The 123,418-nt window shown below is 46.6% G+C and overlaps 3 protein-coding genes across 9 annotated transcripts; 2 read left to right on the top strand and 1 right to left on the bottom strand.

The window, feature by feature from the left end:
• Positions 1-3,516: 3,516 nt before the first annotated feature.
• Positions 3,517-32,121, top strand: ALDH18A1 (aldehyde dehydrogenase 18 family member A1). 3 transcript variants are annotated; one of them, XM_073685037.1, is made up of 18 exons: positions 3,517-3,668; positions 7,079-7,176; positions 7,479-7,696; positions 9,377-9,526; positions 9,613-9,717; positions 11,481-11,639; positions 14,252-14,342; positions 17,067-17,191; positions 18,617-18,761; positions 20,237-20,310; positions 21,619-21,718; positions 22,840-23,060; positions 23,599-23,736; positions 24,109-24,304; positions 29,396-29,517; positions 30,161-30,347; positions 30,426-30,521; positions 31,421-32,121. In XM_073685037.1, exons 2-18 carry the CDS (start codon positions 7,083-7,085, stop codon positions 31,600-31,602), a joined length of 2,403 nt encoding a protein of 800 aa, XP_073541138.1. In that variant the 5' UTR covers positions 3,517-3,668; positions 7,079-7,082; the 3' UTR covers positions 31,603-32,121. The 3 variants fall into 3 exon arrangements, with proteins under 3 accessions (XP_073541138.1, XP_073541140.1, XP_073541139.1); XM_073685039.1 differs by having other exon boundaries at positions 11,481-11,633; XM_073685038.1 differs by having other exon boundaries at positions 3,594-3,716.
• A 1,472-nt stretch (positions 32,122-33,593) lies between these two features.
• Positions 33,594-44,318, bottom strand: TEX36 (testis expressed 36). Of its 3 annotated transcripts, none has more exons than XM_073685041.1 (4): positions 44,194-44,318; positions 42,191-42,313; positions 36,329-36,409; positions 33,594-33,946 (listed from the first exon to the last, which is right to left on the bottom strand). In XM_073685041.1, the coding sequence occupies exons 1-4, from the start codon at positions 44,203-44,205 to the stop codon at positions 33,686-33,688; spliced, it is 477 nt and encodes a 158-aa protein (XP_073541142.1). In that variant the 5' UTR covers positions 44,206-44,318; the 3' UTR covers positions 33,594-33,685. The 3 variants fall into 3 exon arrangements, with proteins under 3 accessions (XP_073541142.1, XP_073541143.1, XP_073541141.1); XM_073685042.1 differs by having other exon boundaries at positions 44,142-44,312; XM_073685040.1 differs by having other exon boundaries at positions 43,933-44,311.
• Positions 44,254-119,529, top strand: EDRF1 (erythroid differentiation regulatory factor 1). Of its 3 annotated transcripts, none has more exons than XM_073685033.1 (25): positions 44,254-44,462; positions 46,843-47,042; positions 49,794-49,860; positions 50,065-50,190; positions 66,000-66,124; positions 66,283-66,439; positions 68,117-68,218; positions 68,436-68,557; positions 69,315-69,426; positions 70,406-70,553; positions 70,640-70,748; positions 73,024-73,135; positions 74,526-74,804; positions 76,022-76,093; positions 76,183-76,333; positions 76,554-76,739; positions 78,312-78,512; positions 80,774-80,992; positions 86,357-86,577; positions 87,818-87,976; positions 105,202-105,351; positions 106,042-106,195; positions 108,202-108,317; positions 112,855-113,003; positions 117,927-119,529. In XM_073685033.1, exons 1-25 carry the CDS (start codon positions 44,391-44,393, stop codon positions 118,096-118,098), a joined length of 3,681 nt encoding a protein of 1,226 aa, XP_073541134.1. In that variant the 5' UTR covers positions 44,254-44,390; the 3' UTR covers positions 118,099-119,529. The 3 variants fall into 3 exon arrangements, with proteins under 3 accessions (XP_073541134.1, XP_073541135.1, XP_073541137.1); XM_073685034.1 differs by lacking the exon at positions 117,927-119,529 and adding an exon at positions 112,433-112,582 and having other exon boundaries at positions 44,255-44,462; positions 112,855-112,990; XM_073685036.1 differs by lacking the exons at positions 112,855-113,003; positions 117,927-119,529 and adding an exon at positions 112,406-112,481 and having other exon boundaries at positions 44,256-44,462.
• The last annotated feature ends 3,889 nt before the right edge of the window (positions 119,530-123,418 follow it).

A 123,418-nucleotide genomic window follows, 5' to 3' on the forward strand; every position in this document is an offset into this window, starting at 1 on the left:
CCAACCAGCAAAAATTCTGGCCCTCACAGACCTGTTAGTTTTTCTTTAAGAAGCCCTCCTACTCGGCACTCATTACCTGTATTAATTGCACCTGTTTGAACTCATTACCTGTATAAAAGACTCCTGTCCACACACTCAATCAATCACACTCCAACCTCTCCACCATGGCCAAGACCAAAGAGCTGTCTAAGGACACCGGGGACAAAATTGTAGACCTGCACAAGGCTGGGATGGGCTACAGGACAATAGATAAGCACCTTGGTGAGAAGGCAACAACTGTTGGCGCAATTATTAGAGAATGGAAGAAACACAAGATGGCTGTCAATCTTTCTCGGTCTGGGGCTCCATGCAAGATCTCGCCTCGTGGGGTAAGGATGATTCTGATAAAGGTCATTAATCAGCCCAGAACTACACGGGAGGATCTGGTCAATGACCTGAAGAGAGCTGGGACCACAGTCTCAAACATTACCGTTAGCAACACACTACGCCATCATGGAATAATATCCTGCAGGGCAGGTCCCCCTGATCACGCAAGCATATGTCCAGGCCCGTTTGAAGTTCGCCAATGACTATCTGAAGGCATGGGAGAAGGTCATGTGGTCAGACGAGACCAAAATAGAATATTTTGATATCAATTCCATTTGTGTTTGGTGAATCGCATGAAGAGACAGAAGGATTTGCACAAGCGACATGCAGAGAAGATCTGGGGTCAGTTCTCCAAAATGTTTGGATCAACCTCCTCCCGAGTTCTTTAATAAATTGTATGCAAGTACAAGTGTATCTAGAGGCAGGGTCGGTGTTCGGCAAATTGGTGCCCTGGGCAAAATTCAAAGTGGGGCCCCCAATCCTGAAATATTCAACCAAAAACATTGTTAGGCCCCTGTGAAGGATGGGGGGATGTAATGGCAGCTTACAATCATCCTGTAAGCATGTGTAGTTGTAAGAAGACACCTGGCCAGCTTCAAACAAAGTATTTACATCCCCTCCAGCTTGCTAGTAAACTCCTACAGGAAGACCCCCTGTGGATCCAAACCATGCGGTCTCCTTTGTTCAGACAGCTATGATTTCATAAGGAGTTATGGAAATACTATACGTCCTACCCATAAATCTTGTATATTTCCAAGATCCCCAGGATATGGCGAGTGCCCGCCTGGATCTCGACCAGTTCTAGCACATAGGGATAGGGAGATATATAGAACAGCAAGTAGAATCCAGATAGCAGAGCCGTGCTGCCCTAGGACCGTCCAGAAAGGAGTTATGATCTTTCATAGGTTTTGGAAGATTTAACTACAAACCTCCTGGGGAGTTGACTTAGGTCCAGCCCAGGGGGCAGGAGGGGAGTGACACCAAAGGGGTTAAATACTCGTGTAAAGAGGGGCCTAGGGCTTTTTTGTCTGGGAGGTCGCAATGACATATTGTGTGGGGAGAAGTCATGCAACAAGGGGGACTACAAACCTCTCATGTGTCAGCCCCTCTCCCACAAGCCAGGCCTTTCATCTGACTGGTAACTGACTCTTAATATTTGCATGCTTTTGTCCTACCACTATTGCATTTGTATATCTGACCATTATGTATGTATAACCCTTGTGTGTTGTCTAGTGTGCCCTTAAGGCGATTAAATATGTAATTTAACCTTGGACTGCTCTTTTATCTCGATTCACGAATCCACACGTTCGTTTCTCGGATTAATTTCCCATGCTAACGGGGCTGGTTTCTGGCCTAATATAATCCCGTTAATGGACGGGCTTATATCGAATAGTAGCTGGTGGCAGCTCTACTGGGCTGATAAGGTTCTGTTTCACTGGGGCTAGTGAAAGGGGCCAGTCAGGGGTGTGAGTGAGTGGGGTGCCACGTAGGTGACTGAGTGGGCCACCTCTTCTCACTCCCTGTGCCTTCCTGTGCCCATGAGGACAGGGGGTGTCTGTGTACAACTGTACCAATCTGACCTTACGTGCCCCCGAGGGGAGCGGAACTTCACGGTGCAAAGGGTGGATCCGTTTCACATGATCCGTCTGACGTAATAGTGACGTCAGGCGGGATGGCAAGGTGTGGATCCTTCACAGCGGAGGGAGAGAGATGCGCGTAGGGACTACAGAAGAGGATGTAAGTAATGCTATACACCCTCTGCGCACTTCATAAATGGGCTGCAGAAGGGGCTCCCTTTTGTGGTTGGGGGCCTGGGCATTTGCCCACTTTGCCCACCCCTTAACGCTGGCCCTGTCTAGAGGAACTGATGAAGGCAAAGGAGCAGTCACACCAAATATTGATTTAAGTTTCTCTTGTGTTCATTTAGTTTATTAATTGATTAAAATAAACTTTTATCATTTCTAGTTTTTAAAGCATTCTCGCTTTGCACCAAAAACTTTTGCACAGGACTGCAGGTCGATGTTTGCATATGTTTTTAATATGCGTATCTGAAGTATACCGGTAAGTATATATGTCTGCAGATGTGAACTTAGCCTTAAAGGGCGTTTTAAATTACAAATATTAAAAGTGTCAGATCTCCATTATAATTGTCCTGTGCTATGGAGCTTTGAAGGAATTTAGAGGCAGAGAGGGTAACCGCAGAACGAGCCTCAGTTCCAAAACCTAGCAGAGGATCTGGTCACACCTCTGTTATATATTTAGTAAAAATGACCTATTGACAGACAATAGGTCGCCATGGCAGCCAGAGGCCAAAATGAAAACCAACCCGTGACTGTAGTATTGCCGTATGTTGGTAAAGGGACTAAAAAAAAAAAAAAATAGAAAAAAAAATAAAATAGAAAGAAATTAAGGTTTAAATCTCCCCTATTTTTCCTATTTAAAAAAAATAAATAAATTAATATGGTATGGCTGCTATTATATTCTGTACTATGAAAATGTGTAAAATTGATTACCCCAATGCATAAAAAACAAAAACTTTTTCGTTTTTTTACCAAAAAAATAGCAATAATAAGTGATCACAACATCATATGTAACCCAAAATGATACCAAAAAAACAAGCCCTCGCTCAGCTCCATCGATGGAAAAATGAAAAAAAAAATTATGCCTGTCAGAAAATGGCGACACAAAGCAACTTTTGCAAATTTCTGATTTTTTTTTATCCGTTAAAATAATAATAAAAAAATACACAAATCTGGTAGCGCCGTAATCTCGCCGACCTACGTAATCATGTTACCGGATCAACACAACAACATAAAAACAAAATAAAAAATAAATAAATGGCAGAATTGCATTTTTTTCACCAACGTGGATTTTTTTTTCACATTTTCCAGAACATTATTTGGTAAAAATTCAAAACCACAACTCATGTGGCAAACTATGAGCGATTGAGAAAGAAATATAATAAAAAGTTATGTCTTCAGAGGAAAAAAAAAGTGCAAAAAAGAATAATGGTCGCATCTCCAAAGGAATTAATATGGACCATTTGGTGCTGGTGACTTTATTTTGCAGATTTGCGCACACTGACACGTCTACAGGGGCTGCTGTAGCGCGCATGCGTGGTAAACTAGCTCAGCAAGGGGGCAGGAAATCTTCCGCGCATGCGCGTCGCGTGTCCTCCAGCGTCGCCTCTTGCGTGTCCTCCTTTGCGCATGTGCACTGGGCCATGCCAGCCGGGACAATATTTCCTGCTGGATAAAATTATAAGAAACCGGATTTTTTCCCCGCAGATCTTGGACTGACAGGTCAGGAGACGTGCGCTGCCGCTGGTTTACCTGCTGTTTACCATATTCGTAAGATATTTTGCATTGCTGTAAATGTGCGCCAGATTTGCTGCAGCTGGTTTGCAGAAGTTTAATTTGTCGCATGTATTTGTCGCATCCATGGTTACACGTGTGATTAGAGACTGGACGCAGTGTGCAGGATGTCTGTAACAGGAGGTTGCATCATGCACAACGTGGCATGGTGTCTGCTCACTGTCATGTCGCAATTGTTCCCAAACTGTTCCTTTATTTAAGGGGACAGTCCAGGAGTATTTTTAGCTTATTTTTGTGAATAGTATTGATCCCTCCTGGCAATTTTGCCTTTAAATGCAAAACGCAGCAGCGTTACAGGTGCACACCGTGGTCACATGACCACTGTCAATGGCAGATCCATGGTATCAGCCTTAAAGGGGATATACTGTTCCATCTGATGTGACTTTGGGCAAATCACTAATGCACACTACCAGTCATCGGACACCATTATTGTTGACTTGCAGATTTTAATGTTGAATGTTTGGCTATTTGCACATCTTAAGTATTTGTTGCAGAAATTTCTGCACCTCTTGGAAGGAAAAACACTGTGTAAAATAGGCGCGTTTTTTACATATGTTTTTGGTGCAGATTTTTCCCTACTCATAAGACTATGTTCACACCTTGCTGTTTTTTTTCTGCAACCAAGACTTGATGTCTGGGAAGATATTGCTGTTTTTCTTGCTGCCTTTTTGCTGGGGTTTTTTTTTGCACTTCTTCGTTGCTTTTTATGAGTGTGAAAAGGCTGCAAAAACTCTAAAAGAAGTGACGTGCTGCAGTTTTCCAATTCGGTCAGGAAAAAAAAAAAAAAAAGCAATAGTGTGCATGAGGTTTCTGAAATCTTATAGCTTTTGCTGATACTGTAAAATGCAGCTTTTAATTTGCATAAATAAAAAAAACTGTTATCATGGCTTTAGGCTATGTTCACACATTGTTTTATCAGCATTGTTTTTCTGCAGTAAAACCTGATCTTTTGCAAGGAAGGTTTGTTCAGGATTTTGCTTTTTTTTTTGCGTTTTTTCCACTGTCCTTTTGTCTCTTTATGCATGTACATAAAGTTCAGTGAAAAAAAATAATCTCATTTTATTTCATCAGGTTTCGGCACGAAAAAACGCTGAAAAAACTCACACCTGCTTTTTTGGTGCATTTTTTTTTTAACAACCATTACTTCCAATGGGTGAAAAACACTGAAAGAAGTGCCATGCTGTATTCTGCAAAACCATACAAAGCACAAAATCATAATTAAATTAAACAAAAACAACAATGTGTGTGCAGGAGACTTCTGGAATCTCATAGACTTTGCTGGTACTGTAAAATGCAGGTGAAAATTTTCATAAAAAAATGCTGGAAAAAAAAACGCAATGTGTGAACATATCCTTAGTATGAGTGAAATCTACAGCAAAAAACGCTGAAAGAATTGACATGTTGCAGATTTAAATCTGCCCCAAAACTGCTAGGTAAAAATACGCAATGTGTGCATGAGACTTTAGGATTCTCATTCACTTTTCTGGCATCAGGACATCATTTGTGACTTCTGCACAGAATAAAAAAAGCCACAATCTGCAGCGTGTCCGCAGGCAGTTTTTAGTGTTTTAGCTGCAGATTTCACTCATACTAATAAGTGGAGAAATATCTGCATCAGAAATGTGCCTGTTTTACGGAACTTTTTTCCTGCCCCGAGATGCAAAAATTTTTGTGAACAAGCCCTAATCCTATACTTCCTAAAATAAGCATCCCATGCCAGCTGGGGGTAGTAGTTGTAAATTAGCAACTACTACTCCGATGCAACATTGATTGCTCATTTCTTTTGCTGATTCCTCCTTGTATCTTCCTCCACCGTATTTGCCACCTCTCAGCACACAGCATTGTATTTAGTATTGTGCTTTATTTCCTGCCTCTTCTTTTATTTCCCATTGGTGTATTTTTTTTTCTGACTTGCAATCCCGCACGAGGGTTTCATCATCCTCCTCCGTGTGTTCATCATTCTGCTTTGCTCATTGGCTGCTGCTTCTATCCAGGCAGCCATTCACTACAAATGCAAAGGCCGGGGGTAGGACTCTCATCAGTGAGGGTAGCGGGGAGGCCAGCAGGGCAGGCACGCTTGGATCCAGCCTGGTGTGTAGCGTGGCACATAGGTCAGCAGTTAGGGGATATATGCCCCGGATCAGACATTGCTGTCACACCGGAAAAATTCTGTTCTGTTAATACCAGGTGATGGCCCAATATGGCCTTGTTATTTCTGAAGGAATTGTCATCCAGCTTTCCGAGAATACTGAATGGTAAATCTACCTATAGACCAGAGCATAGAAGGAATTAATTGCAGCCACATATTGAAGCATTTTTGCATTGTAGAATGGGTGACCTGTCACTTTCTGCCATGGAAAGTGCAAGGATTTGTTGCAGATTCTTCCCATTAACTTCAGAAGGGAAGTAAAAACCCACAGTCAAATATTTGTGTTGCAAAAATCTGTTTCGCCTTCTATAACTGCAGTGTTCACACTAAAGGCGCAGTCAGACGGCCGTATAAATCGTATTGCAGTGCTCGGACTGGCAGCCAGCACTCCCCACCTGAGCGTGGCGGCTTCATGTATTTCTATGCAGCTGTTGAGCTCGGGTCAGGAGAGCCACCGGCCAGTCCGAGCATTGCAATCCGTTCTCGGTCCGATTTATACGCCATTACTCCGTCCTTTCGGTAGGTCCCCATTTACTGTCTCATGACATTTCATATTATCATGTGAGCACTGCAACCGATCACAGGCTTTAGGCTTTGATCATGTGGACATGTGTCACCCAATGTCAGATGGCGATGTCGCAATACGTTATTTGGTCAAGGGACTTGTGTGGCCAAATGTTGAGACGTAATCATTAGAGCCTGAATTATCGGAGATTCGGAGGCGTAAACTGCAACCAAATCAACACAATTTAATTTGGATTTTCTGGCTGATTTTTTTTTTATACCTCTGTAGATTATAATTTTTCTGCAGCAAATCTAACTTGTGTGACTGTGCCCTACTTGGTGCAATTTTCTAAAATTTTGCAGCAAGTAATACATTACCTGTTGCTGAAAATAGACTTACTGGAAGGATCTCAAAATCTGCAATTTGTGCACAAAAATGGATTCACGCTTGGCAATGCAAAAGTTGAAATCTGCAGCAGATCAGCACTGAACACATGCAGATTTTGCTGCAGATACTTTGCAGAAAAATCTTCTGCAAATCTACTATGCGTAATCTAGACTTTCCCTGTCTGTACACAGTAATCTGCTGACTTTTTCTTCCCGTCAATCCTTTTATCGCCTTTATGGGCGTGTTATTGTATTGTAAAACTCTTACTGAACCAACTGATCCATCATTGTTCCTTAGCAAAATGTTGTCTCGGGCTGCACTAAGTTGTCGGGGCTCCACGCATGGCCGATCTCTGCTTTCCCGTGTTCGGACCACGGCATCTTCTCATTTCACATGTAAGTTACTTTGTGCGTTTTTTTTTTTAGTACTTTGACTGTTTTCGTGGTGTTGCAGTGTAAAGACGTGTGTAATGTCAGGTGAATGCAGTCTGTCCAGTTGCAGATATAATATTACACATGTGATTTACCCCACGGTGCTGGGGCGTCTACGGGTTTTGGTTATATGACATTTTTGTACTTTCATATACATGAAAATACGCTCTCATTTCCACATTTGAGAGATGCGGACGGCTGCTGTGACCGCCACTAAGTGGTTGTTCTCTTGGCTGACTTTTTTTTTTTTATGGTTTGCATTGCAGATGTTCCAGCCTCCATCACCGCCCAGCGACATTCAAGGCAATGGAGCAACATCCCTTTTATGACTATGCCTCTCCTCCGCTCGCATGGAAAGCCGTTTGCGCACCGCAGCGAGCTGAAGCATGCCAAGCGTATAGTGGTAAAGCTTGGGAGCGCTGTGGTCACGCGAGGAGACGAATGCGGGCTGGCACTGGGTCGGTTGGCATCTATCGTTGAGCAGGTGAGCCACCGTGGCATGGTGTCTAAAATATATGCATCTTTACAGCGGATCTATCACTTTAATTTTTAGACCTGTTGAGGCTGATGTACTTACCTTGAATGGCTATAAAATCCAGTTTTCCCATCTAATTTTAAAAAAGGAACATCTTAGGATGAGCCCAGCTCTATCTGGAAAATGCTCATCTTAACATCGGAAGCATACAGTAATGCTAACTGACTTTCAAAGTAAGAGCACCAGCCTCACCAGGTCTACAAGATCTGTTCCTTTAACTTCTATAGGTTAGTATTGTGAAATCTGTTGACAAATCTGCTATAAAGGCACATGGCTATAAAAGCTGCCTTTTGGACTCAATGTAGACGTGGACTGAATGACCTAAGGTACCAGAGTGTTGTAAAATCTCTTTAGAAACAAAGAAAATATTAACGATTATAATATAAAATTATAACCATGACCATAGATGGTCCTGTGAGCTGCATAAGCCTGGGGATTTCTGCCCTAGGAGATGTTTTTGGGGCTTTGTATTCACATGATTCTTTAGGCTCCGTTCACACTGGAGTCATGGAATCCACTTTTCCTGGTTCCATGACAAATTTGATCCGTCATAGTGAAATGTTAGAAGTTTTTATCATTGGGGATCCTGCAGTTATGACCCTTCTGATCCCTGAGAAGAAAGGGCAGAAGGACTTGGCCAGCCACTGTTATTGGATCACCTTGGGTAGACGGTGTTTGCTGTGTGTGGACTCGTAGACTTTTATGAGCCCATACATAGCTAACCCTATCTACCCAAAGTAAGCCAATCCCAGTGCTCAGATGCGCGCTTCTGCCCTCTTCCTTTCGGCAGTTGTTGGGGTCTCGGCACTTTGACTCACATCAATCAAAACTTCTGAAATATAACTGAGACACATCCGAAGTTTGATAAAATGGAAATGTAAACCCCTTTTAATTAAAGTTTTTAAGAAATGCATGTAGACCCTAAAGCTGATCTGTCACTCAATTTCCCTTTACTAAATATATCCTGATAAGGATGCGGCATTTACTTTGATAATTCATGTCAGAATGGCTGAACATTTGCACTCAGTCTAGTCTGACTGCTCCTCACTGTCCCTCCTTCCTGCTGAGATCTCGCACTGCTCAGTACTAGTTGCAGCTGTCAGGCAGGCTGGGCGGACGTAGACTGATTTACCTGGACTCGTAAATTAGAGATAAGTGAACCCGAACTAGAAAGAAAGAGTTATTTTTCCAGCTCCAAAGTTCGGGTCCTCATTGATTTCTATGGGGTCCAGGTTCTAGTCCCCGAACCGAACTTTCACGGATCCAGTCATCACTAATCCTGAGCGCTCTCACTCTTGAACTCATAAAATTCTCATCTTCATATCAGAATTGTATAGCCATTCTAATTTGGATTTTCAAAGTAACTACACCAGCCTCATCAGGTCTGAGAAATCGTTATATATTATATGTTCTTTGCATTGTGAAATCTGGTGACTAATCCTTTTTTAGCTAGGTAGTCCCCAAAGTGCAGTTCATCATCCTGGAGTTTGATTCCCAATAATGCAAGAATTATTGGGGATTCTAAGTTGTAGGTTCACACATTGTTATAAGATCCTATAAATATAGTATAGGGTCTGTGTATATCACTCCGTATACCATGGGCCTGGACATGCCCTTCTTTTGCCGCAGGTGTCCGTTCTGCAGAACCAGGGTCGGGAGATGATGATTGTCACCAGTGGGGCCGTGGCATTTGGGAAACAGCGTCTCCGCCATGAAATCCTCTTGTCGCAGAGTGTGAGGCAAGCTTTGCATTCGGGCCAGAACCAACTTAAAGACATGGTGAGCACTACAATTCCAGTATGAAGTTCTAGGAATTAAATCCAATGTGTGTGTCCATTCCAATTCTCAATCTTTACTTTGTTTAGCAAGTTCCGGTCCTGGAGGCACGAGCCTGTGCCGCGGCTGGCCAGAGCGGGCTTATGGCACTCTATGAAGCCATGTTTACCCAGTACAGCATATGTGCAGCCCAGGTAAGTGGTGGTAGAGGAAAGACAACTTCTTTCTGCACTCAGGGGTTGGGAACCAGAAGATCCAAGATCCAGAACTTTAGAAGACCAATATGCAAATTGCCTCTTGAGAGAGGAAGAGGACTAGAACTCTGGCGCCACCTATTGGAAGTGGCAATCCTAAAAGTCAGTATCGACCCTTTAACAAGCCTAGCCTCATGACTTAGGATAAAACGCAAATCAGAATCTTAATTTACAGACACTGTATTTCAGGGGTGCTGCCCCTCATCAGTGCAAAGTGTGAGATCTGGTTTGGCTGGGTGAGAGGTGTCGAGACCGGGATCCAAGGAGTAACGTTTCTCCTTGTGGAAAGTGACATGCCAAGCCTGGCTTGCCAATATGGGGATCCCGGTTAGATGTCTTTCACCTAGCCAAATCAGGTCTCAAACGTTTCACTGATGAGGGGCAGCACCCCGAAACACCATGCTTGTAAATTTTAAGATTCTGGTTTGGCTTTTATTAGTCATGTTGCAAGGTTTGTTTAAAAAAAAAAAAATCATACCGAGAGCAAGCTTCATTTTGAAGACCAGGCCACTGAAATGAGAAATGCCACAAACCAAAACTCATTGGGCTGGATTTACCATGTAGAGAGTTTTTGAAGTCCCCTTTACTTATTGCTGTCTATTGCACCAAATTAATCACAAAGATGTTTGATAAATTTGGAGCATTTTCGGCGCTTTCGGAAAACCCGTCCACGGGTACAGATTTTTTTTTCTTTTTTTTTAAAGAAAACAAAATGTGCTTTACTCACCCTTCCCAGGTCTCCATCACTGCTTCCGCTGTCTGACTTTGTTATTGTCAACATCGCCAATCATTGAGCTCTGAGGCTCTGCCCGTATTGGCGGCATACACCACTCAGATTCTGAGCTCACTGACAGGCTGCAGTGCTTTCAACGTGACATCAGCGCTGCAGACAATGACAGAAGCTGTGCGGAGACTCAGTGCTGGACCTGGGAGGGTTATTAAAGCCAAATTGTTGTTGTGTTTTTTTTTTGTTAAACTGCAGCTGGATGGCAGGGGTTTCCAAAACTCAAAAAAAATTCTGTCTAGAAAAGTTAAATGTCTTATAGATGCAGTATCGGAGCACGGATGTTTTTTTTGCGGCAGACGGAGAGATGGCTGCATTTGTGCATCTCTTTTCAATTTTATCTAATCTTAAAAAAATAAAAATAAATAAAATAATAATAATAAAAAAAGTCTCACATGGGGGATTTAGCATCTGCATGTTTCTATTATTCCTATACCTAAGGTACAATTACATAAAAAAAACTCAGCAGCCTGTATTCAGCTTGTGGAGCTGCAGGTATTCATTTTATAATATCAATGATTGGATTGGATCCTTTTTGAAAAAGAAGAATGGTAATAATATACTTTAGGGAATTGTTAGGCAATTGCATAAAGAACTTGCTTGTTTTGATTCGCAGAACTCCATGCCCTCAAAAAACCTTGTCCTTATTGGAAACCAGAAATAACAACAATGATATCCAGACCTTTTTATTACCCTCGTGCCCTGTAGACGGCTGAGTCACGCACTATCTGGAATATGTGATAGTTATATTGCCGTTCAGTCTGTGTGATTTCACCTGAAAACACTCATTGACGCAGGAGGAGACTTGGCTGAAAACCTAAGTCCGGGCTTGTTGCCAGCTGTCGGGTCTGGGGGTATAGGTCACTGATTTAAAGGGGTCCTTTAGAAATAAAGTTGGCTTTGATTTTGTTTCTTTAAGATCTTGGTGACGAACCTGGATTTCCATGACGAGCAGAAAAGACGGAATTTAAATGGCACCTTACACGAGCTGCTACGAATGAACATTGTGCCAATCATTAATACCAACGACGCCGTTGTTCCTCCTCCAGAACCGAACAGTGATCTGCAGGGGGTAAATGTGGGTGAAGTATTTCTGTGGGTGTCCGGCTGCATATAGAGCTGCTGTACTAATAGTGCATGGCATGGCTAACTAACCCGGGAGTGCTGGAGATGGCGAAAGTAGGTGACTTATACTTACAGCCACGGGCCGTAATATGATGCAGTTAGGTACAGGGTTGTTAAATGTCTCCAAATAAAAACTAAATCTTTCCTTTTGCAATTGATTCCAAAGCAGATTTAACTTTTTTTTAAGCAGAGTTTGGAAGCTGGAATGGGCAGCAAAGCCAGTGTTTCAGCTAAATAGGGCTCAGTATGGAGATAGGGCTCAGTATGTAATGAATATCCTATCGTATAAAAGCAATTCTGTTTTCATATGTCAAACAAATTACAACTGTAGGGCAGTGTATTTCTGAAAATGGAAAATCCTTTTAAAAAAAAGAATTAATTCAGACCCAACACAATGGCCTCTAAAGTAATGTATCTCCATGCTGGGGTAACTGGCATAATACTGCTCCCGGGCGTAAACTTAGTGGACAGATGGGCCCAGGTTCAGACTGGCCGATTGGAGGACATGAGAATCCTCCGGTAGGCCGCTCCTGTGAAGGAGTGCTGATGAGTAGTGCTATTACACTTGATTCACAATTTGCAGAAAAAGGTATCCTCTAATCATTCATTAAACAAGGTGGCCAAATTAATATTACATACAAGCAAAAATAAATTTGTGTACTAGGGTCAGGTTATTTTTGCATGTAGCCGAACAGTGGGCCCCAAGAATCAATGTTACTGGTGGGCCTGTGCCAACCAAGTCTGACACTGGACGAGCCTCGCTTATACCTGCAGTCCTTTACTCTCCTTGGCACTAGAGATGAGCGAATCTCCTGAAATTTACTTTCGGGTGGATTTACTTGAATTTGAGCAGCAGATTTGATTTTGATCAGAATTGAAACCGTTCCTCTTAGGGTATGTGCACACGATGCAGAAATGAAGCAGAAAATTTCTGCATCATTTCTGCATCTCCCTGGCAGAAAAAACGCATGCAGATTGTGCATGCGTTTTTCCTGCAGAATACATGCGGATCCACATGCAGATTCACATGCGTTTCCGCATGCAGATTGACAAGCGCTTTCCAGGCGATTTTAGCATCACCTGGAAAGTGCTTGATAACTAGGTCACACTATATAAATCCATGCAAACAGCATGGATTTATACAGTGTGAACCGAGAGAGTGTATATACTTACCTCTGATGGCCCGCGCTGTCCTGCTCACTCCGTTCTCCCGGCTGCCGGCAACTTTGAATTGAAAGACCTGCCGACGTCAGCGTCACGTGACCCGTCACATGACTCTGACGTCACCGCAGGTCCTACAACTCACTGCAAGTGGCGGGAGCGCTGCGCGGGCCGACAGAAGGTAAGAATACATTTATTTTTTATTTTATTCTTCTTTTACAGCTTTTTTAATGGTACCTGGGTGTGGATGAGACTCTCCTCTCCTCCACACCCGGGTACCATCCGCACATTAGAACGCACCAATTACGCAAGTACAAATGCTGTCTTGCGGAATTGGCGCGTTCTAATGCAAGTCAATGGCGGCGAAATCGCCGCGTTTCCGCAAAATTAATTGACATGCTGCGGATTTTTGACCGCAGCGTTAACGCTGCGGAAAAATCCGCATCATGGGCACAGCACATGCGGATTTCCATTGGGGAACATTGCTGCCCTTCTACCATGCGTTTTTCATGCGTTTCCGCGGCGTTTACGCAACTGCAAAAACGCCACGGAAACGCATGAAATACGCATCGTGTGAACACAGCCTTACGTTGTGTCTGCCGCAGTTCCTCCGTCCTCTACCCCGGTCTTCTGTTCTTCCATCTTTCTTTTCCACATCTTTGCGATCAGTTGGCGGCCTGTGATCGGCCTCACATGGGGGAGACGCAATGCACGTCATAATGTCAGAAGATCAACACTGAGGACAGAGGAACTGTCGCATAAGGAGGAAAAGTAAATATGAAATTTTTGTCTTCATTTTTTTCCCATCCCAAAAGAATCCAGCAACATCCTGGATTTGAGGGAATCAAATCCAAAAATGTTGGATTCTGCAGAATCCGAATTTTTGGGGAAAGTGATAGCGAAATCCATTTGCTCATCTCTACCTGGTGCCACCGCAATGTCCTGGTTCTGATGATAGGACATTGTGTGCTGTTGTGCCCGGGAACTAGGAGGAGCGAGGAGAAGTGGGTGCTAGGTCTATGAGGGGTGGATCTGCTACTAACGCATAGTCATCTTTTCTGCAAGCTAACTCCTTTGCTTCACGTGCACAATTCATGCTTTACTATGATGCATTTGTTTTACATTCTGTATCTCCTGGTTTTGCATGTGAATTGCAGTGAAAGACTTTTTAGCATTTGCTAACCTTCATTTACACTGTACAAGACGTGTAGTGTAGTTTTCTTGGTTGCTGCATTTTTCTACCCTTTTACTTGCATCCGACCCAAACTCTGTATGCATTATGGCAGAACTCGGTCTTCCGTGCTGCTGGCTTCCCAGGCTTCATGTCCCCTGTTTTCTCTCTTATATCCCATCTATTTTCTCATTGGTGTAGGTTTTCTTCGCTGACCTTATTTTATTCCTCAGGTGATCAGCATCAAGGACAATGACAGCCTGGCAGCGAGGCTAGCTGTCGAAATGAAGGCCGATCTAATCATCGTCCTGTCTGATGTGGGAGGTAATATCGTTAGCTTTCCGTATTCTGTGCCAAGGTTTTGCATTGATAACTGGTGATGACCCCAGTAATTTGTTCTCCTACCGCGAGCCAAGGCATAATAAAACTTTCTAGGACTATGAGTCAAGAACTAAGGAGTTTTAAACCCACTGTCATTACACCAGCAATGCAAAATGCTGCCTGCACCATATGAAAAAATGGGACGCCATGTGAGCGTCTCAGAAAATATCTCCATAACGGATATTGACGGACTTCCTCAGCCCATTTATAATGTTTCTTGAAGAATGGTCTTGTGTAGACAAGTCCATGAAATGTGTATGCCCTTACTTACATTGTATTTTAGTTTTCACATTTGTAAGTCCCTTTAGTCTTCTTACAGTTGTCAGGCCACTAATTGGGTCAACGTGGCTCAATAGGTGATCTGAATGGCCACTAGAGATATGTCCTGATTCTAGCTATAGACAAGCCCAAGAAACTGCCCAAACTCAACTTGGGTACGAAAAAAAATGTTATAGCTACAAATATGAACCTGGGAGGGGAAAGAATCTCATCCTATGGCTAAGTTCACATTAGTGTATTAAAAAAAAATGGAAGATTTTTCAGCTGAAATGTCATCTGTTTTTATACATTTATCAGTTAGCCAATTTTACAAAAAAAATAGTTTCCTATATTAAAGAATTGAAATGTTTAAAAATTGGATGCCATACAGTTGATCCAGTTCGAACATGATTTCCTTCTTCTCCGTTCTTCATTTTTTTTCCGCACCCATTGACTTGAATAGGAGTCTCATTTGATATAGGAAGGAGCTAGTGTAATATTTATTTTTATTTTTTTTAATTTCCTGCCCCATAGCTCACATTTGGTGCATTAAAAAAAACAAACAAACACGCTTATCCGAACAGCCAGTTGAACAATGCTGTTGGTGTGGTGTCAGTTTTTTTTTCACACGGCACTCGGTCCCCGAAAATATGATTGTGTGAACTTGGCCTAATAGGTACAGTACAGACCAAAAGTTTGGACACACCTTCTCATTTAAAGATTTTTCTGTATTTTCATGACTGAAAATTGTACATTCACACTGAAGGCATCAAAACTATGAATTAACACATGTGGAATTATATACTTAGCAAAAAAAGTGTGAAACAACTGAAAATATGTCTTATATTCTAGGTTCTTCAAAGTAGCCACCTTTTGCTTTGATGACTGCTTTGCACACTCTTGGCATTCTCTTGATGAGCCTCAAGAGGTAGTCACCGGAAATGGTCTTCCAACAATCTTGAAGGAGTTCCCAGAGATGCTTAGCACTTGTTGGCCCTTTTGCCTTCACTCTGCGGTCCAGCTCACCCCAAACCATCTCGATTAGGTTCAGGTCTGGTGACTGTGGAGGCCAGGTCATCTGGCGTAGCACCCCATCACTCTCCTTCTTGGTCAAATAGCCCTTACACAGCCTGGAGGTGTGTTTGGGGTCATTGTCCTGTTGAAAAATAAATGATGGTCCAACTAAACGCAAATCGGATGGAATAGCATGCCGCTGCAATATGCTGTGGTAGCCATGCTGGTTCAGTATGCCTTCAATTATGAATAAATCCCCAACAGTGTCACCAGCAAAGCCCCCCCACACCATCACACCTCCTCCTCCATGCTTCACGGTGGGAACCAGGCATGTAGAGTCCATCCGTTCACCTTTTCTGCGTCGCACAAAGACACGGTGGTTGGAACCAAAGATCTCAAATTTGGACTCATTAGACTAAAGCACAGATTTCCACTGGTCTAATGTCCATTCCTTGTTTTCTTTAGCCCAAACAAGTCTCTTCTGCTTGTTGCCTGTCCTTAGCAGTGGTTTCCTAGCAGCTATTTTACCATGAAGGCCTGCTGCACAAAGTCTCCTCGTAACAGTTGTTGTAGAGATATGTCTGCTGCTAGAACTCTGTGTGGCATTGACCTGTTCTCTAATCTGAGCTGCTGTTAACCTGCGATTTCTGAGGCTGGTGACTCGGATAAACTTATCCTCAGAAGCAGAGGTGACTCTTGGTCTTCCTTTTCTGGGGCGGTCCTCATGTGAGCCAGTTTCTTTGTAGCGTTTGATGGTTTTTGCAACTGCACTTGGGGACACTTTCGAAGTTTGCCCAATTTGTCGCACTGACTGACCTTCATTTCTTAAAGTAATGATGGCCACTCGTTTTTCTTTACTTAGCTGCTTTTTTCTTGCCATAATACAAATTCTAACAGTCTATTCAGTAGGACTATCAGCTGTGTATCCACCAGACTTCTGCACAACACAACTGATGGTCCCAACCCCATTTATAAGGCAAGAAATCCCACTTATTAAACCAGTCAGGTGACTACCTCTTGAAGCTCATCAAGAGAATGCCAAGAGTGTGCAAAGCAGTCATCAAAGCAAAAGGTGGCTACTTTGAAGAACCTAGAATATAAGACATATTTTCAGTTGTTTCACACTTTTTTGTTAAGTATATAATTCCACATGTGGTAATTCATAGTTTTGATGCCTTCAGTGTGAATGTACAGTTTTCATAGTCATGAAAATACAGAAAAGTCTTTAAATGAGAAGAAGGTGTGTCCAAACTTTTGGTCTGTACTGTACAAGTTGCAGACATTTCTGTGTATTCAGATTAAATAGCAAAATGGGTTTCTACAATATGTAAGCGGACTTGTTTAATTGGCATTCACATTCATAAGTTTGTTTTTGATTTTTTTTTTTGACTGCAGGACTTTTCGACAGCCCACCTGGATCCGATGATGCCAAACTTATTGACATTTTCTATCCGGGAGACCAGCAGTCGGTGACATTTGGAACCAAATCAAGAGTTGGCATGGGAGGCATGGAGGCCAAGGTACAGCCAGATACTATACGTTTTAATTTATTTATTTTTAGTATACATTGATCATTTAGCTGAGATCTTGCATATGTGATGATATAGAGTCATCATACCCAGGAACGTGTAGGAAGAAAAACACTACATATTCCAATACTGTGCTGTATGGATGTGGATGAATCTGTGAGATCTGAGCTTCATGACCAAAGCGTAGTGGATTGATGAATGGGAGATGAAGCCAAGTACTGGGCAGCCGCCACTAAGCAATGTACGGGTCATTGTTGGGGGAGCCGGGTGTCGGATTGCAACCGATCTCACATTTATCACCTATTCTACAGACATGTCATCATCAATTGCAAAGACCTGTACAACCCCTTTAAATATTGAAAGGGTTTGTCCAGGATTGAGATGTTTTGAAAGCCACACATGAGAATGTAAGACGAGCTCCGATCGCTGCTGTTTAATTACTTAGATGTTGCTGTCAATCTCTGATGGCATCATTTTGACAGATTGGTTAGAGTGATCGCGTGGTGCCAGTGGGATAACATGGCACCCGGGGTTGGACTGAAGGTCCCCGTTGCTGCCATTTTGGTCCTCCTATTAAAAATTAATTTTCTCAATATACTGCAATATTAAGTATTTCAGTATATAGAACAAATGAGTAAGCAATTGCAGGTTCAAACCCTCTAGGGGGTGACAAGTTAAACTAAAAAAACAAAAAAACTTCAAATATAACAGATGAAATCGCCTCTTTTCTTAGTTCAAAAATTAAATTAAAAAAATTGGTATTGTTGTATTCATAAAAGTCTGATCTATCGAGAGCAAATTTTTTTTTAAAAGGGTACTCCATGGAGATTAAAATGTCTTTGCATCAAAAACTATAAAAGCTCGTGTCCATAGTACTGTTTGCAATGGTCATTGTGCTTTTTGGGTGTCGATATGACATCAGCGCCTCAACCAATATCAATCGGTGCGCATAGTCGCTCTTCCCATTTAGGTGCAAAAAAAATTTGAAATATTTTCAGGCGTCGCCCATCCACCCCAAAAAAATGAAAACCTGCAATTAAAAGCTATATGTACCACAAAATGGCATCCACAAAAACATCAGCAAGCCACACAAAAAAACAAGCCTTCACACAATCTGAAAAATATTTGGGTCTTAGACAATGGGTAAAAAAAAAAAATTGTAAGTTTGGAGTTGCCCTGAAAAATTATGTTTCCAGGTCATTTTTAACCCAAAATGAATGCTGTAAAAACAAACAATGGTGGGATTGCATTTTTTTTCCCAACATTTCACCCTCATCCCTCATGTGGCTATGTTGATGGAAAAGTAAAACCGTTCTGGTTCTTGGACTAAGTGGAGGAAAAAAGCAAAAAATGGAAGACAGTGAAGGTGTTAATAAGACGACCCTTTTTATTTTTTCATGCCTTTTATCGTTGTAGGTGAAGGCGGCCCTGTGGGCCCTCCAGGGTGGCACCTCTGTTGTGATTGCTAATGGAACTCATCCAAAAATATCCGGCCATGTCATTACTGATATTGTTGAAGGGAAAAAAGTCGGCACCTTCTTTTCAGAAGTAAAACCTGCCGGTGAGTTAATAAATATCGGTGACTTTAATGTTCAAGGCCGGAGCCTGTTGAAATTGCTTTGTTGTTCCATAAAGAAAACTATTAGGGTGCTTTAATTATTTTCTATTAAAAAAGAAAACTCCTATGGTTTTTGATGCAGATTTTGAGCCACAGCCAGATTGGATGCAGAAGGAAAGAAATGTATAAGTCCTCCCCTTATACCTCCCATTTCTGGCTTTGGCTAAAAAAAAAAAAAAAAATTGTATGAAAAACTACAGCTGCGTCTTTCCGAAATACACGATCAAGCTAATAGTTGCCAATAGCAACCAGTCAGAGCTCAGCTTTTATTTCCTAAACTGCTGTGGGAAAATGAAAGCTGAGCAGTGATTGGTTGCTAGGGGAAACAAATGAGGCCTACTGTGTATGACATCAGCCTATGGGGCCTGATTTACCAAGTCCAGTGTTTCTTTCACCAGTCTTGATGAAAAGTCCCTTGGTGGAACATGCTGCAAATTTGTTCCAAGGTGCACACCTCTTTTGTATACTCATTGTGCATCTTTCTGGTTGGCCTTGCACCAGAATCCAAAAACTACGCCAGCTGCAGTGGAATTCTTCTTTACTTGCATTCTTACCCTTCAGAAAAATTGCGGGGGGCCAGCATATAAACACCAAGGGTCCAATTCATTATTGCATTTGCGCCTTTACATTTTTGTGTTTTTCGCCTGTTTTCCCTTTTGCATCTTTTATTCTTTCAATTTATTTTATTTTTTTTAAGTCTATTTTATGTGTTTGCCTATTCTTTCATTTTTTATTTATTAATTTATTTAACTTTTTGTTGTTGTGGACGCAGATTGTTTTTTATGGATGTTTGCGGCTTGGTCATCAATTGCGACTTTTGAAAAAGTCGCTAACTTTTTGAGCAAATTTACTCCAGTCCCCCCTCCTTGGTGTGCTTCTGTGTATACCTGAAATTTTTGCGCAAACTTACTTTAATTGCAACAGAAAATTAGATTTTTTTTTTCTGCTAAAAAGGTTGAAGATTTTTAATTTTTGGGGCAAAATCCATGAACAGCATTCACCACTTTCAAGAATTTGGCACAAAAAAAACGTCCATGAATACCACAAAATAAAATGTAGAGATGAATCAGGCGCCAAGTCTCAAAATTTTAGCCCAACTCTGTGCACAAATATGTCCAACTTATATGCCAATTTTTTGGTGTAACAAGCCTCGATCATTCCGCCCTTTAATAGTGTTATCTCACTCCCACATGAGAAGTGACCGATGACGTTATGACCCCACACACCTGCTGAGACTCGTACAGTTTGCGGGTATCGTGCGTTGCAATGGGTATGTGGGGTCGTAATGTCATCGGCACCGCTCTCTTCTGATGTGGTAGTGAATGGCGTTAAATAGATCCTTTTTATGTCTGTTCATTTCTATATTAATACAATTGCTTCCTCGTATATAATATTTTTTTTATATTTTATATTAATAGGGCCCACTGTGGAGCAACAGGCTGAAATGGCGCGGACAGGTGGAAGGAATCTGGCAACACTAAGGCCAGAGCAGGTGATTCTGCGTCCAGACCTTCCATATGTAGCAGAGTGGACTTGGTCTGCAGTAATGTACATAAGTTACAGCAGCGTGTGATAAAATTGTGCGGATGGAACAACCGGCCTGTTCATTCCCATTCTCCATCCACCATGTAGTTGTCAAATGAAATATGTATTGCACCACATTAGAAACAAGTCTGGTTCAAGCATCAAACTCAGCTTCTGCTACATCCAATTGGCAACTTTTTTCGAATATTCTTACAGTGAGCACTAAGACTGTGTTGATCTTATTCAACGTTTCTTCTCTCTTTGATGTAAGTTTGAGAATACTGTATTATATGTGGCAGGATCTGTACAGGATATGTAATGTATGTGCACAGTGACTGCATCAGCAGAATAGTGAGTGCAGCTCTGGAGTATAATACAGGATGTAATTCTGTACATACATTATATTACTTATCCTGCACTGATCCTGAGATACATCCTATATTATACTCCAGAGCTGCACTCACTATTCTGCTGGTGGAGTCACTGTGTACATACATTACTTATCCTGCACTGATCCTGAGTTACATCCTATATTATACTCCAGAGCTACACTCACTATTCTGCTGGTGGAGTCACTGTGTACATACATTACATTTCTGATCCTGTATTATACTCCAGAGCCGCACTCACTTTTCTGCTGCTGCAGTCACTGTGTACATACATTACTTATCCTGTACTGATCCTCAGTGACTCCACCAGCAGAACAATGAGTGCTGTTCTGGAATATAATGCACCAGGTAAGTCAGGATCAGTACAGGATAAGTAATGTATGTACACAGTGACTGCACCAGCAGAATAGTGAGTGCAGCTCTGGAGTATAATAAAGGATATAGCTCAGGATTAGTAATGTAATGTATGTACACAGTGACTGCACCAGCAGAATAGTGAGTGCAGCTCTGGAGTATAATGCAGGATGTAACTCCGGATCAGTACAGGATCAGTAATGTATGTACACAGTGACTGCACCAGCAGAATAGTGAATGCAGCTCTGGAATATAATGCAGGAAGTAACTCAGGATCAGTACAGGATAAGTAATGTATGTACACAGTGACTGCACCAGCAGAATAGTGAGTGCAGCTCTGGAGTATAATATAGGATGTAACTCAGGATCAGGCTGCAGTTGCTCCTGTAGACCTCAGTTTTATAAATATTATATGGTAGGCGGGGGATTGTTACAAATTTTACAGTGGGGCCCACGATCTATGAGTAGGCAGTCCATTAAACCTTATTCTGCTCTATATAAGAATGCTAAAATTTTATATCTACCAACAACAGAGAGCAGAAATCATTTATCACCTCGCTGATTTACTGACCGATCACAGAGATGATATTCTGGCCGCAAACAGGAAGGACATGGAAGAAGCCGAGGACAAAGGTTAGTTCTTGCGTAGATCTGATTTAGGAGGAGGAACATGACTGGTCTAAAATTTTGGCAGGGATAAGAAATGGAGAACCTAAGGTTGGGAAAGAGACAATGGCATATAGGTGTGTGTAAAGATTTGCACCCCTGACTGATCAGCTGTTTAACCTCTTTGGCTGCAGGGAGAGTAGGTTCAGGAGCTGAACTCTCAGTGCAGCACTGGTGACGGCTGTTTTTTAACCATCTCAATGCCGCTATAAGTCTCTTATACTGGCATTATAACGGAGCAATCCTGATGTGGCCTCCTTTTGTGCACCCATTGCCAACCTGCCCCACATCCTAATGCAAGTGCGATCACAAGGGAAAGGTCACTGGCAGCTGGCCCCCATCGCTGCAGTCTTGGTGCCACTGTGAAGATGATTGATTTCTTGTTCTATGTATTGTAATGCTTCTGTATTGCAGTATATAGCAAAATTCACAAAGGTCGCAGGCTCAAGTCCCTTTTGGAGGACTAAAAATTTAAAGTGAAAACAGTAAAAATAAGTTTTACAAGTATTAAACAAAAAATAAAAACATGAACGTTTAAGAAACACCCCTGTTTTTTTTTCTAAAGAAAAACAATGAATTGCCAATTTTTTTTTTTTATTTGGTCGCCACACCAACCCACAAAAAATGCAACAAACCGTAAAATTGTCTGTGTATGTGTGTGATTTTTTTTTTTCTTTAAACAATCCATTATTATTTTATGTTAAACCACTAAAATAGAAAAGCAAAACTATACATGTTTTAGTATTGCAGTATTTATTCTGACCTGAAGAATCATGATACTAGGTAATTTGTTAATTTTTTTTAACTCCTCAACGAATGCTGTAAAATTAAAACCGAAAAAACAATGTGTGTTTTTGCATTTTTTTGCACCATTTCACCTCACCTGGATTTTTCTTTTTTTTAACCCGTCTTCCAGTACCGTGTATGCTAAAATGGATGGTGTCCATTCAAAACTTCAACGCATCCTGTAAAATAACAAACCCACATATTCTTGTGTTGATGGAAAAATAAAAATAGTTATAGCTCTTTCAAGAATGGGGTGGGAACAGTTTCACCGTTTTTTAACTTTTTTTTAATTATTTTTATAGGGAGACTGGCTTCTCCGCTATTGAAAAGATTAAGCCTTTCAACAGCAAAGCTGAACAGCTTGGCCATAGGACTTAGACAGATCGCTGCCTCATCCCAGGACAGCGTGGGCCGGGTCATACGTAGAACACGAGTCGCCAAAGAATTAGAACTAGAACAAGTTACTGTTCCAATAGGAGTCCTGCTGGTTATATTCGAGTCTCGGCCAGACTGCCTTCCTCAGGTACTACAAACCATTTACCATGATGATGAATGATAGACGACTGTCGCCCACCCCTCTCCCCTCCCCCAGTGCACCATGGAAAACCTTATTAGGTTCAGAATTATGTAATTCTGATATGTTCATAGTGCTCAGCATTAGAATTTTCTGCTACAGAGGTCCAGATATAAAGTTATTAAAAAAAAACAACACTAAAGTCATGTTAGAAGTTTGAGTAATGGGGATCCAAGTGCTTAGCGCCCAACTAAGTGTTGCTTTCCTCAGAGATAGAAGTGGACTTAATAGAAAGCCTATGAGCCCATTTTCAGTTTTGGAAGGAGAGCAGTGCTGAACTGACTGCGTCTTTTCTCCTGTTTGACTGTTCAGTCGGGGTCTCTGCACCAAGACCTCCACTGATCTAACTTCTGACATGGCCGCAAAACTTTTCCAAAAGTGCAGATACACTATAAATATCAGGACATTTGTTCTTCTTTCGGCCTTCATGTGGAAATCTGTCACCCTGATCCTGATTATTGTTTTTGCTTTGTGCCCGTTTCACCAGGTTTCGGCGTTGGCTATTGCAAGTGGCAATGGTTTGTTGTTAAAAGGTGGAAAAGAGGCGTCTAACAGCAACCAGACTCTGTACCGGCTCACACAAGAGGCGCTTTCCATTCATGGAGTTAAGGATGCCATCCAGCTGGTACACAGATTTCTTTTTTTTTTTTTTTTTTTTAGTTATTTTTTTTACTTTGATAATTAAAATTGTGCTATTTGTTTTAACTGTCTTTTTCTGAACTCCACTCCTCCTTTCTGAGTTTACCATAGACCACAACAAAGTTGAGCTGAAATTTGATGTGGTCATAAAAGTTCAGAAGAGCTCAGAAAAAGCATTTATTATTATTATATTATTATTAATATATTGTTCAATGCCACAACATGGAGGTCATTGTTCTGGGGCAGCATTTCAATACATGGATCAGAGATTATTGTGTACGACATTGAGTCTTGCATTGTCTGTCTAGTATAATTATTATTTTATTAATGTGTGACTTGTGTGCCTTCTGCATTACAGGTGAACACTAGGGAAGACGTTGAAGATCTGTGTCGCCTAAATAAGTTGATTGATTTGATCATCCCCCGTGGCTCTTCTCAGCTGGTCAGAGATATCCAGAATGCGGCTAAGGGCATACCTGTCATGGGCCACAGTGAGGGCATATGTCATGTCTATGTGGACAGTGAAGCCAGTGTGGAGAAAGTCACAAGGATTGGTAAGTACAGGAGTCAATAACCTGCAGTAGATCTGATGAGACAATAAAAAGCTTTGTGTCATTATAGACATTTATAGCATATCCACAGGATATATAGAGGTCTGATGGATGCACGTCATCAGTCTGAAGACTGTCTTCCACTCTGAGAAGCAGGCGTAGGGACTGCATCTGCACAGCTGCTCTCCTCCTTTTTAGGGCCCCCCTTTTGCATCAAAGGGGAAAGAAGGAAAAGTTAAAGGGGGACTACTAGTCTACGGCGGGCTCCTGTGCTTGCCGCAAGGGCACAACTGCACAGACCCCCACAGTCACTGTCCTCTGGGCCTCCACTCTGGAGGGGATACCGGTGTCAGGGCTCACCTCTCTCTTTCGTTCCAGAACAGTCCCCTCGCCGGAGGTTCCTTTTCCTATTGTGGGCACGTTTTTTTCTCTCCTGCCAGGGTGGGGAGTCTCTCTCTCGCGGTCTTCCTCTATCCCGGTCCCCCTTGCCGGTCGATCAAGTTAATCTAGGCCTCTCCCTATGTCTCCATAGCATTGCACGGATTTTCCCATAGCACGGCAGCCAGTCGGAGCGCTCCCGTCCAGATCCTCCAGAATGACCTCTGCCTTCCGATTCCCCTCCCTGCAGCCCCATACAGTTCAGGGGTCCGACTTCCACTCTGTGTTGGATATAGACCTCGATTCCGATCAAGCCTCCAAGTTGCATTATGTGATGGACAGTCTGATTGTGGCCATTAATCAGACCCTCAACGTCAAAGACCTGGAATTTCTTATCTCGGAGCCCACAGTATCCTTCAAGGAGGTGAAACGCCCTCCCCAGGTGTTTTCAAACCATAAGGAATTTGATGCAGTATTTGCTTTTAGGAGTGGGGAGCATCCAGAAAAACGTTTTTAGAGTGTATGGATATCCTGTACCCTTTTCTCCCTGACCTGCTCAAACCCTGGACTGAGTCTCCCATTGTGGACCGTCCGGTTTCCTGGCTGTCCTCAAACACAATCCTCCCTCTTTCGGATGGTGCCTCACTCAAGGACCCTACCAACAGGCAAATCGAGTCCCTAGCCAAGTTTGTCTTCGAGGTCGCAGAAGCATTGCTTTGCCCCGACCTTTTGGGTCTCCAAATCGGTCTCCGCCTGGGCCTAGCTTCTTAGTTAAGGCATACTCTTGGGCTCCACCCTAAAAACCAACACATCTCGCAGACCAGATTGTCCATGCTGAAAAATATGTATTTACTCTGCAGGCTGCTCGTCTCAGGCTTCCAGCAACATTGTCGCCAATCGCAGAGTCCTATGGCTCAATGCCTGGATTGCAGACGCGACGTCCAAAAAATTCCTCACCAGCCTTCCCAGGGTCTACACCTGTTTAGATCCAGGTTAGATGTGATCATCTCAGCAGAGTCCCAAACCAGGAAACACACACTGCATTTTTGCTCTTTTTGCTCATTTTTGACCTATGGGACATCCTAGTGTTGAGATTGTTCCCCTTCACAGCAGGAAAAGGGGAGATCTTCCTTTAAGCTGATTGCTCCCCGGCGGCCATGCGGTAGCCCAACTAAATCGGTCCATGTCAAACAGATTTTCCTCTGCATGACGGATCGCTCCCACATGGGGACTCTACCAGGCTGGGCGGCCGGATTCTTCTCTTCAGGGAAGTGTGGTTCTCCGTAGTCCACGACTCCTGGGTGAGAAAGGTTGTCTCCACCGGTTACAAGATGCTTGTCTTCTGGGCTGGGAATCGGTGTTTCTCTAGTTCACGGTCCAGGGCCGCTGGAAACCTCGAGAGTCCTTTCTTTCCATCAACATTCTGGAACTCTGCCATCTTTCTCGCCCTCCGGCACTGGCAAGACCGACTAGAGGGCCGTTTGGTGCGCATCGAGTCCGACAATGCCACGGCCGTTGTCTACATCCATCACTAGGGCAGAACACTAAGCATTTCCGTTATGGCGGAAGTCTCTTGGATCCTAACTTGGGCTGAACAGTGGGTGCCCGCGATTTCAGCAGTTCACATTTCTAGAGTGGACAATTGGGCCACTGACTTCCTAAGTCGCTGAGGCCTCTCCTCTGGCGAGTGGTCTCTGAACCCGTCAGTTTTCAACCAGATCTGTCAAAGATGAGTGAAGCTTGACTTCGACCCGATGGCGCCCAGGATGAACAACAAGGTTCCACACTTCGCAATTGGCTCAAATGCTTCTGTGGTCTCAGTTTCATCTTCCTTATCTCTTTCCACCCCTGCCGCTGATTCCCAAAGTCATCAAGAAAATCAAAGCAGAGAGAATACCGGTCCATCCTCATGGCTCCAGATTGGCCCAGAAGAGCTTGGTATGTAGAAGCCGTCAATCTCATCGCAAATGTCTCATGGAAACTTCCGAATCTTCCAGACCTCCTTTCGCAGGGTCCTATCATTCACCAGAATTCACAGTCACTCAATGTAACTGCATGGCTGTTTAAAGCCGCAGTCCTGAAAGATGCAGGCTTCTCTGACCATGTTATTCAAACCATTGTCAAAGCGAGGAAGCCTCCTTCCTCCCGCATCTACCATCGCACATGAAAGGCCTTTTTCTGCTGATGTGAATCCAACCAGGCAGCTCCCGTGTCCTTCTCTCACGTACCTTTTGTCCTTTCTTCAGTCAGGTCAGTCTCTCGGCTCCCTTAAGGATCAGGTCTCTGCCCTTTTTCATTCCTGTTTCAGAGGAACCTAGCTTCATTCTCGCAAGTCAGGACTTTTTTTACAGGGTGTCACTCATTTCGTTCCTCCCGTGGACCCCTGGGATCTCAACCTGACTGCTCTTCAGGGTCCCCCTGTTAAACCCTTTCGAGAAGCTTCTCTTTCCTTGCTTTCCTGGAAGGTCGCCTTCCTAGTGGCAATCACTTCTATCAGACGCATTTCAGAGCTGGCAACCCTATCCTGACGTTCATCCTTTTTTTTTTGTCTTCAGGACAAAGTGGTACTGCGTCCAGTTCCTTCCTTTTTTCCCGAAGGTGGTTTCTCCCTTCCATCTTAACAGAGACATTACCCCCCCCATCCTTATGTCCATCGTCTTCTCATCTTCTGCAGAATTCCCTTCACAAATTGGATCTCATCAGGGCCCTGCATTTTTATCTTTCCAGAACTGAAGGTCATCACAAAGTTCTCCCGGCTTCCAAAGCCACGACAGCCTGCTCGATCCACTCTGCCATCCTGGAAGCCTATCGGGCTCAAAACAAAATGCCTGCTCCTAAGATCAAGGCTCGCTCCACACTTGCAGTGGAGGCTTCCTGGACCAAGCCTTGGCAACGCAGATATGCAAGTCGGCCACTTGGTCTTCCATGCATACCTTCTTGAAGTTCTGCAGAGTACACACCTATGCATCGGATGATGCGAGCCTAGGTAGGAAGGTTCTGCTAGCGGCAGTCAACCGAGCATAGACCTGTCCTGGGCGTGTCTTCATCTCCTTATTCCCACCCTTGGGACTACTTTAGGATGTCCCATGGTTTCCCGTGTCCCCCAATGATGCGATAGAGAAGAGAGGATTTTGGGCAATCACCATAAAATCTTTCTCGGAGTCTTCATTAGGGGACTCTGTACACTCTTGTTTGCTTATGCTGAGGAATGTTCAAGTTGTTAGTGAAAAAGCAGTAGGAAATGCTACGACGAAACTAACTGATTAGCACTCGTACCAACGGGGAGAGGGTGTACCCTGCTGAGGAGGCGCAAACTTTTTTTGCCTAGTGTCAGCAGCATACACCCATGGTCTTATGTATCCCCCCAATGAAGGCTCTGAGAAAGTTTTTACGGTAAGTACCCCAAATCCTTTTTTTAAAAAAAAAAAAAATATATATATATATATATATATATATATATATATATATATATATATATATATTAAAAAAATTGGTGTTTTCATACTGGCCTGCAGGACTAATATTAGTCTCTTCCTTCCTGTTCACATTGATGACATTAGAATGGCTGACCTTATTTGGTTGTATAGACATGATATCTGAAAATGCTCTAAACTGGGTGAAGGTCATTATGAAGGGAGGAAGTGAGCTGTGACATCACCTATTGTGAATGGTGGATCCTGTGTTATCTACTGTATATAGAGGTGTTATCAGTCATTGTACAGGAGGAGGAGGAGGTGAGCTGTGACATCACCTATTGTGAATGGTGGATCCTGTGTTATCTACTGTATATAGAGGTGTTATCAGTCATTGTACAGGAGGAGGAGGAGGTGAGCTGTGACATCACCTATTGTGAATGGTGGATCCTGTGTTATCAGTCATTGTAATTTTGCCTGAGGAAAAACTTGGCACTCATATGACTCAAGTAATATTTTCTTAATAGTTAATGGGAAAAGTACAAAAAACAAAACAGATGTTTTGGTCACATGGGATTCCTGGCGGTTGGAACGTGGTATCCTGCGCTTGTTCCTATGGGCGCTCATAGGAACAAGCAGCGGATACCCAGGAATCCCATCCTTCTTCCTCCACATTAAGCTACCGCACCTATGGGACATCAGTCCTCCACATACCTACGGGTCACATTATACTGTACACTGATGAACGTCAGCAGTGACCGAAACATCTGTTTTTGGTTTTTGTACTTTTCCCATTAAATATTAAGAAAATATTAGTTGAGTCATATGAGTGGCAAGTTTTTCTCGTGCAAGTCTCTGGGTTTGGACCCTGCTTGAGCAGCTACTCATCCCAGGAGTGCGGTAGTATTTTACATAATATTGTAATTTTGTCTGTGATTATAATGAGACTGCTGAAAAGTCATCTGTACAGAGCAGGTAGTGCACTATTTTTTTTTTCCTATATAAATGTGTTTTGGGGTGGTGGTGTTTTTTTTTCTTTTTTCCTTCAAATCATGATCAATTATTTTTTTTAATTGATAGTGATTTGAAGGAAAAACAAATAACAAAAACATCATCTATATTTAAAATCAGGTTTTTGCTTTTTTTTTTAACTAAATATTTTTTGTTTTATACGTTCCCTTTCTCTCCCTTTTTGATGGAGAAAAACATGCATGCATGACTGTGTGCTAATGCTGATTTTTTTTATTTTATTTATTTATTTTCTTTCATATTTTTTTATTTTTTATTTTTTTCATCATTTTAGTTCAAGATTCAAAGTGTGAGTATCCTGCTGCCTGCAATGCTATGGAGACTCTGCTCATCCACCGAGATGTCCTGAGAACACCGCTGTTTGACCAAATCATTGACATGCTGAGAGTGGAGCAGGTGAGCAATGACTCCTGCTGGAGCATTAATTGTATATCCATCGTACATTTTATTAAAGGCTTATCCCACTTCATATATTTCGGATGTATACTGTATATGATAAATGTCTGAAGTGGGAATACCCCTTTAATATCACTAGTTTTTGCCCAACACTAGGAATCATGCTGCTATTTGATTTGTACATCAAAAGTGCAGAAGTTATATAGTGTTACGGGAGTTTACCCTAAGTGGACACTTATAATCTATATGATTGTCTGCACTCCTAGTGATCACTGTAGTGGGATTCCTGAATTTTGTTTTTATGTGACCTTCAATGGTGTTAAAATGTATGGCACTAATGGAAACAGTCAACTGCAGCTTTTCCTTTATTTCCATCAGCCCCAATAAACATTTTAAAGTTTGTTGGATTTTCGAAAAAAAAAAGACTTCTTTCTAAACTCCTGTAGACTTCAGTAAAGCCACCTCTCCATTTGTGCCCTCTTGTATGAGGCCATTGCTGCTGCCTGGTTTGCCTTGTGGAACTAGGCACAGGTGACTCTTCATAGATGATTGTCCCAGAGATTAGAATTGTGCTTTTAGCTTATCCATTTATGGGGAAAGAGTAGGGGAAAAAAAAAATGAAATCAATTGTTATTACATGCAGGTAAAAATCCACGCTGGTCCAAAGTTTGCTTCCTACTTGACCTTTAGCCCCTCGGAAGTAAAATCCCTGCGGTCAGAGTATGGAGATCTGGAGTGCTGCATTGAAGTGGTGGATGGCGTTGAAGAGGCGATTGAACATATCCACAAATATGGCAGCTCTCACACGGACGCCATCATCACGGAGAACGGTAAGTCTTCTGCCCTGCTCTATCTTGTTGGCCTCATTTGATTTGATGAACCGCGATCTCTATTGTTTCACATTACAGAAGCGACAGCAGAATATTTCCTTCAGCACGTAGACAGCGCCTGCGTATTCTGGAACAGCAGCACCAGATTTTCAGACGGTTACCGCTTTGGACTGGGTAGGTTTAATTTCTCAAAATCTTTTGTTTTATCTCCTCCCTAATACCTACCCATCCCGTTACAAGCCTGTGTTGTCGGAAGATTGTCAAAGGTGGGTGTGATGACATCACTCGGTCTCCGGTGAGCTTGGTCAACTTCCTTTCCAGTCCACCGCGATGACATCACTGCATACAATTCTGTGACATCATAGTACCTGCCTGCACTGAGCTCCTTACAGAACTGGCCAAAGAGTGAATGATGGAGAATATAGATAACTCCCTGCTCTACTAAGTGGCTCTCCAAAGGGCTTGGGCATGAAGAACATTTAATTTAAAGGCTATTGGATACTTTTTTATATCAAAATAATTGTTTTTACATGTGGTAGTGGTTACCTTTAATTCATAAAATTGCACTAAGTTTCATTCTGCAATTTTTACCCCTTTATTTATGTTAAAAAACCCTGATATGATGTTTGAAGCCTGTTCAAAAAGTTTCTGATTTTTTTTCTTTTGTGTGAGTGTCCTTCCCTGTAATATAGGCTGGATGTGTGCATACAATGAGCTTTGGCTTTCAGTGGCTAATCTATCCCCGCAGCTTCTATCCTGCAAATTCCTTTTGATGCACTTTTCTATAGACTGTTTTCTCTGCCCTCTGAGATACTTTCTCCCCTCTCCACTGCATATCTGTGTATAAGCCCCCTCACCCTTCTCGCTCCTATCTCTAAGGGCAGGTGCACACTGCCATGGACTCTCTCATCTGAAAGGATGGGGCTGATTATGCAAATCACACTCTGATCATAGTGTGATCTGATTTTCTCAAATGAGAAGATGGAGAACAAAATTTCTCCATTGTGTTATCAGAGTGCAGTCCGATGACTTCCACACACTCATTGACTTGCATTATTCCTCTACGATCCTAGGAGCGGAAGTTGGCATCAGCACAGCCCGGATCCATGCTCGAGGACCAGTGGGCATAGAGGGACTGCTTACCACCAAGTGGTTACTTCGGGGACAGAATCACGTGGTCTCCGATTTCTCCGAGCAAGGAAGTATGAAGTATCTACATGAGAATATTCCTGTACCACAGAGGACCAGCAGCTAAAATCCAGACTGACCACTGCCAGTACAGACCTCATCTAGTGTCAGGGATTACCAAGCAGTCACTATGCTGACAGGCAAAGGCTGCGAGATTAAGAAACTATGCACTTCAATCAAATAACTGAGACTCTAGAAAAACCTCCTAAAACCTTCATAAATGCACTGAACGTGCATCAGTACTTGTGTGCTCCGCTGCTGATGGGCTTAGGTTCACTTAGCTTTTAATTCTGTGCAGTAATGATATTGGTAAATGATATAGTACGGTTCCTGCAGGACTCACCGTGTAGAGAAGCTCCTGCTGATAAGATTTTACCATAATGGACACCCAGAAATATATAAGCTTGAAATTTATTTCATAGGTCTCCGAATTACAATGACTTCAGACTGGGCTGATTAAGTAAAATATATATGAGGGCAAGCAAAGGTAATAACGAAGAGCGAGCTATTCTAGACTAGATTCCTTGCAGTGTTTTACGGTCGAGTCTTTTCAGGGCATCTGGAAATAAAGTTTCATTAGTTTCAATTTCTAAGATATTTTTGGTACTTTTTTTTTTTTTTAATTTCTAACTTTGTACAGTCGATTTTTCGTGACCGAATGGTTAAGATGTTGAATTATGAAATGGTCAATTCCACTTAATAAATTTGTCAAAAACTTAATGAAATGTTCTGTCTTCAATCACTGTAGCGATTTTGTTCGTGTATATAAAATTAGTATATAGGAGCTTTTATGACCTCCCATTTCCCTCTTTGAAGTTTACAGTCTTCTGGAAAGGATTTCTCCAAGATTTTGCAGGTGTCTGTGGGAATTTTTGCCCCTTTATTTAGAAGAGCATTTGTGAGGTCAGACCCTGATGTTGGAGGAGTTCAGCCCAAATGGGATGGGGTTGAGGTCCGGGTCATGGTCTTCCTACCACACTACCCAAACATGTCTTTTTGGACCTTGTGCACTGGGTCCAGTCATGGGGAGCAGAAAAGGGTCTTCACCAAACTGTTCCCACAAAGCTGGAAGTTACAATTGTCCAAAATGTCTTGTGCTGAATGATTTAAGATTTCCTTTCAGTGAAACAAAGGGGCCGAGGCCGCCCCCTGATAAGACATTATCCTCCTCCACCATCTGTACATCGGGCACAATGCAGTCAGGGGGTAACGTCCTCCTGGAATCACCAAACCCAGACTCCTCCATCAGATGCAGATAGAGAAGTGTCTATGACTGCACAGAACACGTCTCCTCCAGAGTCCAGTGGTGGCGGCTGCTTGGCCATGGAGACCCAAGTCTTGAACTTCCCAGTGAATAGTTTTTATACTGAAGGTAATACCGGACGAGGTTTGACACTGCAGTTATGGAGTTGGCAGAACGTCGACAACAGGCAACCCCCTCGGAAACTTTTCGTTGCTGCGTGTGTCCTAATACTTTTTGTTCATACAGAGTGTTTATATGTAATATATTTTTGGATGAACCCCACCAATCAACTGATTGAAGGGGGCAACCAAAGCATCACACCCGCTGTGATTGTAAATTATACTGCAAGTTCTCCTATTCAGTTACATGGGAGAGAACTTGCAGTACCATAATGGCTACTAAAAAAAAAAAATACCACTTCTTTACACCCTTAACCAGCTGATCGGTGGGTGTACCGGAGTTTGACCTTCACCAATCTGATAGCTCCATCCATATTAAGGTCCTGGAAAACTCCTTTCCATGAGGTTTGTGAAAGTTTCCCATGGGAATTTGATAAAGACATCAACTTGAGAAGATTATTTAAGGGGTCATTCTTAAGTGGCTTGGAGAGCAGTGTATGCGTCTGTTGGGTGGGTATTTCCACAATTCCTAAATGTGGCTGCCATATATGCTCCAAACTAAAAGCGAAGGAATGGGTTAGTGCTGTATAGTCTATGCCAAGTGTACAAAACTTTTCTAGCGGCCCTAGGTCTGTCTCATGGAGGAGAAGTCCCAACTGGAGAAAGATGAACCCACAGGGTAGCATGACCCATAGGTTGTGTATACTTATAATACGTTGTTTATTTTCCATTATTTTTATCTAGTAGATGTACAGCAGTATATCACATTACTGAAAGTAGTACCACCACTAAACAGTGCGGTAATCGGCAAACCACATAAAATGGTTCTCGGGCAGGTCCTTCATGTAAGCGGACCTCTCATTGTGGTGTTTGGGGTATCGTCTGCAGAACGGCTGCTCTGTCTCTTGTTTTCCTCTATAGGTCGTTTGATTAATGGTAAAACCGTCACACTTCCTTGTGGATCTGGGTGGTTGGTCGTGGCATGAAAGGTTAAAATTTCGAGAGCTGTGCTGTCTTCGCTCCATTGGAGTTTTCTTTCGTCCAAGACCCTAAAATATATATAAGAAATTATGAACTGCCTGGTTGTTTGGTTCATTTCTGTACTCTCCCCCGTTTCCCTTCTTAATACAATAAAAACTAAATTGGTGCAGAGGCTGCTGTAATCACAAGATTTCACAAGATAGCAAGGTTTCTCTGCAGACGCAAAACATAAGATGCTATTACAGAACCATACGATCACTGTCAAGAAACTCCCGATTTGCCTGCCCGCCAGTAGAGGACATGTACAATCTCCAGGATACAGGCCTTTGTCAGCCTGATGGGGAGACATGACTGCAAACCATTGTGAGATCACGACGACAAGACTAAAACCCAACGGTGATGTCACAGCAGCTGAACTGACCGATGCCTACTTGTGATGTTACAACAGCCGAACTGACCGATGCCTACTTGTGATGTTACAACAGCCGAACTGACCGATGCCCACTTGTGATGTCACAGGAGCCAAACTGGTGAATACCCACGTGTGATGTCACAGCAGCCAAACTGATGCCTACTTGTGATGTCACAGCAGCCAAACTGACCGATGCCTACTTGTGATGTCACAGCAGCCAAACTGATGAATACCCACTTGTGATATCACAGAAGCCAAACTGACGAATACCCACTTGTGATGTCACAGAAGCCAAACTGATGAATACCCACTTGTGATGTCACAGCAGCCAAACTGATGAATACCCACTTGTGATGTCACAGAAGCCAAACTGATGAATACCCACTTGTGATGTCACAGAAGCCAAACTGATGAATACCCACTTGTGATGTCACAGAAGCCAAACTGATGAATACCCACTTGTGATGTCACAGCAGCCAAACTGACCGATGCCCACTTGTGATGTCACAGCAGCCAAACTGACCGATGCCCACTTGTGATGTCACAGCAGCCAAACTGACAGATGACCACTTGTGATGTCACAGCAGCCAAACTGATGAATACCTACTTGTGATGTCACAGCAGCCAAACTGATGAATAACCACTTGTGATGTCACAGCAGCCAAACTGATGAATACCTACTTGTGATGTCACAGCAGCCAAACTGACAGATGACCACTTGTGATGTCACAGCAGCCAAACTGATGAATAACCACTTGTGATGTCACAGCAGCCAAACTGACCAATGCCCACTTGTGATGTCACAGCAGCCAAACTGACCAATGCCCACTTGTGATTTCACAGCAGCCAAACTAACCGATGCCCACTTGTGATTTCACAGCAGCCAAACTAACCGAAGCTTACTTGTGATGCCACAGCAGCCAAACTGACCAATGCCCACTTGTGATGTTACAACAGCGAACCGACCGATGCCCACTTGTGATGTCACAGCAGCCAAACTAACCGATGCCTACTTGTGATGCCACCTCAGCCAAACTGACCAATGCCCACTTGTGATGTTACAACAGCCGAACTGACCGATGCCTACTTGTAATGTCACAGCAGCCAGACTGATCGATGCCTACTTGTAATGTCACAGCAGCCAGACTGACCGATGCCTACTTGTAATGTCACAGCAGCCAGACTGACCGATGCCTACTTGTAATGTCACAGCAGCCAGACTGACTGATGCCTACTTGTAATGTCACAGCAGCCAGACTGACTGATGCCTACTTGTAATGTCACAGCAGCCAAACTGACCGATGCCCACTTGTGATGTCACAGCAGCCAAACTGACGAATAACCACTTGTGATGTCACAGCAGCCAAACTGACCAATGCCCACTTGTGATGTCACAGCAGCCAAACTGACCAATGCCCACTTGTGATGTCACAGCAGCCAAACTGACCAATGCCCACTTGTGATGTCACAGCAGCCAAACTGACGAATGCCCACTTGTGATGTCACAGCAGCCAAAGTGACGAATAACCACTTGTGATGTCACAGCAGCCAAACTGACCGATGTCCTAACACTTGGCACCATAGCAAGACACCTCCCTGAAATTCACTTGTGATGTCACAGATGCTCACCTTACAGAAACACAGTTGTGTTCACAAAAAGGAACATATGTAGTGGAAACACTTGTGACATCATGCTAGCTTACCTTAAAGGAGAACACCATCACCAGGGGACTTCAGTGCAAGATCTTTATAAGGCATGAGGAGCAGAATAGCAGTGGGGCATAGAGCCTATTTATAATGCATTATTACATAGTGAGTGCATGATAATTAAGGGGATGAGTACCTACAGTATTTGTGAAGGTGTGCAACTATGCAGCAGGTTTACTATTGATAACCGTATAGTGATTATGGTTGTTTGCTCCTACAGAGTAAATGTCTGCACTTGACAGGGTCTGGTAAGGTAAGTATACGATTTAAAAGAAAAACAAAACAAAACTGGATCAGTGGTAAAAAATCCCTTTAAATACACTGCACTTACAGAGTCCAGGTATTCTCCTGCTCCCTGCGTGAGGTTTCTGTTGTCATGTGCAGAGAAGGGGAAGCCATACTGCAGGTCATTCTGTAATGAAATATGTTTGGTAAAGAACGAGCTCGTTCCATTCACAGACTATGAACGATAAAGAACTTCTGATTTTTTTTTTCAATATTTTCCCTTCTTAATTTGTCGGAACATGTCCCCCATAAAAAAAAATGCCAATTCGTTTTGCATCAAGATCATAATATAAAAATAAAGTTCAGTAATGTTTGTGACTACGTTGCAGTTCTTATAATGCACTGCTCCTGAGCTGTACGATATTCTGGAGCTGCATTCACAATACAGTGCTGAAATTGACAAACTGCAAAGCAGAAGCCTTCAGGTCACATGACTAAGAGTTGTAATGCCCTGTATATTGGCACATGGAGTGCCTACCAGTTCTTTTTTATAGTTTGGTCCTTAGCCAGAATGCACCAGCCCTCAGTGACATTTTATTTATAGTGATGGGGCTGTGCTGTCCGATTACTGTCAAAATTCTCAACTCACGGGCTAAATGTGTCTTCAGTGAATACAGATTTTCCCATTATTTACATAATGACAATTGGAGCTCATAAAATTCTATAGAGAAATTGCACCGGAATATCTGTTGTCTCAAGCTCCTCCCCTCCATAGAATGTCTGTGTTGCCTCTAGCTCCTCCCCTCCATAGAATGTCTGTGTCTGCCTCTAGCTCCTCCTCTCCATGGAACGTCTGTGTCAGCCTCTAGCTCCTCCCCTCCATAGAACGTCTGTGTCTGCCTCTAGCTCCTCCCCTCCATAGAATGTCTGTGTCTGCCTCTAGCTTCTTCCCTCCATAGAATGTCTGTGTCTGCCTCTAGCTCCTCCCCTCCATAGAATGTCAGTGTCTGACTCTAGCTCCTCCCCTCCATAGAATGTCTGTCTGCCTCTAGCTCCTCCCCTCCATAGAATGTCTGTGTCTGCCTCTAGCTCCTCCCCTCCATAGAATGTCTGTGTCTGCCTCTAGCTCCTCCCCTCCATAGAATGTCTGTCTGCCTCTAGCTCCTCCCCTCCATAGAATGTCTGTGTCTGCCTCTAGCTCCTCCCCTCCATAGAATGTCTGTGTCTGCCTCTAGCTCCTCCCCTCCATAGAATGTCTGTGTCTGCCTCTAGCTCCTCCCCTCCATAGAATGTCTGTCTGCCTCTAGCTCCTCCCCTCCATAGAATGTCTGTGTTGCTGCTAGCTCCTCCCCTCCATAGAATGTCTGTGTTGCCGCTAGCTCCTCCCCTCCATAGAATGTCTGTGTCTGCCTCTAGCTCCTCCTCTCCATAGAATGTCTGTGTCTGCCTCTAGCTCCTCCCCTCCATAGAATGTCTGTCTGTCTCTAGCTCCTCCCCTCCATAGAATGTCTGTGTTGCCGCTAGCTCCTCCCCTCCATAGAATGTCTGTGTCTGCCTCTAGCTCCTCCCCTCCATAGAATGTCTGTGTTGCCGCTAGCTCCTGCCCTCTATAGAATGTCTGTGTCTGCCTCTAGCTCCTCCCCTCCATAGAATGTCTGTCTGCCTCTAGCTCCTCCCCTCCATAGAATGTCTGTCTGCCTCTAGCTCCTCCCCTCCATAGAATGTCTGTCTGCCTCTAGCTCCTCCCCTCCATAGAATGTCAGTGTCTGCCTCTAGCTCCTCCCCTCCATAGAATGTCTGTGTCTGCCTCTAGCTCCTCCCCTCCATAGAATGTCTGTGTCTGCCTCTAGCTCCTCCCCTCCATAGAATGTCTGTCTGCCTCTAGCTCCTCCCCTCCATAGAATGTCTGTGTCTGCCTCTAGCTCCTCCCCTCCATAGAATGTCTGTGTCTGCCTCTAGCTCCTCCCCTCCATAGAATGTCTGTGTCGGCCTCTAGCTCCTCCCTTCCATAGAATGTCTATGTGTTGCCTCTAGCTCCTCCCCTCCATAGAATGTCTGTGTGTTGCCTCTAGCTCTTCCCCTCCATAGAATGTCTGTGTCTGCCTCTAGCTCTTCCCCTCCATAGAATGTCTGTGTCTGCCTCTAGCTCTTCCCCTCCATAGAATGTCTGTGTCTGCCTCTAGCTCCTCCTCTCCATAGAATGTCTGTGTTGCCTCTAGCTCCTCCCCTCCATAGAATGTGTCTGTCTCTAGCTCCTCCCCTCCATAGAATGTCTGTGTTGCCTCTAGCTCCTCCCCTCCATAGAATGTCTGTGTCTGCCTCTAGCTCCTGCCCTCTATAGAATGTCTGTGTCTGCCTCTAGCTCTTCCCCTCCATAGAATGTCTGTGTCTGCCTCTAGCTCTTCCCCTCCATAGAATGTCTGTGTTGCCTCTAGCTCCTCCCCTCCATAGAATGTCTGTCTGCTTCTAGCTCCTCCTCTCCATAGAATGTCTGTGTCTGTCTCTAGCTCCTCCCCTCCATAGAATGTGTCTGTCTCTAGCTCCTCCCCTCTATAGAATGTCTGTGTCTGCCTCTAGCTCCTCCCCTCCATAGAATGTCTGTCTGCCTCTAGCTCCTCCCCTCCATAGAATGTCTGTGTCTGCCTCTAGCTCCTCCCCTCCATAGAATGTCTGTGTCTGCCTCTAGCTCCTCCCCTCCATAGAATGTCTGTGTCTGCCTCTAGCTCCTCCCCTCCATAGAATGTCTGTCTGCCTCTAGCTCCTCCCCTCCATAGAATGTCTGTTGCTGCTAGCTCCTCCCCTCCATAGAATGTCTGTGTTGCCGCTAGCTCCTCCCCTCCATAGAATGTCTGTGTCTGCCTCTAGCTCCTCCTCTCCATAGAATGTCTGTGTCTGCCTCTAGCTCCTCCCCTCCATAGAATGTCTGTCTGTCTCTAGCTCCTCCCCTCCATAGAATGTCTGTGTTGCCGCTAGCTCCTCCCCTCCATAGAATGTCTGTGTCTGCCTCTAGCTCCTCCCCTCCATAGAATGTCTGTGTTGCCGCTAGCTCCTCCCCTCCATAGAATGTCTGTGTCTGCCTCTAGCTCCTCCCCTCCATAGAATGTCTGTGTCTGCCTCTAGCTCCTCCCCTCCATAGAATGTCTGTGTCTGCCTCTAGCTCCTCCTCTCCATAGAATGTCTGTGTCTGCCTCTAGCTCCTCCCCTCCATAGAATGTCTGTGTCTGCCTCTAGCTCCTCCCCTCCATAGAATGTCTGTGTTGCCGCTAGCTCCTCCCCTCCATAGAATGTCTGTGTCTGCCTCTAGCTCCTCCCTGTACTCCATAGAATTTTAAAAGCCCCCACTGTCATCTATCTCAGTAATGGGAAAATCTGTCTTCACTGAATACAGACGATTTTACCTGTGAATTGATTATGAAAGCTCAGTCCAGGAGGTTATAGAAGCCGATTTCCCTGATAAGATATAAAGTTGTTTATTTTCATGTGTACGATTGATTTTATGAAATAAAAATTAAAAAGATGGTTACACTATAAGTATAATCAACGTATTCATTGTAGTTTATATTGGAGCTTGGTGCTATAAAGCACAGTTGTAGGGTTTACTTCTTCATTTGATTACATTTTTCATCTAGGTGACGTGACGGGTCATTATACAGATACTGAAGTGATCACAGGAGGTCAGGAAGTTCAGTCTATACAAGAAACTTCCACTACATACTGCACAGACTTGTTTTTAGCCATCAGGATACATGAAGATTACACAACAGCTTCAGATTTAAAAAGAGTGAGACTATGGAGTGTGGTATGTCAGTCTAAGGGCGCAGACAGACGGCTGTACTACATGAGTGAGGATTGCATCTCATCACAATCCTCGGACTGGCACTCTGCGCTCCTGACCTGAGCGTGACAGCTGCATAGAAATACATGCTCTCACGCTCAGGAGAGCAGATGGTCAGTCCGAGGATTGTGATGCTCCTGTACAATGACTGATAACACCTCTATATACAGTAAATAACCCAGAATCCACCATTCACAATAGGTGATGTCACAGCTAACCTCCTCCTCCTGTACAATGACTGATAACACCTCTATATACAGTAGATAACACAGGATCCACCATTCACAATAGGTGATGTCACAGCTCACCTCCTCCTCCTCCTGTACAATGACTGATAACACCTCTATATACAGTAGATAACACAGGATCCACCATTCACAATAGGTGATGTCACAGCTCACCTCCTCCCCTCCTGTACAATGACTGATATCACTTCTATATACAGTAGATAACACAGGATCCACAATTCACAATAGGTGATGTCACAGCTCACCTCCTCCTCCTGTACAATGACTGATAACACCTCTATATACAGGAGATAACACAGGATCCACCATTCACAATAGGTGATGTCACAGCTCACCTCCTCCCCTCCTGTACAATGACTGATATCACCTCTATATACAGTAGATAACACAGGATCCACAATTCACAATAGGTGATGTCACAGCTCACCTCCTCCTCCTGTACAATGACTGATAACACCTCTATATACAGTAAATAACCCAGAATCCACCATTCACAATAGGTGATGTCACAGCTAACCTCCTCCTCCTGTACAATGACTGATAACACCTCTATATACAGTAGATAACACAGGATCCACCATTCACAATAGGTGATGTCACAGCTCACCTCCTCCTCCTCCTGTACAATGACTGATAACACCTCTATATACAGTAGATAACACAGGATCCACCATTCACAATAGGTGATGTCACAGCTCACCTCCTCCCCTCCTGTACAATGACTGATATCACTTCTATATACAGTAGATAACACAGGATCCACAATTCACAATAGGTGATGTCACAGCTCACCTCCTCCTCCTGTACAATGACTGATAACACCTCTATATACAGGAGATAACACAGGATCCACCATTCACAATAGGTGATGTCACAGCTCACCTCCTCCCCTCCTGTACAATGACTGATATCACCTCTATATACAGTAGATAACACAGGATCCACAATTCACAATAGGTGATGTCACAGCTCACCTCCTCCTCCTGTACAATGACTGATAACACCTCTATATACAGTAGATAGCACAGGATCCACCATTTAGAATAAGTGATGTCACAGCTCACCTGCCCCTCCTGTACAATGACTGATAACACCTCTATATACAGTAGATAACCCAGAATCCACCATTCACAATAGGTGATGTCACAGCTCACCTCCTCCTCCTGTACAATGACTGATAACATCTCTATATACAGTAGATAACAAAGGATCCACCATTCACAATAAGTGATGTCACAGCTCACCTCCTCCTCCTGTACAATGACTGATAACACCTCTATATACAGTAAGTATAGTTCAGAAAACTCATAGGGCATGATTCATTATTTAGGTTTTTTGGGGGTGGGGGGGGGGCTTGCACCAACTTCTTCAAAAAGGCACATTCGGTCCATGAATAAAGCTAAAAAAGTTTTTGGCTTTGAAAAAAAATTCCACGTTCTGCTAAAAACGGCACAAAAATTTCAGGCGTACATAAAATCACTCCAGGGGAGGACTGGCGTACGTTTGCAACAAAATGTGCAACTTCTTAAAAAGTCGCAATTGATGAAACCCCAAACTATAATCACAATGGCAAACAAAAAAACAAAACAGGCGAACGCATATAAAATAGACTTAAAAAAAAATGGTGTAAATTAATTAGAAAAGAATGAATTCAGATTAAAATAAGGCGCAAAATGAAAAAGAGGACAAAAAAAGGCATAACTGCAATAATAAATGGGGTACATAAAGCAAGAATCAGGAGGAACTGGAAGACAAGTCACCAGAGGATCCCTGACTGCTTCTCCCCGCCCAGATCTGCTTGATTGACAGGTCTCTCCCCATTTGTGTACTGACATGGGGGAGGAGACATAATGTGCCCAATGACTGATATAAGTAGAGCTCTCACCTTGTTACAGGTGGTACATAGATGCGGCAGTCGGCCCTCTCTCCATGATGATGTTCTTGTTCGGCAGAACATTTCCTGAGTGCTGGTCAGAGGGATCTTATTATTGACATCAATGTGGGGGAACTGCAAAAATACAATCACACACAAGCTGAGACAATTCGTCCTCTGCTGTCTAGTTTAAAACGAAATATCGGATCACCATGGGGCATTTGTTAAAAAGACCCCCAAATTATTCTGAGTCTCCGCCGCTGCTCCCAGAGTCTATACTGTCTGCAGTGCTGATGTCACATCGTCAGCGCTGCAGCCAATCAGTGAGCTCAGTAACTGTTCCATCTACTCAGACAGAGTTGCTGAGCTCAGTGATTGGCGGCAGTGTCGTCAACATGATGTCAGCGCTGCAGACAATAGCAGATACTAGAGGCTGCGCTGGACCTGGAGAGGGGAGTAAAAAAAATAGTTGGTTTATAACAACCTGTGACTGATATTTACCAAAAGGAGACAACCACTTTAAGGCCATGTTCCCACTTAGAATAAATACTGCGTTGTTTTTTTTTTTCACTGTCCAAAGCGGAAGTGATTTCATGAAAACCCCTGCCCACTGAGTGTCTAAAGACGCTTTTCAACTGTGACTTTTTTTGTGTGTTTTCTTCTCTATGGGGAGTCTGGAAAAAAAACGCAGTCAAATTTTTTTAAGAGCAGAATCAAAGATTTTACATTTTTTGCCTTTAAAAATATTACTTCAAATCTGCATCAAAAACTGAATAAAATAAAGGTGGAAGTGCAGCAAAAAAAAATGCAGAGAAACGCAATAATCAGAGAAGATAATTTCATATCTTGGTACGGGCACTTGCAGAAAATAAAAAAAGTTATGGCTCTTGGAAGAAGGGCAGGAAAAAAACAAAAGTGCAAAGAAAAAAGTAAAAAAAACAACTTCCTGCAAAAAAAACAACAAAAAAACATATATATACTTATGTGGCTATGTAAAAAAAAAAATATTAAAAACTTACCGCACTGGGAAAAAGGGGGGTAAAAGCAAAAGTGCAAAAAGAAGAGTTAAATAGTTAAAAAACAACTTCTTGTAAAAGAAGGAACAATAAAAATAAGTCCTGATAGGGCTGTGTAAAAAAAAATTAAATCTTATGAGGAATGAAAAAATAAAAGTGCAAAAAAAAAAAGTTAAATAGTTCAAAATAACCACCTGCAAAAGAAGAAACAATAAAAATAAGTCCTCTTGTAAAAAAAAAAATAAAATAAAATAATAAAAAATATAAATAAAAAATAAAATTATAAATTAAATTTCAATTAAATAAAAAAGTAAAATAAAATAATAAAAATAATAATAATATAATAATAAAAAATAAAAAAAGTTATGGGTAAGGTAAAAACACAAGGGGAAAATAAATAAACAAAAAAAATTCCTGCAAAAAATAAAAAATAAAATACGTCCATGTGTGACTATGTTTAAAAAACGATAAAAACAAAAAAGTCCTCCTGTAAAAAGAAAAAAATAATAATAATAATAAAAAAATAAATAAAAAATAATAATAAATAAAAAAATAATACATAGAAAATCTTATGGGGAAAGTAAAAATAAGAGGGGAAAAAATGAAAAAAAGTTAAAAAAAATTTCTGCAAAAAAAAAAAAAAAATTAAAAACAAAAAAAAAAGTAAAAAACAAACAAACAACAACTTGCAGGTATGTAAAAAGTTACAGGAAAGGCTTAAAAAAATTAATGTTTTACCCAGCTTCCCTCCTTATTCCTGGAAGGATTGCACAGCCGTCCTTTAGGCATTATCCCCCTTTCCTGATCACACTGCAGTCCTGAGCATCTAAAAGCTTACATGTTACCATAGCAACCATGCTCGTAAACTCTACTTCCGGTTTCAAAATTGTGAACTCATTTTACTACTCATATGTCTGCGGATCCGGCGCCATTTTGTCGTAGCTCACCGGAGCGAAGAGAAAAAAGAGCTATGGTAAATGTAAGGATTCCTGTCTATACCGAAGGTCTCATCTCTATGGCAGCAGCTGGCGCTTCTAGCCGCCGTCTTGCCACACTCTATGGTGTCCAGGTCCTCCAGTCGTGTGGTTTCCGCTTGTGGTGGGCGGAGCTAGGACAGAGCTACTTCCGGTTTCCTGCAGGCGCCGGGCTGGAAGTTTCTGGTGACAGGACGGTGCGCAGTGGATGGTGGTGACGTGATGGAGGAGGACGCAGAGCTCACCGAGGGCGAAGATGTGATGGCGCCCCCCTGTGAGGAGGGGACGGAGCAGGTAATGACTGCAGACAGCAGCTGTATACGGTCTGTACATGCCTTCACAGTGTGAGCCATGGCCCCCAGAGCAGTGCATGGACCCCCAATGTCGCCCCTTTCACTTGCCTTCTTATTTTTTATTCCATTTGTGGCTTTTACCGCATACAGAGACTATTTATTTTATTTTTTTTGTCCTGTACATTAATGTTTGTTTTTTTACATTTTTCAAATCTTGAAATCACACTTTTCTTGTATTTAAAAAAAATGCAAAAAAAAATCCCCCAGCCCATGTTTGTACAAAAATAAAATTTTCACCAGATTTTTAGCATACTCCATCTCCGCCGCTAATTATTAGATGTCGTCTAATCATACATTTCTTGCAAATTACGTCAGCACAGCTTTTTAAAGGGAACCTGTCACGTCGAAAGTGGTCTCTGACCTGCAGGAGGGAGGAGCTGCTACACTTTTAAAGGGGGGGGATTGTTTTGATAACCTCTCCCCCCCAGTGTTTATATGAGTCCAGTGGGCAGTCCTGCCAGTGATTGACAGCTCTGCACACACAGTCATACAGTGTCAATCACTATTAAGGACCTCCCACTGGACTCCTATACATACTGTACAAACACCAGGGATTTCAATTAATACAATATGTTATACTTTATCTTTTCCAGCTTCTGTATAAACTCTCTGTATAACAGGACATTCCCTTTAAGAAAGGTCTGATGGCTTCTATATGTAGTTATTATAAACTTGGGGGCAATGGTGACTGGGGTTTGAATAAAGTTCCTGTGATATGGACACCTTCAGGGGCTTTATTTAAAAAAAAAACAAAAAAAAAACTTAAAGAAGCCCCCCTCCTCCTCCCATCAAAGTTTTTATCCTCTGAATACACTGTTCAAAAAAATAAAGGGAACACTCAAATAACACATCCTAGATCTGAATGAATGAAATATTCTCATTGAATACTTTGTTCTGTACAAAGCTGAATGTGCTGACAACAAAATCACACAAAAATCATCAATGGAAATCAAATTTATTAACCAATGGAGGCCTGGATTTGGAGTCACCCCTAAAATTAAAGTGGAAAAACTCACTACAGGCTGATCCAACTTTGATGTAATGTCCTTAAAACAAGTCAAAATGAGGCTCAGTATTGTGTGAGGCCAAAGAAATGCCACCGCACGCCATTACTGACCCACTGCCAAACCGGTCATACTGAAGGATGTTGCAGGCAGCAGATCGCTCTCCACGGCGTCTCCAGACTCTGTCACGTCTGTCACGTGCTCAGTGTGAACCTGCTTTCATCTGTGAAGAGCACAGGGCGCCAGTGGCGACTTTGCCAATCCTGGTGTTCTGTGGCAAATGCCAAGCGTCCTGCACGGTGTTGGGCGGTGAGCACAACCCCCACCTGTGGACATCGGACCCTCATACCACCCTCATGGCGTCGGTTTCTAACCGTTTGTGCAGACACATGCACACTTGTGGCCTGCTGGAGGTCATTTTGCAGGGCTCTGGCAGTGCTCCTCCTGTTCCTCTTTCCACAAAGGCGGAGGTAACGGTCCTGCTGCTGGGTTGTTGCCCTCCTATGGCTCCCTCCACATCTCCTGGTATCTGCTCCATGCTCTGGACACTATGCTGACAGACACAGCTACCCTTCTTGCCACAGCTCGCACTGATGTGCCATCCTGGATGAACTGCACTACCTGAGCAACTTCTGTGGATTGTACTGTAGACACTGCCTCATGCTACTGTACCTCTAGGGGTGAGAGCAATGGCAAAATGAAAAAGTGACCAAAACAGACAAAAAGGATGAGAACAGAGAAATGGACCGTGGTCACCACCTGCAGAACCACTCCTTTATAGGGGGTACCTTGCTAATTGCCTATCATTTCTACCAGTTGTCTGTTCCATTTGCACGACACCAGGAGAAATTGATTCACAATCAGTGTTGCTTCTTAACTGGACAGGTAGATTTCACAGAAGTGTTATTGACTTGAAGTTATATTCTGTTGTTTAAGTGTTCCCTTTATTTTTTTGAGCAGTGTATATTACACTCATCATATTATATAGCACTGTGTACTTACAATTGCTCATTTTGCCTTTCTACCCAGCTAATTCTCCTTTTTTCTGCTCTATGTAGAAACAGGAAGTCTCTTGTCCCTGCATTCATCAGTCCCCTCTTCAGCTCCTGACCCAGCTCCTTCCTCCTACCCCTGCCAGGGACTTTAGCAGTGACTGATGACTCATACAGGGAAAATTGATCTGTTTCTACATAGACCTTAAAAACATTGCCTTCAAAGAAATAATTGAACTAGATGTGTAATTATTATGCAGAGTTGCTTCAGCTTTGGATGCATGTAGACTTTGGGTCTTATTCTGAATCTGTCTTTGTACTGCAGAAATCCATGGCATCCAATGGGGGCAATGAAATCAAGAGTCGTGCTATAGTGAAATACTCCTCTGCTCCGCCTGCCGCGGCGTTCGCTCGCCTTCAAGAGAAAACGGATTTAAAGCTGCCGCCGGCAAATTGGCTGCGAGAGAACGCAAATCTTGGCCCAACAATTCTTGGAAATAGCAAGAAAAGCAAACCATTTTCAAGGTACGAAACTTGTCAACCCCATAGATCAGATTATTCCAGCACCTTCTCAACACAAAATGTAATAGTGGGTCCTGTAGTGTCCATAAAGACGTCTCCAGAGAGGGGACATATCACCCTCACATTGAACATATGGGATTAATTGTGGCTTGGGAAGAGAGAAACGAATTATAACTGGGGAAGTGAAAGAGAGCTGACATGTCCATCTCTATTGAAGTAGGGGCCTCCTGCAGTGACTAGGTAATTACAACTGGAGATTTGGTCTGGGAAAAAGACGCCAAGACTGCGATTAGTTTACGCAAAGGCGGAGAAGTACGCTTCACAGCCTAGAGCTTTCTCTGATCAAAGCACTCTTAGACTTTTTGGAGGCAGTGGTCAGTGATTAATATTGGGGTTTGCATCAATCCAATTTTTATGGGGCATATATTTTCGACATCATAGCGAAGGGACGAACATAAAGCATTCACTCACATCACCGTAAGGCCATTCTAACCCCTTCAACTCAATCACTGTCCAATGGATGATGCTAAATTCCACTGCTACAGTACAGACCAAAAGTTTGGACACACCTTCTCATTTAAAGATTTTTCTGTATTTTCATGACTTTGAAAATTGTACATTCACATTGAAGGCATCAAAACTATGAATTAACACATGTAGAATTATATACTTAACAAAAAAGTGTGAAACAACTGAAAATATGTCTTATATTCTAGGTTCTTCAAAGTAGCCACCTTTTGCTTTGATGACTGCTTTGCACACTCTTGGCATTCTCTTGATGAGCTTCAAGAGGTAGTCACCGGAAATGGTTTTCACTTCACAGGTGTGCCCTGTCAGGTTTAATAAGTGGGATTTCTTGCCTTATAAATGGGGTTGGGACCATCAGTTGTGTTGTGCAGAAGTCTGGTGGATACACAGCTGATAGTCCTACTGAATAGACTGTTAAAATTTGTATTATGGCAAGAAAAAAGCAGCTAAGTAAAGAAAAACGAGTGGCCATCATTACTTTAAGAAATGAAGGTCAGTCAGTCCGAAAAATTGGGAAAACTTTGAAAGTGTCCCCAAGTGCAGTTGCAAAAACCATCAAGCGCTACAAAGAAACTGGCTCACATGAGGACCGCCCCAGGAAAGGAAGACCAAGAGTCACCTCTGCTTCTGAGGATAAGTTTATCCGACTCTCCAGCCTCAGAAATCGCAGGTTAACAGCAGCTCAGTTTAGAGAACAGGTCAATGCCACACAGAGTTCTAGCAGCAGACACATCTCTACAACAACTGTTAAGAGGAGACTTTGTGCAGCAGGCCTTCATGGTAAAATAGCTGCTAGGAAACCACTGCTAAGGACAGGCAACAAGCAGAAGAGACTTGTTTGGGCTAAAGAACACAAGGAATGGACATTAGACCAGTGGAAATCTGTGCTTTGGTCTGAGGAGTCCAAATTTGAGATCTTTGGTTCCAACCAACGTGTCTTTGTGCGACGTAGAAAAGGTGAACGGATGGACTCTACATGCCTGGTTCCCACCGTGAAGCATGGAGGAGGAGGTGTGATGGTGTGGGGGTGCTTTGCTGGTGACACTGTTGGGGATTTATTCAAAATTGAAGGCATACTGAACCAGCATGGCTACCACAGCATCTTGCAGCGGCATGCTATTCCATCCGGTTTGCGTTTAGTTGGACCATCATTTATTTTTCAACAGGACAATGACCCCAAACACACCTCCAGGCTGTGTAAGGGCTATTTGACCAAGAAAGAGAGTGATGGGGTGCTACGCCAGATGACCTGGCCTCCACAGTCACCAGACCTGAACCCAATCGAGATGGTTTGGGGTGAGCTGGACTGCAGAGTGAAGGCAAAAGGGCCAACAAGTGCTAAGCATCTCTGGGAACTCCTTCAAGATTGTTGTAAGACCATTTCCGGTGACTACCTCTTGAATCTCATCAAGAGAATGCCAAGAGTGTGCAAAGCAGTCATCAAAGCAAAAGGTGGCTACTTTGAAGAACCTAGAATATAAGACATATTTTCGGTTCTTTCACACTTTTTTGTTAAGTATATAATTCCACATGTGTTAATTCATAGTTTTGAAGCCTTCAGTGTGAATGTACAATTTTCAGTCATGAAAATACAGAAAAATCTTTAAATGAGAAGGTGTGTCCCAACTTTTGGTCTGTACTGTATATCAACGGGAGTGTAAAGTTATGGGTCTTGGAACAAGGGGAGGAATAAGCAAAACCGCACAAACTAAAAAGATTCTGGAGTCTTTAAAGAAAATCTGACAGCAGCATGATGTAGGGGCATAGACCCTGATTCCAGATATGTATCACTTAGCTTACTGGATGCAGCAGTTTTGATACAATTACAGTTTTCTCAATTGCATATGTAGTTGAGCTCTAAATACTGAGCTTTGTATAACACCGCCCACGCCATTGATTGGCTGCTTTCTGGGTACACAGTGCTGTGGCGCGGTTGGACCTGGAGGCACGAGACACCTAGTCATGTAGTGATAATCTGCTGATAAAACACTGATTTTATTGAAACTGCAAAACACAGCCTAGTAAGTGACACATCGCAGGAATTAGGATCTCTGCCTCTACATCAACATAAAAAAACTCATGACAGATTCCCTTTAAGGGATTAAAGATTAAAATGTAATCCTGCATATATTGTGCTGGCCATCTTTGCTCTGCCAGTGATAATGAAACAGAGGACCTTCTTCCACCACAGCTCGTAGTCTTGACCATTCATCTTTCTCGTTACAGCTTTGGCATGGCGTATGACTTTATTGATTCTGTCGGGAAGGAAGTGGATGTTGTGGCCGATTCTGAAGTAAGTGTGAATGCACCTAATGTCCTGGTAAGTGCTTTTGCCCTGCGCCGCTCCCAATCTCCAGTCATTGGAGACCTGAGTGTAAGAAGGGTGGACAACTCCTAGCCATAGACATTATATTTGCAGCTTTTGGAACTAAAGGTATAATTGAGACGTGACCTTTTATATCCTTTTTCATAAATTTTTGCCTCTTTTATAATCCAGAACATCAAGAAGCTCCTGAAGATCCCGTACAGTAAGTCCCATGTCAGTATGGCCGTCCACCGCATTGGAAAGACTCTGCTGCTGGATGAGCTGGACATTCAGGAGCTCTTCATGAGGTCGTCTCAGGTAACGGACGATTGATATTTGCCAGAGCTGTGATTCTCCAGCGACGGCTTTTAAAGTGCTATTTAGGATCATTAAAATATAACAAAAAAAAAAATCTATAAAAGAATATAGGGCAGCACAATGGTTCAGTGGTTACCACTGCAGCTTTGCAGAGCGGGGGTCCTGGGTTTAAATCCCACCAAGGACAACATCTGCAAGGAGTTTGTATGTTCTCCCCGTGTTTGTGTGGGTTTCCTCCGGGTTCTCCGGTTTCCTCCCACACTCCAAAGACATACTGATAGGGAATCTATATTCTGAGCCCCAATGGGGACAGCGATGATAATATCTGTAAAGCGCTGTGGAGTTAATGGCACTATATAAGTGAGTAAAATAAATGAATAAAAAGAGGATTTTTGGTACTCACCGTGAAATCCCTTTCTCTATCGCTTCATTGGGGGACACAGGAAACCATGGGTGTATGCTGCTGCCACTAAGAGGCTGACACTAGGCAGAAATAAAAAAGGCTAACTGCTCCCCAGCAGGCTACACCCACTGAAAGGGAGAGAACTAACCAGTTTGTAGGAAAGCAGTAGGAAAGGAGATATAAAGAGATTACCCTCAGATGAACTAACAATGGCACAAATAAGGGCGGATGCTGTGTCCCCAATGAAGGCTCCGAGAAAGGGATTTTACGGTGAGTACCAAAAATCCTCCTTTCTCTATCTCTTCATTGGTGGACACAGGAAACCATGGAACGTCCAAAAGCAGTCCCTAGGGTGGGAAGACACAAGTACTCAAAAGGTAAGGTCGGTCCACTGCTGCATGAGGGTCCTCCTATTCAGATTGGCGCTGCTGAGGCCGAACGGAGCTACCGTGTAGTACAAGAAGGTGTGGACCGAAGACCAGGAAAGATGACCAGTTCCTTGAGAGATAGGAAGATTTTGGATAATCTTGGAGTGTCCCCCTTCGGGTGAGAAACTGCGGCGAAAAATAGAACAATGAGTTCAGCGGAAAGAACCAGACTGTCTAATTTAGAGCTCCACCCTGGATGTAATCCATGGCTGGGAAGATAAGACGGGAGAATCATGGACTTCCCGGTGGCCATTGACCGAGGTACTAAATGTCAGTTCCCAGGCTGGGGAACAAGTGTCCCTGGACACTTTGTACTTTCGACAGGCGGAGAGCTTAAAAGAGAAGAGGATGGCTCCTCTCATGCAGAAAAAACTTCGCCCAGGGGTAAGACGAAGGGTCACCCTGTCCCATGTTTTACACTGTCCCCCTATATAACTGAACATGTTTATGTAGAGATGATAGGGGAAAACAGGACAGGGAGATAGAAACCAAAGAGTCCGACTTTGAAAGGGAAGGATCGAGGACTCTTACCGTGGGAGCCTTGGCGCCAACGGAGGGAAGATTCCACACATGATAGGAGTAATTGTGATGACACCTGTCAGGCTGGAGTAACGACCGCGCATTTGGTGGCACCTGTCTGGCTGGAGTAACGACCGCGCATTTGGTGGCACCTGTCAGGCTGGAGTAACGACCGCGCATTTGGTGGCACCTGTCAGGCTGGAGTAACGACCGCCCGTCTGGTGGCACCTGTCGGGCTGGAGTAACGACCGCCCGTCTGGTGGCACCTGTCGGGCTGGAGTAACGACCGCCCGTCTGGTGGCACCTGTCGGGCTGGAGTAACGACCGCCCGTCTGGTGGCACCTGTCGGGCTGGAGTAACGACCGCCCGTCTGGTGGCACCTGTCGGGCTGGAGTAACGACCGCCCGTCTGGTGGCACCTGTCGGGCTGGAGTAACGACCGCCCGTCTGGTGGCACCTGTCGGGCTGGAGTAACGACCGCCCGACTGAAGTGAAAACTCCGATGAGAAAAAACTTTACCTGTCTCTGGAAATGTAAACGACCGACTGGTCCGTGTTACGCTGGACAGGCCGGCTTGAGGAAGGGCCATCATATCCTGAATGGTGGAAGTTCTCTCGTCGAAGGCGAAGATATGGTAAGGGACACGGCATTAAAGGGGCCCTTGTCAGGTAGGCGGCAGACTACTCAGGAAGTGGAGTTGGGGATCTATCCTAAGCCGTCCGGAAAATGATAGTCCGTCTCGGTCCTTGATAGGTGGAAATCCTGAAGGGAGGAAGAGAAGACGAGTACCTGTATGCGGAATCATGAATGCAAGCTGAGTTTCCTGAGATGAGCAATTAACCTGCAAATGTCGGGCGCTGCTGACAACTGTAGGGAAAAAGAAAAAACAGAGACAACAACTCGTGTAGGGGCACTCCATGACTTCCTGTAGGAGCCCGGAGGGAAAAAATTGGCCAGGAGCTTGGACGGACCAGAGCAATCCTGAAAGTCCCATAGCGGCAGCAAGCAGAAGCAGTCACGAGGACTGAGCCTGCGACCTGACGATGCAGAGATGGCCAGCGGCTTGTAACTGTTCATGGAGAGATGAGGACAAAGCCGTGGCGTGGCACCACGTACCAGACATTAACAGACGAGGCTACTGAAAAAGGATACGGGATGAGCGGGCTGAGAGAATCCGTTTCCGAGATGAACAGAGGCCTGTTCCTGACACGCACCAGATACCAGGTCTGTAACGCCATCAGGGCTGGAAAGACATCATGACGTAACTGATGAAGACTTGAAGTGGTGAGTTCCAGAGGAAATAAGGTGTTGAGTACCGATACACAAACAGGCTGAGGATCATGGATCGATTATTATACAGTAGGTAAAAGCAGGACTCTGCACTGTAACTGCGGATAAGGAAGGTAGTAGGTCTGATCCGCTATGGATAACAGCCAGAGAGCCAGTAATAGTTAATCTAGGTAACCTTTTGTAACGGGTCTGGGAGGCGGAACCTCTGAGCTACTATACAAGGGGGCGGTCCTTGTAAGGGAGCGGGTGGCGACCAGGCAGGCAGTCACAGCAGGTGACCGGGACAGTCTCTGGGTGTACGGGCAGGAGGTCACGGCAAGTGACCGGGACAGTCTCTGGAAGAACGGGCTGGAGGTCACGGCAAGTGACCGGGGCAGTCTCTGGGTGAACGGGCTGGAGGTCACGGCAAGTGACCGGGGCAGTCTCTGGGTGAACGGGCTGGAGGTCACGGCAAGTGACCGGGGCAGTCTCTGGGTGAACGGGCTGGAGGTCACGGCAAGTAACTGGGGCAGTCTCTAGGTAAAGGGTAGGTACGACCTGTGATGGCTGAACCTCCAGGTAGGCTAGCAAGGCAGATGGAGGATGTGTGCTCCCAGGTGAGCAAGCGAGAGTCTCTGGAATAGCAGGTGGTCACAGCACGTGACGGCGAAGCCTCCAGGTAGGCAAGCAGGCAGGTAGCGGAGAAGCACTCCCAGGTGAGCGGGCAAGAGTCTCTGGAATAGCTGGTGGTCACAGCACGTGACGGCGGAGCCTCCGGGCAGGCAAGCAGGCAGGTAGCGGAGGAGCGCTCCCAGGTGAGCGGGCAAGCTGGTCCATAGACAGACTGACAGGAGTAGAAAGGCAGACCGTCGGACCTCAGGCTAGCAAGCAGGCAGGTAGCTGATGTGCGCTCCCAGGTGAGCGGGCAAGCTGGTCCTTAGACAGACTGACAGGAGTTGTAAGGCAGACCGTCGGACCTCAGGCTAGCAAGCAGGTAGCAGGAATAACTGGCAGGAAACAGACAGCAAACTGGCAGGACTCTGGCAGGAATCAGGCAGGTAACTGGCAACGGGACCTGAGGGCTGAAGCAGAGTAGAACAGTGCAACAACATTGCTCGGGCACCTCCATTTTGGAGGAGGAGCCTTATATATGGTGAAGTCCTCCGGCCATTGGCCGGGGACTCCTTAGGACGGCGCGCGCGGCCCCTTTAAGAGGGAGGGAGAGCGCGAGCGCGCGCTGCCAGCAGAGCGGGAGGAGGACGCCGGGCACGGAGCAGGGAGGTGAGGGGAACAGCGTCCCTGCCTAGCAGAGGGCAGGGACGCCGGCGCTACAGTACCCCCCCCCTTTAGGCCCCCCCTTTTTTAGGCCAGACAGAAATTTAGCAAGGATAAGAGGGGCATGGATGTTCTCCCGGGGCTCCCACGTTCTCTCCTCAGGACCAAGCCCCTTCCAATCTACTAGAAAAAAGGTCTTTCCTCTTACCCTTTTGGTGGCAAGAATGTTCTCTACCTCAAACTCGTCCTCAGCAGAAACCGGAGCAGGAGGCGTACCTGTAGACTTGGAAAAAGAGTTAAGTACCACGGGTTTGAGGAGAGATACATGGAAGGAGTTAGGGATCCGTAAGTTGGCCGGGAGTTTCAATTTATAGGCCACCGGGTTGATCTGACTGATGACCTCCAGGGGACCGATGAACCGAGGCCCTAACTTGTAAGAAGGTATCTTGAGTCGGACATATTTAGATGAGAGCCAGACTTTATCTCCGGGACGAAATTGTGGAGGATCCAGGCGTTTTTTGTCAGCGTGTCTTTTCATCCGTTCGGACGACTGAAGGAGTTCGGATCGGGTACTCTCCCAAATGGAGGAAAATTTGCCAACGAGAGATTCCGCAGCCGGGTTGTCCACAGAGGTGGAGACAGGAAAAGGAATCCGAGGATGCTGACCGAAGACTACAAAAAACGGGGATTTGGAGGAGGATTCGCTCTCGTGATTGTTATAAGAGAACTCGGCCCATGGTAGGAGATCCACCCAGTCTGAATGATGGGCATTAACGAAGTGCCGGAGGTAACTGGTCAGGTTCTGATTGATCCGCTCCACTTGACCATTGGACTGTGGGTGGTAAGCGGAAGAGAAGTCCAGGGTGACGTCTAGCAGTTTACAAGTGGCTCTCCAGAAGCGTGAGGTGAACTGTACCCCACGATCCGACACGATGTGGAGGGGCAGGCCATGAAGACGGAAGATGTGACGAATAAAGTCTTTAGCTAGCTCGGGTGCAGACGGGAGGCCTGGCAGGGGAACGAAATGAGCCATCTTGGAGAAGCGGTCAGCGACCACCCAAATGACCGTACAACCGGCAGAGACTGGGAGGTCTGTTATAAAGTCCATTGCTATATGCTGCCAGGGGGCAGCAGGTACTGGGAGCGGAAGGAGGCGACCGGCTGGCAGATGTCTCGGAACCTTGTTGCGGGCGCAGGACACACAGGCAGAAACAAAGTCTATTACGTCCTTGTGCAGGGTAGGCCACCAGTAGTGCCGGGTAATAAGCTGGAGGGTCTTTTTTTGACCGGCATGGCCAGCCAGTTTAGACGAGTGACCCCAGTGAAGGATCTTCTCCCGATCAGGTACTGATACGAACGTCTTTCCGGGAGGGAGACTATTTAGACTCACGGGAGCCACCTGCATTACTCTGGCGGGATCGATGATGTGTTTCGGATCTTCCTCGAGATCAGACACCAGAAAGGATCGAGACAAGGCGTCCGCCTTGACGTTTTTGTCAGCCGGGCGAAAATGTAGAACAAAATCAAAGCGAGCAAAAAACAAGGACCACCGGGCTTGGCGCGGGTTAAGTCTCTGGGCATGCTGGAGGTAAGCCAAGTTCTTGTGGTCCGTGTAAATTATTACCGGGTGAAGAGCCCCCTCGAGCAGGTAACGCCACTCCTCCAATGCCAGTTTGATGGCCAATAACTCTCGGTCTCCTATGGAATAATTGCGCTCTGAGGAGGAGAAGAGTTTAGAGAAGAAGCCGCAAGTTACCATCCTCCCGGAAGATGATTTTTGAGTAAGTACCGCTCCGGCTCCAGAGGAGGAGGCGTCAACTTCCAGGAAGAACTGCTTGTTGCCGTCCGGGCGATGCAGCACCGGGGCGGAAGAGAAGGCCTGTTTTAAGGAAAGAAAGGCCTCCTCTGCTTCGGGCGGCCACTCTTTGGGATTAGTACCCTTACGGGTGAGCGCGGAAATTGGGGCAGTCCGGGAAGAGAAGTGTGGTATGAAGAGGCGGTAGTAGTTGGCGAAGCCCAGGAACCGCTGAATGGCCTTCAACCCCTCCGGTCGGGGCCATTTCTCGATGGCAGACAGTTTCTCTGGATCCATTCGTAGGCCGGTCTGAGAAATAATGTAGCCCAAAAACGGAAGCGAGGTCTGCTCAAAGAGGCACTTCTCGTATTTAGCGAAGAGGTGATTCTGCCTGAGCCTGAGCAGGACCTGACGAACGTCCCTCCGGTGAGTCTGGAGATCCGGAGAGAAGACCAAGATGTCGTCCAGGTACACCACTACGCAGGAGTAGAGAAGGTCCCGGAAGATGTCATTGACCAACTCTTGAAAGACGGCAGGAGCGTTACAGAGACCAAAGGGCATTACCAGATATTCATAGTGGCCGTCCCGGGTGTTGAATGCCGTCTTCCATTCATCCCCCTGACGGATACGAACCAGGTTGTACGCCCCACGGAGGTCCAGTTTGGTGAAGATTCTAGCCCCTCTCAGACGATCAAATAACTCCGGAATGAGCGGAAGGGGGTACTTATTCTTCACCGTGATTTGGTTAAGGCCTCTATAGTCTATACAGGGACGGAGAGAGCCGTCCTTCTTTTTTACGAAGAAGAAGCCTGCTCCCACCGGGGAGGTAGATTTCCGGATGAATCCCCTGGCCAGATTCTCCTCAATATATTCGGACATCGACCGGGTCTCAGCAGCGGATAATGGATAAATACGCCCACGGGGAGGAGTAGTACCGGGTAACAGGTCGATAGGGCAGTCGTATGGTCTATGAGGGGGTAGTGTCTCTGCTTCCTTTTTATTAAAGACATCAGCATAAGACCAATAAGGAATCGGAAGTCCAGGTAGATTAGCTGGGGTAGGAGAAGGACGGACGGGATGGACGGGAACCAGACAGGTCTTATGGCAGTCCTGTCCCCAGCGAAGGACTTCTCCGGTCTGCCAGTCAAGCACTGGTGCATGTCTCTGGAGCCAAGGTAGACCTAGCAAGAGGGCGTGAGAGAGTCCAGGCAGAACATGAAAGGAGATACTCTCAGAATGCAGCATTCCCACCTGTAGAGTAATGGATTCGGTGATGAGTTGGATGGGGCGTGGTAAGAGACCCCCATCCACGGCAGCAACATACAAGGGTACAGCCAGAGGTTTGGTGGGGATGCGGTATTTCTCTACCAGGGACTGTGAAATAAGATTCCCGGCTGCTCCAGAGTCCAGTTGGGCTAGTTCGAAATAACGGTGCTCCCCGCAGACGATTGAAACTGACAGCAGCAGAGATGGAGAGGATTTATTCTTGTCTAGGTCAACCTCTCTGAGCGAACCTAGACACAGGCGTTTCCCGACCTCTCTGGGCAGGCACGGATCCGGTGCTCCTTACTGCCACAGTAGAAGCAGCTCCCCTCGGCACGGCGTAAGTCCTGACGGGTTTTGACCATCTTGGTCTGGTCGACCTGCATAGACACAGGAGAGTGTACCTGGGGAGAGATGGAGGGAGTGACGGGTTTCTGAAAGGTAGGAGCTAGACGTGGAAACCTCCTCTCACGGGTGACCTCTTTGGCACGCTCCTGGAACCGTAGGTCAATCCGGGTGGCAAGAGTTATTAGGTCATCGAGAGTGGTAGGAATGTCCCGACCGGCAAGTTCATCTTTAATACGGCCGGACAGACCCTCCCAGAAGACGGATACCAGAGCGTCGTTATCCCAGGCCAGCTCCGAGGCAAGGGTACGGAACCGTATGGCATATTGGCCCACGGTGAGACTTCCCTGACGGAGGCGTAGCAGAGATGATGCGGATGAGGTCTTCCGTCCGGGTTCGTCGAAGACTTTCCGGAAAGCCGTGAGGAAGGCAGGCAAGTCGGACACCAGGGGGTCTCCTCTCTCCCATAGAGGATTTAGCCAGGCCAGGGCCTCCCCGGTGAGATGGGACATGATGAAGGCAATTTTGGCCCGGTCGGAGTTAAACTGGTGGGACAATAGTTCAAAGTGCAGGGTGCACTGATTTATGAAGCCCCGAGCCTGGGCGGAGTCGCCTCCGAAGCGAGGAGGTGCAGAAAGCCGGGGTCCGGGGTAGGATACCATGGTATTGGTGGGCAGCGGAGCTGCTGGGTTGCGAGTCATGGCACTGGCGGTGGTTGCTGGTGGAGCAGTCAGAGTATCCAGGCGAGAATTGACATTCCGCAGGTGACCCAGGATGGACTCCTGTTGGGACCTCTGACGGGACAGTTCATGACAGAGGTCCGAGAGCGAGGGAGCTTGGGTGCCACCGGGTTCCATGGCCCGAGCAAACTGTAACGGGTCTGGGAGGCGGAACCTCTGAGCTACTATACAAGGGGGCGGTCCTTGTAAGGGAGCGGGTGGCGACCAGGCAGGCAGTCACAGCAGGTGACCGGGACAGTCTCTGGGTGTACGGGCAGGAGGTCACGGCAAGTGACCGGGACAGTCTCTGGAAGAACGGGCTGGAGGTCACGGCAAGTGACCGGGGCAGTCTCTGGGTGAACGGGCTGGAGGTCACGGCAAGTGACCGGGGCAGTCTCTGGGTGAACGGGCTGGAGGTCACGGCAAGTGACCGGGGCAGTCTCTGGGTGAACGGGCTGGAGGTCACGGCAAGTAACTGGGGCAGTCTCTAGGTAAAGGGTAGGTACGACCTGTGATGGCTGAACCTCCAGGTAGGCTAGCAAGGCAGATGGAGGATGTGTGCTCCCAGGTGAGCAAGCGAGAGTCTCTGGAATAGCAGGTGGTCACAGCACGTGACGGCGAAGCCTCCAGGTAGGCAAGCAGGCAGGTAGCGGAGAAGCACTCCCAGGTGAGCGGGCAAGAGTCTCTGGAATAGCTGGTGGTCACAGCACGTGACGGCGGAGCCTCCGGGCAGGCAAGCAGGCAGGTAGCGGAGAAGCGCTCCCAGGTGAGCGGGCAAGCTGGTCCATAGACAGACTGACAGGAGTTGTAAGGCAGACTGTCGGACCTCAGGCTAGCAAGCAGGTAGCAGGAATAACTGGCAGGAAACAGACAGCAAACTGGCAGGACTCTGGCAGGAATCAGGCAGGTAACTGTCAGGTAACTGGCAACGGGACCTGAGGGCTGAAGCAGAGTAGAACAGTGCAACAACATTGCTCGGGCACCTCCATTTTGGAGGAGGAGCCTTATATATGGTGAAGTCCTCCGGCCATTGGCCGGGGACTCCTTAGGACGGCGCGCGCGGCCCCTTTAAGAGGGAGGGAGAGCGCGCGCGCCCTAAGCACAGTGGCCGGGAAGGAGCGCGCGCTGCCAGCAGAGCGGGAGGAGGACGCCGGGCACGGAGCAGGGAGGTGAGGGGAACAGCGTCCCTGCCTAGCAGAGGGCAGGGACGCCGGCGCTACACCTTTCCCTAGACGTGGCTGTGGGCAGAAGAGAATGTCTGCCATAGGGAAACAGGGCTAATGGGTCTGACCTACAGCAGGATGTTGAGAAGATAACAGACAGTAGACGCATAAGTAACTCTCTGTAGCAGAGGTAAGGGTGGATGATGGCCTGTCTGTCCATAAATAGCAGTGGCGATATAACACCCTGCTCCTGATTCCTACTATAGACTGTAGAGGTGCTGACCGAATATGACAGGTTACGGTACATACCTGCGAATCCTATCCCTAGGCACAGGGAGTGTGGCCCCTGTATATACCTATACAGGAGTGCCATGCGATGCGGCAGTATCCGAGGAATCCTTTAGAGGAAATGTTACCTGATCTGGATACCTTATCCTGTAAGTCTCCCCTGTCTGCAGGGATTCTCCGATGGAATCTTCATGGATGAATCGTGTAGTCTTCTGGAGGTAGACCGAGGGCTCCGTGGGACAGGTACTCTTCCTGATTAAGTCTGCTGATAGCTGTTGACCAGCTGTGCATCATGTCCTGTAACTTAAGAGTCAAGATGTAAATGGCAGGGGATTAGCGACAGACCCCTGACTGCCTCTGGGAGAGAGGAGTGGGAATCATGGAAGTGAACCTGGATGGTGGTCCAGACGTTGATTAGGAGTGAACCCGCTTCTTCGACCTGTGTAAGGTCGGTCATGGCTGCTAGTATCTGAATCAGGAGGAACTGATCAGAGCTGCAGAGACGGACGTATTCTTAGGTCAGCCGCGTGGGGTCCTTAACCAAAGACTGAGATGCGCCCGTTTCTAAGACCTATGTAAGGTTCGTCTTAGCTGCATGCCTCTGATTGAGGAGGAACTGATCCGAGCTGCCGAGGCGGATGGATTATTAGCTGCAAGAGGACCTCAACCAAAGACTGAGATGCGTTGGTTAGGTCAGTATAACAGAAATAGGGAGGCAACCTACTCTGAGGAGGGGGTGTGCTCTCATCCCTGGCAGCAGGGAGCTCCCGAGAGGCTTATATGAATCTGGCTGTGGTCAGAGCAGGGACACACTGAAGGCATCAAAACTATGAATTAACACATGTGGAATTATATACTTAACAAAAAAGTGTGAAACAACTGGAAATACGTCTTATATTCTAGGTTCTTCAAAGTAGCCACCTTTTGCTTTGATGACTGCTTTGCACACTCTTGGCATTCTCTTGATGATATATATATATATATATATATATATATATATATATATATATATATATATATATATATATATATATACACACACATATACATACAGTGCCTACAAGTAGTATTCAACCCCCTGCAGATTTAGCTGGTTGACACATGCGGAATTAACTTGGCATTGTGACATCTGTTCTGTAGATCAGCCTGGAAGTGGGAAATGCACTGCAGCAAATTATTTTTTTTTTTTTTAAACGTAAAAAGTTAATTCAGAGTGTCATTTATTATTCAACCCCTCAAACCACAAGAATTCTGTTTGGTCCCCCTAAAGTATTAAGAAGTAGTTCAGGCACCAAGAATAATGAGCTTCACATGTGTGGATTAAAGATCTCTTTTGCCAGCCTTTTCTGACTATTTAAGACCCTCCCCAAACTTGTGAACAGCACTCAGACATGGTCAACATGGGAAAGACAAAGGAGCATTCCAAGGCCATCAGAGACAAGATCATGGAGGGTCAAAAGGCTGGCAAGGGGTACAAAACCCTTTCTAAGGAGTTGGGCCTACCTGTCTCCACTGTTGGGAGCATCATCCGTAAGTGGAAGGCTTATGGAACTACTGTTAGCCTTCCACGGCCAGGACAACCTTTGAAAGTGTCCTCCCGTGCCGAGGCCAGGCTTGTCCGAAGAGTCAAGGCTAACCCAAGGACAACAAGGAAGGAGCTCCGGGAAGATCTCATGGCAGTGGGGACATTGGTTTCAGTCAATACCATAAGTAACGTACTCCACCGCAATGGTCTCCGTTCCAGACGAGCCCGTAAGATACCTTTACTTTCAAAGCGTCATGTCAAGGCTCGTCTACAGTTTGCTCATGATCACTTAGAGGACTCTGAGACAGACTGGTTCAAGGTTCTATGGTCTGATGAGACCAAGATCGAGATCTTTGGTGCAAACCACACACGTGACGTTTGGAGACTGGATGGCACTGCATACGACCCCAAGAATACCATCCCTACAGTCAAGCATGGTGGTGGCAGCATCATGCTGTGGGGCTGTTTCTCTGCCAAGGGGCCTGGCCATCTGGTCCGCATCCATGGGAAGATGGATAGCACGGCCTACCTGGAGATTTTGGCCAAGAACCTCCGCTCCTCCATCAAGGATCTTAAGATGGGTCGTAATTTCATCTTCCAACAAGACAACGACCCAAAGCACACAGCCAAGAAAACCAAGGCCTGGTTCAGTAGGGAAAAAGTCAAGGTGTTGGAGTGGCCTAGTCAGTCTCCTGACCTTAACCCAATTGAAAACTTGTGGAAGGAGCTCAAGAATAAAGTCCACATGAGACACCCAAAGAACCTAGATAACTTGGAGAAGATCTGCATGGAGGAGTGGGCCAAGATAACTCCACAGACCTGTGCCGGCCTGATCAGGTCTTATAAAAGACGATTATTAGCTGTAATTGCAAACAAGGGTTATTCCACAAAATATTAAACATAGGGGTTGTATAATAATTGACCCACACTTTTATGTTTAAAATTTAATAAAATTCAACTGAGCAACATAACTTTTTGGTTTGTAAGATTTATGCTTCTGTTCATAAAACCTACTCTCGTTTGCAGTTTGAAGGCTCTAACTTATTTGCATCTTATCAAACCAGCTAAAATTGGTATATGGTCTCCCATGCTGGTATGTGCTGCCCCCATCCTGTCCCCACCATCCAATCCCGGGATGCGTGGCTCCCCTCATCCCCGATCCCGGGATGCGTGGCGCCCCTCATCCCCGATCCCGGGATGCGTGGCGCCCCTCATCCCCGATCCCGGGATGCGTGGCGCCCCTCATCCCCGATCCCGGGATGCGTGGCTCCCCTCATCCCCGATTCCGGAATGCGTGGCTCCCCTCATCCCCGATCCCGGGATGCGTGGCTCCTCTCAATCCCCCATCCTGGGATGCGTGGCTCCCCTCAATCCCCCATCCCTGGGATGCGTGGCTCCCCTCAATCCCCCATCCCCGGTATGTGTGGCCTCCTCAATCCCCCATCCCCGGTATGTGTGGCCTCCTCAATCCCCCATCCCCGGTATGTGTGGCCTCCTCAATCCCCCATCCCCGGTATGTGTGGCCTCCTCAATCCCCCATCCCCGGTATGTGTGGCCTCCTCAATCCCCCATCCCCGGTATGTGTGGCCTCCTCAATCCCCCATCCCCGGTATGTGTGGCCTCCTCAATCCCCCATCCCTGGTATGTGTGGCCTCCTCAATCCCCCCAATCACTGCACACATAAAACAATAAACACTTATACTCACCTTCCTTCCTCACCTCTGCTCCAGCGCTGTGTCCTGTCTGCAGCAGCTGCTGCCGGCACATTCACGCTTCTCCATGCTGGGACTATGGGCGTGGAGAAGCGTGAATATGCTTTCTCTTCAGCGGCGGTCACTGACAGCAGGAGCCGGGGCTCAGCGCTCCTCCGTGGCTGCTACTAAAGAGAATGAATATTCCCTCTTCTCCACGCCCATGGGAGTGGCCTCAGAGGGAATATTCATGTCCCTTAAGCAGCGGGCACACGTGGTAGTGTGCTCTGCCCCTCCACTGCTGCAACCCGCTCCTCTGCCGCCGCAACCTCCTACTCACCTATCCTCCTCGTTCCTACGCTGCTTGGGGCCCTCACGGGCCCCCTCCGGCCACGGGCCGGGCCCCATAGCAGTGGACGTCTTACCTGTAACGGCTGGATGCGGGTCTTCTGTCTGGAGCCAGACTGCGCGTCACGCATGCGCAGTCTATCGAGGCTTCGGACAGAGACCCGCATCTCCCGTTATATTATATATATATTGTAATGCAGCGACTTGCTGGCATTACGGTAATGGTCCAGGTTGTGTTTTACCTGACCATGTACCTTCCCCCTCAGGTGACTGGTCACATGACTGTGACATAGCACAGGACCTGCACGCACAGTGTCTGTCTGATCACATGACTGTGACATCAGCAAGGTCCTGTCAGTGTATGTGTGTGTGTGTGTGTGCGTGTGCGTGCGTGTGCACGGGATGCATATATAAACCCTGCTTGATGGGAGACAGGTGTGTTCTGTGAGAGAGGCGTAAGGCCTGTTCCCGTGTGTGTGGGACACCATTCGTGTGAGGCTTAGTGAGGCCGAGTGAAGCCTGGTGTCTGAAAGGTCGAGACTGGATCCTGTGTGGATGCTAGTGGCCTTGGAAGGCAGAGGCTTGAGTAAGAGTCCTGAAAGGCAGAGCCTGGATCCTGTGTGGATGTCAGTGGCCTTTGAGGGAACGACGGCTGGAGACCCCTACCTGGGAAGCCGCAAAGCCACAGTGGTGGCGGAGTAATGGACTGAGACAGCTAAACCCGGCAAAGGTAATACCCTGTGTTATATGGACATTAATATGGACATTGCTATTTTATTACCTTGCTGAAGGCTGTTACTTGGGCCACTTGGGCCTGTCTGCTACTTGAGACTCCCGGATGTTAAGTGTGTAAACATGCCGGTGGCGGACTAAGATGGACTGTGTGAACTGTGGTTTATGAAGTGTAATAAACTGCTGTATTGAGGAAATACCGGAAGGACATTGCTGGTGTGCTTTGATTTACCCGGTGCAGCGAGTATTCCCCATTATGATGACTAGTGCTGCCTTACAATATACGCATATATATATATATATATATGACACACATACAGACATATACACACAATATGCATGACCATAGGCTCTATGGTTCTGGAGTCTACAAAACTATATGGTTGCAACAAGAGGTCTCTGATATGCCCACAAACACATTATGAGTTTGTAATGTGATGTCCCGCAAGCACTATGAGTTTGGAGTGAGGTGTCCTGCAAACGCTATGGGTTTGGAATAAGCTGACTAGGCCTTCCTGGTCCTGTGTGGAGACCTTGGTGTTGCCCAGGTAGAGGTCCACGAATATTGCCTGAAAATATGCCGGGGGCTGTAGGCATCCTTTGTGCATGGACGTGTGGCTGGAGCTACGCCAGGGCTAAAGGCATTTGCAGATAGACAGGTGGTGCGGCTGGGCCATGCTAAGTGCCACAGACAGCCGTGTTTGAGTGGCGAGCATATATAAGCCGTGGGCGTCCGCAGACGCATGGATGTCACGGTAGAGACTATGGTGGAGGCCGCGGCAGGAGCTGAGCCGGGGTCGGCTGGCAGCCGCACGGGTGTTGTGGCCAGGGCTGTGAGGCCGCAGTCGGATGGGAACTGCGGCTGGAGACAGGCTGCGAGCCACAGACAGGTATATAGATGTAGTGGCGAGCGGGCTAGGAGCTGCGGGTTTCCAGAGACGCATGAATGCTGCGGCTGGAGCTGAGCTGGGGCCCTTAGGTAGCGTTACTGATGCAGCCGTCAGGGCTGAGACCAGGCCGGTAGGCAGCCGCACCGATGTCGCAGATGAGGCTGAGCCGGGGCCCGCAGGCAGCCGCACGGAAGCTGTAGCCGGGGCTGTGCCAATGAGATGCACCTGCAGTCGATTGGAAAAAGATGGAGGGGGCGGGGCCAAAAAGGGCGCTCAGAGAGCCCGCGCTGAGATGACAGTAAAAAAAACCGGGATTGGTCCCAGACGGTGCAGAAGACTGTGTCGACCCTGGATGAGGGGAGAGTCACTGACTAGTGACCACCGTCTTCCTCCCGGCCTGCTTGAAGGAGGGGGGGGGGGCAGGACCGTCCGCCATGAGCCGCTCCGAGACACGCTTGAAGTGTTGGAGGGAAAAAGGGTCCTGCCTGTTACACAAGATAGTGGACGATGTGGGAGCCACCACACTGTTCTCTCTGTCCCAAAAGGTGGGAAATCAGGGTAAGCTGTTACACCCTGTTGCCTGAAGTCACAAGCTGTATCTGAAAGCAAAAGATCATTAGTAAAACACAACAAGATGGTAGAGACGGGTCTGAGCGCAGACCTATGTCTTACCTCCTTGGACACTAAGCAAAAACTGGTTAGTTCTCTCCCTGTCAGTGGGTGTAGGCTGCTGGGGAGCAGTTAGCCTTTTTTATTTCTGCCTAGTGTCAGCCTCCTAGTGTCAGCAGCATACACCCATGGCTTCCTGTGTCCCCCAATGAAGCGATAGAGAAAGTTTCTTATTGTTGTGAACATACAGACCTAAAGAATGATGCTACTCGGTCATTTTTACTGCATCGGAAATGCCTTAACAAATCCCCAAAAACACAATGGTGGAATAACTTTTTTTTTTTTCCCCAACTCTTAGATTTTTTTTCCCATTTTTCCATACATTATATGGTAAAATGAAGGGTGTGATTGAAAATGTACAAAAAAATAAAAATAATGAATACACAAGTCCCTCTATGGCTGTTTCGATGGGAAAAATAAGAAAGTTATTGGTCTTGGAAAAAGAGAAGAAAAAAGAAAGAACTGACTTTTTTTTAATCACTTTGCAGACGGGAGACTGGACTTGGTTGAAGGAGTTTTATCAAAGATTAATGGATCAAAAATGGCAAAGAAAGAAGAAGAGTAAAGAACATTGGTACCAGAAGGCCATCCTCTCCAAGTTCCTCTACTACAGGTATCGCTGCTTCTTCTTGAGTCCTATAGACGTGCAGACATTGTACAGATAAGGCGCTGGTCTTCTTACATTTGCGCCACTGCCGCTTGCATTATTACAAGCTACGTTAACGGCTGCAAGTTAGAGATTGCTAAATGTTTAATTCTCTTTTCTTCCAGTATTAATGGAGATGACGCAGCTGAACCAGTGCCATCCACCTCTCACCAGCCCCGAGAAGAACAGAATCTCAGGGAGCCGTCCGGCAGTGATCACGTCGCCTGGCCTGCTCCTTTTGAGACCTTAACTTCAGTGTCAGAAGAAGGTGCTTCCAACCAGGTGAGATGCATGCCCTTGTGTCGGTTTTATGTTTTTTTTTTTGTTTTTTTTTTCTGGTTTCCTTTGAATAAAATGTATTTTTTCTTACATAAAAAACACCCTATTCACTAGACAAAAGTCAGCAGACAGTCAAATGTGAATAAGGGTGGTGGGCTCATGGCTCTCCCCTATAGATTATGTCATGGGTGGAGAAGGATCCAGCCTATTGAATATTTATCAGTCGATCCTTTTGTTCTTCCTTAGAGATAAGCTGCTACCAAAAGAGTCTGGGAGACGAGCGGAGCGCTCAGACGTATGGGTGTAACATATGACTTATGTTTAGCATCAGACTTGCTGGCATGCTTGCTGATTTCTCCGGGCATGACTGAAAGTCGGTGGCTCCCGTGAGAAATAAAGTTAATTTTCTCCTGGGTGTTGCACTTTCAGGATAGTGGCCGGGCACCTTAATAACCTATGTACTTGCAAATTAGTCACATTTCTGCTTGTAAATTGCGTTTGTAGCGTTATTGGACCTGACAGGTTCCCTTTAAAGTCATCTGGAAATCTACAATTTACTTATAAAATCAGTCATCAGTTTTGACTTCTCTAAATTTGTAACCTGTTGGAAGCGATTGCTGTGAATAACCCAGGGCACATCACAGTTTAAGGGAATGCCCAGGGAATCCCTGGGGAAATATTTGCTACAAGATAGGATGGCTTTAATCTATGTTATATTTCTTTTCCTGTATGAATCCTGAATAAAGTTCTGTATTCTAGTCCACAGTTCCTCAGACAATGAATAGGGCAGGAGCTGGGCACGTCTATCTATCCTCTTATTTCCCCTTCTTTTGCTTTGCTCCTTATCTATAGCCGGTTTTCTCTACCCTCCCTGAGATGCTTAGCTAGACAAAGGTCTTATAGACACTCCGCAGTAACAAAATGTTAGGTAATCTTCAAAGAAAGTTATGTATAAAGTTGCATAATTTTGCATTCAAGCAGCAAATAAACAATGATAAAAAAATAAATTGTGCGATGGTTCACATAGCTTTTAATATACCAGCACCTTTCTCAATAAGCCGCACGAGAGACTGGTTAGAAAAGATCTTCTCCCCGGCCATTCTATTTAAATATAGATCTCTCTCTGGGTGCTTGTATAGAGACCTGTCAGTCATTGGTAGCGTTCGGGGAGAAGCCTTCAGAGGCCCGCCAGCTTTCAGTAATGCTGACATCACCGGCTTTCAGTAATGCTGGCGTCGCCGGCTTTCAGTCGCCCTGGCGTCACCGGCTTTCAGTCGCGCTGGCATCCAGGAGAAATAATCCGACTTGTCTCTTGTGTGGCTCAGTCTCCGGCGGCTTTTAAAGTGTGTTTTTAGTCTGAAATACCGCAGTGTTCCAGAATTGAACATACATAGCTGAAATCATACAGCCAGCATCAGATTAAAGTAAAAACTAGGAACTCCTTTCCATTGACAACCTGCAGAATTCGGAGTACAGCTCTGGAGCATAATACAGATCGTAATTCTGGGTATAAGTTTTATATATCGTCTCGAGAAATGGTGGTAAAATCTGGACTTGTCCTTTTTTAAGGTTTTATTGTTTATCAAACAAGATGTAAATGATGCCGGAGCGCCTACTGTTATTTTATAGGAACGTGTATTCAATCAACAACCCAATCTCATGTGCTTGCCCTCTCCACAGGGAAATGTGACCACTCAGCCCTCGCTGCTAGTGGACCATGTTGCCTCTGCGGCTACCGATCCCAGTGTTCCCAGTTTGTCTATTGACAGGGAGAACAGTCAGGTATGAATTATGTGAAGCCACAGAGTAAACACATAATTCTCCAACTCCAGAAATTAATCTCACATCAATCACCGTAGTCGTAGTCAGACACATTGGTTATTTTTTTTTTCTGATTTTTCTTCGAATTTTCTGTTTACTCAAGACATTTCCATCTATTTCTTTACTGACTTTTGCTCTTGTCTTATCCTTAAGTTGATTCCTTATTTGTCTTATGCAGGGTCTTAAAAATGATTTTGTTAGGAACATCCTTTGGACGTTTGAGGACATCCACATGCTCGTTGGCTCTAATATGCCTATTTTCGGAGGAGGGAGATACCCTGCGGTCAGTTTGCGGCTACGGTAAGCTTCCAGGGCCAAAATGGATTTATATTGGCATTCATATAACATTGGTATCAATAAAAAGAACTAAAAAATGTATATTACCTGGATCCTGGGGGTATCTTAAAGCGACCTTGTACCCCAGATACAATTTGTCTCTATCTTCCTAATGAGTAGATGCCATTCTTGCTGCTCTCGTTTTATCCACGTTGGGGCCACTTCTATGAGGGATAAATTGCTGCCCCCCTTGGTGGTCCGGCCTCTGGGAATACTTCACGCAATGCCAAATAGAGGTCTGTGCAGAGCAGGGTCTTGATTTGAGCTGAGTTGTGCATGCTCGACCTCCTCTCCATTAACAGGACTGTCGGAAATAGCGGAGAGCTGAACTCTGCTTTCTCCAGCAGTCCCACAGACCATGAATGGAGCGGAGATCAAGCAGGAAAACTTCTGCTCAATTCAAGATAGGTCTATGCAAGCTCTTTTTGCTGGATCGCTGGGGGTTCTGCCAGTCGGAGCGATTCCCTAAGGATAGGGGATAACCTGCTATTTTGGAGTGCACCCCTTTATGGTACATTTTAAAAGAACCCTTGTGGCAGAACAGATACTGAGTTTTGCCTAGGCTAGGGAAGAGTAGGTGATGCATGATTCAAAATTGACAAAGGTTCCTGCGTCGTTCCTTGCAGATTGTGTGAAATTTGCACAGAAATCCGCTGTAAAATTTACAGGTTTTGCACATCATTACATGTTCATGTCTCCACTTTTTTTTTTATTAATATAGCGACAACAACAAGCCAATCAATGTGCTGACTGGGATTGACTATTGGCTCGATAACCTGATCTGTAATGTTCCAGAGCTCGTCATGTGCTTCCACGTGAACGGGATTGTGCAGGTGAGATGTAAAAGCAATGGCACGGGCTTTCCCCAGTTCCAATCCTCAAGGCCCCCAGAACAGATCATGTTTCAGGATCTCCTTAGTATTGTAATTATCATACAATGCAATGCTAAGGAAATCCTGAAAACATGATCTCTTGGTTGACCTAGAGGATTGGAGTTGGAATACTTCTCTATTTCATCTGACTGTTTTAAAGGATTGCAGTACCGATCTTTATGTGCTTTTGTCCACATAGATCAGGTAAATGTCCTTGCTCAGTCCGTGGAAATCTCCCCAGTCTTCCTGCATAATTTGCACATTTAGAAAATGCAGAAAAAAATGCCATGGCATGCTTTAAGGGATTGTCCACTACCTGGACAACCCCTATTTCAATTAAGTAGTCCCCATTGAAAAATAAAAATAACATACTCGCCTCCCACACGGGCGATGTTGTGTCTCACAGGGCTTGTGTGACAGTGTTATCCCACATGGACCATGCAGCCAAACAGCCAAACGAGGTTTTTCCGAAGGAAGGTAGCCCAATAGCGGCTACTGATTGACTGCAGGGCTTATGCGGCATAACAATGTCATGCAAGCCCCTGGAGACCCAATGCCAACATCACTAGAATGGTGCTGATGTCGGAGGAGTATATTTTTTTTATTTCGTAAGGGGGACTTCTTCATTATAAAAAAGGGTTTAAAATGAGTGAAAACAGGAATAATGGGATTCCAAAGACATACTGATAGGGAATGTAGATTGTGAGCCCCAATGGGGACCGTGCCCATAAAGTCTGTAAGGCGCTGTGGAATTAATGACGCTATATAAGTGAGTAAAATAAATAAATAAGTTACAATAATCATTGAATGGATGCCATTTAATGCAATGCTTCCTTTGTAGCAGCCAGCTGGTGCATGCTGCTGAAGGACCATGGTAAGATGTCCTTTATAAGCAGGAGTAAGTTTGACTTATTTTTCTTTTTTTTTCGTCCTTTCGCAGAAATACGAGATGATTAAAACAGAAGATATTCCTAATCTGGAGAATTCCAACTTCTCCACCAAGGTGATCAAAGACATTGCACAGAATATTTTATCATTTCTAAAGTCAAACTGCACAAAAGAAGGCCATACATACTGGCTGTTCAAAGGTAATACGGGGATGACTAGATGACTAGATATGTGGATTCTTTATCCTATGGGCAAATTATATTATTCACTTGTGTCGTGTCCTCAGCCAGCGGCAGCGACATCGTGAAGCTCTACGATCTCACGACCCTATGTGAAGAAACCGAGGACAAGTACCAGAACCCCTTCACTATGCCGGTGGCCGTGTTACTTTACAAGTAAGACATTTATTGACTATGTTCAGTGCACTTGTCTGAAAGTTATCCAGACTTAAACCGGTTTCCCACGGTCCGAGTAAGGGCTGGCCGAGGGTCTCCTGACCCAAACGCAACGGTCTCATTTATGCCTAGTCCAGACATCACAGGCTGTACTCGGCCCTTGAACGTCGGATGTGTGAAACTAGTTTATACTGTAATGTTCCTGTTGATTAACTTTTTGACTTAAAACTATAAGAAAAAATTTAGTTGTTTTTTTCATGTATAAGAAAAACACCCTTTTTTTTTTTTTTTGGATCAAACTTTGATCAGAGTGTCATCCGTTTTTCTCGTGCGTGTAAGCAAAAAAAACTTTGGAAAAATGGCCATACCAATGGTTGCACCAGCAAATTAAAGGGGTATTCCCATCTCCAAGATCCTATTCCAATATGTAGTAGGTGTAGTAATAATAATATTAGCAAATACCTTCAATTAGAAATGTAGTATAGGATTTTTGATTCGCTATGTCTCTTTCCTCATGTGCAGGCATTGCAGGACCTTAGGTATCCATGGTTACGTCCACTGATAAAGTGACGGTTAGTTAGCTGCTAGTGGTTGTAACCATGGATATTTAAGGTCCTGCAATGCCTGCACATGAGGAAAGAGACATAGCGAATCAAAAATACTATACTACATTTCTAATTGAAGGCATTTGCTAATATTATTATTATTACACCTACTACATATTGGGATAGGAACTTGGAGATGGGAATACCCCTTTAATATTACTCCATACTGTTACTGTACCTGGAGTGAAGATTAGAGGGGTCCTGGTGATCAAAGGATTGCACTTTCAACGCAACCAAGGAAAACGAAAAAAAACGATACAAGGATTAAAGTTTAAATTATCCCTCTTTCTCCATTCGGAAACTAAAAAAATAAAAAATAAATATTTGCTATCGCAGCAACTAAAGAAGTAACCAGCTATTAGTTAAACAAAATAGTGAATGGTGTAAGGAAAGGAGAAACAATACAGCTAGAAATGTCGGTTTTTTTCATCTCACACTTTCTCCAAAATTTGCAGTACAAAACAATCAAAAAGTTATACAGTATATATTTCAAAATGATATCAATAAAAACTACGTCAGCACGTAAAAAAAAAAAAACCCTCCCACAACTATCAATAGGAAAATTTTAAAAAATGGTGACACACAATGCAAATGTTATTTTTACGCATTTAAGAATTTTTTTTAATCCTGTATATAGATATAGATAAATATATCATTAGAGATAGATATATATATATATATATAGATATATATATATAATATTTAAATATAAAAAAAAAAAATTCCCATTCTCACGTACATTCACTCATCCCACATTTTAGTGTCGATGGAAAAGTAAAAAAAAAATATATGATTCTTGGAAGAAGGGGAAGATAAAATGCAAACTATGAAAAAACAAAAATTGTCTGCCGGATCCTTTCTGGAAATGTTCAGGCCAGCGTTTGCTCCATCCCGTATGGCGTCTCTTTTCGTGGAACGTTCTCTGGAGTTTCTTCTTTATATGAGCCATAATGGTCAGTTGCTGTAAGGAGGACGTGTGCTGTAATCCATGCCTTTGGCACACTGTATATGGCTCCACAACCAGCGTGTGCGAACACGAGCTTCTGTATATGACCATTTTTCTCAGTAAGGGGGTCGGGTACTCTCTTGCTCAAGCGTCTTCCAGGCTTCCCTTCTCTTTTACCTTCCCAAGTTCCCATACGAGGACCGTCCTGTTATAGCCCGGGGGCACTTTACACTAGTCACAGCTGTCATCCTTTATTTCTTCTGCCTCGATAAGCAGGAACAGGTTGTAATATTTATGTCTTGAGTAGAACCGAGACATCGACGGGAGTAACTGAGCCTCGTGTCACAGCGGGACAGTAAAAGAGCCGCTAAAGAATAATTATCTGCTGATGAATGAAGTGATTAAACCCATCCCTTAGTCCCTTCCTGCTAATAGCAGCCCGTTTGCTTTTTGAACACTTTTTTTGTGCTGTAATCCATGTCACTTATGATCTTTCCCCAGAGCGTGCTTGTAAACCAAGCCGCGGTCCCTGCGGAGCTCTGCGCAGTGCAATAACATTAGATATTTCACATCGTGCATTAAATGTGCAAAGTTTTTACAGCGGAACAGCAAAGGGAGATGTACGGCATCCGGTGTGAGAGAGGGGACCTCTTTTGGCAGTTTGTGGTACTGCAGGAGCAATGCACTGATGCTCTCTGTGTTTTTTTTTTTGTTTTTTTTCCAGGGTGGCTTGTAACATGATGATGAAGAAAACCCAAAATAGAAAACATTACGGAACTATTCGCACTTTGTTATTAAACTGTCTGAAGTTAGTGGATAAAGGACGGCACCCACAGGTAAGGTTTTACTCTCAGGACTTGTTCACACTACGGATCGTATGCGATTACAAGTGGAAATTCGTCATGCTGCAGGTTTTTTTTTCATGAGTAAATTGACCTGCAGTGCCGGATTATCAGTCCCACAGCATGTGTAATTTCTGATCTCTCATAGGTCGGCTTGGTTATCGAAATGATCCGTCATCCAGCCCCCTTAATCGAATAAAACATTCTCCTGTGTTAATAACAAGTGGATCAGCCAGGATATCAGTGCAGGTTTCCTAATACAAGTATTAGAGCTGGTGCGAATCGATTCACTGGACCCGGACTATTGGCCACGGCAGTAATCTGTGGCCACTGGACTTGCGCCGTGAGAACCACCTGGCGGCATCTGCAGCTCCTCTTACGATTAGCCGGCTTGGGGTGATGTCACTCCGCAACAATGACGTCGTTCCAGGCCGGATAATAAAAAAAAAAATGCCGCAGATGCCACCAGGTAAGCGGCAATTTCCATAGTTCCCATCCAGCTGCCACAGGTTATCGACATGGTCAATGGTCTGGATCTGGTGAATTCATCTGCACCAACTCTAAGGGTTATCCATCCACTCATCCTCATGTTATTCTGTGGGGCTGTGCAAATGTTCAATTTTTTTTTTTCCTCCATCCACGGAAAAAAATCGCAGCATGCATCAATTACCTCCGATTATTGGATCGAACTCGGCCATTCATGTCTGCGTCCATGGAAAAAATCGGGCTGCACTCGGATCACATCCGAGTGCAGTCCGTTTTCACAGACTGACAGAATGGAAAAGATGGAAAAGAGTTTTTTTGTGTTTTGTTTTTTTTTTCTCCACAGCCAAGAAAATTAAATCCCACGCTGATCAAACTTTGATTAAACTTTGTGTGTGATTAGCATAATTGGGCTGATTTTCTCACGGTCATGTGACCCTAGCCTAACAACTATATTTATTTCAAGAACACATCTAGACCTCTTTTGGTATCACTTCTAGTACATTGCATTCCCTAATCTTATCCTGGGGTGCAGCCTCATAATTCAGATAGTTGACATTGGAAAAAAATCAAAAAACTTTCTAGACAACCGCCCGAGGGTCTATAGAATAACGTATAGTGATTTCTGTAAGTTTTTACTTCCCCCAAATACCCTATTGCGAGCTCTGTGTAATCACGGAGTCAACAGGCAGTGCTGGGAATTTAGAGCTCTAAAGCCTGCAGAATTGTGAATGCAGCTCTGGAGCATATCAGTGCAGGAATATGAGATTTAGAAGTTATACAAGATATGTTGTTGCACTTTTTAATGTGTCCTGACTTGGCTGGGACCTTGTATGACTTGCTACTTTGCAGGAATAGCAATACATATTTAATATATTTTGCCTTTTAAATCTATTTCCAGATCATTGCTTCGGCCAACTACATGCTGTCAGAGCTGTTTCAACTTGAGCCGAAGAAAGAGGAAAGTGGAGAAGGATCTCTTAATGGGAACTCTGATGAGAGTTATAGTGAGGAGGAGGAGGAGGAGGAGGATGAAGAGGAGGAGCTGCCTGATAGTGATGAAAATGGCTCCTACACTTGTCCTCCTAAACCCCCAGAAGATTGCAAAGCTATAGCCATCATTAAATCCGTCCGGGAGCTGTCTGTCCCAGAGAAGTACAAGTCCACTCATCAGATCAGGGTAAGGACATTCCCATGTCTTGAGCATGTTGGCCTCTGCTACATTCATTGTCTATAAATCTTCTGAAGAAAGCCAAGTACAGCGCTCAGAAATCTGTCAGTCCCATAGACAAGAAATGGAGAGGAGTACCACATGCACGACCTCCACTCCATCATAACGGGGCTCTAGAGTCCTGTGCTCAGGATTGCTGGGAGACTGCTGGATCAGTAATTCATCTATTATACACTGGGAAATTTGGCACAAATTCTTCAAGTATTTAAATAATTACTGTGTTTTCAGACTGCTTGATCTCCTTTATTAGATAATGTGATAAATGGACAATCTATTTAAGGATGATGTGCCAGCCGTTAGGTCTCTTCCTTCTGTGTAGCTTCTTGCCACCGCCTGTTGCTAAATGTAATTCATCTCTTGCAACAGAGACAAATTTCAGTAAGTCGGGGCAGGTCTGTCTCTTTATATTACGTGGGGGCAGGTCTGTCTCTTTATATTACGTGGGGGCAGGTCTGTCTCTTTATATTACGTGGGGGCAGGTCTGTCTCTTTATATTACGTGGGGGCAGGTCTGTCTCTTTATATTACGTGGGGGCAGGTCTGTCTCTTTATATTACGTGGGGGCAGGTCTGTCTCTTTATATTACGTGGGGGCAGGTCTGTCTCTTTATATTACGTGGGGGCAGGTCTGTCTCTTTATATTACGTGGGGGCAGGTCTGTCTCTTTATATTACGTGGGGGCAGGTCTGTCTCTATATTACATGGGGATGGGTCTTTGTCTCTATATCAAGTGGGGGCGGGTCTGTCTCTTTATATCAAGTGAGGGCGGGTCTGTCTCTTTATATCAAGTGGTGGGGCGGATCTTTGTCTCTATATTAAGTGGGGGGCCATTCTTTGTCTCTTTATATTGGGTGGTGGCTGAACTCTATTTCTCTGATCCTGCTTCTGTTCTGGTAAGACTGTTAATTGGACAATAGCAGGAGCAATGCCTGCGGTGGACTAATAGAAAAGAAGTTCCAGGACCTATAGTTCTGGAGGAATGTTGATGAAAAGGAATTGTCCACTAATAGATGGAAAATTACAGGGCATAACAATTTTGACACTTCCTGTACTTATTAGACTGGATTAGGAACCAAAAGCAGGTTTACCTTATTGTGGGTAATGCTTTTTTACATTTTATTTGTGTGTGTGCGAGGCTTTAAATATTCTGTCGGTGCTTTCCTTCCAGCCTAGCTGCACGTTTCCGGTTTGCAGTGACACGGAGGAACGCTGCCGCTTAGTCCTCAGTTACGTCCTAGAAGTAAGTCCACATTCAGGTTCTTCAATCAAGTTTTCCACTTCCCGTCTTTTGACAACGTTCATGTTTTAAAGCCTTGTGTTCCTTTTTAGGGGTTAAAATCCATTGACGGCAGCATTAAGAAGGAAGGGGAACTGCCAGCTGCGGACCCCAACACGCCCATACCCTTAAAATATGAAGATGAGTCCGCCAACGTCGTCTCTGAGTGTCTGGAGAAACAGATGGCGCGCTTTATGCAGAAGAGTAAGGAGTTTCTATTCTACTTGTCTCTTTATATTGAATATTTCAATGGAGTTGTGACGTATCGGGAAAAAGCAAATTGCATTTTTTTTAATGATTATCTCCCCAAAAAAAAAACCACACAGCTGAGCGAGTGCATCACAAACCATGATCAAAAGCAGCAGCCCCAAAATTTGACGTGTTTGGTGACAGTGCCGTGTTTTTTTTTCTCCTATCTTTCTAGTGGAAAGTTGTGATAACCAATGCTCCAGCAGATCCGGCATCGTCCCCAGCTCCTGGCAGTTCAAGATGAAGCTACAGCTGATTATTAAAGCCTCCAAAGCTTATTACGTGCTCTCAGACGCTGCAATGAGCCTGCAGAAATATGGCCGAGCCTTGCGATACGTCAAGTTGGCCTTACAGTGTTATGGTAAGTCACTCCTCATACGCTCGCTTGGCCTTTTTGGCAGGTGGGTACAATAGGTGCCGTTGTATTCCCCTGACTTCAAAGCCGAATCTAGTGTTCTATATAGAGAAAAAGCTACAAAACGCATCCCATTGTTTTGAAGCCATTTTGCCTTTTATATGGCTGCATTTTAGGGGGGAAAAAAATCCAGCTCCTTCCCAACAGCTTACACTTGAACTGCCGACATTCTCCTCTTATTAGTTTTCTTACCCCATGGACTGATTTGGGACGTCCCATGGTCTCTTGTGTTCCCCCAATGAAACGTCCAAGAAAAGAGAATTTTTGGTACTCACTGTAAAATCTTTTTCGTAGCCTTCATTGGGTGACACAGCACTCTCCCTTTTTTTTGGGTGGTCTTTATTTTATTCCTACTGCTTTTGTACTAACTAAATAGAGGGGTGTCGGCAGACGAGGTGTAGGCTGTTGGGGAAGAGCAGACTTTTTGGGGGGTTTGTGTATTCCCCCCAATGAAGACTAAGATAGAGATTCTATGTTGAGTACCAAAAATCCTCTTTTGGTCAGATTCTGACCCAAAACTATGGTGGCTAGCAGCATGTGAATTAGCCTGGTTGAATGGGTGATTGGTGGGGGTGCCAGATGTCGGACCCCCTCTGACACTAGTGCTGTCATCAATATAAATTTAGTGGACAACTCCCTTTAACATAAATATTCAACCCTTGAGCAAAAGGTGATAATGTCCTTTCTTGAGGGAAATTCTTTTGGAAAAAAACAGATTCCCCCACTTCCCCAGAATGACGAGATGCATCTTTTGATCCCTAAAGGGCTTCTCCAGTGCTATGATATTGATGACCCGTCCTCAGGATAGGGCATCATCATCAGATTGGTGGGTGTCTGGTGGGCTTCCCCAGCTGTTAGTTTTTACCGCAGTGTGCAGGGCCAGAACAGCACAGCTCCATACTGCGCATAGTGGCTGTTCTCAGGTACTGCAGCTCAGCTGCAATACCCGAGAGCGGCCACGACGGCGTAGAGAGCTGTGCGGTGCTTGCTCCTTACACTGCTTACATCCGGTTGCAGAGGGACGATCGGTGGGAGCGCCAGGTTTCCGTCCCCTACCGATCTAATATTGATTACCGATCTTAAGGATAGGCAACCAATATCAATGTCCTGGACATTCCTTTTAAGGCTACCTGGACTTGGCAGAGTTAACCAGTAGTTTTTTTGCTTTTTTTTCTTCAATATTTATTATAAATACTTATTAAAAATAAATGGATTTCTTTTCAATATGGTTTACATGGATTTATGGTCCAGTATATGAACAGGACCGTGGGAATAAATTTGTCCTGCATGGTGTAAGATATTTACAAGGGACGCGGGGGCAGCACTCGGCCTCTTCTATACTGGCGTCATTATGGGCTGCTGGTGGGAAGTGTTTGCTGGCTGGTGGATGGCTTCTCTCCCCCGGCTCATCTGGATGTGGGTGGCTTTGTCGCTTAGGGTCAGTGCTGATAGATGCTACAATTTTGCTTTAGGATGAAGATTGACCCGTGCAGCTTCTCTCTTCTTCCTCCTCTTTAGATGCTTACAGCTGCCTATGTACTAATCAAGTTCCCGAGGTGATGCTGCTGCTGTGTCAGTACCTCGCCCTCTGCGGAGACATCCAGCTCATGCTGGCCCAGAACGCTGGCAATCGAGCCGCCTACTTCGAGGAATATAATTACCAGACGAGGGACGATCAGGAGATTCTGCACAGTCTGCACCGAGAGTCCAGCTGTGAAGGTGAGTCCTTCCGACCTCCGTCCCTCCGACCGCCGTCCTGCCGACGCGTCCTCATTGTTTCCATTGTATAACCTCCTCCTTACTAATATGATTTCCCCTCCAATATTAGATCCAGTGGGAATTAACTGCAACTAATAAAAGGTCCATGAAAGCGCAAACTTGTAGGATAATAAACTGCAGACTCTGCGCCTTGCAGAGGTGGTGATGAGGTGCTGCAAAAAGTCTCGCAAACCGGCAATGCTTGTGCCTTTTGGCAGTGCTGTTTTGCCATGATCTTGTTGTCGTCTCTACCTTCATGGATATACAAATGGCAGTTCTTCTGTCTCGTGTTTTTTATGGTCAAAAAATTCATTGATGACATTAAAATATTTTTACAATTTACTGTAGGTGATAAGCACGGTAACTCGTATACATGGCTTAGCTGCTGAAGAACATCTTTTTGTAAAAAATAACCCAGAGGATCCTGCTCTGTTTTAGATCAAAACACTTTCAACGTTTTTCAAAAAGGTTTGCAGCAGTTTAGTGTGTATTATGATGTTCCGCAGCAGCTGACGTGCATCTATTGAGGCTGTGCAGGTTCTGAGGTGCATACAGTGAGGCTCTGCAACAGCTGAGGTGTGTAATGAGGCTCTGCAGCAGATCAGGGTCGTATAGTGAGGCTCTGCAACAACTGAGGTGTGTAATGAGGCTTTGCAGCAGAGGAGGTGCGTATGGCGAGGCTCTGCAGCAGACGAGGGGCGTATGGCGAGGCTCTGCAGCAGAGGAGGGGCGTATGGCGAGGCTCTGCAGCAGAGGAGGGGCGAATGGCGAGGCTCTGCAGCAGAGGAGGGGCTTGTGGCGAGGCTCTGCAGCAGAGGAGGGGCTTGTGGCGAGGCTCTGCAGCAGAGGAGGGGCGGCGTGTGGCGAGGCTCTGCAGCAGAGGAGGGGCTTGTGGCGAGGCTCTGCAGCAGAGGAGGGGCTTGTGGCGAGGCTCTGCAGCAGAGGAGGGGCTTGTGGCGAGGCTCTGCAGCAGAGGAGGGGCGTGTGGCGAGGCTCTGCGGCAGAGGAGGGGCGTGTGGCGTGGCTCTGCAGCAGAGGAGGGGCGTGTGGCGAGGCTCTGCGGCTGAGGAGGGGCGGCGTGTGGCGAGGCTCTGCGGCTGAGGAGGGGCGGCGTGTGGCGAGGCTCTGCAGCAGAGGAGGGGCAGCGTGTGGCGAGGCTCTGCAGTAGAGGAGGGGCGACGTGTGGCGAGGCTCTGCAGCAGAGGAGGGGCGGCGTGTGGCGAGGCTCTGCAGCAGAGGAGGGGCGGCGTGTGGCGAGGCTCTGCAGCAGAGGAGGGGCGGCGTGTGGCGAGGCTCTGCAGCAGAGGAGGGGCGGCGTGTGGCGAGGCTCTGCAGCAGAGGAGGGGCGGCGTGTGGCGAGGCTCTGCAGCAGAGGAGGGGCGGCGTGTGGCGAGGCTCTGCAGCAGAGGAGGGGCGGCGTGTGGCGAGGCTCTGCAGCAGAGGAGGGGCGGCGTGTGGCGAGGCTCTGCAGCAGAGGAGGGGCGGCGTGTGGCGAGGCTCTGCAGCAGAGGAGGGGCGGCGTGTGGCGAGGCTCTGCAGCAGAGGAGGGGCGGCGTGTGGCGAGGCTCTGCAGCAGAGGAGGGGCGGCGTGTGGCGAGGCTCTGCAGCAGAGGAGGGGCGGCGTGTGGCGAGGCTCTGCAGCAGAGGAGGGGCGGCGTGTGGCGAGGCTCTGCAGCAGAGGAGGGGCGGCGTGTGGCGAGGCTCTGCAGCAGAGGAGGGGCGGCGTGTGGCGAGGCTCTGCAGCAGAGGAGGGGCGGCGTGTGGCGAGGCTCTGCAGCAGAGGAGGGGCGGCGTGTGGCGAGGCTCTGCAGCAGAGGAGGGGCGGCGTGTGGCGAGGCTCTGCAGCAGAGGAGGGGCGGCGTGTGGCGAGGCTCTGCAGCAGAGGAGGGGCGGCGTGTGGCGAGGCTCTGCCGCAGAGGAGGGGCGGCGTGTGGCGAGGCTCTGCCGCAGAGGAGGGGCGGCGTGTGGCGAGGCTCTGCCGCAGAGGAGGGGCGGCGTGTGGCGAGGCTCTGCCGCAGAGGAGGGGCGGCGTGTGGCGAGGCTCTGCCGCAGAGGAGGGGCGGCGTGTGGCGAGGCTCTGCCGCAGAGGAGGGGCGGCGTGTGGCGAGGCTCTGCCGCAGAGGAGGGGCGGCGTGTGGCGAGGCTCTGTCGCAGAGGAGGGGCGTATAGTGGGGTGAAGTGCTCATTGTGACCATATATCCACACCTTTTTGGCTCTTTCAGGGTTTTCCTTCATAACCGACCTGATCACGGACCTGGAGTGCCAGCTCTCCATCAGCTGTAAATGTTATGAAGCCGCCAACGATATCCTGATTGTTACCAACCTCAAGACCCAAAACCCCGAGCAGCAGAGTCAGGTCCTGAAGAGACTGGGGAATATCCGCAATGAGATGGGGGTGTTTTACATGAACCAGGCGGCCGCCCTGCAGACTGAGCGATCGGGTGAGTGCTCCGCTTATCTGTGTGCGCGCCAACGTTGATATTGTGTGTAATATAGACCATTAAAAATAATAATAATCCAAGTGAGAAAACCTGTACAGTAACAGCAGGGAATTGTAAATGGAATTACGTAGTCTACATAGTCATTAAATGCATATAGTCACATTTGGGGATGAGTGACAGTCTCCTCCCTTAAACATTTAGTTAATTCTGGTGCTCAATAAACTTTAAGGGTTATTCCACATCTTTCTAAATGCATATTGTCAGATAGAACTTTTAAATACAAGCACTTTTGTAATTTACTGCTTATTAAAATTTTCAATCGTTCTTGAGATATTAACAGTTTCGTTTACAACTCGTCGCCTTGGAGACCGACCACCGCTGCTATTCAGCTTTTGAAACTGGCAAGGATCGCTAGAGCGCGCTCTTACCTCCTAATCCCGAACAACCTCAGAGCATTGGCTACAAAGTAGACAGCAGCGGTGGTCGGTCTCCTAGGCAACAAGCTGTAAACAAAAGAAAAGTGTTCATATCTCAAGAACGGCTGCAAATTTTAACAAGGAGTAAATTGCAAAAGTTCTTGTTTTTACACGTACTATCTGACAATATCCACCTACGAAGGTGGTATTATAACCCTTTAATGTCAGGCTACAGATGACATTTATGGTCTGTGTAGGACAGTACATAGAAGTCAGCCATGGTGACTTTGTGTCTTCACTTTCACAGGACCTGTTAATTAGTTTATAGGGAAACAAACCTGAATTGATTATTGATTGTTAGTGTCCGTGAGGTTTTGCAGCCGTTAATAACAACCAATGCACATTTTTCCCTTTAATCTATTCTATAGGTGCTATGAATGTTGGGATGCGGCGATGACCACTGTTCGGGACCCTGCCTTTAACCCCTTAACGACCACCAATACGCCTTTTAACGGCGGTCTTTAAGGGTGCTTATTCTTCAGTGCCACTTTTTCACAGCGCTGAGGAATAATAGTATAGTGCTGCCCCACGGCCGAATTTCCAGCGGGTGTCAGCTGTATACAAAACACGCCAAAAATGACGTTTTTCCATCATACTGACTCACAAAAAAGTGAGTAAAGCGATCAAAAAGTCATATGTAAAGAAAATAAAATTGTATAAAGAAAACGCCAAATTGTCCCACAAAAAACAAGCCCTAATATGTCTCGTTAGGCAAAAAAATAAAAAAAAGTTACCGCTCTCAGAATATTACGATGCAGAAACAAAATCATTTTTGTAAAATACTGTTTTTAGGGTGTAAAAATTGCAAATTATAAAAAAAATATATATAAATCTGGTATCGCTGTAATGGTATAGCTGTAATCACACTGACCGGAACAATGAATCGGTCTAATCATTTATATGGCGTACAAATAAGAACTATTCTTGTACTGGTGTCGATTTGTTCATTCTACTTCCCAAAAATCAGAACAAAGCTCGGCTCACATTTATCCTGCGCTCTCTGCTGAGCGCTTAAATTGGGGTTGCTGTGTAAATTCTCCAAAACCGCGATTCTGACAAAAACCCAGACTGAACCACTCACTTATGAGGCCGATGGAGTCACTTTGGTCTGGTCTCTGTTCCGGCGGTGTCCCATCATTTCAGTCGTCCTTTTGGCGCACAAGTGTGGGCGACCACACATCTGTGCACGCCTAAAATGATGGACACCACCGGAGTCCAGACGCCAAGCGAAGTCCAAAGTGTCTCCATCTGCCTCATTATGGTGTGTGGATCCATCGGGAGTTTCGTGTGTATTGCATTTTTGTGGAGTTTACAGAGAAACCCCAACGTAAGCGCTCAGCATAGAGCACAAGGAGGTGATCCCAGCCTTATTCTGGAAGCGATCGAAAAATATTATGTACCCCAAAATGTTTCTAATAAAAACCCCTAATTTATCCTGCACAAAACCAGCCCCCACTCAGATTTGTCGGCTGTCACTGGAACCGTAGGGAATACCACGTTACTGGTAGAACAAACTCTAATAAGCGACATGGCTCCCGCCCCCTCAAATAAAATCTAGTGAATTCTGCGCTCCCAAATTCAAATGCCCCCTCCTTCTGAGCCCCAGTGTGTCTAAACCGCAGTAAGCGGCCACATGTTTGGCATTATTGTAGCGGGGAGAGCACTTAATTTATGGGGTGCGTATCGCCAGAAGCTCAAGCCAGGCACAGTGTATGGGCACAAAACTGGCAGATTTGCAATTTTCCAGAAAAAATCCTGGCGTAAATGTTACAAAATAGTCACTGCAGCCGTAGATAAATTCATTTAGAGGTGTAATTTCTACAATGGGGTCACTTTTTGTTTTTTTTTCTGCTGTTCTGGCACCTTCGGGGCTCCGCAAATGTCGCCCGCAAACTATTCTACCAAAATCTGTGCTCCAAAAGCCAAATATCGCTCCTTCCTGGTCAGCCCTGACGTGTGGCCTAACAGTAATTTCTGACGACAGATGGGGCATCACAGAGTTCGGGAAAAATTGCTCAATAAATTATGGGGCCCAGTTTAACCTATTAACCCTTGTGCACCTGACAAGTTTGCAGCAAATACAAAAATTACATTTTTACCACAAAAATTTAATATTTTCACATCTCAATGTTATAAAATTCTGTGTGGCACTTATGGATTCAAAATACTCACTATACCCCAACATGAATTCCGTAGGCAGTGAAGTTTCCAAAATGGGGTCACCTGGGGGGGAGGCTTCTGCTGTCCTGGCACCTCAGGGGCTCGGCTAATGGAGCCCACAATCTATACAAACGAAATCTGTGTTCTGAAAACCTAGTAGCGCCCCTTCCCATCCAACCCCTACTGTGTGCTCAAACAGTAGTGTACAACCACATATGGGGTATCACCGTGTTCGGTAAAAATTTCACAACAAATTGTTGGATCTATTTTCTCCTATTACCCCTCGTGTAAATTGTAAATTTGGTGCTAAAACAGTATTTTAGTGAAAAAATGTAATTTTTTTGTTTTCACATCTAGAAGTTATAAAGTTTTGTGAGTCACCTGTAGGTTAAAAATGCTCTGTACACCCCTAGATGAATTCCTTGAGGGGTATAGTTTCCAAAATGGAGTCACTTGTGAGGGGTTTCCACTGTTTAGGCACATCAGGGGATCTCCAAACGCCACATGGCATCTGCTCTTGATCCCAGCCATTTTTGCATTCAAAAAAGTCAATTGGTGCTTCTTCCCTTCCGAGCCCTGCCATGTGCCCTAACAGTAGTTTTACCCCACATATTGTGTATCGGCATACTCAGGAACAATTTCACAACAAACTTTGGCGTTTATTTTTTCTTGTTACCCCTGTGAAAGTAAAAAAATTGGGGCTAAAGTAAAATTTTTGTGAAAAAAGTAAAATGTTAATTTTTTACTTCCACATTCCATTAATTCCTGTGAAGCACCTGAAGGGTTAATAAACTTCTTGAATGTGGTTTTGAGCACCTTGAGGGGTGCAGTTTATAGAATGGTGTCACTTTTGGGTATTTTCTGTCATATAAGCCCCTCAAAGTCACTTCAAATGTGATGTGGTCCCTAAAAAAATGGTTTTGTAAATTTTGTTGGAAAAATTAGAAATCGCTGATCAACTTTTAACCCTTATAACTTCCTACCCAAAAAAAAAAAAAAAAAAAATGTTTCAAAAATGATGCATATGTAAAGTAGACATGTGGGAAATGTTATTTATTTACTGGTTTATGTGACATATCTCTCTGATTTAAGGGCATAAGAATGAGAAGTTTGCAAATTGCGAAATTTTCAAAATCTTCACCAAATTTCCGATATTTTCACAAATAAATGCAAGTGATATCGAATAAATTTTACCACTATTATGAAGTGCAATATGTCACTAAAAAACATTCTCAGAATCAGGGGGATCCGTTGAAGCGTTCCAGAGTAATTTCTTCATAAAGTGACACTGGTCAAATTTCAAAACTTTGGCCCGGTCATTAAGGGGTTAAAAGGCAAAACCTGCAGAAACAGTCATAGCTTCAGGCCCCATCAACCTGAAAGTTTAGAACCAAACTTTCCCCAGAAGTTGGTTTCTAAGTTTTGTAAGTTTGTGCCCCGGCCTCCTGTAACCTCATCAGCGAGCTATATAATGTGCTAATGATCTCCCGTGCGGCACTTTGCTCGTTTCCATGTGCATTTAGGCTCCTTAATGGACTTCCTGCAATGCGATTTATATGTTCCTGTTATTTTTAGGGCAGTTATTATTTATTTTTTTAAATCCGATGTAGATAAACCTTATATTTTATTTCTTAATTTACATTTTTCTCTGCAATTTCAGTCCATTTTCCTTTTGGAGTCTGGATTCAGCGGTAAATCTTTAAGTGACAGAAATGAGTATTTAACGTCAATCTGAAAAAACAACTCTGCCTCGCTTGGTTGATTTATAACAGCAGCGTATGTGACAGGGTTACCCTGTACACAATGTCATGTCATTTTTGCAAAATACTTGCAAACTCTGTTAGGATTTTAGTGTTATGTTAAGGTCCTTTTTACATGGATCATTAATATTATATTATTATTGTAATATATATATATATAAGTAATGTGCCTGGGCTGAGAAATCAATGTTTAAAGATGCATACAAATTACCCTCAAAGAGCGTTGAGGGTGTGTCTATGCATTCCGAGTACATTGACACGCCCCCAATGCACTTCCAGGCCAGATTTTTGCACAAGTGCACGGCCCCTCGTCCTCTCCCACCCCTGGGATGCAGGGAAGGCGTGCAATCCTGAAAATCTGAATTTGAGACAACCCCCTTTAAAGGGAATCTGTCAGCAGGATTTCAGGCCCCCAAACTATTTATATGAGCATGAAGCTCTCTCAAATACACATCCAGCAATACCTTTACATGGCCAGTCCGTTACTGAGAAATCCGCTTTTGAAGTGATATGCAAATGAAGCTGAAGAGCTATGGTAGATCTGAAGCCTCTGTCACTCCAGCTCTATTCTCTGTCCAGCGCCGCTTCCTGCTTGACTAACAGCTCCTTTGTCTGAAGTCACACAGTCCAGAGGCTGTCAGTCAAAAGGAAGAGGGGCAGAGAATAGAGCTGGAGTGACAGAGGCTTTAGATCTACCCTAGCCTTTTGCATATCAATTCATACTCTGATTTCTCAGTAACACAGGAATGGACTGGCCGTGTAAAGGTTCTACTGGACTTGTCTTTGAAAGAGCGTGATGCATATAAATAGTATGGGAGGAGGTAAAATCCTGCTGACAGATTCCCTTTAATTTATTGACTATTTTTTTATATTATTTAATTATTTACACTATATAAAAAAAAATATATAAAAACTTCATTACGATTCATTTGGACCTAAACATTTATTTCCCTCCTGTCGTCTTGCAGCAAGCAGAGGTGTCTCCATCGCTGAGCAAGATTTGTGGAAGAAAAGTTTTTCCAGTTTTGAAAGAGGAATCGCTAGTTTTGAGTCTATAGTGGACACCACAAACACTGCGCTGCTAATGTGTAACATGGGGCGACTGATGAGGATATGTGCCCAGGCCCACTGCGGCAACGATGAGAGGAGAGGGGAGTTCTCTCCTGAGGAGGCGCTGTACTATAATAAGGTGAGCATTAAATAACACGCACACCCGCATTACCTAATGTGTTCTGCAGCCTGTATATTATACTCCAGAGCTGCATTCATAATTCTTCTACAGTCACCTACATATGGCGAACACTGCGCAGGCTATTGTGCAGACACTGAACAACCGAGAGAGATTGGAGATATAAGCTATCATTTTTTTGGGCGACTTCAAAGAATTTTCTGACGTTTGGTGCTGTATAGGCGAACGCCATTGGCTTCAATTTTTTAAAAAAAAAATCCATTGCCAATTTTTAATTTTTTTTTCTGTGCCATCCTTGAATTAGGAAAAACTCATACTGACCAAGCGAATGTAAAAAGGACAGTTTTAGTGCATATACCAGGAGCTTTGTGCAAAAAGCCTAAAAGTCACCAAGAAAATTTGACCAAATCCACATGCCAACAGCCTCAAGCCTACATTCATCATTTTTTTCTCTTTTTGTCTTCTTGTATTAGTTGCTTTTTTTTAGCACCAAATTCTTCAAACTGGCACATGCGATTCATGAACTTGGCCCAAAGTCACAAATGGTCTTTTTTTTGTCTGTCTTGAACTGTTTTTTTTCAACTTTTTGCCGCCCAAAATTCTACATTTTACAAAATGGTGCAAAAATTGCTCCAGAATACTGGCGTACTCAAAAATGTACCATGGGGGATATGGAACTGGAGGAGAGAGTTGCGCCAAATTTTGCATTTTTTTTTTTTTTTAAAAAAAGTTGCAATTGATGAGTCTGGCGAAAACATCTGAATTAATTAAAAGCGGAAAATAATAAAGAAAAAAAAAAGCTCAAATAAAATAATGAATTGAGTGCAAACAAAAAAAAAAGGCACAAAAGTACACACAAAAACAAGCGCAAAAGCAATGATGAATTTGGGTCCTCCTTGGTACTGACCGACATGTGGGAGGGAACTTTTGGCTTTGATGAATTTCTATGCCAGTTCCTTCTACTATCCCAGGAGATAAGATGCCGCCATAGGTCTTCCTCAGCGACTTAACCCATCCTATCAAAAAACACATGCACGCTCAGCCAAACAGAGCATGCATGTGTAAGGGAGAGATGGCTGCTAAATGATCATTCTGCTGTCATTTAACTAAGGTGTATGGACAACCTAACTCAGAAAGAAAAGCTATTTATTCATTAAGTTATTTTATATGAAAAAGTTCTGTGCATAAGTTGTAAAAGTAATCTTGAAGTAATGGGGTGTAATGTTTCTTTTCTTTGTAGGCCATTGATTATTATCAGAAGGCATTAAAGTCGCTCAATAAAAGAGAAACTCATCAAGCTGTTTGGGATTCGGTTTACTGGGAGCTGTCCACGACGTATTTCACAATGGCCACCCTGCTGCAGGATTACGCTCCCATCTCCAGAAAAGCACAGGAACAGGTACTTACATTGCGGCTCCACGACTATGGTGTTACTGCTCTCTCACTAAACACGGAAGGTCAACTGCTTAAAAAGTTTTGCCAAGTTTTAAATGGGATTAGACTGACGTTGATTTTTCACTATACACTGTACTACTCCATTATTGCAGCTATTTAACCATGGCAGGGCGCAGTGGATGCTGGAAAGTGAGGAAAAGTATGTTCCAACACCTGTAATGCTGTAGAAGTGCTGATGAAAAGAATCCACTCAATAAAAAAAAAAAGTAGATGGCAAGTTACCGTATTGTAGTGCATCGTACAAGCGATCAAATGGTCAGAGGTTCAGACTAAAAAAAAAAAGTTTAGAAAAATTATGAAAGTGAAAAGAAAATGTAAAACTTTGAATGTTACATCACATTGATGCTATTTTTTAGGTGGTACACATTTTTATTCCCCTTGGGGCTTTATTGGTATTAGTGTATGCTTGTAATATATTACCGCTTTATAGCACCTTTTATATTATGGACTAGTTGTTATTTTGACTGGTCATCATTATTTAAGATTTGTATTTATTCTGAGGATCTTGCGTCTGGGTTATTATTCATTATATGTTTGCCTTATCAAAGGTATTGTTTTTTTTATTGCTATCTTTGAGGGTTACCCTTTTGGGATTATATGGTTATTATACTGTGTCTCTTACACTGTATCTTTATGTAATAACTATATTGTAAACATATATTGCTACAAGTTTCAGTGAACGTTAGGGATATCTGGTTCTTTATTGTTTTTATTAAGTGTGTTTTTTTTGTCTCAAGTTATATATGGCATTTTATATCATAGGTGTGCTTATTAGCTAATTCCTTATTGTTGTTGTGCTTTGTTGATAACTGACTTAACAGCCTTTCTGTAATACAAGCTATGCCTCTTGTTTCTTGTCTGATCTCTATAGGAAGCGGGGGCGACTCTGTCTCTCCTCTCTGTAGGAAGCGGGGGCGGTTCTGTCCTCTGTGTAGGAAGCGGGGGCGGCTCTGTCTCTCCTCTGTGTAGGAAGCGGGGGCGGCTCTGTCTCTCCTCTGTGTAGGAAGCGGGGGCGGCTCTGTCTCTCCTCTGTGTAGGAAGCGGGGGCGGCTCTGTCTCTCCTCTGTGTAGGAAGCAGGGGCGGCTCTGTCTATCCTCTCTGTAGGAAGCGGGGGCGGCTCTGTCTCTCCTCTCTGTAGGAAGGGGGGGCGGCTCTGTCTCTCCTCTCTGTAGGAAGCGGGGGCGGCTCTGTCTCTCCTCTCTGTAGGAAGCGGGGGCGGCTCTGTCTCTCCTCTCTGTAGGAAGCGGGGGCGGCTCTGTCTCTCCTCTCTGTAGGAAGCGGGGGCGGCTCTGTCTCTCCTCTCTGTAGGAAGCGGGGGCGGCTCTGTCTCTCCTCTGTGTAGGAAGCGGGGGCGGCTCTGTCTCTCCTCTCTGTAGGAAGCGGGGGCGGCTCTGTCTCTCCTCTGTGTAGGAAGCGGGGGCGGCTCTGTCTCTCCTCTGTGTAGGAAGCGGGGGCGGCTCTGTCTCTCCTCTGTGTAGGAAGCGGGGGCGGCTCTGTCTCTCCTCTGTGTAGGAAGCGGGGGCGGCTCTGTCTCTCCTCTGTGTAGGAAGCGGGGGCGGCTCTGTCTCTCCTCTGTGTAGGAAGCGGGGGCGGCTCTGTCTCTCCTCTGTGTAGGAAGCGGGGGCGCCTCTGTCTCTCCTCTGTGTAGGAAGCGGGGGCGCCTCTGTCTCTCCTCTGTGTAGGAAGCGGGGGCGCCTCTGTCTCTCCTCTGTGTAGGATGCGGGGACGGCTCTGTCCCTCCTCTCTGTAGGAAGCGGGGGCGGCTCTGTCTCTCCTCTCTGTAGGAAGCGGGGGCGGCTCTGTCTCTCCTCTCTGTAGGAAGCGGGGGCGGCTCTGTCTCTCCTCTCTGTAGGAAGCGGGGGCGGCTCTGTCTCTCCTCTCTGTAGGAAGCGGGGGCGGTTCTGTCTCTCCTCTGTGTAGGAAGCGGGGGCGGCTCTGTCTCTCCTCTGTGTAGGAAGCGGGGGCGGCTCTGTCTCTCCTCTGTGTAGGAAGCGGGGGCGGCTCTGTCTCTCCTCTGTGTAGGAAGCGGGGGCGGCTCTGTCTCTCCTCTGTGTAGGAAGCGGGGGCGGCTCTGTCTCTCCTCTCTGTAGGAAGCGGGGGCGGCTCTGTCTCTCCTTTCTGTAGGAAGCGGGGGCGGCTCTGTCTCTCCTCTCTTTAGGAAGCGGGCTGCTCTGTCTCTCCTCTCTGTAGGAAGGGGGGACGGCTCTGTCTCTCCTTTCTGTAGGAAGGGGGGACGGCTCTGTCTTTCCTCTCTGTAGGAAGGGGGGACGGCTCTGTCTTTCCTCTCTGTAGGAAGGGGGGACGGCTCTGTCTTTCCTCTCTGTAGGAAGGGGGGACGGCTCTGTCTTTCCTCTCTGTAGGAAGGGGGGACGGCTCTGTCTTTCCTCTCTGTAGGAAGGGGGGACGGCTCTGTCTTTCCTCTCTGTAGGATGCGGGGGCGGCTCTGTCTTTCCCCTGTAGGAAGGAGGGATGGCTCTCTCTACTCTCTGTAGGAAGCGGGGGCGGCTCTGTCTCTCCTCTGGGTAGGAAGGGGGGGCGGCTCTGTCTCTCCTCTGGGTAGGAAGGGGGGGCGGCTCTGTCTCTACTCTCTGTAGGAAGGGGGGGCGGCTCTGTCTCTACTCTCTGTAGGAAGGGGCGGCGGCTCTGTCTCTACTCTCTGTAGGAAGGGGGGGCGGCTCTGTCTCTACTCTCTGTAGGAAGGGGGGGCGGCTCTGTCTCTACTCTCTGTAGGAAGGGGGGGCGGCTCTGTCTCTACTCTCTGTAGGAAGGGGGGGCGGCTCTGTCTCTCCTCTCTGTAGGAAGCGGGGGCGGCTCTGTCTCTCCTCTCTGTAGGAAGCGGGGGCGGCTCTCTCTCCTCTCTGTAGGAAGCGGGGTCGGCTCGGTCTCTCCTCTCTGTAGGAAGCGGGGGCGGCTCTGTCTCTCCTCTCTGTAGGAAGCGGGTGCGGCTCTGTCTCTCCTCTCTGTAGGAAGCGGGGGCGGCTCTGTCTCTACTCTCTGTAGGAAGGGGGGGCGGCTCTGTCTCTCCTCTCTGTAGGAAGCGGGGGCGGCTCTGTCTCTCCTCTCTTTAGGAAGCGGGCTGCTCTGTCTCTCCTCTCTGTAGGAAGGGGGGACGGCTCTGTCTTTCCTCTCTGTAGGATGCGGGGGCGGCTCTGTCTTTCCCCTGTAGGAAGGGGGGATGGCTCTCTCCTCTCTGTAGGAAGCGGGGGCGGCTCTGTCTCTCCTCTGGGTAGGAAGGGGGGGCGGCTCTGTCTCTCCTCTGGGTAGGAAGGGGGGGCGGCTGTGTCTCTACTCTCTGTAGGAAGGGGGGGCGGCTGTGTCTCTACTCTCTGTAGGAAGGGGGGGCGGCTCTGTCTCTACTCTCTGTAGGAAGCGGGGGCTGCTCTGTCTCTCCTCTCTGTAGGAAGCGGGGGCTGCTCTGTCTCTCCTCTCTGTAGGAAGCGGGGGCTGCTCTGTCTCTCCTCTCTGTAGGAAACGGGGGCTGCTCTGTCTCTCCTCTCTGTAGGAAGCGGGGGCTGCTCTGTCTCTCCTCTGTAGGAAGCGGGGGCGGCTCTGTCTCTCCTCTCTTTAGGAAGCGGGCTTCTCTCTCTATCCTCTCTGTAGGAAGGGGGGACGGCTCTGTCTTTCCTCTGTAGGATGCGGGGGCGGCTCTGTCTTTCTCCTGTAGGAAGGGGGGATGGCTCTCTACTCTCTGTAGGAAGCGGGGGCGGCTCTGTCTCTCCTCTCTGTAGGAAGCGGGGGCGGCTCTCTCTCTCCTCTGGGTAGGAAGGGGGGGCGGCTCTGTCTCTCCTCTCTGTAGGAAGCGGGGGCGGCTCTCTCTCTCCTCTGGGTAGGAAGGGGGGGCGGCTCTGTCTCTACTCTCTGTAGGAAGGGGGGGCGGCTCTGTCTATCCTCTGTGTAGGAAGGGGGGGCGGCTCTGTCTCTCCTCTGTGTAGGAAGGGGGGGCGGCTCTGTCTCTACTCTTTGTGGGAAGGGGGGGTGGCTCTGTCTCTACTCTCTGTGGGAAGGGGGGGCGGCTCTGTCTCTCCTCTCTGTAGGAAGCGGGGGCGGCTCTGTCTCTCCTCTCTGTAGGAAGCGGGGGCTGCTCTGTCTCTCCTCTCTGTAGGAAGGGGGGGCGGCTCTGTCTCTCCTCTCTGTAGGAAGCGGGGGCGGCTCTGTCTCTCCTCTCTGTAGGAAGCGGGGGCGGCTCTGTCTCTCCTCTCTGTAGGAAGCGGGGGCGGCTCTGTCTCTCCTCTCTGTAGGAAGCGGGGGCGGCTCGGTCTCTCCTCTCTTTAGGAAGCGGGCTCCTCTGTCTAACCTCTCTGTAGGAAGGGGGGACGGCTCTGTCTTTCCTCTCTGTAGGATGCGGGGGCGGCTCTGTCTTTCCCCTGTAGGAAGGGGGGATGGCTCTCTACTCTCTGTAGGAAGCAGGGGCGGCTCTGTCTCTCCTCTCTGTAGGAAGCGTGGGCGGCTCTGTCTCTCCTCTCTGTAGGAAGCGGGTGCGGCTCTGTCTCTCCTCTCTGTAGGAAGCGGGGGCGGCTCTGTCTCTACTCTCTGTAGGAAGGGGGGGCGGCTCTGTCTCTCCTCTCTGTAGGAAGCGGGGGCGGCTCTGTCTCTCCTCTCTTTAGGAAGCGGGCTGCTCTGTCTCTCCTCTCTGTAGGAAGGGGGGACGGCTCTGTCTTTCCTCTCTGTAGGATGCGGGGCGGCTCTGTCTTTCCCCTGTAGGAAGGGGGGATGGCTCTCTCCTCTCTGTAGGAAGCGGGGGCGGCTCTGTCTCTCCTCTGGGTAGGAAGGGGGGGCGGCTCTGTCTCTCCTCTGGGTAGGAAGGGGGGGCGGCTGTGTCTCTACTCTCTGTAGGAAGGGGGGGCGGCTGTGTCTCTACTCTCTGTAGGAAGGGGGCGCGGCTCTGTCTCTACTCTCTGTAGGAAGCGGGGGCTGCTCTGTCTCTCCTCTCTGTAAGAAGCGGGGGCTGCTCTGTCTCTCCTCTGTAGGAAGCGGGGGCGGCTCTGTCTCTCCTCTCTTTAGGAAGCGGGCTTCTCTGTCTATCCTCTCTGTAGGAAGGGGGGACGGCTCTGTCTTTCCTCTGTAGGATGCGGGGGCGGCTCTGTCTTTCCCCTGTAGGAAGGGGGGATGGCTCTCTACTCTCTGTAGGAAGCGGGGGCGGCTCTGTCTCTCCTCTCTGTAGGAAGCGGGGGCGGCTCTGTCTCTACTCTCTGTAGGAAGGGGGGGCGGCTCTGTCTCTCCTCTCTGTAGGAAGCGGGGGCGGCTCTGTCTCTCCTCTCTTTAGGAAGCGGGCTGCTCTGTCTCTCCTCTCTGTAGGAAGGGGGGACGGCTCTGTCTTTCCTCTCTGTAGGATGCGGGGGCGGCTCTGTCTTTCCCCTGTAGGAAGGGGGGATGGCTCTCTCCTCTCTGTAGGAAGCGGGGGCGGCTCTGTCTCTCCTCTGGGTAGGAAGGGGGGGCGGCTCTGTCTCTCCTCTGGGTAGGAAGGGGGGGCGGCTGTGTCTCTACTCTCTGTAGGAAGGGGGCGCGGCTCTGTCTCTACTCTCTGTAGGAAGCGGGGGCTGCTCTGTCTCTCCTCTCTGTAAGAAGCGGGGGCTGCTCTGTCTCTCCTCTGTAGGAAGCGGGGGCGGCTCTGTCTCTGTCTCTCCTCTCTTTAGGAAGCGGGCTTCTCTGTCTATCCTCTCTGTAGGAAGGGGGGACGGCTCTGTCTTTCCTCTGTAGGATGCGGGGGCGGCTCTGTCTTTCCCCTGTAGGAAGGGGGGATGGCTCTCTACTCTCTGTAGGAAGCGGGGGCGGCTCTGTCTCTCCTCTCTGTAGGAAGCGGGGGCGGCTCTGTCTCTACTCTCTGTAGGAAGGGGGGGCGGCTCTGTCTCTCCTCTCTGTAGGAAGCGGGGGCGGCTCTGTCTCTCCTCTCTTTAGGAAGCGGGCTGCTCTGTCTCTCCTCTCTGTAGGAAGGGGGGACGGCTCTGTCTTTCCTCTCTGTAGGATGCGGGGGCGGCTCTGTCTTTCCCCTGTAGGAAGGGGGGATGGCTCTCTCCTCTCTGTAGGAAGCGGGGGCGGCTCTGTCTCTCCTCTGGGTAGGAAGGGGGGGCGGCTCTGTCTCTCCTCTGGGTAGGAAGGGGGGGCGGCTGTGTCTCTACTCTCTGTAGGAAGGGGGGGCGGCTGTGTCTCTACTCTCTGTAGGAAGGGGGGGCGGCTCTGTCTCTACTCTCTGTAGGAAGCGGGGGCTGCTCTGTCTCTCCTCTCTGTAGGAAGCGGGGGCTGCTCTGTCTCTCCTCTCTGTAAGAAGCGGGGGCTGCTCTGTCTCTCCTCTGTAGGAAGCGGGGGCGGCTCTGTCTCTCCTCTCTTTAGGAAGCGGGCTTCTCTGTCTATCCTCTCTGTAGGAAGGGGGGACGGCTCTGTCTTTCCTCTGTAGGATGCGGGGGCGGCTCTGTCTTTCCCCTGTAGGAAGGGGGGATGGCTCTCTACTCTCTGTAGGAAGCGGGGGCGGCTCTGTCTCTCCTCTCTGTAGGAAGCGGGGGCGGCTCTCTCTCTCCTCTGGGTAGGAAGGGGGGGCGGCTCTGTCTCTCCTCTCTGTAGGAAGCGGGGGCGGCTCTCTCTCTCCTCTGGGTAGGAAGGGGGGGCGGCTCTGTCTCTCCTCTCTGTAGGAAGCGGGGGCGGCTCTCTCTCTCCTCTGGGTAGGAAGGGGGGGCGGCTCTGTCTCTACTCTCTGTAGGAAGGGGGGGCGGCTCTGTCTATCCTCTGTGTAGGAAGGGGGGGCGGCTCTGTCTCTCCTCTGTGTAGGAAGGGGGGGCGGCTCTGTCTCTACTCTTTGTGGGAAGGGGGGGTGGCTCTGTCTCTACTCTCTGTGGGAAGGGGGGGCGGCTCTGTCTCTCCTCTCTGTAGGAAGCGGGGGCGGCTCTGTCTCTCCTCTGTAGGAAGCGGGGGCTGCTCTGTCTCTCCTCTCTGTAGGAAGCGGGGGCGGCTCTGTCTCTCCTCTCTGTAGGAAGGGGGGACAGCTCTGTCTTTCCTCTCTGTAGGATGCGTGGGCGGCTCTGTCTTTCCCCTGTAGGAAGGGGGGGCGGCTCTGTCTCTCCTCTCTGTAGGAAGCGGGGGCGGCTCTGTCTCTCCTCTCTGTAGGAAGCGGGGGCGGCTCTGTCTCTCCTCTCTGTAGGAAGCGGGGGCGGCTCTGTCTCTCCTCTCTGTAGGAAGCGGGGGCGGCTCGGTCTCTCCTCTCTTTAGGAAGCGGGCTGCTCTGTCTAACCTCTCTGTAGGAAGGGGGGACGGCTCTGTCTTTCCTCTCTGTAGGATGCGGGGGCGGCTCTGTCTTTCCCCTGTAGGAAGGGGGGATGGCTCTCTACTCTCTGTAGGAAGCGGGGGCGGCTCTGTCTCTCCTCTCTGTAGGAAGCGTGGGCGGCTCTGTCTCTCCTCTCTGTAGGAAGCGGGTGCGGCTCTGTCTCTCCTCTCTGTAGGAAGCGGGGGCGGCTCTGTCTCTACTCTCTGTAGGAAGGGGGGGCGGCTCTGTCTCTCCTCTCTGTAGGAAGCGGGGGCGGCTCTGTCTCTCCTCTCTTTAGGAAGCGGGCTGCTCTGTCTCTCCTCTCTGTAGGAAGGGGGGACGGCTCTGTCTTTCCTCTCTGTAGGATGCGGGGGCGGCTCTGTCTTTCCCCTGTAGGAAGGGGGGATGGCTCTCTCCTCTCTGTAGGAAGCGGGGGCGGCTCTGTCTCTCCTCTGGGTAGGAAGGGGGGGCGGCTCTGTCTCTCCTCTGGGTAGGAAGGGGGGGCGGCTGTGTCTCTACTCTCTGTAGGAAGGGGGGGCGGCTGTGTCTCTACTCTCTGTAGGAAGGGGGGGCGGCTCTGTCTCTACTCTCTGTAGGAAGCGGGGGCTGCTCTGTCTCTCCTCTCTGTAGGAAGCGGGGGCTGCTCTGTCTCTCCTCTGTAGGAAGCGGGGGCGGCTCTGTCTCTCCTCTCTTTAGGAAGCGGGCTTCTCTGTCTATCCTCTCTGTAGGAAGCGGGGACGGCTCTGTCTTTCCTCTGTAGGATGCGGGGGCGGCTCTGTCTTTCCCCTGTAGGAAGGGGGGATGGCTCTCTACTCTCTGTAGGAAGCGGGGGCGGCTCTGTCTCTCCTTTCTGTAGGAAGCGGGGGCGGCTCTCTCTCTCCTCTGGGTAGGAAGGGGGGGCGGCTCTGTCTCTCCTCTGGGTAGGAAGGGGGGGCGGCTCTGTCTCTCCTCTGGGTAGGAAGGGGGGGCGGCTCTGTCTCTACTCTCTGTAGGAAGGGGGGCGGCTCTGTCTATCCTCTGTGTAGGAAGGGGGGGCGGCTCTGTCTCTACTCTTTGTGGGAAGGGGGGGTGGCTCTGTCTCTCCTCTCTGTAGGAAGCGGGGGCTGCTCTGTCTCTCCTCTCTGTAGGAAGCGGGGGCGGCTCTGTCTCTCCTCTCTGTAGGAAGGGGGGACAGCTCTGTCTTTCCTCTCTGTAGGATGCGTGGGCGGCTCTGTCTTTCCTCTCTGTAGGAAGCGGGGGCGGCTCTGTCTTTCCCCTGTAGGAAGTGGGGGCGGCTCTGTCTCTCCTCTCTGTAGGAAGCGGGGGCGGCTCGGTCTCTCCTCTCTTTAGGAAGTGGGCTGCTCTGTCTATCCTCTCTGTAGGAAGGGGGGACGGCTCTGTCTTTCCTCTCTGTAGGATGCGGGGGCGGCTCTGTCTTTCCCCTGTAGGAAGGGGGGATGGCTCTCTACTCTCTGTAGGAAGCGGGGGCGGCTCTGTCTCTCCTCTCTGTAGGAAGCGTGGGCGGCTCTGTCTCTCCTCTCTGTAGGAAGCGGGGGCGGCTCTGTCTCTCCTCTGGGTAGGAAGGGGGGGCGGCTCTGTCTCTACTCTCTGTAGGAAGGGGGGGTGGCTCTGTCTCTACTCTCTGTAGGAAGCCGGGGCGGCTCTGTCTCTCCTCTCTGTAGGATGCGGGGGCGGCTCTGTCTTTCCCCTGTAGGAAGGGGGGGGGCGGCTCTGTCTCTCCTCTCTGTAGGAAGCGGGGGCGGCTCTGTCTCTCCTCTCTGTAGGAAGTGGGGGCGGCTCTGTCTCTCCTCTCTGTAGGAAGTGGGGACGGCTCTGTCTCTCCTCTCTGTAGGAAGCGGGGGCGGCTCGGTCTCTCCTCTCTTTAGGAAGCGGGCTGCTCTGTCTTTCCTCTCTGTAGGATGCGGGGGCTGCTCTGTCTTTCCCCTGTAGGAAGGGGGGATGGCTCTCTACTCTCTGTAGGAAGCGGGGGCGGCTCTGTCTCTCCTCTCTGTAGGAAGCGGGGGCGGCTCTGTCTCTCCTCTCTGTAGGAAGCGGGGGCGGCTCTGTCTCCTCTGGGTAGGAAGGGGGGGCGGCTCTGTCTCTACTCTCTGTAGGAAGGGGGGGTGGCTCTGTCTCTACTCTCTGTAGGAAGCGGGGGCGGCTCTGTCTCTACTCTCTGTAGGAAGCGGGGGCGGCTCTGTCTCTCCTCTCTGTAGGAAGCGGGGGCGGCTCTGTCTCTCCTCTCTGTAGGAAGCGGGGGCTGCTCTGTCTCTCCTCTCTGTAGGAAGCGGGGGCTGCTCTGTCTCTCCTCTCTGTAGGAAGCGGGGGCTGCTCTGTCTCTCCTCTCTGTAGGAAGCTGGCTGCTCTTTCTATCCTCTCTGTAGGAAGGGCGGACCGCTCTGTCTTTCCTCTCTGTAGGATGGGGGGGGCGGCTCTGTCTCTCCTCTCTTTAGGAAGCTGGCTGCTCTGTCTCTCCTCTCTGTAGGAAGGGGGGATGGCTCTGTCTTTCCACTCTGTAGGATGCGGGGGCGGCTCTGTCTCTCCTCTCTTTAGGAAGCTGGCTGCTCTGTCTCTCCTCTCTGTAGGAAGCGGGGGCGGCTCTGTCTCTCCTCTCTGTAGGAAGGGGGGGCGGCTCTGTCTCTACTCTCTGTAGGAAGCGGGGGCTGCTCTGTCTCTCCTCTCTGTAGGAAGCGGGGGCTGCTCTGTCTCTCCTCTGTAGGAAGCTGGGGCGGCTCTGTCTCTCCTCTCTTTAGGAAGCGGGCTGCTCTGTCTATCCTCTCTGTAGGAAGGGGGGACGGCTCTGTCTTTCCTCTCTGTAGGATGCGGGGGCGGCTCTGTCTTTCCCCTGTAGGAAGCGGGAGCGGCTCTGTCTCTCCTCTCTGTAGGAAGCGTGGGCGGCTCTGTCTCTCCTCTCTGTAGGAAGCGGGGGCGGCTCTGTCTCTCCTCTGGGTAGGAACGGGGGGATGGCTCTGTCTTTCCTCTCTGTAGGATGCGGGGGTGGCTCTGTCTCTCCTCTCTTTAGGAAGCTGGCTGCTCTCTCTCTCCTCTCTGTAGGAAGCGGGGGCGGCTCTGTCTCTCCTCTCTTTAGGAAGCTGGCTGCTCTGTCTATCCTCTCTGTAGGAAGGGGGGACGGCTCTGTCTTTCCTCTCTGTAGGATGCGGGGGCGGCTCTGTCTCTCCTCTCTGTAGGAAGCGGGGGCGGCTCTGTCTCTCCTCTCTGTAGGAAGGGGGGGCGGCTCTGTCTCTCCTCTCTGTAGGAAGCGGGGGCTGCTCTGTCTCTCCTCTCTGTAGGAAGCGGGGGCTGCTCTGTCTCTCCTCTCTGTAGGAAGCGGGGGCTGCTCTGTCTCTCCTCTCTGTAGGAAGCGGGGGCTGCTCTGTCTCTCCTCTCTGTAGGAAGCGGGGGCTGCTCTGTCTCTCCTCTCTGTAGGAAGCGGGGGCTGCTCTGTCTCTCCTCTCTGTAGGAAGCGGGGGCTGCTCTGTCTTTCCCCTGTAGGAAGCGGGGGATGGCTCTCTACTCTCTGTAGGAAGCGGGGGCGGCACTGTCTCTCCTCTGTGTAGGAAGCGGGGGCTGCTCTGTCTCTCCTCTCTGTAGGAAGCGGGGGCTGCTCTGTCTCTCCTCTCTGTAGGAAGCGGGGGCTGCTCTGTCTCTCCTCTCTGTAGGATGCGGGGGCGGCTCTGTCTTTCCCCTGTAGGAAGCGGGGGATGGCTCTCTACTCTCTGTAGGAAGCGGGGGCGGCACTGTCTCTCCTCTGTGTAGGAAGCGGGGGCGGCACTGTCTCTCCTCTCTGTAGGAAGCCGGGGCGGCTCTGTCTCTCCTCTCTGTAGGAAGCGGGGACGGCTCTGTCTCTCCTCTCTGTAGGAAGCGGGGGCGGCTCTGTCTCTCCTCTCTGTAGGAAGCGGGGGCGGCTCTGTCTCTCCTCTCTGTAGGAAGCGGGGGCGGCTCTGTCTCTCCTCTCTGTAGGAAGCGGGGGCTGCTCTGTCTCTCCTCTCTGTAGGAAGCGGGGGCTGCTCTGTCTCTCCTCTCTGTAGGAAGCGGGGGCTGCTCTGTCTCTCCTCTCTGTAGGAAGCGGGGGCTGCTCTGTCTCTCCTCTCTGTAGGAAGCGGGGGCTGCTCTGTCTCTCCTCTCTGTAGGAAGCGGGGGCTGCTCTGTCTCTCCTCTCTGTAGGAAGCGGGGGCTGCTCTGTCTCTCCTCTCTGTAGGAAGCGGGGGCTGCTCTGTCTCTCCTCTCTGTAGGAAGCGGGGGCTGCTCTGTCTCTCCTCTCTGTAGGAAGCGGGGGCTGCTCTGTCTCTCCTCTCTGTAGGAAGCGGGGGCTGCTCTGTCTCTCCTCTCTGTAGGAAGCGGGGGCTGCTCTGTCTCTCCTCTCTGTAGGAAGCGGGGGCTGCTCTGTCTCTCCTCTCTGTAGGAAGCGGGGGCTGCTCTGTCTCTCCTCTCTGTAGGAAGCTGGGGCTGCTCTGTCTCTCCTCTCTGTAGGAAGCTGGCTACTCTGTCTCTCCTCTCTGTAGGAAGCGGGGGCGGCTCTTTCTATCCTCTCTGTAGGAAGGGGGGACGGCTCTGTCTTTCCTCTCTGTAGGAAGGGGGGACGGCTCTGTCTTTCCTCTCTGTAGGATGCGGGGGCGACTCTGTCTTTCCCCTGTAGGAAGGGGGGATGGCTCTCTGTACTCTCTGTAGGAAGCGGGGGCTGCTCTGTCTCTCCTCTCTGTAGGAAGCTGGGGCGGCTCTGTCTCTCCTCTGGGTAGGAAGCGGGGGCGGCTCTGTCTCTCCTCTGGGTAGGAAGCGGGGGCGGCTCTGTCTCTCCTCTGGGTAGGAAGCGGGGGCGGCTCTGTCTCTCCTCTGGGTAGGAAGCGGGGGCGGCTCTGTCTCTCCTCTGGGTAGGAAGCGGGGCCGGCTCTGTCTCTCCTCTGGGTAGGAAGCGGGGCCGGCTCTGTCTCTCCTCTGGGTAGGAAGCGGGGGCGGCTCTGGGTCTCTTTGTTCCTACTTTCATTTCTGTAATAGTGCATGCAGGAAGGTCTTTCAGTTTGGGACAGGCTAGCCATTCGACCTTGGTAGCCTCAGTGCATTATTGAAAGCTGTCTTACAATGTTGTATGGGATGAGGGCTACAAGATCATTCCTTTCTACAAGTTTTGTGTGAAAGAACAGGCACACTTTAAAGAAATGTCTATCCATGTGTAATAAAGTTTTGTCATATACAGTACTGTACAAAAGTTTTAAGCAGGTGTGGGAAAAAAATTGTTGGAAATAAGCAGCTTTCAAAAATAGAAGTGTTAATAATTTATATTTATCAATTAACAAAAAATGCAAAGTGAATGAACAAAAGGAAAATCTAAAACAAATCAATATTTGGTGACCGCCTTTTGCCGTCATCAATCATTCCAGGTACTTGTCACTTGCACACAATTTTTGAAGGAACTTGGTAGGAGGTTGTTCCAAACATCTTGGAGAATTGACTATGGAAATTGATTAAATGCTCAAACAATGAGACATGAGCCCCTGCCACCTCCCCCCTTGACCTGTGGATGAGGGACTTTACAAAATCTTAGCCAAGAGAGACTCTGGAGAATCAGAGTGACTTGCCAGAGCATCAGCTAGGACAACATAGCTCCATCAGGTACACAGATTTGTATTCTACAGGATGCCAGCCTAAAGTATCATGGCCCTGGCTGGAGGAATACAGATCTGCTTTATTGACACAGAACCCATGGATACATTTGGGGTTGCAAGGTTGGCACCCTCCGGTCACCTGAAAACCATGGATACGCTCAGAGAAGCCAGGTTGGGACCCTCTGGTCACCTGGTTCCATGGATATGTTCGGAGAAGCCATGTTGGGATCCTCTGGCATCCTGGCCCCGTACTTTAATGGACTGTCATCTTCCTAAGCTTGTTGTTACCTCCTCTCTTTGGGTGCCCGCCAAAAGCAGGGTGCCACTGGTGGGGTTAGTCTGCCCTGGAGGTCCCGAAATCGCAGCTGCTCAACCCCCTTGAGCCAGGGTAAGGGTAAGACTCTAATTTTGCACCGTCTTGAGTATTTGCTGGGACTGTTCTATGGGTGCTTCTCACTAACTTAGTATATCATCAAAAAGTTAATTTATTTCAGTTCTTCAATACAAAGTGAAACTCATATATTACATAGTCATTACAAACAGAGTGATCTATTTCCAGTATTTTTCTGTTAATGTTGATGATTATGGCTTACAGCCAATGAAAACACAAAAGTCATTATCTCAGTAAATTAGAATAATTAACAAAAAACACCTGCAAAGGCTTCCTAAGAGTTTAAAAAGGTCCCTTAGTCTTTCAGTAGGTTCCACAATCATGGGGAAGACTGCTGACTTGACAGATGTCCAGAAGGCAGTCATTGACACTAAGTAAATGCAAAGTAAATTTTGCATTTCATTTGGAAATCAAGGTCCCAGAGTCTGGAGGAAGAGTAGAGAGGCCACAATCCAAGCTGCTGGAGGTCTAGTGTGAAGTTTCCACAATCAGTGATGGTTTGGGGAGCCATGTCATCTGCTGGTGTAGGTCCACTGTGTTTTATCAAGACCAAAGTCAGAGCATCCGTCTACCAGGACATTTTACAGCACTTCATGCTTCCCTCTGCCGACAAGCTTTTTGGAGATGGAAATGTCATTCTCCAGCAGGACTTGGCCCCTGTCCACGCTTCTTTCTATTTCAGCCAGTATTTCACATTTTGACTGCCATTTTTTGCACCCCAGTTTGTATGTTTTTGTGCATAGTTGAGTAGCTTGGCCTTGTTTCCATGTAGAAGGTATGTTTTCTTTACCACAATTATCACTTCTGGACAGACTTCTCCAAACTGTATATGGGTATAGCTGGATCCCAGCTGTTGCTGCCAGTTGTGAGTTGATGGCACTGCTGGACATCTTCTGATTTCAAAGAGAAGTAATCATGATGTGCCTTTCATCTGTTGCACTAATTTTTTTTTGGCTGACCACAGTCCTCAACGTTACCCAATTCTTGGTGTCCTCAGTGTTGAGAAGTAGAGTCAGATACTCATCCATCATGTAATACCTCCAGGGAGGCGTTTGATTGGCTCAAAATTTATTCTGCATCAAGACAACCCCAAACACACAGACCGTGTCGTTAAGAACTATCCTCAGTGCAAAGAAGAACAAGGAGTCCTGGAAGTGATGAACCGGCTCCTCAGAGCCCTGATCTCAACATCATCCAGTCTGTGTGGGATTACATAAAGATACAGAAGAATCTGCACCAGAAGATCTGTGGTTAGTTCTCCTAAATGTTTGGTTTAACCTCCCTGCTGAGTTCCTTCTAAAACTGTGTGCAAGTGTAAGCTTGAGGAGCTGATGAAGGCACCAAATATTGATGTGATTTAGAAAAATAAACTATTAACATTTTTATTATTGAAAGCGTTCTTGCAGTGCAGCATTTTTTCCCCCACACCCGCCTAAACCTTTTGCACTGTAATGTACGTGTTCTACTTCTTAATGTACTCTTATGGTCGGAGCATGACATTGATTCCAGCGTCCTTACCAGGTTAGTAGCAATCTTTGCTTTGTGTCCTCTGTTATTTGCATCACAAGTGAAATGTGACTGTATCTGAAATCTACATAAAGAGAGTAATTCACTTTTGTGATCTCCTGCTGCTCGGAGCAGCTCGTTCCCTTACGTCCTGATTACGAGGATCATCTCGCTTTTAGTATGCACTGAAAATGCCTCAATCAAACGTCTCCCTCATTTCCCAACTTTTTGATTATGTGCTGGAGCACATCCTGCAGATGTGCAGAGGGACGCGCGTAATGCATGGTCGGGGGACATCACCCACTGATCAGATGCATCGAAGTGCCCGTCTTCACCCCCCAGTAATCACTGCTGTGTCCCTGCACATACATGTAGCAGCACTGCGGGGGGGGGGTCTTCCCTGCGCTCCTGATCTAACCCCGGTGTATGTGGGCGGCGGGGGCTGCGCGAGCAGCCTATATTCATGATTCCTTGTGACACGTACGAGTCAGCCTGTCAGACGACATTAAGGTCACCGCTTCATCTTTGATGTGAGCAGAGTGATTTTACACAGTCTATGTAGCAGGGAAGTCTGCAGAATTGATGGCGATGTCTTCCATTCCACTTCTCGACCATATGTTGCTTTTCAGAATCCGATTTTTCTGTGCAGATATCACATAATAAAGGCAACATGCGTCTCACTATTTATAGGACTTTTCTGCTTCAGTAAACCCAGTTCCATGTTTCTTTTTCATGATTGGGGGGGATGGATATCATAGTGCAAGAGACCCCGATTTTTCTAGAAGAATGCTCTCCTACCTCCCAGATTTTATTTCACCTGCAGAGACTGAAGACTAGCTCGTCTCTTCCCATGGCAAAATCAGCAGATCATGAAGAGTCAAAAATGGATATGGGTTATCCAAACTGAAAATCCCTTTAAGAGCAATCTGTCGTCACTTTGTTTCTTATAGTAGTGGTATGGTTGTATAGGTGCTTATCCCCCAATAAAAATGACACCTTTTTTGTAGAGTTCTGATGTGCCAGTCCTGAGAAATCTAATGTAGAAACCATATGCAAATTAGGCTGAAAATGCGCGTGCGGGCAGTTGTACTGCCTTCCAAATGGCCTGACGCACTCCCAGCCTGACTTGCGTGTGTCTTCTACACTAGATTTCTCATGACTGGCACATCGGATCTCTACAAAAAAGGTATCCTTTTTATCGGGGGACAAGCATCTATACAGTCGTATGTACATCCATATGTAAAAACATGCTAACAGATCCCTTTAAAAGGGACTTGTTACCTCTCCATCATGATTAAGGGTGCGCTGCCCCTTGAAACGCGTTGATGTCATATATCATGTAATCTGTACCCCTGATTCTGTTTTATCCTCCGCTGGACACGTCCATGAATAAAGAAAAGTTTGTTCACAAGTTCATTGAGCTGGATATTCTCCTGTTTATGTGACTTGTTACCTCTGTTTTTATTCTTACCCAATTACCCAAAAAATAACGGCATTGAATTAACTTTTTTTTCGCCTTTACTCTGCTGTTACTCTGTTATATCTCCTGGAAATGTGTAAATAAATTGACAAAAAAGAATATTAATGCCTAGTAGTCAAATGGCTTTGTGCCTACAAGCTGGAACTCTCTAACTACATCTTACTTTGTCACACTGTGTAGATTCTTTTCCAAGAGGTGTAACAGAGGAACAATAGTGTTTAAATCCCCTGAACAGATTTTACTAGCGGTAAACCACATAATAACTAGCAATAAGTCGGGTCTCGGATGTACCCGGGGCTTCTGCTTGACTTCCAGATTACGTAACGTAGAGGAATTACCCTTAGTTCTTGTTCACATGTAGCATTTTTCTGCATTAAAAACTAACGCTATGGCCGGAAAACTGCTGCCGATATTACGTATGTTCTTTATGCCCTGTAATTTTTGTGGTGCTAAGCAGTTTTGATCTCAACAGTGAAAAAAATTCAGTAAAAACTCTTTAAAAAAATTGACATGCTGCGATTTTTAATAAACATACTAAAGAAAAGCGCACCGTGTGAATGAGATTTTAGAAATCTCATTCATTTTGCTACTTCTGTAAAAAGCTGCGCACAAAAAAAGGGTGTGAAAAAAGCTTTAAAAATGGTCTGAACAAGCCCATAGAGCTTATTCGCAGTTTTTCCCTCCGGATTTGGGTACAGAAAATTTCATCGCAGATTATAAGTAGCGTCAAATCGAACTAAATTTTGAGACATTGATCCCTACGCTGCGGATGATTTGCAAAATGATTAACCTACGCTGTGAACATGTATACAAGCAGCATCTGATTTCTTTGTATGCAGTAAATCCGCCATAGAATCTGCACAGAATTTTTTCTTTGTGTGTGAACGTAGCCTTAGACACTAACTGCACCTCAAATCGTTGTTTTTATATGTGCAGAACAGCAGGCGCTGTGCTCAGCCATTCTGTTCTGTGCTTTCACAGATCGAGAGGGAAGTCACCGAGACCATGATGAAGTCTTTGAAATACTGTGATGTGGACTCCGTGTCTGCCCGACAGCCCCTGTGCCAGTACCGAGCCGCCACCATCCATCATAGGCTCGCCTCCATGTATCACAGCTGCCTGCGCAACCAGGTAGGCGGCTCCGCTTCTTAAAGGAAGCGACTAATTCTCATCTTAACCGATTTACTTTCTTCTCCGCCAGTGCTGCGTAAGATGCATCCAAGTTTCGACACCAGGAGAGACAACTAATTTTTTTTATTTTTTGTATTTTATAGACTAGTCGACCAATGTGCGTAGTCCCCGGCTGACTTTTTAAATCTTCAAAGTATTTCCAAGCATTTCCAATATCTGGCTGCAATAATTAGAAACAAGATATTAATATAGCAAATAATGTATTGGTAGGTTGGGAACAAAATGGAAGGAAAAAAAAAACCTGAAATGAGTGTTGGAGTACACCTATACTGTAGACACAAAAATACACAGCTGCTGAAGTGAGCATAAACCACCAAATCACATCAAAAGTATGTTTATTAGAAAATAGTCAAAAAACGTGTGTAAGGTCAAATAAAGAGGAAAGAGGGCCATCAATGAATAGTATCACGGAGGGGAACCCTGTCCATTATACTATATATAAATTAAGTGAAAAAGGTAAAGGTTTCGCCTTATTGCTTCCTCAAGGGGAGGAGCACACGTTTGCATCAGCGCTGTGGCCAGTAATTGTAACTAAATAAATAATCGCTGAAGGAAAATTATACATAGACTGGCAGGGATGAAATCATAGTGTAATGCATTCCTCTGTACCGACTCCTGGTCATATTGCAGGTGGGCGATGAACACCTGAGGAAGCAGCACCGGCTCATGGCAGATCTTCATTACAGCAAAGCAGCGAAACTCTTCCAGCTTCTGAAAGACTCTCCATGTGAACTGCTCAGGGTACAACTAGAGCGAGTGGCCTTTGCGGAGTTTCAGATGTCCAGTAAGTACATTTTTTACGTGTTTAACACTATATATCCATTACACAATAGAATCCGCATTACGGCTGCTGGGTTAGGTGAGGTTTCCAGTGTTGTAGCAGGTTCCTCTAACAAGGAGGTGGTAAGAGGACGCCGTGCAGTATAAGCATTTTAGTGCGTTTCGCTCTCATTTTGCAAAAATCGTGACTTGCATGAAAATGACAATTTCGATAAAATCCTTTTTCTCCCCTCACCCACTTTAATTTGTTGTGTGATGGCGCCGTGCCGCCAATGTCTGCGGCGGGTGTCCTGCCAGAGGGCATTATACCAGCAGATGTACAGGCAGCATGTGCCGAACATGCAAACAAAGATGCTCATTACGATAAAACCTCCGCACATGGGTGGCTCCTGACCCTGGGAATTATAGACCTGCCGGCTACATTTACCCAAAATGTGCAAATCCGATTAATTCAACTGAAAAATTGTTCTGCTGAAAGAAAGGAGGAAAAAAAGAAAAAGGGGGCTTTTCTGCTCAACCTGGTTCACACTTCATGCCAAATAGTGTCAGTAGCGCAGCGCCGGCCTAATCCGCCGAATTGGTGACAGTTCCTGATATGAAATGTGTCTGCTATGAGATTGGGCTGCGAACACGAACGCCTCGCTAAGTGGATATACAAACACTTGGAAAATGCTGAGGGCTTAAGCTGGAAATACAGATCCTGTTATAACATGAAGCCGGGACAGCCGTCCGCAAGTTAATGCAATCTTGTATGCCGGTGACCAAGCTAATGCATTCTCATGTGTCCTCTCTCCATCCAGTGTAACCTTTCCTGAGTCTGATCCTGCAATCCTACTGTACTGATCCTCCAAACTGTACGAGGTCCCTGCCCCGATCCCACCCATGCCCTCATTCCCCCGATCCCTCTGCTCGCTCTCGTCTGCCTATCAATCTGTCATTCGTGCACCCTTTCTCTTTTGCTCACTGTCGCTATCTGTACCTTGCACTCGATCTATCACTCACTCTTATCTATTTACTCTCTCACTTTCTGCCTCTTGTTTTGTGCGCTCGCTCAGTCCGGGTTCCTCATAACCTCACTCGCTCTGACCCTTTCCCACCCTTTACAGCTTGTTCATTGTCTATCGCACCCCCCCCCTTTGCCGCCCTCTCTGCTACCCCCCTTGCCGCCCTCTCTGCTACCCCCCTTGCCGCCCTCTCTGCTACCCCCCTTGCCGCCCTCTCTGCTACCCCCCCTTGCCGCCCTCTCTGCTACCCCCCTTGCCGCCCTCTCTGCTACCCCCCTTGCCGCCCTCTCTGCTACCCCCCTTGCCGCCCTCTCTGCTACCCCCCTTGCCGCCCTCTCTGCTACCCCCCTTGCCGCCCTCTCTGCTACCCCCCTTGCCGCCCTCTCTGCTACCCCCCTTGCCGCCCTCTCTGCTATCCCCCTTGCCGCCCTCTCTGCTATCCCCCTTGCCGCCCTCTCTGCTACCCCCCTTGCCGCCCGCTCTGCTACCCCCCTTGCCGCCCGCTCTGCTACCCCCCTTGCCGCCCGCTCTGCTACCCCCCTTGCCGCCCGCTCTGCTACCCCCCTTGCCGCCCGCTCTGCTACCCCCCTTGCCGCTCGCTCTGCTACCCCCCTTGCCGCTCGCTCTGCTACCCCCCTTGCCGCTCGCTCTGCTACCCCCCTTGCCGCTCGCTCTGCTACCCCCCTTGCCGCTCGCTCTGCTACCCCCCTTGCCGCCCGCTCTGCTACCCCCCTTGCCGCCCGCTCTGCTACCCCCCTTGCCGCCCGCTCTGCTACCCCCCTTGCCGCCCTCTCTGCTACCCCCCTTGCCGCTCGCTCTGCTACTCCCTCCTCTGCCACCCCTTTGCTGCCCTCCTCTGCTACCCCCTTTGCCGCCACCCCCTCTGCTATCCCCTTACATTTTAGTGGAAATTGACGCCCATTATGATGTAATAGTGTCCATTCTGAAAATCCTTTTCTCTTTCTTCTAACTTCTCCCTTTGCTTGGTGTTCTGTAATGTGTCCAGGTCAGAGCAGCAGTGCGGGGAAGCTGAAGAGCCTGTACGGAGCGCTGGAGATTATGATGAAAACGCGCTGTGCTTTTGTTGTCCTTCATGCAGAACCAGAGTGTGAAAGTGATCAGGTAAGAAGTTTTCTGAGGCCGGGAAAGTGCTGACTGCGACTTCCTCACTGCATCTAATTAGGACGCCGACTACTAATGTGCCTCATCTGTGCTCCGAATGGGAAACCTCTCCGCTTATTACCATAAATCCCTGCGCTGCTCGTCCACCAGCTCTCCGGTGCTGAGCGCTGTGCTAGATCCATCAGCCCCAGAGATCTACTTACAGGCAACCCATGTAACATGCTGCTTGTGGCAAGAAATACATTTGCTGCAATAATGTAAATTAAAAATAATAAGCCATGAATTAAAGACGCATACATTTATTAGGGAAAAAATGCATGGAATATTGGGAATAAAATACAGAAATTCATGTAAAAATTACATGAAATAATGAACATATGCTGAAATTGTTTGCAAAAAAAATACATCAATTATTTGGGAGAATAATGTAAAATGCATAAATATTTTGGAAAAAAAAGAAAGAAATGCACTTATAAAAAAAACAACAAAAAAAACAATTTATTATAAATAGAAAAAATTTGAAGTAATGAAAAAAAGTGCATAAATTAAACCCGAAAAATATAAGATGTGAAATAATGAGAAAGATGCATAAATAATTTGAAAGATTGAACAAGAAATGTGTTAAAGCTTTTAGACACTTGCCTAATAGCCCAGTCTTAAAGGGGTTGTCCAGGCATAGAATATTGATGACTTCAGATAGGTCTGACACCGGGCACCGCTGGTATTAGGACTGATGACGACTGGATGTAATTATTGCACAAAGTTTTACCCAGTCCTATGATGCCACAATTTACTAAGCACAAAGTGGGGGGGATTCATTAAGGCTGGCATTTCAAATGCCAGTCTTATACAGAGAAAGACCTGGAACATCTTGGGCTGTCCGTGCACCACTTTCGCTGTCACTTATGCCAAATTACAGTGTAAACTTGTTGAGACGCCATTCGTCCAAGTCCCCCTCAATCAGCCGCAGAAAAAAAAGTAAACATTTTTGTGCAAAAGCCATCTTTTTTTTTTTTCAACTTTTTCCCTCTAGAAAAGAGGCGTGAAGACTTTTGTAAATGCACGGTGCAATTAGAAAAAAATTGCCTGCGCCTGCATCGCTTGGTAGACTCCAGCTCTTGGCATGCTTTCTAGTAAATGGGGTTCGGGGACAGCTCCCCCATTTTCCTATTAGTTGGGGAGGAGACAGCATGGGGTGTTTATAGCACAATATGTGGGTGTGTGACAGATGCCTCGTGCATCGGATGTCACCTGCCCTTCTTCCTCCAGGCATCACCATGTTATGGACCCAGGCAGCAGGGCTGATTCATTTTAGCACAAGGACAACTGTGTTGATTTTGTGGATCATCTCAAGGGCAATTTTGTCTAAACGATTGTGAAGCTTGTTCCTGGTGACTCCGGCTCTGCTGCATTTACCCGTCGCTGCCGTTCTGCACTTGATCAGCATTTTATTAGCCTCTGCAGTGTCTCTGCCGATTTGTCACTTTCCTCTTTGCCTCTGGGAAACGCGTTCATGAATTTCATTTTGCATCTCCGCAGCCGCGACTTCCTCATCAAGAAAATATACTGTGGGCTCTGAATGCTTGAGCAGACGTAGACATCCATAGACTTGGTATGGAGGCGGAATGCAGATCTCGGATGACTTTTAAGGGTAGCCGTACGTCCTTTTCTCTAGTCCGATCTCATGGTAGCACACCTTTCCGTCAAAGTTTTACAAAACTGAAAAACATAATTTTCCTAAAACAGTAAAATGCACTTATTAGACTAGAGCCCTTTGCTGCTCCACTACCTACCATGATCGTTGGGTCATACCCCGCTGTAGTGACCTCACTATGGTCTCTCGGCCCAAAGAGTGGTGATGAGGGGTACAGCATGGACATGAGACGTCGGCAGTGATGGAGGATGCAATATACAGCCAACATCCCATTGTGGTGACCTAGATCAGAGATGACTCCTTTAGATGCAGCTGTCAATAGAAACCGCTGCATCTAAGGAGTTTGACTTAACAGTTTGACTTTTGGTGTAGCACTGATGAGCATAAATGATTATGTAAGTGATCAGGCAATCAGAGCTTCAAGTTCCCTAATGGGACAAAAGAACAGTAAAAAAAAAAAGATTAAAAGGTTCAATAAAATAATTGTGAACCTGTAATTTTATTAATTCTGCTCACAAACTGCAGGCAGCTTGAATCAGAGTCTAGCTGCGAAATTGCAGCCAGGAACAGTACAGACGAAAAGTTTGGACACACCTTCTCATTTAAAGATTTTTCTGTATTTTCATGACTATGAAAATTGTACATTCACACTGAAGGCATCAAAACTATGAATTATCACATGTGGAATTATATACTTAACAAAAAAGTGTGAAACAACTGAAAATATGTCTTATATTCTAGGTTCTTCAAAGTAGCCACCTTTTGCTTTGATGACTGCTTTGCACACTCTTAGCATTCTCTTGATGAGCTTCAAGAGGTAGTCACCGGAAATGGTTTTCACTTCACAGGTGTGCCCTGTCAGGTTTAATAAGTGGGATTTCTTGCCTTATAAATGGGGTTGGGACCATCAGTTGTGTTGTGCAGAAGTTTGGTGGATACACAGCTGATAGTCCTACTGAATAGGCTGCTAGAATTTGTATTATGGCAAGAAAAAAGCAGCTAAGTAAAGAAAAACAAGTGGCCATCATTACTTTAAGAAATGAAGGTCAGTCAGTGCGAAAAATTGGTAAAACTTTGAAATTGTCCCCAAGTGCAGTTGCAAAAACCATTAAGCGCTACAAAGAAACTGGCTCACATGAGGACCGCCCCAGGAAAGGAAGACCAAGAGTAACCTCTGCTTCTGAGGATAAGTTTATCCGAGTCACCAGCCTCAGAAATCGCAGGTTAACAGCAGCTCAGATTAGAGACCAGGTCAATGCCACACAGAGTTCTAGCAGCAGACACATCTCTACAACAACTGTTAAGAGGAGACTTTGTGCAGCAGGCCTTCATGGTAAAATAGCTGCTAGGAAACCACTGCTAAGGACAGGCAACAAGCAGAAGAGACTTGTTTGGGCTAAAGAACACAAGGAATGGACATTAGACCAGTGGAAATCTGTGCTTTGGTCTGATGAGTCCAAATTTGAGATCTTTGGTTCCAACCCCCGTGTCTTTGTGCGACTCAGAAAAGGTGAACGGATGGACTCTACATGCCTGGGTCCCACCGTGAAGCATGGAGGAGGAGGTGTGATGGTGTGATGGTGCTTTGCTGGTGACACTGTTGGGGATTTATTCAAAATTGAAGGCATACTGAACCAGCATGGCCACCACAGCATCTTGCAGCGGCATGCTATTCCATCCGGTTTGCGTTTAGTTGGACCTTCATTTATTTTTCAACAGGACAATGACCCCAAACACACCTCCAGGCTGTGTAAGGGCTATTTGACCAAGAATGAGAGTGATGGGGTGCTACGCCAGATGACCTGGCCTCCACAGTCACCAGACCTGAACCCAATCGAGATGGTTTGGGGTGAGCTGGACCGCAGAGTGAAGGCAAAAGGGCCAACAAGTGCTAAGCATCTCTGGGAACTCCTTCAAGATTGTTGGAAGACCATTTCCGGTGACTACCTCTTGAAGCTCATCAAGAGAATGCCAAGAGTGTGCAAAGCAGTCATCAAAGCAAAAGGTGGCTACTTTGAAGAACCTAGAATATAAGACATATTTTCAGTTGTTTCACACTTTTTTGTTAAGTATATAATTCCACATGTGTTAATTCATAGTTTTGATGAAAATATTACGCATTTAGGGTAAGTAGCAGACATTCCAAATATTTCACTCGGCTCATTGCAAAGAATGAAACACTCAAGGACGTCTGCGGATTTCGGATTTACAATGTCAATTTTAAGTTACAGATTTTCTTTTTCCTGCAGTGTTGGAATGAGATTATATCTCTTTCACAATGCTGGTACTGTAGTAAGCTGAGGATTTTCTCTAAGCAAATCATTTGTTGCAGAAAATATGCAAAATTTACACTCTGTGTAACATTACAGTCCAACCACATGTAAATGTAAAAAGAAAAAACCATAGCAGGGCTGCTTTTTTTTATTTTATCCAGCACCAAATAATAAAATTCCTGTGTTAGGCGTGGATTATTCAAGTGGCACAAGATCAGATTACTGTACAAGTCGCAGCTTCGTTGCAGCACCTCTCCCTCCCTGCCAGGACTGTTCTTACGAGCGGTGCGGAGCCCGGGCTTTGCTCTAAAATCTAGAAATGTGATTTGAGCCAAAAGGTAAGGGGGAAAAATGACTAAGCTCCTGCAATCCATAGGAGTTTCTTTTTTTGTTCTTCATCTGTCGCACTGTGCTTTACACAGAATGGCTTATTAATGTGATACATTCCCGGGCCAATCTGCCGCCCATTGATATTCAGCAGCAGAGCAATGTTAGAAGCAATAGTGTCTCATTCAGTGTTTATTCACCGTCTGCCGAGTATTGAGAAAGGGCAATCATTCTGGAAAACCACATACCTCCTTATGTATCTATACGTCCTTCTCCTGCACAGGGGCCGGAGGAAAGGAAAGAGCTGGCCGCCGACTCCCCGGGTAACATCCGGAAGGAAGAAGTTGTGAAACTTCTGAGTATATTCGAGTCTCGATTGTCTTTTGTCCTTTTACAATTTGTGAAGCTTTTATCTTCAAAGAAAAAGAGCAGGTAAGTGGCGACTGCCAGGCCGAGGTACTTATAAGTCAAGTTTGCTGATTGCCTGCAGCGGTGGTGATGATGGCACATTTTTTTGGGCTGTCAGCACATCAGAAATTAACCTTAAAATTTGCACCAATTTCTTGCAAAATTGCAGTAAATGCAAATTTAAGCAACTATCCAATTAGTTTTCCTTAAAACTTTTCTGTTATTTTGCTGCTGTAGAGCTTCCCAGGCCTTTCCCAGGCTGAGCGCTCTGCAAAAATGTTACAAATCCGTCTCATCTCCTGGTTCTGCTGACATCTCTCCATGTTCTCTCTTCTCTCATTGGTAGTCCTAACAGCACAGAGGGGGTTGTACGCAGATCTGTAATGAGACTGGAGAAAGCATGTACAGTCTCAGAGAGGGCAGAGAAAACAGGCTATAAAAAAAAAAAGCACAAAAAAGGTAGGAAGTGCAGAATACGAGTTAGTGAAGAGAAGCAGTACCCTGGATACATGCAGAACTCACATCCAGCCTATATTACAGGGAGAGCCACTCCCAGAAATCTGAAACTTGGATCAGGCTGCAAACTGCATGTCAGTGGCCTGAAAATGAATGAATATTTCAGACTGAAACTCAGTGCAGTTTTATTAGCTAAAGGTGTCCATAGCTTTATAGCTTTTTAGCTTCTGATCAAGTGAACCTTCTAGCAAGAAAAAATTAGTAATATTTCCCGCAATGTTCAAGTACCCCCAAATCCCGTAAACCACCATAACTGTAGCACATTTACAGTAACCTCTGGCGTTCGATCCAAGTTGTCTTCTGTATGACCAAGATTTAGAAGCTCATTAGCCAGGTTTAAGCTGTGCCTATAAAGCACACGGGCAGGAGTTATCCACAAGATGGCAATAGAAACACGCCGTATGTCACCCAGCCTCGCGCCGCATCCTAAAGAGATGCTTGTTTAGTGTAATTGTCCAAAACTGGTAATTGTTTCTGCTCTCTGGTGTCATGATATTTCATCGGCTTAAGGCGTAATATAAGGAAACCTGCACGTCTTTATCTCTTTTATATACACTGTATTTGCTGCCAGGATCACTAATCTGCAGAGGTAAATTAGCTTTATGTACGGGCCCTGTCATCAATTCTAAGCGCCTCGCTCTGTGCCATCGAGGCGCACGGAGGAATAGATCAGGGGCAGCAGCAGGAAATGTGCTTCGGCTTCATACATTACCATAGTGTAACACCGAAGCCCCCCATACTTCACGTGTTATCTGACTAGTGATCTCTCCCATCTAGTGCATAGGACCTTATAAAGTTAGATCGATTCCTGGGGAAAGGGGGCGATCATCACACGTGGAGGCAGAAGTGCTTTCCTGAAGAGGATAAATAACAAACTGTAGATAACGGAGAAATTACAGGGAAAGCAAAGTTTTGAGGGAGGAGGGATATGAAGTTGTCGGAAAGCGTAAAAAAAAATTCTTCATGTCTGTTCTTTTCGCCTCAAGCAGGAATAGTTGTCATAGTGTTAGAAAGCTCGGCTTCTTCCAGTTGGGTGCTGCTTAGGGGAAACAGTAGGATTCGAAAGTTTTGATATCTAGCATTTTTAAGCCATTAATATTTAAAAAAAAAAAAAAAAAACATATTAAGGCTATGTGCATTTTTGGTGCGTTTTTTCCACTCAGAAATGGGTCAAAAACGCATTGCAAACTTAATCCCATGATTTCCTATGACATTTTGGAAGATCTGTGCACATGATCAGGATTTTTCCTGACTGAATTTTATGCGCAAAAAGGAAGCAGCATAAAAAGAAGCACAATACAATGTACTGGAAAAAAACACATGGCAAATCCGCAGGCAAAAACGCTGCAGATTTTTTCTGCAGCGTTTTTACTGCCAAATGATGCAGGAACGCTGCAGAAATTTCTGCAAGCAATTCCTGATCGTGCGCACATACAAGTGCTTCTCACAAAATTAGAATATCATCAAAAAGTTAATTTATTTCATTTCTTCAATACAAAAAGTGAAACATATATTATATAGAGTCATTACATACAGAGTGATCTATTTCAAGTGTTTATTTCTGTTAATGTTGATGATTATGGCTTACAGCCAATGAAAACACAAAAGTCATTATCTCAGTAAATTAGAATAATTTATAACAGCTTGAAAAATGTTTTTATAATCTGAAATGTTGTCCTACTGAAATGTATGTTAAGTAAATGCCCTCAATACTTGGTCGGGCTCCTTTTGCATCAATTACTGCATCAATGCGGCAATGTGGCATGGAGCGATCAGCCTGTGGCCCTGCTGAGGTGTTATGGAAGCCCAGGTTGCTTTGATAGCCGCCTTCAGCTCGTCTGCATTGTTGGGTCTGGGGTCTCTCATCTTCCTCCTGACAATACCCCATAGATTCTCTATAATAGATTCTCTATGGGGTTAAGGTCAGGCGAGTTTGCTGCCAATCAAGCACAGTGATACTGTTGTGTGTAAACCAGGTATTGGTACTTTTGGCAGTGTGGACAGGGGCCAAGTCCTGCTGGAGAATGACATTTCCATCTCCAAAAAGCTTGTCGGCAGAGGGAAGCATGAAGTGCTCTAAAATGTCCTGGTAGACGGCTGCGCTGACTTTGGTCTTGATAAAACACAGTGGACCTCCACCAGCAGATGACATGGCTCCCCAAACCATCACTGATTGTGGAAACTTCACACTAGACCTCAAGCAGCTTGGATTGTGGCCTCTCCACTCTTCCTCCAGACTCTGGGACCTTGTGGAGTGTGTCAATGACTGCCTTCTGGACATCTGTCAAGTCAGCAGTCTTCCCCATGATTGTGGAGCCTACTGAAACAGACTAAGGGACCTTTTTAAACGCTTAGGAAGCCTTTGCAGGTGTTTTCTGTTAATTATTCTGATTTACTGAGATAATGACTTTTGTGTTTTCATTGACTGTAAGCCATAATCATCAACATTACCAGAAATAAACGCTTGAAATAGATCACTCTGTCTGTAATGACTCTATATAATATATGTTTCACTTTTTGTATTAAAGAACTGAAATAAATTAACTTTTTGATGATATTATAATGTAGTGAGATGCACGTGTGTGTGTGTATGTATGTGTATATATATATATATAGTACAGACAAAAAGTTTGGACACACCTTCTCATTTAAAGATTTTTCTGTATTTTCATGACTATGAAAATTGTACATTCACACTGAAGGCATCAAAACTATGAATTAACACATGTGGAATTATATACTTAACAAAAAAAGTGTGAAACAACTGAAAATATGTCTTATATTCTAGGTTCTTCAAAGTAGCCACCTTTTGCTTTGATGACTGCTTTGCACACTCTTGGCATTCTCTTGATGAGCTTCAAGAGGTAGTCACCGGAAATGGTCTTCCAACAATCTTGAAGGAGTTCCCAGAGATGCTTAGCACTTGTTGGCCCTTTTGCCTTCACTCTGCGGTCCAGCTCACCCCAAACCATCTCGATTGGGTTCAGGTCTGGTGACTGTGGAGGCCAGGTCATCTGGCGCAGCCCCCCATCACTCTCCTTCTTGGTCAAATAGCCCTTACACAGCCTGGAGGTGTGTTTGGGGTCATTGTCCTGTTGAAAAATAAATTATGGTCCAACTAAACGCAAACCTTGATGGAATAGCATGCCGCTGCAAGATGCTGTGGTAGCCATGCTGGTTCAGTATGCCTTCAATTTTGAATAAATCCCCAACAGTGTCACCAGCAAAGCACCATCACACCTCCTCCTCCATGCTTCACGGTGGGAACCAGGCATGTAGAGTCCATCCATTCACCTTTTCTGCGTCGCCCAAAGACACGGTGGTTGGAACCAAAGATCTCAAATTTGGACTCCTCAGACCAAAGCACAGATTTCCACTGGTCTAATGTCCATTCCTTGTGTTCTTTAGCCCAAACAAGTCTCTTCTGCTTGTTGCCTGTCCTTAGCAGTGGTTTCCTAGCAGCTATTTTACCATGAAGGCCTGCTGCACAAAGTCTCCTCTTAATAGTTGTTGTAGAGATGTGTCTGCTGCTAGAACTCTGTGTGGCATTGACCTGGTCTCTAATCTGAGCTGCTGTTAACCTGCGATTTCTGAGGCTGGTGACTCGGATAAACTTATCCTCAGAAGCAGAGGTGACTCTTGGTCTTCCTTTCCTGGGGTGGTCCTCATGTGAGCCAGTTTCTTTGTAGCGCTTGATGGTTTTTGCAACTGCACTTGGGGACACTTTCAAAGTTTGCCCAATTTTTCGCACTGACTGACCTTCATTTCTTAAAGTAATGATGGCCACTCGTTTTTCTTTACTTAGCTGCTTTTTTCTTGCCATAATACAAATTCTAACAGTCTATTCAGTAGGACTATCAGCTGTGTATCCACCAGACTTCTGTACAACACAACTGATGGTCCCAACCCCATTTATAAGGCAAGAAATCCCACTTATTAAACCTGACAGGGCACACCTGTGAAGTGAAAACCATTTCCGGTGACTACCTCTTGAAGCTCATCATGAGAATGCCAAGAGTGTGCAAAGCAGTCATCAAAGCAAAAGGTGGCTACTTTGAAGAACCTAGAATATAAGACATATTTTCAGTTGTTTCACACTTTTTTGTTAAGTATATAATTCCACATGTGTTAATTCATAGTTTTGATGCCTTCAGTGTGAATGTACAATTTTCATAGTCAAGAAAATACAGAAAAATCTTTAAATGAGAAGGTGTGTCCAAACTTTTGGTCTGTACTGTATGTATGTGTGTGTATATATCTATATCGGGCAATCCCCGCATATTTTGCTTTTTGTTGCTGTTCAACAGCCGGGAAAAATGAGGCTGTGGGGACTCGAGCATACACCCGCTATACTCTGTGCAAACTCGAGTAACGAACACTTGCACTCATCAATAAGTATAAGCACTGACCCGTCTGATTTCTGTCTTCTAGCAATCCTGCCGACGAGGAGGCCTCTCTGAAAAACTATAAACAAGTTTACTCCAGTCTGTTAAGGGCTTCGACTAACAAGTGCTCCACGCTGCCTGAGAGACTGAGCGTGCTCATCAACGTCCTGGATCAGCTCACACCAAAGAGCGAGGAGAATGAGACTGTCGTTCAGTGACGACGCACCGTACAGAGCGGACGCCGTGCCTTGCTTACACCGGAATGGCTGGTCTGTTCCACTTTGCTGCGTTCTTCTCGCCATGGTTATTATGAAGTGTGAGATCTTCAGGGTTGCTCATCCACACAGACTGCTCGGCTTCCACGTGTTCTGCAGGGGATTTGGGGACGTACAGATTTCTGTAGACCTTTGTATGAGAGCAAAACTCCACTTTGGGGTAAATGATCACAGGTTTTATAGTTTTATTCCTGACGTAGCACCAATGGTGTCATCACCCCAGATAGATTGTAACATATTGGTGTATTTAGAGGGTTAATCCCAACATTAAAAGTTATCACCTATCTAGAGGATGCTGAGCAGTGGTGGTCTTACTGCTGGGACCCGCCTAAATCTGGAGAACAGGGATAGGATTGGATACCGGTGAGAAAGATGAGTACTGATCTTCCATTTTTCTGGTCGTCCCTTCAAGAAGAATTGGAGCAGTGATACACATGCACTGGCTACCAGGGAGCCCCGTTCTCAGGATTGATGGGGGTCCTAACGGTCAGACCTCCAGCGATTTAGAAGTTATCACACATCCTTTGAACAGGTTACTACTTTTTAACCATTTAAATGGGTTTAGATCCTTCCCTCCCTCTTGCCAAGTAAAAATGGAGGCACCTATACAGATGCACCCAGGTCTTCAGAGAGCGATACAGTTATGTGAAAAAGTTAGGACACCTCGTGTAAATGTTGATTTTTTTTTTTTTTTTATTTTTTTTTACATATCACCTATGGATGACATTTTTTTTTCTCACGTCTCCATGGAGGATTATTTTTAATCTATGCAACTTTTGACAAGTTTCTTAAATGCACAGGTACAGTCTCAAACATTTCTGCCACCATGCTTTACACTGCTGGTGTCAGATTTCTTCTGGTGAAATGCCTTGTGGCCAAATAACGCTCTTTTTACATTATCTGTCCAAAGAACAATATCCGAGAGGGGGTACAACTTGTTTGGCCAAATAAGCAGCACGTGGCACCAGACGCATACAGTGCCCGTACACACACTAAGCCACCCATTGCTATATTTTTTTCCTGGGCACGTGGCTTGTACAGGTGAAGCACAATGTGGATAGGGTGTCTTTACTTTTTCACATATCCGTATGCCGATGTTGGTAAATGTATTTTTCCTGTGCAGGCACAGGCCTCTGTATAGGACACTCCTTTACATTCACTCGCCATGTGTTACTATTCTTTTATCGGCCCATGTTCAGGTCAATCAGTGCCGGGAATAGATGAAGGATGGTGGGGAACGAGCCCCTGTCTGCGCAGCACCAGGTACGTCCTGGACGCAGCTTCTTAAAAGCGATTTAGTATAAAACGTTTTCTCAACCTGCAAATGTGAATAGCTTGTTATTAAATAAAGTTATAATATTTTATTTATTAAAACCTGCGGTGACGATTGAATATAACCACAGATCCCCCGGAGGAAGACTTTCTACAGGAGATGAGAGGTTTTATCAGGGGCTTACACACAAACTTCTTTTTTCTTTGCAATTAACTTGCTATCAAAAATACTCCGTTCTCAAGGACGGGTAAGGGGGAATATTCAATTTTTATTGATTAATGATCACCTCTGCAGTCTAGCAGCGGTGGCCGGTCTCCTAGGCAAAGAAGTACAGCAATGCTTTTAAGCGCTTTCCAAAAGAGCTTGCTAACATTTCTCTGAAGCCGGCTGGAGCGCACTGTCCGCTCCCGATCTCGACCAGCCTCCATGCTACTTCGCTCCTTCGATGCTGCAGAGCAAAGCTACCTCTGCTTGCAACTTCAGAGATGGTACATGTCACGGGTATACTGTGACAGAGAGGGGCCAGAAGACCACGGTGTTTGGTTTCATGAACGCCTTCACTTGTTTAGGGCATTTCATCATATTAAACAGTGTAGGTTTTTTCCTTGCTAGCGGTGCAAGGGTTAATCTGTTCTGTTGAAAACACCTGCAGCTTTCCTGCTTAGATGATCTCAGCTGTTCAGTGTTGGCCACTCTCCTCTGCTATATATGCTCTCCTCTGGCACTTAAGAGTTGCCAGTGTTAGTTCATACTGCCTGGTTCTAAAGTTCGAGGTGGCATTTGGAGATTAGTTCAGAAGACTTGGCGTTTTTTGTGTCCACATCCTCATTTACTCCTATTTGGTTTCTCCTTCCTTTAACTCCCCGATGTTCCACTCTGTTGTTTTGTGAGTGCATTTTGTATGATTGGTATTTTCATTTATCCCTGTCCGTCCTCCCTTGTTTGTCTGGTTAGTGTAGTCCTTTACACTTCAGCTTCCCACCTCCCTAGGTGGGGGAGGGGTAGATAAGGGTTGATATAGGAGCATTGCAAGGCACGTGACCCTGGCGTCTTCACCATCAGAAGTAATCCGGGTTACAGGGATAGACTAGGGCGCCCCATAGCGCGAGAGATAGGGAAGGAACCCGTTTGTCCTGGGATATCCTGCAAGAGTGCCGTGACAGTACAGTTTGCAACAGCGGTGCAACAATGCTGCTGATCCAAACTGTTATTCCAAAAGAGGTGAGACTACTCCTTTAAATGTCTGTTCACACGGGGCTGATGACCCACATGTGGACAATGATCGTTAGTACGATACATTCTGATCTTCTCTATTATTGGCAGCAGAATGAGTCAACTTGGAATTGGTCAGCTCACTAACTGGATAGTTTCTGACTGTCTGTTTCTGAGCTTCTTCTCTGCTGATTTTTGACCACAGACGACATCAAGCAAAGATTAGCAGAATATCTCGGCTGTGTATAGTACAGCACTGATGAACGTTACCTGCGTATCACTAATGCTCGGCAGCCTGTGGAGCAGCTGATCGCTTACCTCCCATAGAAGCAGACTGTGCTTTTAGCAGCCGTTCCTCCGGATCGCATAAGGGCATTATTCTGAGAAGCTGCCATTTGTAAACCAGAGCATAAACCTCTATATAGCAGCTTGCGTAGCGGCTCCAGCAGCAGTCAGCATTTTTCTTTCTGCATATGGTGCCGGCGTGACATTTCCCTTATTTTAGGGCGGGTAGCTGAATGTATTAATAGGGAACAGTCACGTAGGGTTGTATTATCACTAGGCGGCTCTTAATGTGACGCCGTAAAAATGCAACGAATTCTCTCGCTGCGACCTTGTATTTTCCCAATATCAGCAGGTTCTCAGGAGGATTTTAGAGGTGAGCAGCTCCCGAACATGTGAACGGAGTAATCAGAGAAACATTCAGACCTGTTTAAAGAGGTATTCCAGCATTTATATACCAGTCTTCATTAGAGACCGCTCCAAGAGCAGCGAATCAAGATAATACTGGGAGTATGGAGGCTACTGTGGCATACGCCCGAGAGGTCTGTCTGCCAACAGCTGTTTCTTCAGAAACCAACCAATACACATGGCCTTGATACACATACGCTGCATGTGTTCCTAGTGGGCAGTGCGTGCTTTCTGCGGGCTGTGTGGTGCGTTAGGGCCGCCATTGTCCTGCTGGCCGTGCGGTGCGTTAGTGCTGCCATTGTAGTGCAGGCCATGCTGTGCCTTAGTGCTGCCATTATCCTGTGGGCCATGCTGTGCCTTAGTGCTGCCATTATCCTGTGGGCCATGCTGTGCCTTAGTGCTGCCATTATCCTGTGGGCCGTGCGGTGCCTTAGTGCTGCCATTATCCTGTGGGCCGTGCGGTGCCTTAGTGCTGCCATTATCCTGTGGGCCGTGCGGTGCCTTAGTGCTGCCATTATCCTGTGGGCCGTGCGGTGCCTTAGTGCTGCCATTGTCCTGTGGGCCGTGCGGTGCCTTAGTGCTGCCATTGTCCTGCGGTACCTTAGTGCTGCCATTGTCCTGTGGGGCCGTGCGGTGCCTTAGTGCTGCCATTGTCCTGTGGGGCCGTGCGGTGCCTTAGTGCTGCCATTGTCCTGTGGGGCTGTGCGGTGCCTTAGTGCTGCCATTGTCCTGCGGGCCGTCCGGTGCCTTAGTGCTGCCATTGTCCTGCGGGCCGTCCGGTGCCTTAGTGCTGCCATTGTCCTGCGGGCCGTCCGGTGCCTTAGTGCTGCCATTGTCCTGTGGGGCCGTGCGGTGCCTTAGTGCTGCCATTGTCCTGTGGGCCTTGCGGTGCCTTAGTACTGCCATTGTCCTTCTGGCCATCCAGTGCCTTAGTGCTGCCATTGTAGTGCAGACCATGCAGTGCCTTAGTGCCGCCATTGTCCTATGGGCCGTGCGGTGCCTTAGTGCCGCCATTGTCCTGCGGGCCGTGCGGTGCCTTAGTGCCGCCATTGTCCTGCGGGCCGTGCGGTGCCTTAGTGCTGCCATTGTCCTGCGGGCCGTGCGGTGCCTTAGTGCTGCCATTGTCCTGCGGGCCGTGCGGTACCTTAGTGCTGCCATTGTCCCGCGGGCCGTGCGGTACCTTAGTGCTGCCATTGTCCCGCGGGCCGTGCGGTGCCTTAGTGCTGCCATTGTCCCGCGTGGCGAGTGCGGCCCGTGGGCCGTGTGGTGCCTCGGTATGGCCCTTGTCACCCAGGCCGTGTGGTGCCTTATTGCGGCCTTTGTCCCGTGGGCCGTGTGGTGCCTTAGTGTAGCGAGTGCTGCCCGTGGGCCGTATGGTGCCTTATTGCGGCGCTTCTCCCGTGGGCCGTGTGGTGCCTCGGTGCGGCTTGTGTCTCCCAGGCCATGTGGTGCCTTATTGCGGCACTTCTCCCGTGGGCCGTGTCGTGCCTCGGTGCGGCTTGTGTCTCCCAGGCCGTGTGGTGCCTTATTGCGGCGTTTGTCCCGTGGGCCGTGTGGTGCCTTATTGCGGCGTTTGTCCCGTGGGCCGTGTGGTGCCTTATTGCGGCGTTTGTCCCGTGGGCCGTGTGGTGCCTCGGTGCGGCCTTTGTCCCGTGGGCCGTGTGGTGCCTCGGTGCGGCCTGTGTCTCCCAGGCCTTGTAGTGCCTTATTGTGGCGCTTCTCCCTTGGGCCGTGCGGTGCCTCGGTGCGGCCTGTTTCCCAGGCCGTGTGGTGCCTTATTGTGGCGTTTGTCCCGTGGGCCGTGTGGTGCCTTATTGTGGCGCTTCTCCCTTGGGCCGTGCGGTGCCTCGGTGCGGCCCGTGTCTCCCAGGCCTTGTAGTGCCTTATTGCGGCGTTTGTCCCGTGGGCCGTGTGGTGCCTTATTGCGGCGTTTGTCCCGTGGGCCGTGTGGTGCCTTATTGTGGCGCTTCTCCCTTGGGCCGTGCGGTACCTTAGTGCTGCCATTGTCCCGCGGGCCGTGCGGTACCTTAGTGCTGCCATTGTCCCGCGGGCCGTGCGGTGCCTTAGTGCTGCTATTGTCCCGCGTGG

The sequence above is a fragment of the Phyllobates terribilis genome, unplaced genomic scaffold, assembly GCF_046119375.1.
Source record: "Phyllobates terribilis strain yellow unplaced genomic scaffold, ASM4611937v1 Scaffold_5__5_contigs__length_657084704, whole genome shotgun sequence".
Taxonomy (NCBI): Eukaryota; Metazoa; Chordata; class Amphibia; order Anura; family Dendrobatidae; genus Phyllobates; species Phyllobates terribilis.

Coding starts and splice junctions, on each gene's coding strand:
- ALDH18A1 (XM_073685037.1), top strand. CDS start 7,083: ATGTTGTCTCGGGCTGCACTAAGTTGTCGGGGCTCCACGCATGGCCGA. Junction 7,697..9,376: donor TGGCATCTATCGTTGAGCAG/GTGAGCCACCGT, acceptor CTTTTGCCGCAG/GTGTCCGTTCTGCAGAACCA. Junction 20,311..21,618: donor CAACACTAAGGCCAGAGCAG/GTGATTCTGCGT, acceptor TACCAACAACAG/AGAGCAGAAATCATTTATCA.
- TEX36 (XM_073685040.1), bottom strand. CDS start 43,983: ATGCCTAAAGGACGGCTGTGCAATCCTTCCAGGAATAAGGAGGGAAGC. Junction 42,314..43,932: donor GGAATAAGGAGGGAAGCTGG/GTAAAACATTAA, acceptor GTATTTTTGCAG/TTCCCCCACATTGATGTCAA. Junction 36,410..42,190: donor TATGTACCACCTGTAACAAG/GTGAGAGCTCTA, acceptor ATTTCATTACAG/AATGACCTGCAGTATGGCTT.
- EDRF1 (XM_073685033.1), top strand. CDS start 44,391: ATGGAGGAGGACGCAGAGCTCACCGAGGGCGAAGATGTGATGGCGCCC. Junction 66,125..66,282: donor TCCAAGTTCCTCTACTACAG/GTATCGCTGCTT, acceptor CTTTTCTTCCAG/TATTAATGGAGATGACGCAG. Junction 69,427..70,405: donor ACGTGAACGGGATTGTGCAG/GTGAGATGTAAA, acceptor GTCCTTTCGCAG/AAATACGAGATGATTAAAAC.